The following is a 144179-nucleotide window of genomic DNA, read 5'->3' on the forward strand; positions in this document are numbered from 1 at the left end:
GAGATCTGAATATTTCTTTCACGGCTAACTATGTCCTTTTAAAATCATGTGAAAGACACTTACTATTGATTTCATAGTAGACAAAATGATTGACATATGTGTAATACTCAAACCTCTGTTATTTCTCTTGTGCTGAATAGTGTAACAAGATGACAAGATGTGTGATTTGCAATCCTTGACTGAAAGTGTTCACTGCCAGCTGTGCTTTCTTTAGCTAACAAGGACACTGATAGTGACAGTAGGCAATAAACCTGGAAATGCTGATGTTACACTGTGACTGTGGGAACATGTGACCACAAACACAATAGCGCAAAATAATGCAAAAAGGTTTATGCCTCCAACTGGGTTCTGTATGCATCATCTACAGTAGCAGACAATTACATAACACATGGCGGAAACTGTTTTTTTTTTTTTTTTTTAATGTTAGCATGCTACTTAATGTTAGCTATATCAGCTGCTCTGTCTGAGTTAAACATAAAAACATCTATATGTATGTAATATTTATATTATAAGGTCTCTTCTATTTTGAGATTTCAACATGAAGAACAGGTTGAATTAATACAACACATTTAAATGAGGAAATAAATAGTTGAGCCTGAAATGTGTGATGCTGTATGATTGTCAGCCTTGACGAGATCTAATATCTAATATCACATCACTCCAGTCATGGCTTCTCTTAATTGGCTCCCTGTTCGATTTAGAATTGATTACAAGATTTTATTGATCACTTTTAAAGCACATCTGAGTCTGGCCCTAAGCTACATAACAGCAATGTTGACCCCATATTATCCAGTTTGCAGCCTTAGATCCTCAGGTGGGACCCTCTGGGCCCTTCCAAAGTTGAGGCTTAAATCTAAAGGTGACTGTGCTTTATCAGGGTCCCTCGGCTTTGGAACAACCTGCCTGAGGAGATAAGACTCGCAGAATCAGTGACTTCTTTTAAATCACTTCTTAAACCCCATTTTATAGACTTGCTTTTATGTGATGTCATCTTTTTATTGCTTTTATTGCTTTTATTCGTATTTATTTATATTTACATTTTTTTACTGTCTTTTATCTCTTTTACCATCTTTATTGTTCATCAGCCTTCTGTCTTCTCTCTGCTGAGTTTCTGTGTCTTTTGTCTTCTTGTTTAACTTTACCTTAATTTTGTCTTGCTTTTGTTTGGCCTTAGTCATTATTATTATTATTATTATTATTATTATTATTATTATTATTATTATTTGTGTGTGAAAGATTGCATTAAGCTGTTAAACCTGTTTCAGTCTAATGTCCTGTAATGTATGGCAGCCATAATAATTTGTTCATTCATTGTAAGCTGCTCCAGATAAACAGCAGAATGCTCTGTAAATGTTCCCAGTGACAGCTAAATGGAATTTAGGAGAATGTTTTGACTATAAAAATAGGTAATAGCAGTTCACCTTTTTTTGCAGCTGCCATACCCAAGACTGACAAGTTAAATGTCCATAGCATAATTTTTTTGCTTGCTTCGTTGCCATTTTTCTGTTTTAGCTCCTCATCTGTCTTCTAAATAATGGTCCTCTCTGTTTTTCGTCTAAAATGAGAATTTGACTTATTGTTGGCAAACACTCTCTATTTCCTACTTTGTGTTAAACACATAAAGTACTTTAAAGAAGAAGAAATGCTGTGCTGCCCCAGTTAAACATAACAGATTTATCACTCCAGCTCATAAATAAAATAAATAATCAGATGGGGGATTCATACAGTATGGATTCTCTAAATGATGCAAAAACAAGAACTGCAAATTAGAAAATGAAAAGAAATGTTAGTTGTCCACAAAACAAAGCTTCACAAATCAAAGTGATACAAATCAGAGCGGTACATTCTGTAAATAATTAGACCCCAAAGGACCAATTCTGAGGTTACTGACTGAGAGGGCTTCCTAATCTTCGCATATAAGGTAAATCATAATGAAAATGGTAAACAGTGTTCACAGACTGCCTTTAAGAGTGATTTAATATGGATGACATTTTGTCTATCTGTCTTTATCTTTGTTTCTTTTTGAACCACGACTTTATTCTTTTCAGTTGAAAAGCAATTATGGAAAGATACATTTATTCAATAATTGCACTTAAATACAAATTAGAGGTACTTTACTCCACTGTTTAATATACAATTAGTTAATTTCCAGATTAAGATGTTAAATACAAAACATTAGCTCATTTTATATAAACTATGGTGAATTGTTGTAGATTACACTCACTGTTCTTATTAACGTATTTAATTAGCTCTGACCATAAAAAAGTATCAAGAGCGCGGTTTAAATGTAAGGATTATAACTCTAAGTATCATTTTAAATGAAGAATATTTGTCTAATGTAACAAATTATTTTATATTACCATATTGAGTTAAGTAGATCTAATTACTTCTCCCACCACTGATGGAAGGTTTCCATCCCTGAAAACCTGCCCTATTCTGTCTGAACATTTATAAAACCATAACAGTAATCACCTACTGAAACTACAATGTGGACAAAATGGCAGAAAACTAATCACATGACCAATGGTACTTTTTTGCACACCGAGTTCCTAAGAAACATCAGTTTCAGGACCAAATGAGACTGTGGATCTGAGCTGAATGTCTGTGAAATGCACTCCAATAGTGTGTTTATATTCCTGAGGCAGAGGTACCAGAACACTGTAGTGAACTGTGGCTCCACATGAATGTGTTAAGAAATAGTGAGCATGTTTTATTCATATGGTGTACCGCATTTCCTCAATGTGATGTCGGAGAAAAAGCACATACTGTAGACAAAATAACTTACTTACCCTCAAGCCCTGATGATGTTGCCAGTAATATTAATTTATTGGCATAAGATCTGGAGAGAGATAATATGTTGAATTTTTGTTAAATTTATATCTGTGGGGCAATTTTAACGCCTTTATTGGATAGCAACAGTTGAGATATGACAGGAAACAAGGGGCGAAAGAGGCGGGGAATGATATGCAAGAAAGGTGCGTTACTGGAATCAGCATCCTAAGCAGGGGACTACTGGGGCGGGCTGAGATGTTGAATTTTTAAAATAATTCTAAATTGATGTTTAACATCAGTTATTGGCCATCACCCAAAAGGCTAACCATGTAATAGACAAAGTTGGTTTCAATGGACACCAAATTACCAACCTTATCTCCTACAAAATACATTTATAAACTAATTTTCTTTACCAAAAATGATTTGCAGGCGATGTAATTGCTAGATTATGGCAATGTTTTTTTTTTTTCAATCAATCCAGAAAGGGTGACATTCCTATACAGCAGAGAAGTGTAGGATGGAGGTCAGGATTGGTTGGGTGTAAAAAAGCACTGGACTTTGACACTGTAGACCAAGTGTTGTGTCCTGCATCCTACTGTGTTGGTAGCTTAATGCTACCAACACATTGTTAAGCTTTGGTAAAGTTTATGATTTGGACTTTTGTTTGTGAGTGCCTTTCAGTGCCAGTGACCATTAGAATGAAGACTGATACAAGCATTTTTGGTAATGGTTTTGTTGTGTTTTTAGGCAACTTAAACTACTGTCATTGGTTAAGGTTCAGAAAATATTGTGGTCACGGTTTAAAGAAAACAACACTGACTATAGGAGATGAGATGCAAACTGTGGTCTCCGGTGTCAAGCATGAATGTGCAACCACCAATCCTCAACTCCCCCAAAGGTATGTTCAGACAAAACATGATGCAATGGCATGCAAAGTCAAGGGAACCCTTCCAGTTGGTGAGAGTTTGAACTGTGTAGTTGGTACAATGGCTGTTTATGGTAAATTAAACATGGACTGCACAAACAGTCCAGCAGTCAAACATGCACAGTTAGCATAAAAAGCATAAATTCACTTTCTGTCTGAACACACCTTAACAGTTAGCTATAGGCCCAATGTCTCGCATGATTTGCTGTTACATTCAAGTCACAGAGCTACAGCAAGCATGCGATCTTCAGAAAAATAAATGAAGCAATGACTGTGAGCTAGTTCAGGCAGCGAAAATCAAAACATGCCATACTTCCCTCACTGTAACATATATCCAACGCACCCTTATAATCATGGCGGCGTACTTAAGTCGTCAGTGCTCTGCTCACACTTTTACCGCATGCCTGCTGCCACATCACTCAAACAAGCTATGCTTGCTTGCTACTATGGCTGCTGCTGCCACTGCCGTTCATATAAAGCTTCAAAAGCCCCATTTCCACCCCAGAATCCACCTGTAGACTCTGAGTCTATCTTCCTTTAGGCAGGAAGTTCGTATCGTCGCTTTGCACTCCCTACTGTACTGTGAGAGATCAATGTTTCCTTGAGGGGAGCGACGAGGTCAGAGCCTAGACGCCAAACATTGATGCCGAACATATTGTACATCTAAATAATAATCTACTCCACATGAGTTGGCTGACTGAAATACCCAGTAATCTGGAAAAACTGCATCTCTATTCTAGAGACTGAACATCTAGGTAAAAAATATTCCATCTGCTGCCTGAATTAAAATTACTTCTAATCCATTTCTCAAGTTGGAACTTGCAACTATTTCCTATCCAGTTAGCTGGAAATGACACATACAGAATACACATACAGTAACACAAGAAAAATATTAACGTGTTATTTTCTATAGCTGCTAATAAGATTTTTAATTTGGTTCATGTTGAATGAATAGAGCAATTTGTCTGCTGTATCCACCTTTTTCTCAAACAGTTTTAAACTCATTTTTTGTATTGTGCAACAGAGAATATTTTTTCATCCATATGGTTAGAAGCCTCTTTAAAGATTCTGGAAATACCTCAGAACAGTGTTAAGTGTTGTTAAAGGACATCCTGGCTTTTATCGCCGGGTATTTGTTTTTCAGAAAATCAAATGTCATTGTTAAACATATGAGGCACAAACTGGGGCGAGCAGCACTCCTTCTTTCCAAGGTTTATTTATTGAATGTCAGTGTAGAACAGTACAAATAAATGTCGTGCACAAGTTTCTCCTGTTAACCCAACCCCAGGCATCTTGTTGACATACGGCAGACAAAAGCATAGACCTTAAATCTGCACAGACACGAATGAACCCACAAATGTCAATGGCCAAAAAGGTTGTATACGGAAGTTACAAACATAAAAAAATAAATTAAAAATAAGATGATAATAGTTATGAGCTGTTACTCAGAGATGAGAGTCTCAGGTTTCTCAAAAAAGGACAGAAAAGGGCCCCGTACTGTATAGAACCTACTCCCTGACTTTTGAGTGGAGTAACCGATTCTTTCAAGTTTAAAACATAGCATAATGTCCCTAATCCAATGGGAGTGAATAGTGTAATGCATCGAGCCAGTAAGGAGGTGAAGGCCAGCACACCTTGTTTGGTTTTGGACAACGTCAATTCTAGTGGGGGAATGCCAAAGACAGCAGTCAAAGGATTAACCTTGATGGGATATTTTAAGATTTCAAAGAGACTGATTTCCAAAATTCAGCCAGGCAAGGGCATGACCAGGGGCACATTTACATTTATCACAAATAGGATCCACCTCAAGGTTAATCCTAGTGAGTTTTGTTTTGGAAATATGAGTACGATGTACTGCTTTGGACTGTATAAGTGCATGACGCACGCATATAGAAGAAGAGTGTATCTTGCTAAAGGCCAAGTCCCAAATGTCATCTGAAAAAGTAAAATCTAGGTCCTGTTCCCACGCAGTTCTAATAGTTGACAAGAGGGAGCAGCTTAAGTTTGAAATGGAAGAATACATAGCTGACATTGATCCTCTCAAGGTTTAAAGGCAGAAATGTGTCAATAGGGTTGTGAGGGTTTTTTTTCAGTGAACTCAGGTATAAGGTGTTGCATGAAATGTCTGACTTGTAGCTACTTGAGCAGTACTGTAACAACATCATTCTACTTCCGCCTCTGCTTTTGAGAGACAACAGTCATTATTTGCTCAACCATGAGGGTTTGCTTGTCAGGAACATGAACATGCTGTTTTTCTGGTAAGAATAGCCTCTTTTGGTTAAATATTAAAGAAGTCAATGTGTCCCTTCACATACTTCAAGTCTGCATTTATCTTTCTTAATATTTAACCAAGAACATCTTTCTGAAATCTTAATCAAGTTCTCTGAATTGCCTAAATATAATCGTAAAAGCGTGAATTAGGTTTTTGTCACCAGCAGTAGACATCGTAGGAAAGAAATGCATTGGCAGTGAATATTTTGGCAGTGCACAGTTTTTTAGATATACTCTATACACTTAATAAACCTTCTCTTGTTATAATGATAAAAAAACAAACATAATCCAGTAGTCAGCATGATGATTCCTCCAAAATAAATATATACTAAGTTACCATACAACCTCTCAGTTGTTTATTATTTAAGCTCGGCTTCTTTTTTCTCTTCCTTTTTCTGTAAAGCTTCCTTGGGTGTTTTGAAAGGCGCTATATAAATCTAATTTATTATTATTATTATTACTAAGTATACTAAGTTGTATACTGTGAATGAATGAAATTTTTAGGAGACAGGGTTGAAAAACACACAATGCATAATGATTCTCAAACAAGAGCAGACAAAGTCAGGAACTTATTTTATACTTGACTCCCTCCCTCCCTCCTTATCCCTTCCTATCTGTCTCTTCTTTTATCACAGTCTAGTTTCTCCATAATGCTGCTGGCTGTAATGTGGACTGTCAATGAAAAATATAAAATTGTTGGAGGCCATTACTTCCAAGTCATTTGTTAAAGGTGGGTGGACTGTGCAGTCTCATGAAATCATCTCTGCTGCTCTTCAAGTCGTTCTCCTTGCCGGGGAATGGGTCACTGCAGCACAGTTGTGAGCGATTGCCTCATAAGACAACTGTGCTCTAACATGAATTAGTATGAATATGCAAGAGAGGCAGTACTTGTAGCAGCAGAGACAAGTAGGAAAGCCATGAAGTGGGTCAATTAGAGGAGCAATATTGTAATAAATTTTCATTTAGTACAAGAAAAAAAAAATACTTTAGTGCCCATTACTCTTTGGTTAAAAAAAAGGTGGCCTGTTCACAATCATTCATAACAGAGTAATTATCTGTAGTAGTGCAATCCTATGTTCAGGACTAGTTTATTTAAGATACATATATGTATTATTTAATGTCTTACAATTATATTTAAGTATTTGACAAAGCTTGTATGAATTGATTTAAAATCTTTATCTTGGTGGTCAATTTTCCTTAAAATTAAAATCATATTCCCCCAAATGATGGTTTCTTTTTTTTTATGTCAAAGGTGATATTGTGTGTGATCCAGGTAGTGAGGACAATCAACCAGAAATATATATATTTTTTGTCAGTGCTAAAAAAGTACATTATGTAAATCAGTGTAAATTGTAGACACTGAAATTGTGAGACTGGTAGCTCTGCATGAGCAGAATCGGGTATTAATGTGATGGAGCATTTTATTCAGTTTTTTTTTTTTTGTTTAACCCCCTCCCTGCAGAGCTGTGAAGCACAGCCGTGGATTCATTGTTTCCTCCCTTTTTCACTCTTGCATTTTCTATAATGATGTTCAAGGACCGAATGGGCACATTTTTCTTACATTTAATTTGAAAAGTCATTATGATGCTTTCATGTTCTCTGATGTGTGAGACGGAAAAGCAAATCGGAAAAATCACCATTTTTTCCTCTGTAACCTTTCTTCAACTTTCCAAGGAATCAAAAATGAAATTGTAACCAAAATTAATTAATGTCATTTGGACATTTTTTCTCCACATTTCCAGTTAGGTCTTATTTTTTTGCAGATTTGTCATAGTCACATTTTTAAAGAAAAAAATAACAGTGTGGATCACAATCAAGATTTGATTAACCAGACCAGGAATGATAGTGTATTATTTGATTTGTTTCATTATAACTGAACAAAATTTCCCAAGAGCCAAACTAAACAAATTAAATTTAAAGTGAATAAAAATAATAATAGTAACAATCTGATCCCATACAACGATGTACCCTACATCTTGCTCTCATGACAACTTGGGGAGTTCTTCACCCACAATGACAAAGGTATCAACTTAAAGTTCACAGGTCTAATAACCACAAAATGAGTGGCACTTGAACCCTATTAACCCTGTTCTGTATGTTGTCCTTGATGTATGTCAGTGGGTGTGTTGCTGATGAGCCACAGCAGAAGACTTGAAATCTTAAGTGTTAGTATTTAATGTAAGCTGACTGACCCTGAAAAGGTAGATAATAGAGGTGGTACTTTTGATTGCATGCTACTTTTCAGCTGTGTGCACTCATGCTGAAAGACCCAGATGTAACATGGTTTTGAGAGACTGTATGAAATCTTGAATTTCAAAGGTCAGTGAAACCATCAACTTTTTCTTGACATTGCAACACACCAAGGTAAGGCACAGCAGCTGTGTTTGAATAGTACATTTTGTACACAGGGTAATACAAAATGCCTTAGATGACACATTGATAATAACAGCAAAATAAATGACACGAAATTAAATTTACTTGAAAAACTTTGCACAAGTTTGATAATAAAAGAGCAAAAGAAAACACAGCCTCAAGATTAATATAATTCAGTGACAACCAGATATGTTTTTGGCTTTGATTAATGTGTTGAATCAAGTCTCAGATCAGTAATTGTAGCTAAAAGTAGCTTCTCTGTGTTTGGATTTAATTTTAAGAACATCAGCAAACATCGGGTTGATATTCTAGCAGAAGATCATTATAGATGTATTTTGGAAATAAATTTAATTTTAACCGTAAAGTATATTGTTTGTGCTTTAGTGATTAATAATAAAGTAGCTTTCAAACTCAATTCACTAATAGAACAAGATACTAGTCCAAACCACCAGCCTCAACCCTCTCAAGTACAGATTAGACCAAAAATGGCCTAATACGTCTAGGGTAACGTAAAGGTGTCAAGTTTACAACCATGATATGCTCCATGCACCATAGCTAAAGATAGTCCTAACAATGAAAGTCTTCTTCAGATCCTTCCAGCCTGTTGTCTTTTGATAGACCCAAATATTGCCAGACAAGAACGTTGATGTTGGATGATTTTCCTAAACCCTTGACATGTTCAAGGACAACATTTTTTTTATATCTAATGCTGATTTTTGCTGTCAGCAATATCTGCACAAGCAAATTATAGTATGATTAAGGTTAGGGAAAGAACAACAAATCAACTAAGGTATTGTTTAGGTTATATAACTGACACTTAGAAATGGCCATTACGGATGATAAAAAGCTCTACAGGTCTATGATGGGAGGCGAACTCCGGTCTTCTTAATGGAAGTCTGATGTGCTACACACCCATCACACCTCCACATCCTTAATGTCCACCTCACTACATACAGGGCACACTATTTCCTACACTGAAACCTTGTTTGGGCAGGCTCCCAAGTGTAGTCTGACCTGTTGTGGCAGACTCATGATTTGATATACAGTACCACACTTTCTCATTCCAGTGTATGGGAAGGTGTGTCCAAACTTTTGACTGGTACTGTAGTAACATCTGAATTGACATAAATATTGTATCTGATCCTGACATTAATCTTTGTTGGAATTTGAGTAGCAGAACTCTCTGAATAAGCTGCAAACTTTTTAAAAAGACTCAAAGAAAAGCTAAAGCTAGCATCGAGCTTGAATGGACAAGCTCTTTATTATTAGCAAGACACAACGGTGTTGGACAACCTCACAAGCCTATCTTGTTGTCTCTTGTAGAGTTTTACAGTAAGTATTCCATCAAGTTTGCACGGCTCACCGCAAATTAAGACAAATCATAGATATTCAGTGTCATTTTGTCTGAACAAAACACAAACAAAAACACTTTAAGTCACCACAGCAGGATGTAAATCCTCCCTCCCTAAAGTATTCATTTAAAGACTCATAAATCTAGCATTTAGTCAGACGGAAGCAGCCAGCCAGTGAATCAAGCTGTGTGTTGTGGTAGGGGGGGGAAGGCAGTGCAGTGACAGCTTGTCATTGTTTTTTCCCTTCCTAATTGTGGTTTGCTGACTGATATGTAGAATAGACATCTCTTGCTCAGCCTTGCTTTTGTTTGTCAAGGAGGGGAAACAATGACGTGTGTGCAGCTCTATAAATCAAATGACTTCAGTGAAAAGCTGTTCAAAGTTTCTTAATGGGAAAAAGAAAGAAGGTAACACAATGTTAAGAGCTGTATGGATGACATGTTTTGACTAAAAGCGACTGTTCACAATCACAACTTGCCAATCAAACATTTACGGTACAGTATAACAACCCAGTCCCCAGAAGAAAACGTTGGCATTGAACGTTTCTGCAAACCACCGAAACGTTGAATATATACGTTTCAACACGTGAATTATGTATCATATCAACATTTCTACAAACGTAGCATATTAACATTTCTACTTGTTGAATAATGATGTTTTATGGTGTGACAATGCTGTGGTTAAGGTCTGGTTAGGTTTAGGCACAAAGACCACTTGGTTAGGGTTAGGGAAAGATCATGGTTTGGGTTAAAATAAAAATAAAAAATAAAATAAAAACGGGTGATGTCTCACTAAAAAAAGCGAGTTTTCTCGCCAGAAAAACGGCTGCAAATGTCCTGACGTCTCGCTAAAACCACCCACTTTTGTCGGTTGAAACGGGAAGCGGACATTGGTTTCGGTTGGTGGTCTCAACCGTGTTCTCTGCTGATTTCCAACTTGCTGCCAAGAAACTTACTAACCATCCACCTGCTCCTCCTCCTCCTATATAGGAAAGATCAACTCATAGAGATCACATGTGAACTACGTCACTTTAGAAATGTTGAGATGATACGTATTGTTGAAATGTTAATATGCTACGTATTTCACGTGTTGAAACGTAGATATTCAACGTTTCTGTGGTTTGCAGAAACGTACAGTGCTAACGTTTTATTCTGGCGACCAGCCTGAGTATAATGTGCATTTTTAAAGTGGTGACACACACACTCATGTTGTGTATGTGTGTCTGTGTGGAAATGTGAGTAGGTTTTTATTATTATTAACAACAAACAAAAAGACTTTAAAAGGTATTGGGGTATGGTGCTGGGAGATCTTAGATCTTCCTGGTTCCCCCTCAGGCAAAAAAGAAAAAAAAAGTCTGCTGTATGATCCTTGCTTTTTAAGAAAATGTCATCTTTCTGATGATTACTCTACTACAGATTTAGCAGGCCTTTGAATATGCCTGAGAGACAGTAAAGCAGTGCGGTGACAGATGCCTGCCTGCCTGCCTTTTCCCATCAGGCAGTGTTTTAAATTGTTTACAATGAAAAATGCTGAAGATTGATTTGAGGGTGTTAACGCGAGTATGAATTCACGCTTCAATGAGTTTCATGTGAACTCTATTTCTGCATGTGATGGAGGAACAGAGAAGGAAGTGGGACTGGGCCCTGGGCTTGATTTCCTTTTGTCATCTTTCGGCGTCTCTGATGTCTGAACTCTGCTTCTGTGCAGTCTCCACCTTGTGTTTTTCCTCGGGGCTTTTGCAACAACAGCAACAACATGGGCAAAAGGATAAATACTATAATTGCATCTTTTAACGTATTTGTAATAAAACCTCTAGAGAGCTCAATGCAAGTCTGATTGAAATAAGTTGATTCCGAAGACACACACACTGAAGTAGCTTTTTTTTTTCTCTCTCTCTCTCTCTTTTAGAGAGTGTGAAGGTGAAGGGGGAAAATATTCTTCAAACGCTGTTGCTGAATGTGTCAGTATTTGAGAGTCAGCACAGCAGTACTCGCTTGGAGAGGGAAATAATTGGCTGCACTGTGCAAAGGCATACGTGTCAGTCTTCCTGGGTGCAGCCATGGATGTGATGAAGCCTATGAATTGTGCATTTTCCAACACTAGCTTTGTTTAGATGTAGTTGTATAAGCAATAAAAACCCCTTAATGAAAATCCACTATCAAAGAGCTTCTTTCTCACTTTTTCACGCTTCATCTCAACAACTTTTTTTGTTTTAATCAATGCCTGTCCTTGTTTTTTTTTCATGTGTGACTTTTGACGGTTGCTCAGTGTCGTGATTTGCGTTGCCACCATTAACATTTCTGCTATGTTAATTAACCGTTATTAATGCCTCTGAGAGAACTTCAAAGGACAATGCCAGAAGAACAGCTGAGATGGAAAATGACAGGTTGCAGTATTTTGATCCCAGTTAGTGAATCACCCTTGACAGAGTTTTCCTACCTCGCTTCCTGTGAAGTTGTTTCACGCCTCCGTAGTAGCTCTCACTTTAGGGGGGGAAAGAAGGAGAATGGCTGATAACCTTTTTTTTTTTTTTTTTAATAAAAGCAGAATAGGAAGTGTGTGTGTGTGTGTGAGAGAGAGTGAATATGTACATACTGTATAGGCTTCTGGCTCCCATTTTGTTTTAACAGAGACAAAAGACAAATGCAGTGCAGAACACACATTAATTTTCAAAAAATGGAACTTTCCTCCTTCTTAACACTGGAAACTTGAAATATGAATTTCACTAGCCTCTCCTTCTACCTGGCAAAGTATCAGTGGATACCGTCTTTAATATCCACCTACACATTAATAACAAAAATTACAATAAGGCATAAATGAAGATATGGCCCCATAGGCTTCACTATGTGCAGAATTTATTATTTTTCAATATAGTTTCCATTGCTCCTCAATGACACTTTCTCACCTAAAAGTGCCCAGTGGCTTTCCAAAGCTTGTCATATTGTCATATATGGAAAGTACCCACAGCAGCGGCAGGACAGGAAGACACTAATAAGGTGACAAAATACAGAGCCAAGCATTTTCTAGGGGGGGGAATGCTGCCACCACGATTTCATGTGGAAAAGAAAATTAATGTGCTGCTACTTCAATCCTGAATCTTATCTGTCCCCTCAGAATTTTTCAATAGTTATTGCCACCAAAATTGTTGGATTTCTCCAGGCTTTTTAGAAAGAAAAAAATGGCAGTGTGATATGCTCTCTATTTGCAGTTAATGCATAATGATTGAGAAAAAATGCTGGCGCAGTAATATTCATCTTTTCTTAACCAATGGCTTTTTTTTTTTTTGCAGTGGTTTATCTCAGAAAAGTGATGGAGAATTTGAATGCCCCCCAGCTCTACAGGAAACTAAGTAGCTCATAAAATAGTATGTGTAAACAAATATTCTAGACTCTCATCGTGATTGAAAATTAAATTCATACGGTTGACTTAAACATACAAACATATAATGACATGATAACATGCAAAAGCAGCTTTATAGTCTAAATTCTCAAAGCCAATGTTGAAGCTGAAGTTATAAATGGAAATTTTTAATTGCTGCATCTTGATAGTTGATGTCAATTAAGAACCCTCGAGGGAACGAGGTGTTTTTGAAACGTGTTCATCGGAACAAAACTGATGTGTGCGGGCCAACGGATAGAAGTTGCGGATCCCTTTTTTGTCTCTTGTCATGAATCACTCCATTGTGCTAATGAACCTGTTTTCACTCCCAACTCCACATCCACAGGAGAATCAGTTCTAAAAACTGCACCCTCTCATCGGCGCTTCATGGACTACAACCTGCAGCTGTCAGTTTGATTCACAACAGTCACCGGCTTGGCATAGAAAACAAAATGCTACCCATGAATGTACAGTATGATTCAGAGGAACACAATACAAACAGATGCACTATACATAGGAAGGCTTTCGGGAGAACTTCTCTAAAGGCTATCTGAAACACCTGCACAGCCTACTGCACCATCCATTAGATATAAGCTAGTCTCAGATGGCCTATTCTCAATTATACGAGATCATTAGTTTTGCTTGAGCCCCTATCACTACATAGACTTAACTGTTATCTCACAAGGGACTCCCACCTGCAGCCCTGTGCATCACTTCCCCCTCCATGTGCCTTTTCTGTATTTCACTTTTTCTTCCCCCCTATGATGCACCATCATCCTTTTCTTCACTGCCATCACCGTTCTCTACATCTCCATCCTATAGTGTGTCATCTCTTTTTAGCAACTCACTCCTTTCTCTTTTAGTTTTCTCATCCTCAGCTTTGTTTTCTTATATATCCATCCTCTTCTCCACTCCTCTACTCACTTTTTCTCTCCTCACCCCACATTCACTCTGTCCATTTGTTCTCCTCTCTATCATCTCTGCCTCCCCGTTTTCCCCTCCTCCCTGCTCCTTTTCTAACCCATCCACTATTTTCTCCTGTCCTCTCCGCCTTGCTAAACAGTGCCCCACATTATCCCCCTCCTGCTTCTATCAGGGGTAGCTAGCCTGTCAGCCCCAAGCCTTAGTTAATCACTCAGGCAGCCAGGCAGTCGGGCAGCTCGCTGCTAGCTCCCTGGACACTAATAGCAAGACAAGCAGAGAGCAAAAGTGGGGGGGAGGGGGCTTGGGACTCATTAGGAATACAGGTATTTAAGGAAATGGTCCATTTCAAATCAAAAGATAATTTGTCTCCTTTTCAAGTAAAGACTTTTTGTGAGACAGGCTGGAGTTATATTGGGTAGTACATACTGGTTATGTTGCTTGCTAGGTCTGAGCTGGGCTGTTGACATTATCAATTTGAGGCTTGATAAATACTTCCTGTGTTCCGATGGCATATTTTATCCCCAAAAGAGAGGTTTTGTTTGCTACCCGAAGGCTTTTTTTATGCTGACTCCATGTTCCTGCTGCACCGATGGGGCAGTACTCGATAAAGTTGAAATATGACCTCCATTTGCACAATGACATTACTTCAAATAAAAAAAAAAAAAAAACGTAGCTGTCAGGCCTCTTAGGTGATCAATGCCTCTCAACAAACCCCTCATTGCCCATTTTGTGTTTGCATGGTCAAATCGATATGAACGTGAATAACAAAAAATTCTAACAGGCAAATGAAACAAAGAGGTTAAAGATAATTTAAAAAAAAAAAATCTTTTTATCACATAAAGATGCGGTCCACATGACAACAGGTTTTACTTTTTATGTCCCAACTTCATGTAAAAGAAACAGACACAGAAACAGAAACACCTGAACCTGGGTTATACTGAAAGGTGTTAAAACAAGACTAAATAGCTTTTGAAAGAAGAAATAACAATACAAATGTAACTAAAATAGATAACTTACAAATGAAATGTTGAGGTAATAGGCAATACAATGCACTCTTGCTTAGTTCAATACACTCAGGGATTTTGCTGATGTGACAGCTTGCAGTTTGTTAACATGACAATCTTTCCCATTTCTACCACGAGAGAACGCAGTATTATGGTAGCTAATGTTAGCATACCTTTGATAGATACAGACAGGGAATATCTTTTTGAAGAATGGTGTTCCTCAGCCTTGGCATTGATTCTACAACTCTCTGGAACTCTTCTGGAGGGATGAACACCACTCTTCAAAAAGATATTCCCTCATTTGGTATTTTGATGATGGTAGTGGAGAGCGCTGTCTAACACGTCAGTCCAAAATTTCCCATAGGTGTTCAGTTGGGTTGAGATCTGGTGACTCTGAAGGTCGTAGTATATGATTCACATCATTTTCATACTCATCAAACCATTCAGTGACCCCTCATACCCTGTGAACTGGGGGCATTGTCATCCTGGAAGAGACCACTCCCATCAGGATAGAAATGTTTCATCATAGGATAAATAATAACCATTGAGGTTGTCAGATTGTCACCTGTCTATATTTCTGTTTGTCAGTCTGATGACTTTATGACCTACTGACTTCTCTCTTAGTAGGCTGCACACACTGTACCTTGCCAGGACACATCAGAATTGGCCCCAATTTCCCCCCATATACAATGAAAAAACATATCTTTAAAACAAAGAATACATTTTATGACCATCAAAAACACCTTTTGTATTACCACAATTTGAGTCTAGCTTACATATAGCACCTTTCTAGATCACATCCACAGGGCATAAAATGCAGACACATACAATATAAGAGTAATATATCCAATTAGGTGCAATTAAATTAAAAAGTCATGATGAGCCATATCAGTATATTAGTTTTGTGCAATATGTGTATGGGGAGTCAGCAAGCTCTCCTAATATTCATGCGCTACAGACCCCAAAATATGGAAGCCTGAAGAACTTTTTCAGTGAATAGGACTGGTGAACAACTTTCACTGAAACGAATGGGGTGTCATCTTGGAACACAACATCCTGTTCTCATATTATATCCACGTTGTGGTCCAGCAGAAATTACAGAGGCCTTTTTTTAAATCTAGTTTTTGGTTTTACTGTCTATATAAACACATACGTAGACAGTTTTATGACACAGTCTCAACAGAATTTAAACATTATAAGCTTGAAATCTTGATGTTGTGTTGCATAGGGGTTCCTGTTACTGTGTGCACCTTTATTGTGTGTACTCTTAAAATCTGTCCATTATCAATTAGCCGAATGAGAAAGATTTGCTGTACTAAAACATGGTGGACCTGTCACTATGTTGACATCCATGCTATTAGAGGAACATTCTCAGGTGTAGCGGCTGGCAGTCTCCAGTGTTTACTGGGGAGCATCATTAGCCTGGCGTCTCACAGCCTTAAAGTGTCATATATCCACAGTAATGAACTGTGAGAGCGCACACTATTCCCAAACTTCCCTGCTGCAGCACCCACATTAATCCAAATGCTCAAACTCTGCAACTCGAGTCCCTCCACTCATTAACAGTGGCAGATATCAAGATAGGAATAATGAGGAAGTGCCCGCAAGTCAGGACATATATTAAAGAAATAGAAAGAGAAAGAGAGAGAGAGAGAGAGGGGGGGAGAGAGAGGTGGAGAGAGAGAGAGAATAAATCCTGTCATAAATGGGAAAATACCCCCGAGAAATGGCCCGGGTTCAGATGACAAACAGCGTGCATTCCTATTGTTTGGAGATGGTGACAGCCTCTTCTTCTAGTGCCAGAAACATAATCATAAGAGTGTACAACTCATTTGTAATCCTAAAAAATGTACAATAAAGACCGCTTTTATACCGAGCAACTGTTTTTAAAGACCACACTGTACGTAACATTCAACTGATGACACTCCAGCATTTCATACGGTTGATTTTCAGAAAAAAAGAACGATATAATTTGTATATTTTTGAGCATGTTCTGGTGCAGTATTGATGTTAGTGCTGTATATCAAACTCCAGTAGTGCTGAATCACACATGCTACTGTTGTTTCTGCGGAAAATGTACTTATTATACATATTTTTTAACTGAGCACATATTTATTTATATGTGCAAAGCCACTAATTACATTCCAGCCACAACACAGTACACAAATATGCACAGCAAGTCCTCCAAATTAAACCACAAAATATGGTCCATTCTCTCGGGAAAGGCACATACAGGTGTTTTCTGATCTGACGTCCCTATCGGCGGTACAAATCACTGTCGGAAAATAAATATGATCTTCAATGTGACAACGACAATGCTATGATTAACATCTGGTTAGTGTTAGGCACAAAAGGCACTTGGTTAGGTTTAGGAAAAGGTCATGGTTTGGGGTAACCTTCCTTACAGTTAGGAGACCTTTGTCATTATAGTTACAATAACCAGGTGGTTAAGGGTAGAGGATGATCATGGTTATGGTTTTAAAAAACCCTAACCCTAACCCTAACCCTGGCCCTAACCCTAACCCTGGCCCTAACCCTAAACCTAACCCTGTTTATTGGTGATTGGAAATGGGAAACAAACAGTGATCTACCATCTTAAAGTCCAATCTTTTGTTGACCCACCCTGTCCTCCTCCATGTATGGAGGAGGACAGGGTGGGTCACATCATATCAGGACATCATAATCAATACGACCACTAGAGGGTTTCTGTCACTGTAATGTAAAAGTATGTCGTTTTGTGGTGCTTTCATAAATGACTGATTCTGTTGTTTTTCTCGAGAGGACAGTCTCAATATACTGCAGCATTGTGCACTGTACTGTAGAATGACCTTGAGGGGCCCAACCAATAAAAGTAGTGCAGTATTCTTTAAACGGAGTTCAACAATGTGAAATTGAGAGATTCATCAGGCTTATTCTAAAAAGTAGACAAAGACAAATAAGCAGGGAAAGCCGTGGGATACCAACCCGTTCTCATTCCCAGGTCATCAAAAACCGCCGCTTTGTCATGCCCTTCGGCATCTGATACTGATGCACAAGGTGCCCTTTAGCATCTGTATGAGGTGTACCAGGCTTTCAACTAATGTAAACCCATTCACAGCAATATTAGACGCCCAGAGCAACTGCTCCGGCTGTCCGTTCACTCCAATATTAACCCCCCTGCAGCACTATACAACACTTTGAGCATCAGTCTGGAGGGCAGACTGGAGGACCTGTGGCCCAAAGAATTTTCCTCACTGTCAATTACCATGTTAATGTTTTCTTTTAATGATATCTTTAACATTTCTCAACAGAAAAAACACAAAAGTGTCCTTGATAACTCAACAATACAATGGTTAATGTTATGGCTATCAGTTTCAATTATTTCTCATTTTTATTCTGAGAAATAAAGTTGTTGTTTTTTTTCTAGGTAGCGTAAGGCTACATTAACCATGATCCTCAGCCACCGTTGCTATGGAGACGAAGACAGTATGCCTTGTTACCCATTACAAAACCTTTATTACTGAATTTATTTGAAACTCATTAAGATTTTTGTGTGCAACTGGTTCATTGATTCCTTCCCTTCACACACACACACATTAGGCACTATGATTTAAGAATGATGACATTAATTTTTGAGTATATTAAGACTATTAAATATATATTAAATATCCTTAAATAGCCACATTGTCTTGGAAATATAAAATTAAATGAGCAACTTGTATCATGGCCACATAAACAGGATGAAGACATTTAGTTGTCCTATTATGAAATTAAAAATTTTGTGTCTGTTTGTCTGTCACAACACAGAAACAGTGAGTAAATTTGAAAGACAGTTTATTGTTGGGCAGGTAGCTGGAAACCTGGGGCGGAGGCTCAGGCAGAAAGACGGGCCAAGCGGGGCAGGGGAAATACTGAGGTGAGCCAGGCGGAGTGGTATCCAGAGAGCAGGGAACTGTGCAGAGCCGATGAGGGAGACAGATGAGGCAGAAGGTCTGGAGACATGGGGCTGGAGTCAGGCGGAGGTTAAACAAAGACACACATGGAAACAGGTATTAGACAAAATGCAGATTTCTAACAGAACAGTAACAAGAACCAAAATGGGCTGGAAGTGTGACTAACTACATGAACAGAGTCTACAATTTTACAACGAGGTGGATTCTGCACCAGGTATTTATGGCAGGGCTAATCATGATGAGTGGCAGCTGGTTGCTTGACTCCCGCACACCTGTCTCTACTCCTGCAATTAGACACACACACACAGACAGACAAGGAGGGGGAGAGAGCGAGAGAGAGAGAGTGGCTGCAGGCGAGATGGAGGGGCAGGCAGAGGTGGAGGGCATGACACTTGTAGGTAAGTCAAAAATATATAAATTGCACTAAAATTATGTTTTGCACTTTTGTCTTCTCTGAGTATAATTCTGCTTTCTTAAAGAGAATCTCATTAAATCTCCGGAGGGTCAGTTCAGCTGCAAATCTATGCGAAGGCTTTTAACTACTTCACATCATTAATAATCATCTCTTTCCAAGTGTCATCAGCTGCAGAGACTGATTCTTCTTACACATCCATCAACACTGAGACCGTATCAATACGAAATCTTGCCAAGGCATTACTGTGCAGGTATTGACTGAATATTGTTTTCTATTACACAGCATCACAATATATTGCAACTCATTACACTTCTCTACTGTCAAGATAATATGTCATGCTGCCCATCTTTTGATAAATATAAAAGCCAAATGGCCAGGGTCCAGACACATGACTTAAGGATTGATTACGAGTCCACCTTGTGCAGCAAATTTAGACAGACTGTGTCACTTTTCAAAGTGCTTTAAATTCCAGTTTGACCAAGCAGAACTGTGTTTAAATTAAACTGTTTCCCTCATTATAGCACATGTTTGATGTTCCTCCTACTGGCTTAAGAGTGAAACTCAACTAAACCATAAGATCTTCTTTTTCATGTTAAAGTTTAGGAAAAACAACTATAAGTGTGATCAGATATTTAAAAGAAAATGCAAAAAAGATATGAAAAGGACAATAATAAATTAATGCATTATAAACCGAGTCTCAGATATCCACCCGTATGCATCTACGTATTATAAAATAAAACATCTTAAGAACATCTAACCGTGCATGACGGTGTTGCACACCTGGATGCGCTCTGACATTTCCCTGATTTTCACAGTTTTGGATGATAAACTTGTGTCAGACCTTCATGCAGATGCCATGCTGATCAGCAGTGTTTACAGGAAGTGAATTGGCAGTCACCTATGACTCAGCAGGATTCCTGGCTGATGAATGAGCCATGAGTCAGGTCTGTACTCCAGTGCATGAGTGGGCTCAGGTGTTTGGCTTGGTTGTGCATGAGAACACGATTTATTTAACAATATATTCCCATAAATGTACAATTTTGATATTTGACATATGACTAGACACCAAAAGCCTAGATCATGCTGCATTAGTACTTTGAAATTTTGTTTTTCTGATAATGGTTTGATGTTGTTAAAATTATTCTTTGATCAAATTTATTGTATCAGAAATGGCTGCCACTTTTAGAATTTGTCAATTTGCAAAAAAACTACTATGGTGAAATTATTTAAATACAAAATATGTAAGCTCCTTGACAAAATACGCTGACATATGGCCTTAAAACTAAAATTCACTGTTACATGACCAAGACCAGTGGTCCTTCATCATGACTGTCAGAAGCTCTTTTACTTTGAAAGCCCTCGATCCAAGGGACTTAGTAAAAAAAGTCACATGTCATACAGAGAACATGCTAAGAAAGCTGAAGAGTTGTACATGTTTGGGACTCTGCTCATGCAGTCAAACTGAAATGTGAATGACAGAAACTATTTATGCAAACCATTTCTACATCCAATCTAGACTCCAATCAGTTTATCTCCCAGCCGCTCTTCATGCTGACAACTTGTTCCTCTTATCTCCTCGACACTCAATCTCCTGCTTCTCTAGTGGCTGGAGCAAAAAAGACTTACCAATTTACATCCAGGACAGTGCTCATCAGTTAGCTTGTTTTGATCACTGCACTAGATCATTGTGACTTGCAAAAGAACCAAATCTCTGAAAACGGCTTCTAGTAAAAGTGAAATACACCACAGAGAGAGTTATTTGGCTTTAGAGACATTTCAGAACTGGTGATATACACTAATATTAACTCGAGCCCTCGTTTGTTGCCCTGACATTGTGTTAGTCTGTGTATATGAGCACTATATGAGCGCACTTGTTGTGCATTTCACCTGAAGCGATGAACAGTTTTTTGGAAAGTCACAGTGTCTGTGCTCTCTCTCTCGCTACAAGATCTCTCCATCCCCCGAGCAGATGCCCCATAATGCAATTGCTAGTCAGGCAGCATCCGGCACATTACTTACTCCATTAGTTGCAGTCAGACAGAAAGACACATGGAATTTTCCAAATTTTATCAGAGAAAAAAAGAGTAAAAGTTTAGTAACAATAAATGATGGAGATGGTAAAGGAGAGAGTTTGGAGGCAGAGAGGAAGCAGAAAACAGGAAATACAGTGAGTGGTTTGGGAGAGGGGTAATTACAGATTGCGTTTAGCAGGGAACGGAAATTGCTTCTGCGATATTTTCAAGTTCTGGTTTGTGCAGAGAATGAAATTCAAAAACACATTTTCATGTAAATTCTATAAAACTGGAAAGCAGCATAATTTGGCTGCCTTTAACTAGATGACTCTGTATATATAATGTAATACATAGCCTACCTGTTTTTTTTCTGTATGTAATTATCCAAAACCTTAAAACATCTGTGTGTTTAGCTCCACTGTTGCAATTAATTTAATAAAAGAAAAAAGTTAACAAGGCCGTCCTATATTTTACTTTATTAGTTTGAACTTTGGGAGGGGATTCTTTTGTGCAGGTAAAAACAGCCAAATTCAGTGAAAATTCACACGCACAAAAAGTGTTTTGAGTTGTCTATGAAGCTTCACAGATTTCACCAAAACAATCTTGCATTTATTTCATCTTTTTTTTCTTAGTCCTCTATTCAAGACAGTGGGTGAAAATTATTTGGACGATTTTTAAAAAGTAGCTAAGATAGTGAATTGATTGAATCTTACTCATTCTGAAGACCAAAACCTTGGAACACAATGCATGCTTTCAACACAGCCTAAAACACTTGAACTTTTCTAATTAAATGCCGCCACAGCCTCTGTTAGCCTCTCAGAGTTGAGCTGTAGTGGGGCATCAGCTTTGATTGCTCCCTGGCCTGGAGTGGAGCTGCAGACCTACACACAGGGATGCAGTGGGCAGGTGCAGGGAAAAGGCCTTGATAATTGGCTGGCTATAGCGTGGCCAGGCCTCCGGTGGGGCAGGGCTGTGACTCCTGAGGAAGACACACAAAATGAGCTACTGCATCAAAAATTGAGGTTGGCAACCTCCATGCATGTCTGGGCGATTTTTCAAATGAGCATTTCTTGGCCCCAGAGGAAACCACGGCGCTCCTGCTATCATAAGCAATTGGAATAGAAATGGAAACAAAATACTTTTTTTTCTGGCATGCATAAGTAGGTTGGGCAAGAGGGCAAGCTGTGATGTTCAAAGAGTGGTGGATAAGAGAGCAGGAACAAAAAGAGACATGTGTTTTTATTTTCTAAAGAAATGAGGTTAGCATATTTTGGTTACTGGAGTCTTTCCTTTAAGCCTCAAATTTCATTCTCCTGTTCTTTTAAAGAGTGAGAAGAGATCTGAGAAATGAGCTTTGAGTCCTAATGAGAACTGTAAAGGCTGTGTGGTGCATCCTGCCGCCACTGACAGAGCTTTGAAAGCCCGGAGCAGAAATAGCTCAGTTTTCAGATCAGAGTTCCTAAAGCTCTTTTTAAAAGTTTGATCAATGTTACTCCAGACAAGCTTTCTTTAATACAAAGCAGCTATAATAACACAAGTGTCTGCATTGTCTTTCAGTTGTATAATGCAGCTTATTATGAAACGGTGAAATGTGAAATGATGGTTCATCTTTAACTTGTCTAAAAATTCCAATACTTGTCTAAAACTATAATTTCAGGCGGGATTTGATAATATTGTTCACAGATTTGATTTGCTCAAAATTGCATCATTTAGCAAGCATAGAGTCACTGGAGACACACACTCACCCACACCTGGCTCACCGGCTCTGTTGGATAAGGAGCCGGAAAAAGAAGGAGGAATAATTAATTACAGACACTTGGACATCGACTACAGCGACTCTAATGTTTTGCAATTTACAGCCGCTAGCTACTGGGAGGAGTTGACTGTTGGACCCATGTCACATTTGAATGGATTAAATTTAAGTACTTGCCCACATGTGGAGGATGAGTCACTAAAAATACAACATTTTACAGAACGAAAAAGAGGATTCTCGCATATTTTGACATATACAAAATGTTAGCAAAATAGTCCATGCAGGGACACAAGATAAGACAAGTGGAAAGTGTATTTTTTTATTTGATATTACTGTATCAAGCTGCATTCATTGATTTTTTTTTTTTCACTTGGGAGCAGTGGAAGAAGCTTAAAACATGATATCTGAGATATTATCAATATAAAAAGTTGCTATGGCTAACGTATTAATAGTTACCTATTTACACATCCAAGAGATTAATATTAGCATTCATTTGGAGTCACGTTTCTGGCTGCCTGACAAATGCTAGTCCATTATCCACTCTTTTTTTTTTTTTTTTTTTAGCTCTTATTTCGGTATTCACCACCTATTGAGGGAAATATCTAAATGTTCCACCGTGTTCACCAGCTGATTGGTTTGTCTGTCTGACGTTTGTTGCTGGGCAGGTAGTTTATCAGAGCTTTTTCACTGAAGAAAATTGCCTGTGTATGGGAACAGCACTGATGAGAGTGCTGAAAGTTAACCAAAGCAGTAAATTTGTAGGCCAAAAAACTATAAAAGTGAGGTGAAAAACCACTATAATGTTTCAACTATATTAGTTGCGGTTCTGGCAACATGATGGATTTCAGGTTAATATTTACTCTTTTCTCTTTTCTCAGAAGAATATGTCTTTGTTTATTAATGTGCAATGTTCCTGTTAAATAAATCATTAAACCAATAAAATAAATATAAACTCCATGGTTGACTTTCCCAGCTAGTTAACTCTGTCTGTCTGCTGTCTGGTACTGAACGGGTAGTGTACCGTGGTTTTATTAGAGCTTCTCAGCTACAAAACAGCTTCCTGCTGCGACTGGAAATGAGGTTGCTTGCACAAAAGAGAGTTTGCTGGTTGAAAAAAAACAAAACAAAACAATGAACTAAAAGAGGCTAAACAGCTCCATCAAGCAGAAAGGTAAATGATAATTCTCTGTGGGACTCTCTCTAACGGCAACACCTTCCACACTGCACATAATAGCGCAGCTTTAAAGGCAATTGAACAGGATGAACACAGCACAGCAGTAACTATGAGGATGTTTGCAGGTAATTCTCGAAGCTGTTTACAAAGTCTAAAGTTAAATTGAGGAAGTCTTATCTTTCTACTCTATTATCCAAAATATTCTATTCACTTCAGGGCTATTCTGAAATCTGATGATTTGGGGGGAAAATAGCTTTCCTCGGATCCAGTTCTCATGTCACGCCTGAACAGAACTTGGCAGGAGTTGATTGAGGGACACATTTGCATTTGGCCGACCAAATCACTATTTTTATAGACCCTTTTCGCAATTACATATTCCCCGTGTTAATGTAACTTTCAGATGGAATTAGTTCTTTATGTGCTCCGATGCTTGTAGTCCATTAATTTAGTTTTATTGCCGCTAAATTAGATTCACTTACCTCCTCTGGCAAGGCAGCATAATGTGCATAAAAATAACTTATACCCCTAAACATTTGTTCTCAAAAATATTCAGCTCAAGTACACTGTAGGTAGGCCACATGAATGTCAATAACCTTCAAAACTCCTTCATGTTTCAGACATTTATTGTGATATGAACTGAATAACTCGTCTTTTCATTTGAGTTCTTCTAAATTTCACGGCTGCCTCTGCCAGGCTAGGGCACCATGTCTCATTGCCTACTTTAAGTTTCTAAAGGAATGTTTTCTCTGAGGATCTGGCATTGAGATGATGAAAATATTGTCACCTTCACCCACCACATTCTGTGCAGACAGCGCTCTTTCACTTTTCATCCTTTAACATTATGTTTTAGTGCCACTATTAAGGCATTATGAGTTTGCATGAGTGCTTTCTTTCTGCCGGAGAAAGGGCTGCGACTCCCTGGGTCACTTTGGGAATTGTGTCTGATTGCAGCTTGTGTGGTGAACTATGAAGTACATTTTCAAAGAGCCATGCAGATTGCTCTGTTGGGAACTGCAGCTAGGACTAAGCTGAGGAGAAACAACACTATGCTGAACAATAAAAGCAAAGCTGATTGCAGAAATATTGTGACTCTCAAATCACAGAACATCTGCCTCTTGAGGAGAGAAATGATGCTACTTGAGACTCGTAAGCCCATCATGTGAAGAACACAAATTGTTCCACTGTTTGAATTATAATAAGATTTAGACGTAAACACTGTCTTACGTGATAAAGTAGCTATAAATTAAACAGTGTACAAAACAAAAGAAGTTGAGGTTCTACTCACTATTGTCAATATAAGACATAACAGTTTTCAAAAGGTGGATATCACACTTTAGAGTTTAATTTGTTGTCTCATTTTCACCATTAGAATTGAACTATTATCACAATTTGGTTTGTATGATGGAAAACAAGGCGGCATACAGGCTGTGTTATTTAACTGTTTGCTCAGTGTTACTTGCATCAACTGCAGTATGTTAATGTTTCTCTTTGATGTGATATCAAATGTATTGTGCAAAGTGCTTCATTACAGTGGGTGACACGAAGGTTAGTAGTTGTTTAGCCCAACAGCTGTGGAATGGATGACTCTGTAGTGCAACTGTATGTCCAGATATGAAAAAAAAGACTGAATTGACTTAGAAGTACATATGTTATCTAATGTCAGTAATACACATGGGAATTTCATGTGATCTTGGTACAAACTGCACAAATATAGTTCACATTTATGTGAAGGAGGGTAGAGCCACAAACATCTATTCATTTAAGTGGACTGTTGTTACTATTTTAATAAAAGAATGCAAGGAAACAATACTGATTTAGCATTTTAAATATGAGTTATAATAATTTTGACAATAGTGGATCACATGACTACTCATATGTGAAAGGTGTTGCTCATAGTGATGAACTCACACACAGTTATCACTGACTCTGAAGTTCTCCTCGTCTCTACAGAGAAAGCACTCAATGGCCTCATTGCTCAGCACCAAATGGCAGCACTATCTTGTGAACATAGTGGAGCATTTAGCAGCTCAAGAGCTAGATACAATATTTCCTTTAGGAGGTGGTTGAGACCAAAAACAGAGTTAAAAGGAAAGTGAACATCGGACGTGCAATCGCCAGGTGGCCAGAAACACAACTCCGAGTGAATGCTACTGTTGTTCCATAACTGGACACTTGAAAAGGCAACTGTTACTGCTAACATGCTCATCATATCAACTTAAAATATGTTAGTTGTTTTACAGCCAGTCTGCGCTGGCAAAAAATAAGTTAATGCAGGTTTGAATTAACAAGTATGATCCGTTATAATATCTTGGATTTTACTTTTAGAGAGACGATTTTCTGTATGTAAACAGATCCAAATGTCGTGACAATTCCAACACTTCACACACTCAGAAAGTGTTTTGAATACCCACAAAACTTGATAGTTTTTACCAATAGAATCTTCTGCTAATCCTCCAGTAAAGACAGCAGATGAACTGAAACAACATTAACATTCATTTGGAGTTGGATTCTTCAGAAAGACGCTTTCATTGTTCTTAAGCTAGTGAATTGATTGAAACCAACTCTGAAGACCAAAACCTTAGAACTCAATGCATGCTTTCTCTACGGCCTAAAACACATGAATGTTTCACATTAAGTGCCACCTCAACTCTGTTAGCCTCTCAGAGTTGCTGCAGTGGTGCAACAGCGTTGATTGCTGCCTGGCCTGTAGTGGAGCCATATATCTGAATTCCCCACAACTATATTTGGAATGACATGTTTTTCTGGGGTTTTTTTTGTTACATTGTCACTATTGTCTTGTTTGTACGGTTTTATGTGTCTATTTTAGTATTTTTTAGTTGAGAATGTTGTAAATAGATGAGATATATGATGATAATGTGTCATTGTTACAGTATTTCTTCATAGGATTGTCCCATGCATGTATCATGGTTATTTCATTATTGCAAAAGAAAGACTTGCACCCTTTGCATGGACTAAAGATATGAAAAATATATTAACATATACTTCATAAGTTTCTGCAATCATTTGGTTTGAGTGAATATTGCTATGAATTTGAATGAAAAATACAGAAAATGAATGGTTTTGTTCTGGCTATAAAGCTAAATGGTTTGGATTTCTGTTTTCTGTTTTAAAGGCCAAGATCTAACTCCTCTCAGCACAGATAGAAACACCTCATCATTTAGTCATGTCCCAAACATCACAGAGCTGCTATCAGTGAGCTCCAGTCTGAGCGTCTGATGATCAGTGTGAGAGGTCGGAGACAGTTTGTATCACCAAAGCAACAAAAAGTCAAAGTAAATCTTTTTCTTTTTAAATTCTTTGTGGCAAACATAACATATTGGCTTTCATGATAAATGGGAATTCCTTTCCTTTATTTACCGCCTGTGCCGAGTTTAATACCCCATTAACACCTGCAGAAATACGGATATGTTGTCAATCCCGGTCTGTTGATAATATAATAAAGGTGATCAAATGATGCACAACCTTAAATCATTTCAAAAATACAAGGACATAGGTTTAGTTTTAACTTTGGTAGGAAATTTTTTGCTGGACAGCCAAAATAATTGTATATGTGTGTGTGTGTGTGCTCTCTATCACTGTTGTATCTTTTATAGGCACATGTGCGCACACACACAGACACACACAAACACATAAAGAGTCTGACTCTGCAAAATGTTTTCTTTACTGAATACGCATTTTCTGACTTGCCTGAAACCGGACTTGTATCATATCATTTTTTTTCTCTGATTTCTACATTTTATTTTATTGATAGACTACTTAAACATACATCTGAGACCAAAATTAATATTTAAAAATAACATATCATAGACTGTCACAATAAATGTTACAATAAAATAAATGTATAGAAAACCTCTCCTGAGATTCTGCCTTTCTTTCGGTTTGTGGATTTGGGCGACACGACTCAAGAGTTTCATGACAACGATGCTCAAACCTGTCTTTAAATCATCTCAAAAAAATTCTATTTGTATTATTTGTCATTCAACTCCTGAACTCATGGCTAAGATCTTTCACTGTCATCAGAGTTGACCTGAGAGGCTGCAGCTGTGTGTCTGTGCTTCTCAGGCTCCTGCTGACAGGATTTTCATAATAAAGTGATGCCTGACAGTCACAAACAGTTCTGTTGGACGAGATATGGCTAATTTAGCTTATAAATAATGTTCATGTCTTAATGACGCATATGCAATAATAACTCTGCTCTTGATCCACTCATGGAACAGAGCAAAGATGGCATTAAATAGTAAATATTTCTCCCACTAATTTCAAAGATTAATGTTTGGATTGATTACAGAACATTCTTATTAACTAAGCTCAACTGTTACTGACACTTTGGTTCTTCTTTAAAAAAGGACCTGATGAAACAATCACAAATTAGCCAACAACACCTAACGCCTGAAGTTAAGTATAACATCAAATTATCTTAGTTTTGTAAAGCTGTTTTCAATTCTGTGACATTTGGAACATTTAAACTATAAATACTAACCACTTCAGATTCTCCACCTCACTGACTCCGGTACTGATGCTGCTGCTGCCGGGCTGCTGCTAGTCAGCAATGCGTACAGTTTGAAGTAGATGGTTGCCAGATGATCAGGTTTAGTATCCCCCATATCCTGCTCTTTCACTCTTTATCATAATAGTGCACCTTTTTTTTGCAGAAAACACACAACTCTGCAGAGATCTTACCTTTAACATTATGTAGAGTTAAAGTGGATAGATTGTTTGAAACTGGTAAAAAATATTGGTAAGGACAATCCAGCAACACCTTGATATTGGTAGAGACTTGTCCCTACCATCCATACCCAAATCTACGCCCATGCAAAATGATGTTGTCTACACTAGTCTTGCACTTTGACTTCTTTATTCCTCTGCTTTGTTTTGTTGGATGGATAAAGATGCACCTAATGGCTGTCTGAGCATGAAGAAATTTGATTCACCCCTTTCCCTCTGTTCCCAGTTGGACCTGTAGTTCAATGAGAATATCACATTTTTGGCATCAGAGTGAATCTGAATAAAAGTGTTGGCTCGCTCTGACTTACACAGAGTTGTGAAGCAAAAAAAAACATTCCACACAGACGTTGCCTTTGATTGGCGTAATGCGCAGATAATTCCAAACCAAATCATTATGCAGAAGAATAATGACAAAAGCAAAACACCAGACACTTTGGTGCATGATGGGGCTTATGTTCCATTCCATTAAATGTTAAGAGGGGAAATTCCCTGCTGGTAGGGTGTAATTACAGTATTAGTATGTTATCATGGTTCAGCTCAGATATGAGAAAAGAAAAGAATGAAACATCGATACTTGTGAGATTTCATTTAACTAGCAAAAAAAATAGTGTTTTCCACGCAACCACTAATGTTACAGTATGTCAGTCCTAGCTAAATAGCAGTATTTTCCCCTTATGTTTAGGGTTGCAGTGTGCTGGAGAGGAAGAGTACAACTTGAACAGGACTCAACAGAATATAACAGGGCTAACACACAGTGCAGCTTTATATTCCCAATTGACATGTTTATGCAATTTATTATACTGCATTTGATTTTTAAAGTACATTTCTAACATAATAAACATGTTGAAAGTAATGCTGTGCTGCTTATTTTTTCTTTATGCTGAAGTGATGTCAGATAACAGCATCTTGGAAAACATGAAGTTGAGAAATCTTTCTGATCCGGCTCAGAATTTCCACTTGATGCGTGCATTCATTCCACTATTCAAGTCAAAAAGAAGCAATTTGCATTTTTTGGACATCTCTGGCAGGAAACATCATCATCATTGCTGTCAAAGCGTGTGATGGGGAATACTGTGGGCGATTTGAGGCTCTGAACCCGCATTTCCACACTGACTGCTTTCATCATGTGAAATGGTTAAACATCAGAAAGGAATAAGAGAATGGCTGTACATGGTGCAGTTGGGGCTTCATACTATGCGTAGCTCGAAGCACATGTGGGACTCGGAGTGTGTGAATGCTTTTATTTCACGGCTTGAAGTAAGACATAAACCCCTGCAAATTACAACAGACTTCAAACCAGTGAGAGAACCACCTGAGATAACTGGCTTTGAAGCTGTGTCTCCCCCACTGCTTCCAGCAGCCATCCATCAGTGTGAATCCAAAGTGATCTAAAGCCCGGAAATTATCTGCATTGCTGTGTGTCTTAAAAATCAGCCACATCGTCATCAGTTGCGGCTATAATTAGACGCACAAAAAATGCTGGATATTTATATAATGGTCTCTAAAGAGCCTTCACATCACAGGAGAGAACACATTTTTGTCATACAGTCTCATAGTCTCATATCTAGGATTGAATCAAAAGCATTAAATAAGATTTAATGAGCCAAATAAACTTACAAAAATACCAGCTACTGGTTTCTTCTTCTTCAAAACCAGTTTTTTTTATTAAAGGCTACTTGCCTTATTACCGAGCCATCAAAGTAAATCTGCAAACACATATTTTACTTTTGAGAAATTATTTGATTTCAAAAATGTTAAGAAGGTGTCCTTCAGAGATGCCATTTTTCGAATGCATGTAATGGCTCATAATAATATTGAACAACAACTTAACATTGCATTTTTTAACTTAAACTGAGCTTTGCAAGAGTGTCACTGAATGTAACTCCTCCACCTCATGTATTGACCCTGTACCTACAACATTTTTCAAGCGGGTGTTCAACAGTATTTCCAGTCATGTCCTGAACATTATAAATACATCTCTTCAAACAGGCATCTTTCCAGATGCCTTCAAAACAGCTCTTGTTAAACCATTACTAAAGAAACCCAACCTAGATAGTAATGCACTGACCATTTATTGGCCAATATCCAACCATCCATTCATTAGTAACATACTTGAAAAGATAGTTTTAGTCCAAATAAACTCCTTTCTTAAAAAAAAAAAAATGTCCTGGAGGAATTTCAGTCAGGCTTACCACAGCACTGAAACTGCTCTTACTAAAATAATCAGCCACCTCAGACTAAACTCTGAAAATAAGGTCTAATTTCTTATTCTCTTAGACCTCTCTTAGATGATTGACCATGATATCCTAATCAATCATCTTGAAAAGTGGGTTGGTCTTTCTAACTGTGTGTTAAACTGGTTCAAAACATACATCAAAGGGAGAAAGTTTCACGTCAGTCTTGGAGATCATGACAACTGCTTTGGGGTTCCACAAGGGAGCTGCCTTGGTCCATTATTATTCTCACTATACCTTCTGCCACTTGGTGACATCATCAAAGAGCACAATGTACGTCTCCATAGTTATGTGGATGACACACAACTGTACATCTCAGCTGAACCAAATGATGCTGCAGCTATAAACGCCATTACTACCAGTCTTCTGGGAATAAATAAAGGGATGAGCAATAATTTCTTAAAGTTAAATGAGGACAAAACTGAAATCCTACTAGTCTGCCCCAAAACAAAAAGACAAATGCTGTGTAATAATATGGGGAAATTAACTCCCTGGTTTAAATCTGAGGTTACAATCTTGGTGTTATCTTAGATTCAGATCTAAGCTTCAGGTCCCACATTAACAAGATGATGAAAACATCATTTTTACACCTTAGAAGCAGAGACAAAGTACAACCATTAACCATGTTGGAGAACCGATTCATGCCTTCATTTCAAGCTGACTAGATTACTGTAATATGCGTTTTACTGCCCCCCCCCCCCCCCAAAAAAAAAATCACTGCAAGACTTCAGTTCATTCAAAACTCTGCAGCTCAGCTATTAACCAGAACCAAAAGGAGAGAACACATTAGTCCAGTTCTTGCTGCTCTGCATGGGCTTCCTGTAACATATAGAATTGACTTTACGGTCTTCCTCTTTATATACAAAGCCCTTAATGTGCTAGGACCAAGCTACATTGCTAACTCCCTTGTTAACCATTTGCCTTCAAGAACACTGCAATCATCTGCTGCTGGTTTATTGGAGATTCGCAGCAACAGCTGAAAGAAAATTGGGAATGCAGCCTTTTTCAATTACGCCCCAAAGCTATCCAACACACCACCGATAGATATCAGGGACCCAGCTCACTAAATATTATTAAAAGAAAGCTAAAAGCTTAACTCCTCACATTAGCCTTTATCTAGCTTTTCTCTCGGTCTGCCTCGTACTTATGCACTACTGCACTTCTTTTAATACATTCTAAGTAATCTATGTTTTAACTTTGTTATTATTATTATTATTCAGTATGCATTTTATTTTAATGTCTCAGTGGGTTTTATCTTCCAGCATATGTTATGCATTCTATGCATTCTAGTTTCACTTTATTTTATTTGATCTTATTTTTATTATTATCAAGTGAGTTTTGAGTTAAACCCATGGGAGGACATTCTGGGGCAAGCTGAAAGAGGTTTATTTCAGTTAATCAAGACCAGTGGTGAGTCTGTGTCCATCGGGAAAAGGGAGGTTTTGTTATGCTTATGGCTTCAGAGACCTTGGCGCCGATTTATAGATTGTGTACGCATGGTGAAATACTTTGAGTTTTCACTGTTTTCACTTTTTGACTTATCATAGTAGAAAAAACACAGCTGTTACTGATAATATTAATGATGGCTCTGTTGTATTCCCAGTATGCTATGATAGTATGACAATGAGCCAGCATGGACACTACAAAGATCCTGAAATCCAAGCAATGAAATAAAGTAAATGGAATTCAGTTGTCATTAATTTTTTACACCAGTTCTTTTCCCAATGTAACATGTCAAAACATTATCTGTGTTTTTTGGTCTTTTTTCTCACATAGTACACCATATTCCAAACTAAATATGGATTGGTTTTTAAAGTGTAATTATTTTATTTCATTGTATACAATATGTTTATTGTATGTAGGTTCTTGATTCATTAAATTGTAATAATTACACCAACAGATCGCAGTTGTTTCTCAAGAACCCGCACATTCTCAGTCATTATTATATCAACATTTTCACCATACCTTTTAGAAAAGCAATCATTTTTATCTAAAAATGATTTCTTATTTGGGGTTTACCCTAGAACAACTTGGTTATGATCTATCTAACAGTGAATACGCTTGCACTTTTGCAGGTTTGGCCTTGAGGAGTTGGCGCTCTGACAACAGCTGTAGATAAATTTTAAGCCTGCTTTGAAGAACTGAAAAATCCAGCCTTGTGTCAAGTAATCAACAGTCAAATCGAGCTAACTCACTTATCCGCTTAGGAACGGGGCCCAGAACTTTTTCACAGAAGAGAAATGACATGACGCAGCAGGAAAAGCACAGGTGCAAGGTGTTACTGTTCCTGCTATGACACATCAAAAAGGTCTGTTTAGAAACAGTCATTAGTATCACATACATGACATATACACTATCTATAGACCACACATAAAAATGTTTTTTATTTAGTGTATTAACAAATTGTATTATACATTTTATAGACAGTGTTTTTGTAACTTTTGTTTCACAAACAACAGTATTATAAAAATAAAAGCACATGTAACATATATTGTGATCGTGGTGTCATTTTTTTTTCCTCAGCAAATCTGGAGTAATACATCATCTGTTTATTCATTTGTTTTATTCTTTTCATACAAAAATGTGTAATAGAGTTTTTTTTAAAAAAGGAGTGATTTTATTGTTGGATGGAAAACAGACAACAATGAGGTGCCCATCATGTCTTACTGTAGGTTAAAAGGGAAAGTTATGATATTAAAACAATTATTTTTATTTATTTTACCCCCTGGAAAATAAATGTGATGAGGAAAAATTACAAACGAAACAAACAAACCAACAAAAAAAACACGCTGGTGTTGAAATGTTTATATATTTGTGAGATGATTACATTGCTTGGGTAATACTTCATCAGCAAAAGCTTTCATTTACGTATGTGAGTGATTCAAATTGTGCAATCTACAAACGTTAGCACATTGGCAACATATCAGTGATGGCAGAGTTTGAAATTTATATTATCAACTGTCAACGTTATTATATTCTTCTGGAGAAAAAAAAAAAAAGAAGCTATGAGGCAAGTCTGGTGAAATCCTCCTTAATTCTACTATGTTGTACAAATTTATACGAAAGCTGACATGAAAATCTCAAATGCACTCTTGAGATTCATGATGACAATGAAAATGCCCCCCAAATGTCCCTTGCACGGCTCCAGAATTGCTCTTAACCATCATCAGGCATGTGTGATAACTGCTCTGCCATCTGTGCACCTGGCCTACTGCCCACTTATTAGCTACATAATTTGGTTGTTTCGTATTCCATCGAGTTGGGCTGTTTGGCACTAAAAGTCTGCAGCGCTGCCTGGATCCTGGCAACGTCTGTAGTGGATAGTTTGAGCCGGTGCCGCAGCAGGCAGGAGAAGAGGTCCAGAGGCTGAGCTCCGGGCGGTGAGAGCCTGTTGACCCGATCCCGGATCTCCAGCAGCTGCAGCAGGGCCGAGTCCTGCGATCCCTGAGTGTATGGGTAGTCCAGCTGTAAAATCAAGTCCTGGATCGCTTCCGGGTCAAAGTGCATACTATAGCCATACACCTGGATGCTGTTTATCTTCATGTAGCCTAGATTTCGCCCCGGTTCCAGGTACTCCAAAGGTTCATAATATACTGTTCCATTCCCGTTACTGGAGGGGCCCCTGATCCGGCTCCGGAGGTAAAAGTGGACTGTCTCAAAAAATGTTTTCCACTTATTGCCCAAAGTCAATGTCCAGTTGTAACAGTCATAGGGGAGGTCTAATTTAGTCCTCTCCCAGTCTGGGTAGTTGTTCTGGTCAATGGGCATGATCCAACTCTCTGAGTGACTACCCCCAAACGGATTGATATATACAGACAGCATGGGGTCCAGAGTGCTGTTCTTGGTAAGGCAGATCTGAAGAGACATCCCCAGGAGCATGTGGACATGGTTTGACTTGTATTTATTACTTTTCAGCGTCAGCAGCATCCTCTTCCTCCATGATGGGTCGAACCAGTTATTGAGCCTGACATCATTGCTGACAAAGATCCCGTGAATGCTGATGCGGTTGTCACGTTTCTGCAAAAGGTAGCGTAACTCCAGGTCCTGCAGGTCCGTCTCGAAGCCGATGTAGTGGTCAGTGGAGTCGGGTACTTCGTTGCGGCACACCCCCTGGCTCAGCATGTAACCTGGGTTACAGGTGGCGCAGCGGGAGCGGTTTTCATAGGAGCAGGAGGCACAGGAGGTGCCCTCACCCACCGTGCAGGGGATCACACCCTGGCAGGGGGGATGTTCGTAGGGGCAGGAGCAACTCCTGGTCTCCTCCAGATATGAGCCAATGTGGTTGTTCTCACTGCAGTACATGATGGAGAGGATGTAGTTCAGCCAGTAGCTGAAAGGTCTGAAATAGAGACATGCCAGTATGTTAGATTCACTGTAGATATAAATGCATCTATAAAATAAAAAAACAGTTTCTTTTTTTAGTTTATTGTCATTTGTTTATTGTCAAGCTATCTTGAGTATCGTGACAAAGATTTAATGCAGCTGAAAACTTAAAGGATAAACTTGTGCTCATTTTATGTTTTCTCATTGTTAGCAAATCTTACAAAAAGACCAAAAACAACAACGTGTCCTTTCCAACTTTCCAACCCATTCAGTAGCACTCAACACAAGCCCATTCATTCATGCTGACCATGTAAATCAATGTTAAATGTAAACAGGTCACAAATGTTTCATTTCATTTTTTAAAAAAGGCTCATTTTTTAAAACATCTTGGCACTGCAGTCTTTAGTAAATGCTACTTAAACAGTAATAAACAGTGTATTTGTTGGGAACTATTTTCAGCTGTGTACTAATACACATTTAGTACACTAGTAAGTATTTACAGCAGTAGGACAGTATGTGGCCTTGAGTGATAGGCTGTTCAGGCTTTGGCTACACAGGTTTAATATCAATTCATTGTTTTAGTCTATTCATGGCATTTATTGACAATCCTTATCCTATAAATTTAATAAGATCAAGTATGTGGGTATGTGTGTAAATAAGCAATAATCAAAGTTAAAATTGCAGGGAAAAAAACACCCTCAATTATAAATAAGTTTAATACTTTAAAGTAAACTGTCAGCCAGGTGATTGACTGTGGCGTCTCCCCTGGTAAGATAAGTCAACAGCCCAAAAACTGTACTGTATTAATATTGTTATATGATATTATTTTTATTCTAAAATTCAGTGCTGAAAATACCAGCGAGAGGAGCACAGACACAGATTCATAAATGTATCAATACCTCAACACTTCAGTAAGAAACTGATAAAGAAAATATGCATTTAATGCCTTTAGGAGCATTATTTTACATGGATATCTGAGATTGAGAAATAAGAGTTTTCATTTATGATACATCATTCAGTCCAGAGTTATGATTCAGAGCCAGTGAGGACTATAAAAGTAACAATAGAAAAGGGTATTATTTATCCAAAGACATAAAGTTTTATAGTAAATCAAAATTCTTGAGTCTGTTTGTGAAGGAAGGTGCAGATGGAGTGCATGACAAGAATATAATGTCTTAAATCAGTTTTTAACTTTCTTTGTTCCACATCTGTCACATTTCTGGGTTCACTTTTGTTCTCCAGCAGCGTTAGTAGTTTTATTATTGTGGTCGCGTACGGCAGCTAAATTAATTTAAGGGAAACAATGGTGCATGTATAAGTATTCTACATTTAAAAAATAACTAAAGGAAACTGAAAAAAATTATATTTGTTCAAGCAGCTGCCGACTACATATTAGCTAGGCTGCACAATGTGTGGAGCCCTGGGGATTTCACCACAAAAATCCAACTTTTAAAGATAAATATTAGATCAAAGACAGTAATGAAATGATACAAAAAAGTCAGCCAAGTTTCTTTTCACAACTTCACAAACAGGCTTAGAAAAAAATATACGAGGCATATTTCAGCATTTCAAAACCAGTGGCTACCACATTTCATTTTCTGGAGGATTTATTTCTACACAGGAAAAGAAAACATAGATATATATATATTAACTGAGTCAGTTATAGTCAGTTATATATATATATCATGATGCAGGAACCCCACAGACTTGGTAAATCAATTATATTGCTGAGGATTTTGACAGCATAAATACTGTATATGTGTCAGTTTTTGCTGTGTTTTGTTAAGCAATGTGAAGAAATGCTAGAAATACTCTCCATTCCACCTTAATCAAGAAAACTAACATAGAAAACCACATACAGGGCTAATTACACCTTATATGTGAAGAAAAGAAAATAGTCCTGCTGTCTAAAATCATGAGAGATTGCTCTTTTTTTTCTCTTTGTTTGTGACAAGCATTAGCGTTAAGTTCACTCCAGTGTACAGTATCACTCCCTATGTGCACATCTTAAGCATGAAAAAGATAAGGATTATTCTGTGGAGCCAAAACGTCATTTGCAGCGTTTGTCAAATCAACTTTAACACAACACTTTAAAGCAGCTAGCCACTCTAATACAATATTCCACAATCACAATGTGTGTATCTGAGTGCAGCATGGAGGAAAATGAAAATACGCAAGAGGACACTTTTTCAAATCATCAAATTTTATATCTGGTTACATTTTGTGAAGAGTCAGTCAATAAAATGTGTTAAAAGTCTTAACAGTTCCCAGCTTCTCAGAAACCCATCAGTTCAGAGTCAGTTGTGCATATCTCTCCTCCAGAGCGGAGGCTGTGCACAGCAAGAGAGAGGAAGCGTCCCCGCCATCCTGAAGCGCACTGTGTCAGCAGGACATGTAAACTGTCATGGAGGCTCGGCGTGCAGTACGGGCCGAAGAGAAGCTGGGTGTTCAGTCTGCAATCTGTTCGTTGTCTGTCAGCTCAATTCACACAGATCAATGCAACACACCAACTTTTTTCCTACTGCTATGGATTAAATTTTTACTAGTGAACAAAACTTTTTTCCCCCCCCCACAGGAGATGCACTACATTTCTCTATTAAAAGTGATATGTATTTACTTGGTGAACAACAAAAAAACCATCTCAGCTATTCTGACACCTCTTGTATTCTTCTAGACAGTGGAGCTCAAAGCCGAAAAAAAAAAAAAACATACCGTCTTTATCTCCAAAGACTGCACGAGGAAGTTAGAGTGGAATCTTCAGAATGGATTTTTGATGTGAAGTTGAACAAAAAAAAACAAAAAAACAAAGCTTATGATATTTTTATGTTTGCTTTTTCTTCATCTGACAAAGACCATGATGTCTCAGTACATGAATAATGGCAGCAAAATGCATTAATATTCTCTTTTATAAAAAAGAAGAAAACTAATCCTTCATGAAATAGGTCATTACACACAAGACAATATGGAAAGACTGACGATTAGGTTAAATCATTGTATTTTTTTGTGTAGAACAAGAAAAAACCGAGAGCGTCCTCCGAAGAAATACGACAGGATCACAGCATTTCACTAATATCTGCATGTGCAGGTTTTTAAATGCAAAAATTATAAACTATATCCCATAATTAAAAGATTTTAATATAGAGGATAATTAAATTTTTCAATTGGACAGAGGTAGTGTATGTGTTATTTTGACTGCTTGGCTTTGAACCCTGTTACTATCAGGCAAAAGACTTTTCCTTAGATGTTTTAAGAGCACCGGGTTATAACACAGCAGGATCCAAAATATCTAGTTTCATCACTCTCACTATATCTCATTACTGCATTTACTGCTCTCTCAAAAATTGTCACAGATACTGTCCAGCTGAAGTGTTATGAATATTAATCATTTCAGTCAGTGCACACAGGGCTGTGCAATTGTATTTGGCCTATTATCTCCACAGACATAAAAATTGTGCACCACCTCCTCCTCCATAGATCATTGGCCATTGAGCTAAATGCTAAAACTTAAAGGACAAATTCAAGGCTGTGAATATGGTGATTTCTTTAAACTAGGTCACCTATGTAGTATTATTTTTTTTAATTTTGTGCCGTATGACTAAGACTAAGAAAAAGTTTGTAGATTCCCCATATTGCTCTTTAGGGGGGATCCTACAACAACCAGAATGCATTGCACACGTCTCATCAGAATGACTCTACTAAGGGTGTGTTCATGTCCAGCAGAGCACCAAAGACAAAGTTAGTGAGCAGCAGCATAATATCTCTTTACTGAGGCTTATTTTCATTTACAAAATGTTTTTCCTCATCGAGTCTCTATAAATCCACCAAGTGCTGCAGAGGTGCAGCTGGATGCAACCGCAAGTTACAGGTAACACAGTTGTTGTTCGCTGTTGTTCTGTATTCAGAGTTGCCAAAGTCTGATATAATATATTCTGTCGGAAAACAAAGTCAGGTTCACCAAAGCAAGGCGACATTTGTTGCAGAGCAGAGTTTTCTGTCTGTCTCCCTGATGATCCCAGGCACCCCGGCGGTAACGCTGCATCAGTCTCCCCCCCCGCTGCAGGCGCTACTCTGCCGGGTGACACGGTTACAGCTCCTGTGGTCACCCTCACCTCCACACTCTGTTTTGTCTGATTACACAGCACTATATTTGGCCTCATAAGTTGTAATAGTGGCACCGAATCTCTGCTTCAACATAACATTGTAAAGCTGAGAAACTCTAAAGTTTGTGTGTCAGGCTTCACTGTAGTGGAGTTGCGGTGGTTGCTTCCTTCTCTAGTCCACACTCACTTTTGCCTGATTACGCAGCAGTAATTCAGACTCATAAATTGTAATAGTGGTGCCACATCTCTGCTCTGACATCATATTGTAAAGCTAGTTGTTTTTTGTGTTAGATTCAGCTATTCTGGATGAATTAATTTAGCAGCTTAGCTTAGTTTAGCTGTCATGGTTGGGATGGGAGTGTTTTGGGAGACCCACGTTTTACCGTCCTTGAAGGCACCACTACTGAAAATGAGGAAACCTGGTTTGTAGTCTAAGGTAGATCTCCAAATATCTGCAGGATGACGTGTTTTGCGGATATTTGCTGGCAAAGGAGCAGGAAGCTCAGGGTGCAGGTAACATGGAGGGAAGTTTGCATATACAACCCACATCTTAATGATACAATGCTGGATGAATATCAGCAAAGTTTCCCTTTTAAGCACATGGTTAAACAGACAATAAAGATTATGAGAAAATGGCTTTGTAGCTCTGCTGTGAGGTTAAGAGTTTGAAAGGTTTTGTAGGTGATTGGTAAAATGTTGATATAAAAAGTAAAAGTGAAGTGAAGGTGGTGGGCAGTGGGAGGCTGTAACTGCAGCTAAAAATCACAGAGCATGAATAGTTGGTTTCTCACCTGAAGTAGCACCTGAAATAAACTCAACTGCATCAGCTGCACTCTCATAATCAGATTTATTTTCTTCTCATAAGCTTGGAGTCTACAGACTGTATGACTGAAGTTTTGTGAGAAACACAAAAACAGAAATAGAATAACCTACTGAGGATACATGGGAAACTTCTTTTGTCTATGATTTCATCACAGGTACAGGCATCACTGCGTATTCCTTTAAAACACTGCAAACTTTAATTTCACAGGAGGATAGCTTTGATTTCCTGGATGTAAAGGAGACCTGGGCTGGGACTGCAGCCAAGCCATCAGGTGTGACACTATAGCTCACTTTACTTGGACCTCAGTTGAATATCAAAGTGCTAATATATCGTGTGTATTATTAGCATAATGCCTAGTTCAGGGGATAACAAAGCGCTGTGCACAGAGCGGGCTGAAGAAAATAAATGAGCGCTGCTGTTCACTGCTTGCTTGAAAGGACTTGGGAAGTGGCTGCAGGCTTTGGAATTTTTTGCTTATTTTCACACGTGCACAACCACACAGAGGCATGCACACACACACACACCTCCACATCCGTGTCAACAGAAAGGTCAGCAGGAATACTTATCGGTTTCTCACCTCTCTCTCAGCATAATAATTTTGGGCTGAGTTCGACATCTCTTGCTGAGGGTGAAGAGCTTGTTGACGATGCGTCGCGCTTTGCCCAGGAGCTGCTGGGTGCTGAGCTCCAGCTGTTTGTAGCGCTGGTGAACGGTCGGCTCCATCTTCCAGAAGTACTGGATGGCGGACGTGTTCAGGGCATAAAATGTGGGAAGCCTTCGAACGAAGTTCTGAAACTCATCTGGAAGGCAGGGAGACGCAAGAGGAGAGTTGAAACACTCTTTTATTTTCAGACACATAGGTCAAACTAACTCTTTCACTTCCTTCTAACTATATTTGGCTAATTTAGTCTGACTATATCAGAGAATCACTTTGCAGAGGCCACATGGGCTCAACAGCTCCGGGGCAAACTGGTAGTGATACTGTTTGACACATATGCTAATGGGAAAAGGCAGAGCTAAATACAGGGTTGGAATACAAGTTTTTCCCTTGTATTAATGAACAACCAACAGTTTTTCCAGGTTGCAGTCTTGCAGGTCTGTTTGTGGGAAAAACAAGACGGACAAGGAGCACAGAGGGTAATATCTGTCAGACCTTCAGAGCTGTTAGCGGCTGAATGCACAATGTACCGTAAACAGATTACATTTCCAAGGCATTCAATATCAATATCGTTATCATCGTCGTCTTTATGATCCCTTGTATGGAAAATCGATACAAGTGCAACACTGATGAGAAAATAGCCACTCTGTTTGCAATTAGTTAACGTTATCTTGATAATACAGCATCTGATTAGAAAACCAATTAAGTGTCAATGGCTTCCCTGGTGATTATGCAAGGTATATTACATGTTCCTGTGTAATTAATAAGGTGATTAAACAGCTTGTAATGAGGTATATTGAAAGGGTTTTGGGGGTGCTTTGCATGGCCTACATTTTTAAATAAGAGACATCCTCCTGCTGAGAAGAAAAACCACACACCGCACCTTCCATGTTTATTCATTAAATAAAAAATTCACATTTATGTTGATTAAAGATGGGAGACTAAGGAAGCTGGATGATCAAAAACGTTTGGTTTTGGTCTTTTCATGGGATTCGTTGACAATAGGAAACATATTGAGAGTAGCACTCTATATAGTATAAAGAATATCACCAGATTTGTCCTTTAAACATTCAAGAAGTGATTCATGACGGAGTGTCCCAGTGGTCTAAACATCGTGCTTGGCCAGATTTAAATCCAGCCAGGGACCTTTGTGGCACGTCCTCATCCTTCTTTCTCCTCACATTTTCTGTCACTCTCTACTAGCTCTAGTATATACTTGCTACCAATAAATTATACCTCATAAACCTAAATAAAAGTATATAGCCATGAGTTGTTGTATACAGGCTGGAACTTTCATAATTATTATAATGAATATTAACTAGTTTATGTTGATATTTTGGCCAGGCCTCTCTGGTAAAAGCCATGTCTATATAAATTAAGGATACATAAATCTAATTAAAATATATTAATGAATTATAAACAGTAGATGAATCAGTAAGAGAGCATGGTCATAGCATTGAGTTTTGTTGGGGAAGGTGAAAACTGTGAGGTCTTTGCTAAACTAGACCACTATTTTATCACCAAGACAACGATACCTCATCCCTGAAAACCAACTCTCTACTCACCCATTATTATCTTGTCAGCCACTGAATCCAGGAAGTTAACAGCGCTTCCCTTTTGTATGATTTTAAAAATAGAAGACACTGTCAGATTTGGAGGAGCAAAAGCGCACACACACTATGCGGGCATTATTAAAAATAACATGGAGGTTGGAGGGTAATGATGTGTATCAAGAGGCGTATTTGGCCAGTTCTTCTTACATTGCTAAATAATGAGGTTACAAATAATACATTATGTGCCTTGGTATCTGGGTTAGTTTTTCCGCATATATTCTAAATTAGCTGACTTTTACAACTACATTACAAGATATTTCGAAACAGCCTTGTTGCATCTGTGTCCATATTTTACCTCCTGACTTGTCAATGGATCTTAGTTTTTCAGTGTGTTACACTATGTCAATATACCATCATACAACTCTATTATTTGTCATATTGAAAACTAAAGTTCTGCAGGTGACTGTATGAAGCATTGGGGTAACTTGCTCCATTATTAATGTATTAATGGTTGTATAAATTAAATCATGTCGGATTGAGAAAAGCTGGAAGCAAATTGTGCCAGCCATCAGCTAACATGTGGAAACCTTGTTTAACAGTCAAAATATTAATATATATTAATCTCTCTACTACTTGTTTTTCTATTGCATCAAATATACAATTATATCCCATGGGTTTCAAGGAAACTTTTTCTTTTTTTTTTTTGCAGTACTGCAACTTCAGTTCTCAGGAAACCTTGCTGCTTAACTTATTGCCAGCTGTGAGCTAATCAAGTTGTCCTTAGAATAGAAGCATATACCCAGTAATAACACATTCAGCCAGCAAGGTGCACAAAGAACAGCTTAAGGCAGGGTTGGAAATGACTGCAACAGCTTAGAAGCCTTCACAGCCTGTGGGTGCAGCTCACAGTAACGGCTTTAATAATGACGACGGGAAACACAGAAACAGAAGTTGCTTGAGAGATTAAAAAAAGATGATGTACAGCACTGTGAGGGAACATCATTTGTGCTAATGGTCAACACGTGTGCCAGACAGTGCACAAAAAAGCTTGTTTGGAAGCCTTTGCCAGTGCATACTCTGTTCCTGAACACCGCTAGCACGGTCGCTAGCGGATGGCAGATGTGTCTTGTTTTCTGGAGCTGACATTAAATAAAGTTAATAAAACGGCTACAACTGAACCGTTAAGTATTACATCACAGGTTACATCATAGAGTGCTTACAGATTACAAGGCAACTGGAGTTTGGCTTCTGGAGTATGACAGCTCCTCTTACAGTACAACAGAGCCCTAATTTGACTGAATCATTGTTGACCCAGGCACATTACTGTCAATGCTACCCTTTCATTTTCAGGACACTGAGGCAGCTGCTCTATGCAATTTCTCCACATAGACAGGCTCAGATAGGTAGCTGTCGAATGCAGAGGGTTGGATGATTTGACAATGCAGTGTATCTATTGAGAGAGGTCAGATTTGTCAACTGTAAGAGATTTCGCTGTACCATTTTTTTTTTTTTTTTACCAAGTCAGCTATCCCTTTAACATCTCTGGCTGTATTAGTCCACTAAGGGAAACGTTGCCAATCAATAAGCACGACAGCTTTATGGCGATATTGGATTTACAAGATTTTTGCATTAATGTGATGAAGTACTTTCATTTGTCAGACATTAAATTCATCAGATTATTTAAAACCTTTTTTATCTATAAATAGTTTCTAAAGTGAATTAGCAGGGATTTTACAATATTACAATATATAACGTTATCGCAGTATAAAATGACACATGATGTGATTCATTTTATTTTTTATTTTTTTTACCACAAGGTAACAAAGTCAAGAGAGATTAAAATTCATAACTGTGCTTCTATGAGACAGATTTGCATTTTGTTGTCAAACTTTTACACAAGAATTTATCGGCTGTGTCCAAACCCAAACACATTACATTTTTTTTTCAGTTAATAGGGATGAGATGCTCCTCTCTGTTGTTTTCGAATAATTTAGCAAGATGCTGCTTTAAAAATTGCTCCTCTGTGTACTGATGAATTCCCATTACATGGACTGGATGTAGTTGTCTCTTGTTTTTATTGTCTTTTCTTTGGCCATCGGCTCTTCTAACAATAGGGTGTAATTTGCTGTCAGTGGGAGGGTCACATCCATTGAATGAGTGTAAAAAGGAAAACACTGACCTGACTCCTCAAAGTCTTGGTTGGCCATGTGCCAGGAATCTCGGATTTGCAGCAAACTGGCTTCCATAGCCCTCAGATCCACCTCGGGGCAATTACACTGTGGGTAGTCCACGGCACACTGGCACCAGCAGTCATTGTCCCGGCACACAAACTGGCCCTCCTCATTACATCCGATGTAGCTGAGAGCTGCCTGCACGAACCTGGCCCTCAGATACTCTGGCAGTATGGCCTGAAGGCCTGAGGCAAGGACAAAAACAGGACAAAAACATGGCAATGTCACACGGATGAATGACAAAGGAGCTGTAAGTACTTTAGGTATTGCAGAAAGTGTGTTTAGATTACTGTTGTATGCTAGATCTGTAAATCATTGAAGGCCCAGCACTCATTTTCTCTAGTTTTCTGCCACACTTGACATATGCTTGGCGTCACATGCAATATGCTGAGATTCACTTAAAGTTTTATTTTTACTGCACAGTTCTGCTACTTTTGTTCTGAATCCGTACTGTCTGGGATTCACTTCAGAACTATGCGAGCGTGCATGGCAAAAAAAAGAAAAAAAAAAGATTGATTGAAGCTAAATTCGTTCTGACACTCTCGTGCTGCAGTTATAAGCTTGCCAGAGAACAGACACTGTGACAATTCCATCAGAAATTGGGGGAGTTCAATTATGGATGGCCAACCTTGCAAATGAATCTTGTTTTCGGGGCTCTGAACCAAAACGGAGCTGACAGAGTCGAGGTTGTCATAGTTACTGCATCCAAGAGGTCCCGTCCTTGTTTCGGTCACCTAAAGGGAGGAAAAACACAGGCACATAACAATAATCCATACTGAGGAGGAAACCCACTAATGGCATTAAATATACAAAGAGAGAGCGAGAAACAGGAAAAAGAAAGGAAGAGGAAGAGAGAGAGAAAACAAAACAAAATGTCATGCAGAATAAGATTAACAACACTCCTTCCATATCTTTATCTCCTCTTCTTAGAAACACAAAATATATTACATATTAGTGAGACTTCTTCATTGTGCAAATCATATTTAGGATAATGACTTTGTGAGCTAGTGGGTTGGAAATTGAGTTGTGATAAGGATCCCTGGAGTAAAGCGTAATGAGCAAGCTGCGGTGTCATCTGTCAAATTCATCTCTATATTGTGTTTATCCATTACGATGTCCACTGACACTTGTAACATGCTAAAATCCATTGTGACGCCAGTGTAAGCATGTCCAATTCAGTTACATAAGAAGATTGATGTAATGGCTCAGTGCAAAGTTTTACATGATACAAGATTGTTACAAGACTACACAGGATTAGTAACAAAATCCTCTCCATCAATTGTGGATCTGTTCTTCAAATGCGGTTTAACTAATCCAGACTAACTTGATGTTAACCAGATAAAATGAACCAGTTGAAGTTATCTAGAATGGTCACAGTAGGCTTTCTCTCTTATTTTAATGGTGGCTCTGTGGGGCTTGACTTACACGCACAACAGTGCTTTAAGCCAAATGTTAAGGTCGGCATGCTAACATGCTCACAATGACAATGCTAATATGCTGATGCTAAACAGGCATAATCACCAAGTTTATTATCTGGATTTTCGTGAAGAGTCTATCTTGCAGACTTACACGACACACTCACTTTACTACACAACCACCAAAGTTTTATTTGTGACATATCTACAGTAATTATCAGAAGCTCATTTATTGATCTGTATTCCTTAATGATTTACCACAACATTAATGATAGATACATAGGGATTGTTATCTATTACTGACATTTTTGAAGAGCTTATAGTACATTTGAGATGCACTGTGGTTATAACTTGATAATGGAAAATTCAAATAAATGGTGGCTAAAGTGTTACTGGTTGCTCAAAGACAGCCAGAAAATGACAATGGAACCTACAACATTAATGCTCACACTAGTTTTTCTCTTTTTTATGGCTTTATTTTTAAATCATACAACACAAAGCTCTGTTAAAGGTCTCTGATGTGAGTTTAAAGAGGACTTATTATGCTCATTTCCAGTTCTAAATTTTTATTTTTGGACTCCACTACAGTGGCTTTGCATGATTCACAGTTTAAAAAAACTCCTCATTTATCTCATACGCACAGTCTCTGTCTCTGAACAGTCCATTTCAGCTCCTGTCTCTTCAGGGCCCCCCTCCAGGTGAGCCCACTCTGTTCTGATTAGCCAGCTTTCCAGAAGCTGCCAAGGGGCAGCATGTATCAGACTCATGTTAAGTTACCGTTGAAGCAAACCCAATGTTTCCTGCTTTACTGCTAATTACTAAATAATGGGAGACTTTTATTGTGAAGAATTTACAGAAAGTGAAACATCTTCCTCACTAAATTAGCAGAGCTGTGTTAGTGGCACTAAAAACTGGGCGACACAACAATAAATGGAGGTATTTTGAGCTATTTGTTTAGTGGATCAGTTCGAAATAAGGAGGAATAGTTTGAGCAGAAACAGCCACAGTGATGATGATGTTTGATGACAACCAGCACACCTCCAACAGGTAAATAACTCATTTTACTTTGCAGTGTTGTGTAATGGAGTCATGTTCAGCATGACTACCCCCCAAAACAATGGAAAAATGCCATAATGGTAACGGAGCAGAGCAGTTAACTCGTGTGCTGTGTGTGGAGCAGGTGACCATAAAAAGAAATCTGTCACCAGCCGACATCAGCTCAGGCTGAAAGTAGAAACATTGAGCATTCAGAGCAATCTGAAGTCAGTGCTTTTTGCTCACAAGGACTTCGACATACATTTACCTCATTATTCGACACATCAGCCACATTTAATATGAACATCAGACATTGTAACAATATATATATGACTGAAAATAAAGAAAAGCATAATAGGCCCCCATTAAATGGCGCAGTGAGTGGCTTTTGGCTACTTTGGTCGACCTGTGGCAGAGTTGAAAATAGAACTACTATAAGATTATATTGTCAGTAGGTGTGATTATTTCAAGTATGACCAATCAAGTAACCCTTTTTCACTCTTTTTAAAAGAGTGCAATGGCAGCCTGGCAATTTGGTGATGTGAGAGCAGGTTTCACCACAAAACTTTCTCCTTAGAGAAAGTGATGTGCCTGTGTGGGAGGTATAAAGTCTCCATGAGAGAATAAATGGCATCCCAAGAAATCTACACAGGAGGGAGGATATCAAAATATGCTATCTTGGGAGGAGATAACACATTTGGTTAGCATGAGTTTCTCTAGTCCCTAGAGAACTCTTGTGCAAATCTAGGAAATGGTTCATTGACATGAGGTGAGGCGCCAAACATGTTGGCAGAAGTTGTTGATTTGGCTCCGAGAGAAGGTCATCTACCAGCACGTCTATAGAGGATATGGCCACCGTCTATATCTATGCTCTGTGCATCATTAAAACATGTTTTTCTTTCTGACAATCTGTCACACAACACCTATGTGTACATAAATAGCAATTAAAACTTTTATTTCTGTTTTAAGTAATTTATATCTAAGTCAGATTTGACAGCAAAAAACACTCAAAAGATTCAAAATAAGATCATGGCTGTTCTGTTTTGAGCGAGGATGTTTGAAGGAGGCAGAGAGGACATTTGGTTTTACATACCTGTTCAAAGTAGTCAGGTTAATTGATTTAGAACAGTTGGAGAATGAAAAAAAAACACTTCCTCCAGCCTCTTCCAGCTCATATTTGTGAAGAAACGGTTTTATTTGAAGAAAAAATGTGTACATACAGAGGCCTATGAACAGTTAAGCAGTGAGTTTTGTGTGCGAGGATTGTCTGGATTTTCAAAAAGCCGTTGACTGTCTGAATAAACAGTCTGTGCGGTAAACATCGCCGTGTCCTTGTCTCTCAGCTGAAACTGTGTGAAATGACTTTGCAATTTGCTTGGTAAATTCATAAAAACATTTGTACTCTAAGGTTTTCTCCTTGTCTGTGACAAAAGACCCACTCTCCATAACCTTTAACCAGTGTTGGGATAGCAAAAAGTAATATCAAGGCTGTTGATAATGTAACATTTTAGAAAACAGCAATCTGACAGCAAACCTAACGGTGTGGAAGAGTAGATATAGATAGATGTTTCTTGTATGGCACCTGTTGCTTGCTTGTATTTATATGAGCAAGTAGTGAACTTGTCCTCTTCCTGTTTTTTAATAAAAGCACCACTGTGTGCCAAATAAATGATGCTTTTGAAGTTGTTGAGGCAGATAACTGATCCAAAGCCCCACTGGAACTGAATGTGTTTATTTCTATTACCAGTTGGGTGATCTATTAAAGCTCGCTGCTCATCCTCTGCTGCCTTTACGCAAAAACAAATTCTATATTTACATTTATCCTAAATTAAAATGTTGCCATTAAATATATGGATTGACTGAATCGAATAATACACTGAAAGCACAAGAAAACAAACTATTTTTATGGAGACTGCTTCTATTTTCTAAAGCCATTAGGTTATACTCTGTTGTCAAAATTAATCTGACACTGATGCATTAAGGTACATTGTAGACAAAGGGGTTTTAGCACACAGTAACTGAGTGCAAGCATGTATATCAGACAAATTCCTCTTGCACGTTGAATAAGGTGACCATCTAGTCGAACTCAGTTCACATAGTCTTTTGAAACACAGTCACTCGATATTTTGGATAAAAAAGGGGCACACTCTATTAATAATTTCACATGATGTCCATTTGAAAGACCTGATAGAGTCAAAGTGGTTTTCAAACTTTGATGTGCATCAGTAAAGGGGTCCAGGTTGTGCTTCAAAACGAGCTTCTGGGCTCCATGTCATGCAAACTTAAATTATTGCTCTCAGTCCACCACTCCACTGTTAGAGAGTAACACATTTTATAGGCTCATTTCTTACTGTACTCACATATTTTAGAGGAGTTGAGTGGCAGTTTTCATACAGATTAGCCCACTCACAATGGACCATGAGTGCAGCCAATATCATACAACTTCTACAAGAACATTTATTTCTCCCTTGAAGAAAAAAAAAAACAAAAAAACCTTAAATTATACACTACTATTGTACAGCAGCTGCTAAATTATACCAAAGTATACCCAGGTGTTCTTTTCGTTGAAACATGTGGCACAGGTTGATAAAAACAGAACTAAAAGCAGCAAACAAATGCTACCATTCATGAAAAAAAATGCAAAAAGTAACACTGATAGCAAAACAAAACTGAGTGAAAAATTCCTAAAACAGTCAGGTACACACCCCAATAATTGCCCCAATATGTGAAGTGAACTCAGTTAAGCAGATAATAGACCATCTTGAAAAGCTTAAAGGTCAGAGATTTTCATTTTAACACATTACACAGTTATAAAGACATTCGGCTTGAATGTTATGAAAAAAGAAATACTTTCCAAATTAATTTGGGTGAGCGCAACAGTAGAAATTGGGTAAAAAAAAAAAATGGAAACGAGAAATAAAAGTTAAGAAAAAAACAGAATACTTTTTAAGAAAAGGCATGAAAAGATCTCCCAACTTCTGCAGCATGTTTTGGAAGATGTACTATATCCAAGCCTCAAAGGCATAACACCAGATTTTTGCTGATAAAAAACAGATAAACACAAACATAAAAAAAAAAAAAAGTCTAGAATCTATCCTCCCCTTTGAGCTCATAGTTAGATTGCTCACAATCTCAGCTCAATCATCCTTAACAAAAGCCTGATTTAGAGCACACGTATATCCAGACTCCACAGGCAGCAAAGATAAACTGCCAACCTGAAGGGAAATCCATCTCCTTCGCTGTCACTTGCGAATTATTGCCAAACACCATGACGGTGTCTTATTTTAATATTTTCCCAAAGGTCCAATAGAAGTAACCACATCTCCTTGCTAGATTAATGACAGCAACCGTGGTATCCAGCCAGGAGGAAACAGTACACTTTTGCCGCTGTGGGCAGAAAAGTTCTTTCTTCTGACATCTATTTTTGACAACTACAAAGTCAATGAGGAAACTTCGTGCAGAGATACACAAGGATGAAGAGGTCTGCATGTAAGGTACTGGTACGTACAGTCATATGATATATTTTCAGTGAAATATAGAAGAAAACATCAACTGAGCTACTCTTGTGAGTTCACAGTTACTGAAATAAAGTCTTTTGAAGACAATGACATCATTATTTTAGACAGGACAGGCAGAGGGAGCCTAAAAAGAGAGCGAGAAAGGGAGAGTAACTGATTTCCATTCTTCTTTTTTATTATTGACGCGTTAACACAATTAATTAAAATCCGAGCAGCCTCCGTAGGGATCAGCAGATTAATTTCTAACACAGACAGATGTCCAACTTAAAGGGGAAAATTGACCAAATGCAAATCTAATGATGGCTTTTCTATGCATAGCAATGAGACCATCTGCAAAAAGAACCCAGTGGAGCAGAGCATGTGTGCACAGTCAGCCTTCTCTATTAGAAATCGACCCCAAAAAGAAAAATCCTTTTTGTATATTTCACTATTTTCAAGACCCCATGGGGTCCTTCTTTTGCTAAAAGGGGGAAAAAAAAAAAAAAACATAAAAGTTATTCTCTAATGTAAATGACATTTATCGGTTGGTGGGAAAATTATTAATGTGCCATAATTGAGTACAAGATAATTGTGCTGACTGTGTTGGAATAACTAACAGCTGCATTTAATGGAACATTTAATCGCACTTAAAGGCTTTCCTAGAATAAGCAGTTTGTGATGCTTACGCTTGCTGTGAACGTGACTTATTTATCTTATCACAATGAATTTCACTTTGCCCTCCAGGCATGCCTTTTGATGTCTTATCACTGCCTAAATACTATTTTAGGATTTATTAACACTGAAAATATTCTGTGTGTAACTTCTAGAGACCTAAAATCAACCATTAATTTCTATCATGATGGGAATTAAGGCCAAATCACAAGTGCTTACATTGACGTTCAATGCAATGAACTGTATTCCACTATTCCCTTTTCACATGAAACAAAAAACTTCAGTTTGACTTCGGTAAAACTATATGGTGAGATTGTCATGATGTGATTCCACTAAAAGTTATACTGAATTATGGTCTTTCATTAATTATTCATTTTCACAAATGTATACCTAATTCAAAAGTCTCTGTCTGTCTTTGTCCAATCATTGTGCAGAGAAACAATGAACCAGTGAATGTTTAATTGCGACTCACAAGTGAGCTCAGACTCACAAGGTAAGGCTACCACCAAGCTCAACAAATATGAATTTACATATACTGTGGCCCTACAAAGTATAGCATCACCTCATAAAAGAGAATGGAGAGTTAAGGACCAGCCAGTTAACCACAGATGGCTGACAAATTAGGAAAAAACCAACACAGGAGTTTAGCCACACTGGTGGCATGGCTGCAGAGACGGCAATGCATACAGTATGTCTCATGTTGAGTGAATTGTAGTATTAGTGATCCCTTAATTTTCAGTTAGTGCCATCAACAGGTCAAAATTTTAATAATTTGGTTTATAAGTGTATCTGCAAAACTAATGAAATTCCCGTCATCATGAAGGCCATAAGATGTGACTCCAACACATCCTAATTAAACAATTACACAGGTTGATTGACTCCAGAACGACCCATACTAGCGTAAAATGCACCTTTCCACAACCATTACAAATCACTGTTAAAAAAAAAAAAAATTATGTTTTACAGTGTGACAATGCTGTGTCTGGTTAGGTTTAGGCACAAAAAGCACTTGGTTAGGGTTATGGAAAGATGATGGTTTGAGTTAAAAATCATTTGAAACGTAGTCAGTACTTCCTTTAAGTTACGCAACCTTCGTCGGCAACAGTCACATAGTCCAAAAAAGGTCCCGACCCACAGAAACATGATACGTTTCCACTTTTTTCCATCTAACTAACTATCTAGCCCGTCTCCCCCTAATAAAGATGTCACCTTATATTGACGTCATCTGAACTGTGTCACTTCCCCCGCTCATAATTACTACAGCTGCTAGAAGGCGTATACATAACTATAGCTCATTTTTGCTGGCTGAATTTTAGATCTATACTGTCGTGGGGTTTTTTATTTTTTATTTTTTATGAGGACGTGCTATATGATTCCCATCATTTTCACACTCATCAAATAATTCAGTCCCTCATGTCTATATGGAAGCATCTGTTACGTTTCTGCACTCATTTATTCAGATTTTTCCTTTAATTTCTCACCAGTCTGTATATTCAGGCAGCATGCAAACATTCCCAAGTGAGCCCTGAAGGCTTCATATTACACTCTGTAGTGATAGCGTAGCTCTGCTTGCTGCCAAAATACATTGTTCATGAAAACACGGCTGTTTGGAAAGTTGACATAGTCTTCCGCAGCGCAGTGGCTCAGTGCACAAGTGTGATGGCTCAGGATGTGACGTTTTCAACTTTTGGTGCAGGTGAGAGCCAGAGACCACATTTGGCATTGTAACCGGAGGAAAAAGCTGCACAGCTCCTAGGTTTATTATGTTTTTACAGTGCAGGAGGAGAGATACTGTTGTGCTCAGCGCTCCCAGTAGGGCGGTTAAACACACTCACACGAGGAAACACACACCTCTTTCTGTGCCACAAGTTCAAGTTCAAATATGCTTAATTTGCTGCATAAATTTGTAATAGCTGCTGCTGCTGCTGCAAATTATAGCACATATAGTGAATAGTACATAAAAGAAATGTTGATTCATTAAAAACAAAATAGGTCAAATGGAAAAAAAAATACACAACCAAATATTTTAAAACTCTATCTATCTCAATCTTGACTCTGCTGAGAGGCAGCGATATGTATTATCTGATTTTACTGAGGGGTTGAAACTGAATATTTACAACTAATAAATTGAATAAAATGGGCACGATAAAAGGAAATGATACTACAAGTGTGCTATTAAAAGACTTGTATTATCTAAATCAGATTATGCCATGTCTTTCACAGTATATAGATGGATGATAGCCTTTGTGTTATTGGTGTGCGGCCCTGGCAGGGCAACACAGCACTTAGCCTGTTAACATGGTCCACTGATACAGATGGCTCTGAGGCTCATCCATTATTTAAAAATGTAAGGCTGTAATATTATTATAACACCAGTTAGTTGAGAGCATTTTTACTGATGAAGATTCATCACTGCTGCAAATCCCTCATATGAATAATTCCACGAAAAACAGCATAAAATGTCACTTAGTGAGCTTGTGTTGTCAGATGTTTGAGCAACAATGGACTCTAAATGGCTGCACTTTCTGCTCGTTGGGAAAAAAAAAAAAAAAAAGTACAAGATGGCATTAATGTTTCATGAAAATCATCGCTCATTTCAAAATTGCCTCATTGGCTGCACCTTCAAGAATTGTTGTTCGCTTAATCACCAAGGCATAGTAGATGTGCAAATCCACATTTGCATCTGAGATACATTTCCGCCTGTTTATTCAGTCTTTGAGGATTGCAATGCGTGTTTTAAGACCACTTTGTTGCACTGGCTTACACTCTAATGTCAGCCGGCGAGGGATAAGCTTATAAACTATAAGCAAGAAAAAGGGGGAAGAGGAAGGAAAATAGCATCAGAATGAGATTATTGTGTGCCCTCAAAAAGGAAGAAAAAAAAAAAAAGCTACTCAAAGCCACAGGGGAGCAGAGGGGAACCTTTGGTAGAAGAAAGTGGAATTTAATACCGTATGTGGCGTTATGTTTACTGAGTCTCTTTAAGGGAAACTAAGCTATGCTATTTTACAGGAAGTACTAGTCACTTGAAATGGGGCCAAAAGAGCAAATTTGATTCTGTGTATTTATTTTTGCTCTCTAAGCTTGACTTTTTTTTTTTTTTTTTTTTTTAAAAACCAGCTGCAGATTAGAGACAAATCCTAGCTGGGAGAAGTGGAATTCTTAAAAATCTTTATATCCGGAGTCAGACATCAGACTAAAGCCAGAAGCTGTATCTATCCAAGTATTTATACAATTATCTGAGGCCTCTTAACCTATAACATATCTAGGAGAGAAACTTATAGATATTGTTAAATGTTAAAAAAGGTTGAGGACATGGTGAAAAGACCAAAAGAAGAACATTTATCTTCCTTTCTGAATAATAAAGATGCTAAAAAATATCTGCACGTAATGAATAATTCATCCACAGCAGTGATGACAGAGGACTGACAGAGTGCTTTGTTTTTCTTATTTAGTTTCGTTCTTTTTTTTTTATCCTGCCATCAAAACTGCCCCAAACTCAGAGAAGCCGTGTTCGCTGCAACCCTTCCTCAGCAGCCATTATCTGATTTCTGAAGCTCAGTCTAACTCAGTGTTCTCTTCTTCTGCTGAGACAAATGAAGCGCAACGCCGCATGACTGACTGAACACTCAAGACTCACACGGCAAATTGGGTCAAACATTCCTTATCACTTCTCCTCCCCGTCAATGATATTCTCCTCCCAACTTTAGTTTAATGAATCTTCAATACGGTGGAGCCTGGGCTGCAAATCAAAGGTAAGCGCATTGATTGATGCAACATTTCCTGTGTAACTACTGCACCTCAATCCCTGGCTAAGAGGCCTGCTAAATAGGGCCTGTCTGTCCTCGTCTCATCTCCTCAGTTCAGTCGCATATGACACCTTAACTCATGCCACAAAATGTTTGACAAATGACGGAGGCTCTCAAAGGGAATTACTAAAATGGAAGGGCTGATTCATCACACTATGTAACTGCAGAGACTTTTTTTTTTTTTCCGCACTCCTATCTATCTCATTTTTCCTGTCTTTGATTATTTTCCAGTGCTGCTGCGCTCAGTTCTACAGGCCTTCAGGCCAGGCATTTCTACCATTTAAAATATGTTATCTCTTAAAACCAGGGGACCAGTGCTCTTCTTAAAAGTAGCTTTGTTTTGGCATCTGTCTTCATTGGGTTGAGGTAAAAACCCATGTTCGGAACTAAAGGCTGCTGACGCCGTGAATATTTTACATCAGTCACCTGAAAATGCCTCACAAACAAATGTACCCCAGAGGGCTTTTTCTCTATTCATCTCAATCAGAGAGGTTTTTAGCAGCACTTTGGTTCAGTGGCGGCTGCCAAATCAGCTCAACGTCCGCTTGCCAATTCACTTTAGAGAATGTACAATTTTATCTCTGATGGACTGTATAGTGGGGCATCACTAAGGACAAGTCAATGAAAAATGAGCTGCGGCTCAGAAAAAGGCAAGCAATTTCGTTTTTTTTTTTAGCTGCAGCAGCTACGCAGTCAGAATGAGGGAAATAGACACTGATGTTTCTGCTTTTCCAGTGGAATTCTGTCTTAGTGTCGCTATTGGCTCCATGCTACTCACTGATGATTGTTTTTTTTTTTTTTTTTTACCTGGTATATGAAGTGACATCCCCCTAAGCATGTAAATTATCTGAGAATCACAGAACATCATGGAACTGCTGAAATACTGCTACTGTGTTGCTCAAACAGGTAACTGGAAAATTAAAAAGCAGAGTAATGGAAAGGTTTATTAAATGCTAATTGTTTTTTTAAAGATTGCATTTATATTATAAAATCAGAGCTAACCAGTCGAAATCAGATGATTCTTTGTTGAGGCGAAGGCAAATACCAGTACTCACAACTGCCTAATAATTTCAAAACACGCCACAAAGTCCCAACGATATGTGTGCAAGACTAAAATTCTGTAGACTCAGAAGAAGCAAGGAATCCTGCACACTGTTGATTACCTGTACTCACTTTCTCATGTTTCAGAAGGTAGACTTTCATTTGGTACCAATTAATATCATGTTTTCTAATTCATTACATCCAGACATTTAGTTTCATTAGATTAGATTTGGTTTGTTTTCTGTATTATATTATTGTAAACTGAACACATTTGGGGTTTGGTCTGTTTGGTCAGACAAAACAAGCAGTTTGTCATCGCCCCAGGCTTTGGGAAATTGGGGAAATACTTTAATTATTGTTTTCTGACATTTGATAGACCAAATGGTTAATATATAAAAAAAGAACTGACAGATTAATGAAAGTAGCTGTTTGCTTCATCCCCACATAATACCTAACTGTCAGTGCTGTCCAATGTTTCTCCAAATTTAGTGATTTTTTAATTTTTCAGATAAATGGGTTGATGGGTTGAGGATAATTGCCTGCTTCTTCTAAATAAACCGTTCAAAAATCCATTTGATTATCTGAAAAAAAAGCATCGACAGAAAGCTGAAAACAGAGCTGTTAATAATAATGATTAATAATAATGGTTTGTGCTTTGTGAAGTTGGTACCATAGTTATCTAAAGCTTGTTCTTTTTCCAGATACAAACAGACTGCACCAACCTGGAGTTCCACTAACCCCCACAGATGAACTAATGAACCATCCTCTCTTCCTCTACTCGTTCACACTATCACTAGGGTCATAACTTTAGCCCACATTCCTCTCCAAATGTCTTTCTCTCCTCTCCTTTTTTATTCAGTAGAGTATCTAAAATAGTCAGAAATGCCTACTAAATGTGTTATTATGTGTAAATTAGGGATGTGCAGAGGGCCCAGTATTTGTATTTGTACCTGTATTTGTTGAGGCAGCAAAATTATTTGTATCTGTATTTGTATTCAAATAAAAGTGGAAAGAGGCTTAAAAATCCTGTTTTTGTTTTTATGACACTTAATTTTAGAAAATCAAAGTGTTACAATAAGTGTTCATGAATAAACTACATTACAAAGGAGGTCTTCACATCGGGTCTTGAGCTAGAGTCTCCCAGATCATAGACGACTGCGCTGATTACTGAGCTAAAACTTTACTCCTCGCCTCACGCAGGCAGACCTCTACCTATTTATACACCCATAACACAGAGACAGCACAGCATGTAATGTGCAGGGAGGAACTTCAAAGGCGATTATTGCTTTGCACTTTTCATTTATTGCCTATTTTTTTACAACCTAACTTTGTGGAAAGGAGAAGGTGAACAACAGGTTATGGAGAGTTCCTTGTAAACACTTTGCTAGTGTCAGTAGCTCAGCTTTATCTCTGGTGAACACCCCCAGTAAATATTTTTTTAAAATATTTGTATGAAACAAATATTCATATAAAACCCACTATTTGTGCTTTGCCAAATAATGTATTTGTATTTGGGCACACCCCTGGTAAGTATACCTTTGAGTAGAGATTACTTTGTCACTTATACAGTTCTGAAGGTCAAAAGAACGCCCCATGCTCAAAAAATTTAATTTTTGTCTGCTTTTGTACTGTCTGTTAGAGGCTTCATCATCTCATCTCAATGTAATTCAAGTTAATTGAGACTGTATGATCTTTTTCAGTACTACACATGTGAACGCAGTAATTAAATAAATATCTGTAGCATTTTCTCTCTCACAAAGCACCGCTTTTATCCAATGACGCTGCAGGTCCCACCACGGACCCAAACACAGTTGACATTAAAGCAATAAATGTTGACCTATTAGTCAGGTCAGATATGTTTGGCTCTGGTGCATCCGGTCTCAAAACGAACACTGCAGGGACAAGCGCAGCAATCACATCACAGAGCACATTACAAACAGACTGATGAAGCTGACAGTATCTCAGATGGGGTATTTTTTGCAGGATGCTGATATTACCTACATTCCGTGACGTTAATGTGTTGTTGTTTACCACAAATGAGTGTAAACACATTCAAGCCACGTGAGGGAAACAGATTCCTCAGAAAGCACAGAGAATTCAGTCTGCAGTAAGAGCAAACTCAGCTGATTCAATTCATTCTGCTTGATAAGAACTGACAGAGTGATGAATGAACACACCCCGAGGGTATTAAGCAGTAAGAGATGCAGGGTGATATTTACATCATAAGCATATCTTGATATGCATAGTATGCTGTTCCATATACAGACCTGACAATACACACATGAAAGAGCAGGCAGGGAAGTAAACAATACTTCTTGCTTCATCTCTCTCTTGGTTTCTCGTTGTGCGTGCATGTTTGCATGTCTACTCCAATGTCACATCAAAGCCCCATAAAGTGCATACAATGCAAGGTTAGTGAGAAAAATAATTATATTTTTAATCACCCGGTTAATTAAAGAATGTCAAGCAGTCAGTTTATTTGATTATGCTGCATGCTGGGTTTTTTTTTTTTTCCTAAATAATTTATAAACACTTTGACTTGGTGAGGCAAATATTAAACAAAAATACACGTGTACAGTATTTAACATAAACTTATGATTCATCACGTCTAGCAGATATGCCTTGTGGCTTATCGACACCACCAGGTCTTCATCTCATCAATCATTTTCCAGATCCAAGATGTTCTTTCATTATAGTGGCAGCTGTAGGACACTAGCACCACAGCACCCTGCGGTGCCTTAAGGACAGGCCAAGGTTTCCGCAGGATACATACAATACAGTACAATATACACAAATTCACACAAATCCCTATAAGAGCAATTATACGCAGCAGCTCACCAAAATAATGTTAATCACAAGCTAAAAACAATGAAAAGCTATAAACTTAGAGATGTGGAATTGTTAAAAAAACATGAATAAATGCCTTTATGTATATATATTTAATTTAGAATATATTTTATATATTTTTATAGTTTTTAATTTCTATTTTGTTTACTTTACTTTTACTGTACATTTTAAATAATACTTCACCACATCAAACATTTGCTAATCATTTCAAAAGTATTAAAATGGAAGAAATGGATATCAAAAGCGGTTAAATTGCCATTATGTCGCAGCTCAAGCCGGTGATAGCAGCTCACTTACGGTAGCTAGTTGTCACCGTAACGCACAAAGCTATCTGACAACCAGGCTTTCTAGGTGCACGGCAGTCAAAAATAGCGACTGTCAGAGCAAGCGATGGAAAGATTAGTCACTGTAAATAGATCTCAAAGAAATGCTGCAACATCTCAGCCCCTCAACACAATCTGAGACAAAAAACTTCAGCTCACAAAAAAAACAAACAAACTTCAACAACCTAAAATCAGACTGTATGATGAAAGCTACTTGGCTTACAGCTTTTCATGGATAGGGGAATATAGCTATCCCAGACCGGAAAGTCTCATTTGCAGTATATAAATTTGTCATACACGGTAAGTCAGTGGTACCAAGTAAGCTCAAGGGACATCTTGACAAAACACTCCTCTCTCGCCAGCAAAGATATTTTAATAATTCAGAGACTAAGTAAATGAAAAACAAAATCAATGCATTATATTGTGTGTGTTTTTTGTTGTTGAAAACCTAAAATGTAAGCTCACTTTTGAACATATATACTTAACATGGCATACTCAAATTGTCTTTCATCATTTATTGTCTTGTCTATCAGAAATGAAGTGCTGCACGTCCCAAAACGCTCTTTATCTAAATGAAAAAAACACAAAATAGTCGATTAATCATGTTTTTACCAACTGAGGAGCATCTAAAAACTCTTTTCTCTCTAGACCTGATCTCGAGAAAGTCATACATGCTTTTATATCATCTCAGTTAGCTTATTGTAATTCATTGTATTCAGGGTTAAGCCTGTCTCACAGACCTACTTGGCCTTTCACAAATACTAGAAGACAAGATCATATCACAGGTTACCAGTAAGTTTTAGAATTGATTTTCAGATTTCGCTGAATACCTTTAAACTTCATGGTTTATCTCCCAGTTATGTTGCTGAAATAGTGCTGCTCTATGAGTAAGAGCGCAGGATCAGATCTTCAGGCAGGGCCCTTCTGGCTTTTTCAAAGTCATGGCTGAAGTCTGAAGGCTATCTCAACTCTGGAACTCCCTGCCTGAAGATCTGAGACTTGCAGAAACGGTTGATTGGAGCTTTTCATCAATTGCCAGCACACTGTTTTATTTCCAATATGTCTTATCTGTTTTATTATTATCATAGTTTTTTGTCATTTTTATCTTAAATTATTGCTGGGTATTTTATTCCATTGTATTTTGTATTATATTGAAGTGTTTGACTTTATTTTCCTTGTGGTAATACTGAAGGTTACCAATATTGGAAGGTTGCCATGAAACACACAAAAAAAAATCACTATGAGGGAGTGCCTTGGTTTACAAAAAAAGTTTGACAACCACTGCTGTAGGACACATTTCACCCAACAGTTCTTGGGTCTAATGTGAAATAAATCCATGAATAAATAAGAAGTTGCCTCATGAAAGTTGTTCTCTCTGAATAATTTTTGCACATAGTATGATGGGAACATTATTTTGGAGGAGTTCTGCTGCAGACATGACTGGAGGTAACTTATGAAACAGCTGCCATAGATTTTTGGCTGGAACATTAGGTGAGGTTGTAAAGTGCATTCATTATGAAGAAGTCATTAATTAAATATGGCAGGAAAAGTGGATGGAGTTTATCAGTCCATACTGAGGGTAGTCTGCAAATGAGGTCTAATTCTGTCAACCAAGGACTGAGGTTGCCTTATGTCCTTTAAAATATGTTTTAATCATTTGCTGCTTAATGGTATTCTAGATTTGCAGCGGGCCAGCATAGTCCATTGAGAGCCTATTGATGGGTTGTAAACCGCATACAGTAATTAGTATTAAGTGGTAAATACTTGGCAAGTACTGACAACTATAGAGCATGATTTTCTTAATTTGTTGCAATAGTTATATGCAGGGGGTAGAGGGAAGGTCATTATTATATCAAAAACTTAAGCACATAAACAGCTGCTTCAGTCCATTATTCATATCTCTATTAGTCAGGAAGTCAAATTTTAGTGGGAACAAAAAAGAAATTTTTGTGTGTTTTTCAAGGGGCTTCAATCAACTTTTCTCAGAACAATTAACAAAGCAGCTATGTGGATGTTATAGCATTCAATAGGGCTGCAGGATTGCATGCACGGTGCAGACCGATATGAGCCAATATTTCATGGTAAAGATCCGATGCTATTCTGTTGTCATTATATTGTTTTTCTATAGTGAAGTATAGTGTATGTTAGTGCATCAATAATGATGTATGTGAAGTAAACATTTTGTGGTTAAAGGGTATATACTGTATGGATTTGGAGACTAAATCCACAGCGAGGGGACAAAAAAAAAAGGATCTGGACCCTGATTGGCCATAAATAACATCTTTTATCATTAAAATGAGATTAACCTGCTGATTGTAGGGTTTCCATTCAAATGCTACAAACTGGCCATGATTGCATCAAATTAGTTAGCGGGTGAGCTAATCAAGACAACAATGTTTTGAAAAATATAATAATTATATTTATCCACTGAAACAAAATGAGATTTGAATAATGCCTTCATGAAACGATTGCAATCATACATTTAAAAAAAAAAAAAATCAAACCATGGGGCAATTCAAAGCTTTGGCAGTTGACTATCTGAATATTTGTGTTCCTATTGCGCTAGAGAGCAGCAGGCTTTTTACCTTGATGGCAGTGGAGGCGATCTGGATGTGGTGCAGCTTGTGCAGGGTGCTCTCCCTGTCAATGAAGTAGGAGGCTGCCAGCTGGTGCAGAGCCTCCAGAGTCACAGCTGTGCCATTGGATTCACTCACTTCAGTTGTCCGACTCAACTTCCGCTTGTCCACAAAGATCATTAATGACTCTTCCCCTATAAATACACACACACAGACACGTACACACACTTCATTAATGACTCTTCCCCAATGAACATACACATACATATATAACACTGTCAATGGTGGCAAATGTTAACTGAAGATGAATACCTTTAATACCTGCTTTTACCTAACATACACCAGTTCAGTACCACTGACTAAGCTGCTGCCTATGCAGCTTAGACAGTTTAAATTGAAAAAAATCCCATTCCACTAGTCAAACATGAATAAATCATTATCAAAGTAATTCTGACGTCGCTGATAAACTTAGCAGCCTCTGCTAATTGTATTTATTGGTGATACAGCTACTGCCACACAACACAAATTGAGATGCTTTATGGATCAAGTCTTTCAGTACAAACACAGCTAAAGCTTTCAGAGAACAGTGTATTGACAGGCAGTAGAAGGAGTGAGAGATCGATGGCAAAATCCTTTCTAACAACATTAGGTTTTATGGGGAATGCGGTTTTAATTTGGATAGACACTAGAGCTAACATACAGTACATTACCAGTGGGAATAGACAAAGGTTAACACTTGTCTCCAGCAAACTGAAAAAAAAACTAAATCTCCATCCTAAGAACCTGAAATCTGTTAACAACCAGAGAAAATAATCTAATATGATGAGATTATTTCAAATGTTTCCAAACAAGTTTCAGAAATTTACCTGAATCATTTTCTTGTCTTCTTTCAAGATACGGACGCTCTTTTCTAGAGAAACTTGAAACAAAATTTCTACTCTGGAAACATGGAATTACTGTATTTTGTTACAATAGCAGGATTTTTTTCTTGTCTGAGCCACATAAATTATTAAGACTGATGTTTATCTTTAGGAGCAGGGTTTTGTTTATTATAACAAGTAATCAAAACATATTTTATGATGATATATTGATGTTTAAATGCTACATAAAGCACATTTAAATCACTTTGCAAAATGCTCACATAACATCTAATGATATGTCACTTAATAATTAAAATCCTGTTATTCAGTATGATTAATAGGTTACAGTATATCAATCAAGCCATGCTTTAGTTGCAGTATTTCCTTGTTTCTGTTACAATGTATGATATACGGGATTGTCTCTCCAATCTATTTTTTACACTGTTTGTAGTCATCATGGCTTTGAGAGTTTTTGCTCAAGAAACAAAAGATGAAAAGAACCAGCAGAGGAGCTGTGAGGAGATTGAGCAGCAGATAGCCACGGGAGCTTTGCTCCGCATTACAGGACTCTGGCTAACTTACTCTGTTTCCATCTATTGTTATGGGGGATGACAGGGGATGAACTGACATTTTTGTCAAACAACTCAATCAATAGATTTTCACTGTTGAATCAGAGATATGTGCTAAAACAAAGACAAAACCACCCCAGAAACATTTGAGCCAATATTTAGTATATACACTATATTTAGTTGTGAGAGCACTGCTCAAGAAGCTTTACAGCTCCGAAAATGTTTAACTGACAAACTAATTGCTGCCAGATCTTTACTTAAAAAAGGAAACATTATTCTTTTATAACATTTCACCTTTGTTTGATAGCAACAGGGATGGACAAGCATGAACTAAAGCATTCAGGAACTAAATCAGGAAATGAAAGTGCTGTTTTCCCTTTGGGATTACCATCACATCTGAAGAAAGATTGGATTAGCTAGACTGATTACAGAAAGCAACAACATTTTTGAGACACAATTTGAAGCATGCGATAAAGCAACACATAGTCATCACACTGTTCTCAGGAATTTACTGCTGCATGACTGTGATGTCTGAATAGATGCTGGAAAGGAGATGTTTAGAGGTGTAAAATGGAGACTGAAATTGCCGGAAAGGCAACAAATCTGTCACCCGAGGAAACAAAGATCTACCTAGTGTTCGAAACAATTAGCAATTACAGTTACATTCAGTTTCAACACCATTACATTTACACCCTTGTTCCTTCAGTTGAAACAATGGTGCAGCTCCTGAGGTCTTGAAAAGATGTGGGCCTCCTGAATTCCCAGAACAGAACAATTTCAACTCATCCCCCCTCCCTTGTGCTAAAGTAGGTCAATAAAAGCAAAGAGACTACGTCCCGTCTACTTTATTTACCTCCGAGTGTAGCAGAGAGCAGGAAGTGGGTTCCGTATTTCCTGATAATGTTGTCAGTGATGGCGTTGAGACTGGGCCTCCTGCCCAGCTGCCTAATAGTCTGGAGGAACTCGGGGTCCAGCGGCAAGGAAAAGCCATTGTTCTCTTGTCTCTCCAGGGCCAAGCTGTTCACCTTCCAGCGGCCAAACTCCCTGCAATGTCACACAAACACATACTCAGCAAAGGACACACAACACAACACAACACAACACATGAATACTTCATGCAGGCACATTCGGGAAAGGACATTGGTCCAACAGAAGCCACACTTTTCTCCATTAGGAGAGCCTTTCCATCATTGTCAAAAAGTGAAGGGGATCTGGGAGCTGTTTTGAGACATTTCCATTAGAGACACAATGAAAAGAGTAAATCCACCAAGTCCATCTGAGCAGTTGTTTTCTGCTTCTTGAAAAGGAGGAAAATTGAGCCTATTGTTGTGATTTTAAAGTGGACAGGCCACAGCTTGCCCCTCACCAGGAGGCTCATATTCAGATCTGTTCCGTGCCAGGCGTAAAATATGATGTCTGCATGACCTCTAAGTGAATCTTGTGTGCCACTCTTTAAAAAGAGGAATGGTCTCATGCTGTTTCTACCTCCGGCTCAGAGAATTGCTTGGCACCATAGTGAAAAACATTGTGTTTCTCCACCGATTTTAAATAATAGCGCAATCTTTTCTCATCTCAAGTCAGTTTTTGAGGCGCTGCAGTTGGACGGGCTGTAATCATGGATGGAGTCTTGCTGCTTTCAGGGTCTCTTTTGGAGGGAAAAGGATTCATCTGACATCGTTTGATATTCAGCCTGGCCTTGGAGCATGCCAGCTGCCTTTATCTACCAAGTGCAGACTGAGTGCTGCTGCTTGATGCATAGATTAGTGCTATTCAAATACAGCTGGTAATAAACTGGTTGGTTCTACACTGACCTAGCAGGGGAGAAATTGAAGACCTTTCAATCACCGCTTGGTAGGTGCTTGACATGTCTTTTGAGAAAAGAAAGTGGAATTCATTTACATTTGAAAGTATTTTTGCTTTAAGATTTACATATAAAAATATGTCCGCTGCAATGAAAAATATATGTCTCCTAATTTCTTATCACTCCTCATTAAGGCACTCATTTGCCCATTTTGTCCAGATGATGTGCTGAGAATTCTAATTTAATGCGTGTTAAGTTAAAATATAATACAAAGGAAAATTGTAAAAGTCTCCTTGGTTAGTGGCTAAACTTATTCACCATAAAAAGACAGTAAAAGCAGTTGAAAAATGACTGAGGTATAGAGTGTCTTATTCTTTTGTTTTAGTGTAATGATAGATTTTGTTTTTTATTTTGAAAATTAAATACAGTTGTGTTTTTGCTGGTTGATTCACAGTAGTTATCTTTAGAAACTAATGAAATGAACTTGTAGTTCATTTCATTAGTTCGCACTTTACCTCAAAATGCTTAATCGATAAAGGAAGGAATTAGTATGCACAAACAACCAACTGTGATGACTCAGACAGTCCTGCAAAACCTGAGCAACACAATAAAACAATGCAATAATGTAGTTTGGACTTCATTACAGCTATTTTGAGTAAGAGTTTTGAAGTGTTTTGAAGTGTTTATTGAACGCCGCAAAACTCTTTTTTCTGTTGTGTTGATAGTGGCATTATGTTGCACTGAACTCCCAAAGGTACATTAAACCTTTTTTTTTTGTTTTTTTGATTGTACAAAGATGCAGCCTGGAGGAGGTTGTAAAAGGATAAATGTATTTGGCTTGCTGACAGCCATGTCCTATCTCTATACTCTTCATTTTTCAACAACTTCAGAACTTTGGCTCCTGAATTTATGATTGGTGGCAGAAGAAGAGGATGCTGACAATTATTTGCAACATCCCTGATTCAAGTCCGGCTGTTGCATCTCTGTCCTGTCATTTCCTGTCATTGGTCTACTTTCAACTCCATAATAAAGGCGTACAATCTACCACATAATACAAACACCTCTGACAGATTAGGCTAATGTAATGCTAACACTGTAACCCTAACACTAATGTACTCAGGCTAACATATTTGGCAATCAAAACTCATAAACCCAGCAGACATGGAGCAACATCTGCACGACTTGAAGTTGTGTTTCTGTCCACCTGATGAATGAAACTCCAATACTCACTTGCCATTTAGCTCTAGTTTTGTCTCTACCATCTCCTAACAAAAAATAGCAAGCTCTTTAGCAGCTACATGTTCCACCCTCTTCACCAGCTGGATGCTATCTTTGTCCACCTGCAATTAGGAGCTGACCAGGTAGAGTACAGTGGGTTATCAGCGTTTGTTTGCTGCCTCCTGAATCATGCCACAAAACTAAAACAATGAGATAAAAGAGGTGAAAAATCTCCATTGAGTTGCACTCGGGTCATAATTTGTTTTGTGGTTTTTAGATCTAATATACAGAAGCCTATAACTAGACTACTAGTCCACTACCTGTATGTCAACCTAACTACCTGCCTATCTGCGTGCGCTTTGCCTATGCACTCATTGCACATGACAGAAAGTTTGGCGGTCAGGCAAGCAGACGGATAGGGAGTGATGGGACTATATGAATTGCAGAAGGAGAGAAGAAAAAGACGGGAACATCAACAGAAAGCAGAATGAAAAACAACGTGCGACCATCGGACTATTGCCTGTAGTGTGGGGGAAACTGAACAGCACTTAATCTTATCCACAACACCATAGCGAGAGACTTTCAATGGAAGTGAACTTGGCTCCCAGAAGTGAAACGCAATAGCACTCGAATTCAAGCAGGGAGATGGGACACTCATTACTTTTGTGGCAGACTTCAAACAGATGGGAGTCGATCCTGTTTACCGTTTCCTGTTTACTAAAGGTTGTTGTGTCTTGAGAGGAAGGTGTGTGTGTGTGTGTGTGATTGAGTGCAGTAGTAAAACTGTGGTGTTGCGTGTGTGTATGAAGGGCATACATATGCCCCTGCTCGTCTGGTGGGAGGGGCTTAAGACAGAGAGGAGAGGGGGGGAGAGCTGCAGGAGGAGGGCTTTATTCTCATATTCTGGAGGGGTTTTTTTTTGCAGTTGCCTGAACACTACATACCCCAGCTTTAAGTCTAAATATACTATAATAAATAAAAATACTGTAATATAAAACAGATATTGATTAATTGACCTTTATTGCTTCAAGTTGTATAAGGATTTTTGCATCAATGTGATGAAGTATCTTGATTTGTCGGGTATATTTTTCACTGGATTAGCCAAAATTTGAAAAAAAAGAGATGAATATGGAGTTTTCAATTGATTTTTTTTTAAAATATACTAAATGGCAAACACTATTTTTATATTAAACAACATACACACCAACCCCTAGTAGCCTCCATGCAAACTATTTACTACTTGTGACAGAGAAACACAATCTAATGGTAATACAAGATGGTTTTCAAGAGCACACGACTGCACAAAATAGAACTGTTAATTCTATAGTGTTTTACAGCATAATAAATAGACGGTATGGTTTCTGGAAATTAAAATCCCTTACAAATTAAACATTTAACGAGCTTTCTCCTTGAAAAATAATCTTTGCAAAGACGCAAATGGGAAATTTCCCATCGTGTCCTTCTCTCTCTCTGAACATACATACAACCCCCAACACCCTACAGAGATGCACCAACTCCCCCATGCAAAGACACATGCCCACACATGCATTCACACACCCTGCAGCTGCAAAAATCTAAACAAAGCCGCCCTTGCTGCAACAACTTTTCTATCGCCCAGAATATCGCAGAGGCCCCAAGGGTGCAGGCCTGCTGCCAATCAATTTCCCACCAATAACAATGACCCCCCGAGAAAAATACAAAACAGAAAACAGCTCATTAAGGCCTGTTTCATGTCTGTGTTTCTCTATAACGAGCGGCCATTAGCGTTTCTCTCCGTCCGCTGGGACCGGCTGAAGAAGGGAGCAGTGGAGAGAGAAAGAGGGAGAGCTTAACTGTGATCGACACGCTGCCTTGCTATGCTGCTCACTGACAGACATTTATGAATGGTGCCACAGCTAAGCTGGAAAACACACCACACACACAGATACAGAGATCTGTTGTCGAAGACTTCAATTCGGCACCTATTGCACGCCACACATTATATGCACACACAAAGAATCTGGCATTACATGGAAGACTGAAGGTTTATTTCACCCTTAACTGTTCTCAGTGAGATGCTGAGTGACTGGAATAGCCTATCAGAGACACACACACACATGCACACACAGACAGCAGGTTTATTTCACCCGCAGCGCTGTGCAGCAGGGGGCTCACTGCATATCTACCTGTCAGCCCCCCCTTTGAGCGAACTCAAGCGTTGTGCACCAGGAGGTTAGGAGCTGCAAGAGCTACAGGGGCCTTGGTCAGAGCAGGGGAGTCGTACCCTGCTATGTGTCCATCACAGCCCAGATGTCTCACATCTATCACAGGGTACAATGTCTGCAGTCTGAGGGCGCAGCTCGGTGCCCAACATAACAAATCAGGAAATCAACCCAGCGAATAACCTGCTGATGCAGTTGAGACACACTACTGAGCATAGCAATGCAGATTGTGTTCAGTATGTGACTGAGCAGGTATGCAAGTGTGTGATGGTGCTAATGTTATCTCCTGAAGCATGATCAGGCAGGAATTATTGTAAAAAGATTACATTTTTTTTTTTCAAATGCATGACTTTGCATACAAAACGGTGTATTTTAATAACAAAAGAGGGCACTCGATTGTGAAAACAAATTCTAAGCAAACCATTTTACAGCAGCAATCTGGAAATCTCAAACTGCCTTTCAGCTCAAACAAGCCTGTATGTTAAAAAAGGATGGCTACAATGAAATAAACAGAAATGACTTTTACTTTTGCCTTTAAACAACAATTGCTTCCAGCAATAATTTGTCATTTTCCCTTTAATGATCTCATCTCGTGTTTTTTTTCCTTCTTTTCCTATTTTTTCCAATGAATTTCAAGCACCGAGTAGAGTTCTATCAAATTTTATATACTGTAACTATACGATGTGTGATACTGTACTGTATACCATATCAACAATAACATCCGCACTGACCCATTTACAGTACATTATTGTTGGGATCAAGCACAATGTCATTATTCTTTGTGAAAAATGCCAAAGGGAACATCTATATAAAGTCAAGCCTGACCCCTTGTTAATAAAAAGCCCACAACCTCTGTCATGACTGCAATATAATACTATTAAATGACTGAAAACCACCTAAGGGGCCACACCATGTCTTTCAAAAATTTTAATGAATTTAGTTGTTTGCTCCTATTAGCACCTATTGCTCCTAGAACAGCTCTGTTACCCATTTATGAACCGTACATATCAAGTCACATGGCACTGACAGTGCACTGACTTCATAATTGATGCATTATCCAAACTTCTGTTACTTGAAATGAATTTGCACAGAATAATGACATTGCAATTTCCAGTGTCTTCAATGAAATTGTATGTCAAAATTCTATAATTTGACTTCTACACATTGCACACATGCAGACATTTTTTTTTCTTCAAAATAGCAAGTAGATTTATTTTTATACTTGTTTTAAAAAAAATGGTTGACATTAATCAATGTCTGCAAGCTAATTAGTCTGTCGTGAATAAGCCTAAAAGCACTATGTTCTTTTGCTGCTGCCTCAATCATGCTAATGTTAATGAAATGAGCTACTATGCAACCTCATTTCAACTCATCATAAGACCATGTGAATGTCACAGAGAAAGAAGAAAAAAGAGAAATGTACAAATTACTCAACTTGTCTTTGCAGGTGTTCTGAATATTTGCATTTATACACTGTTTCCAACAGTGAGCTGATTACTGCTAAAGACAGTTTTCTTCCATCTCTCATTTCCTCGCGGTTTTTACTCAGATATTGTATAATGACTTTACAGCAGTTAGGTCCAGATCATTTCTCTACATATCAAAACTCGGATTCAAACTGTGATTTACAAAGCAAGTGCACAATATTTACACGCCCGAGACACAGTGAATTGCAGTGCAGGCGTTTTTTCTTCCATTTTATTGTAATTAATGCACATTTTGAGCCTTTTCATTGGTATGAAGACAGGTGGACTAATTAAATGGCTCCCTTTATTGGATTGACTCTAAAGAAGGCATTTTTTACCCTGTCTCCAAGAAATTATGTTTTTAAGAAACACAGTTACTCATCAGATTATGTTACTTGCAACATTTTTACAGTGAAGAAAGTAGTATGTTTTTGTACTATCTGCAGGATGTCAACACTCTAGACAGAGGTTTGCATGATAGGTTTAGGCAACAGAACACTTTGAGATTAGGCATGCTGGTTTGGTAAACAGGTTTAAAAAGTAAACCTACTGTTAACTTTTTCAGTATCTTACCCAAGACAAGAATCTTTCTATAACCTAGCGTCTAAATATAACCATAAAAAAGTTAAATCACGCTTTAGATGCCATGAGCAGATATGTATTGCAAGAGCAGAACATTTATCCCATACTTTCAGTATAACCATTTTCAAATGGGCAGACAATTACAGTAGTAATGTTTCAATATGTTGATAAAAAAAACATAATCTGGATAGTATTACATTTCTTTTAAAATGCATTTACTATTGTAAATTAGTAATGCAAATGTATAATCAGAATTTCTAGGATACAGAATTAAATTCTGTAACTGGCCACTGCACAGCTTGTTTGCATTTTGACCTAGAAATACATGTTTTACATAATCAAAGCTATTGGAGGTCTGTATCAGATTAAATTACAGGCAAAAAGAAGCAAAATAGCATCAGGTGCAATAAAATTGTTACACTTATGTATAATGGTTTGTCTTTGTCCAAGTGGATCCAAACATTACAATGGACAAAGCAAAAACTAACCAGGCAGTTACCTTACTCCGATACATATTTGCTCATCATCAAAAAGGCCTGAACGAGAACATATTGTTGTGTTTTGTAGCTGGGTTACCCTAGATACCAAAATAACCTGCTGTGCAAAACAGTTGGTTGATGTAGACTCAAAGTTATTTCAAGGACCTCCCCAAAGAGAATTGTGCAAAATGGGAGAAAAGTCCTTCATGCTCCATTCAGTAAGATAAACCAAATTACATTTCTTTGGAAGACCTTGCAATGAAACGGCAACTGCTCCGCTGTTTTCAATGTTAGTGATTTTTTTCTTTGCCGCAGTTTACTTTTTTTCTCCTCTTGGTTTAATCTGATGTGACATTGATCCTTCTCAATATGCATGCGCCATTAGCAACAGAGAAATGATTTTTAGAAATTAAGAATTACAGACAAAGAGGCTTTTCAGTTGAGCAACATCAAAAGAAACTCTACACATGCCAGACGCATAGCAGGCATTTTCCTGAAAGGCACCTTCATAGTGGCACATGTCAACTTAGTTAACTGAGCTACTGATGATCCAGTCTTAACAAGAGAAGAGTTGGAAAGTCAGATGAGAGTGGGAGTAAGATGGAGGCAGAAAAAAGATGGAGAGACTTGTGTCTTTAAGTCAACCACCAACTGCAGAGACAAACAAGGAAAGAAAGTGAGATCAAGACGGAGAAGGAGAGCGTAATGATGTAGTTAATAGCCGCTGGTTGTGAACGCTTCACAAAATTGCCACCAACTGTTTTCTAACAACATCAAACAAACATCAAACCATTAATTTGTGAAAATCATATTAAACCTGCTGAGAGGTCCTATAAACAAGATGGCACACTGCTTCCTGCTCATTTTGCTCTTCAATGCCTTTGATGCTGCTGAAATGTGTACTTGAGTGTTACTCAAATGCACATTTCAAACACTTGATTACCAATTGATATTGTAACCATTACCATGGATGTTTTAAAACTCCTGTAGATGATTGGGATGCATTGAACTGGGGATGCAAAATGGTGCAAAGGAAAGCAGCATAGGGTTAGGGTTAGGGTTAGGGTGCTTACAGTGCAGCTTGTGAATAAACTTCATAAAGACATTAAATTTTTCTTCTTTTCTCTATTTGTTATCATGTCTAGATGATACTCAAAAGATAGACTGAATACATTTTAGACTAATTTGTGTTCAATAAAAAAAGTTACATTTGTCATTGCTTTGTAAAAGGACACATATGATGCCCATATTGGCAGGACGACATAAGTGCTCTCCAAAAGACGATTATCACAAAATGTTTGCTGATATGCCACCTCACTCATTAGGACTTGATTAAGGTTAGAATACATTTGTGGTCATGGTTAAAAGAAGTCAGAGTTGACTGACCACAAACATAAATGGAGTGGTCAATACACTTATATAGCACCTTTCTAGTCTTTCAACCACTCAAAGCACTTTTACACTACAAGCCACATTCACCTATTCACACACACACATTCATATGCTGATGGCAGGTGTTGCCATGCAAGGTGCCAAGCTGTGCATCAGTGGGAACTAATCATTCACACACACACGTTCACACACCAATGGCACAGCCATCGGGAGCAATTTGGGGTTCAGTATCTTGCCCAAGGATACTGTGACATGTGGATTGGATGAGCTGGGAATCGAACCGCTGATCTTCCAATTAGTGCATGACCTCCTGAGCCACAGCCGCCCCAATGGTCTCCTTTGTCAAAGTCATACGCTTAGGCCATATTCAGTCCAAATCAGGTGGTGCGGTGAAAACGCCATTCCTCCCCATTCATTTGAATTGGCATAGTGCATTGCAGGGGTTTTGGCCGCAGCAGTGCTGCACTGGCCTGCAGCGAGAAAGTTGATCCAGAGTCAACTTTTGGAGAAACGCAACCCGGCATCACGCTGCGGTGGCCAATCACAGCTGGCGATCAGACTGATCAGAGCTGTACAACCCTGCCATGAGGGAGGACAAAGACTAGGAGGAGGAGAGGACATTTCTCTTTGTTTGATGACATTAAAAATAACGTTAGACTTTTCTGTCGATGTCCTGACTCACTTTAAACAAGACGAGAGAAAAAGAGAGAGAGAGAGAGAAAGAGCAGCTGTGGTCGAGTGAGCTAGAGAGTGAATGAAGAGAGGGAGCGGTGGTGGTATCAGATCGGTAAAATGTTATTTTCTGATTGTTTCACACGTTCCAGAATACAAACACGCCCACACACCTCTGCTCGTCCCTGTGGCGGTGCGCCGCAACGCCTGATTAGGTCTTAATACAGCCTTAGTACACCTCACCGTGACCTCCACCAAAAGAGATTTTGCAGCGTTACTTCCATCTTTACTTCTCAGAGACAACAATCATTGTTCACACGACCACAAAAGGTCACTTATCAAGAGACAATACTAATCTTATTTAATTTCAAATGTTTGAACAAATGACTAATTGCAGAGCTCCTTCCTTCAGTTGTGTTGAAAATGTTGGCATTGTTGACTGAAGATGTGATGTCCATGTATGTGTTTGTTGAGAGGAACCTTTCTTGTTCAGATTCTTCTAGAGACCTTTTCATCAATCTAACAATGCAGCTATTTGGTATTAATGGGACTTCCTTTATGTAAGTGTCTCTGAATGGACAATGTGTATTTAGTTTCCACCCTAGACCTTTTCTTTTAACCATTTTACACCATTTTAAACAAACTTATTATACAAAATAATTTCTGTCTTCTTCTATCAAAGTTAACATTTGTATTTTATTGGATTTCTTTAAAATTTCTATAGCATTTTTAAAACAGAACAGGAAAACATGCCTTTTTTTCTTTTCTTTTTTTTTGTACCATTTTTGTTATTTTAGCCTATTGAGGGAATTTGAACACAGGCTGACTTTGTCTTACTGTGAAATGCTGCAGTGTGGGGAAAAAAAAACAAAACAGCTCAAATGTTGTAGGAGGGTGAGTTTTGTTAAAAAAGCAATTGCAGTATTGATTTGTAGCTCCCGTGAATATCACTACACCTCTGATAATAGAAAGCAAGATCAAGTCAGAGAGAGAGAGAGAGAGCATGATTTGCAGGAGGGTTTGCTGACATGAAGACTGCTGATCCCTTTTGTACTGCAATTTGTCATAACACAGTTGACAAGAGACTTGTCTTCACACACAAAACAAGGAATGCCTGGAATCACATTGTGTACATAATGAGGCATTCACATACTGTTAATACATGCTGTGGATACACACCCAAACCTCACAACTACACATTCACACACACACACACAAACAAATGGAGCAGAAGACAGAAGAGCCACCAGCTACGCTAAATCCTGCTCTTCATGACACAGTTGCTTTCTGTCAATGAGGCTGCATGGGCTCTTTTAAGACTGTAATCACATATTGTAGCTGCACACAATGGATCATCACATACGTGCATAAGCACACCACGCCATCCGAGTATACTCTCCGTTTTTTATTCCACAGTTAGTTGTTAAACACTTAAGCATTCGATAACAATGTTTTGGGTTAGTTAAAAATAAGTTCCTTTAGAGCTTAAAGAGGCAACTTCACACTACGGTGCCTCAGAAACAGCGCTGGTGAATAATGTCGTCTTGAAAGATTATGGGATTTTGTTGCAGAGACGTCATAAAATGTTTTCTTCATTATGCCTTTGTGAAGAGGTGAAAAACAGGACAAAAAAACAGAGTTCTGAAGAGCCGTTGGTGGTACTTACCCCATGTTTTTATAATGTTCTATTTCACTGTGTAATTAGCCACTTCCTGTGCACTGAGAATGTGTCTTGCCATTGACCACTCATGACCAAGTCCCTGAGAACAGCACAATTACAACTTCCGGGTCTGACAAGGGCCTAAAAAGCATTTTTTCCATTTTTTCCAAAACAGTGGATACATTTGTCGCAACCCCTGTGAAATGACTCACCTCACTGTCAGAATTTAGATCCATTCGGTCTGATAGCATTTGGAAAGTCTAGAAGAGCTGCATGATTGAATTATTTTAACCCCATTCAAGTTAGCCGGAGGGCTAAACTGGAAGTTAGCCCACTCGGCCGTCGGATGTCTCTGCATAGGGCGCACGCTCTATTGGCCCAATGCAGAGCATGCGCGCTATTCATCTGGATAATTTCTTTACAGCAGGAAATGGCTTTTTTGGTTTCATGTGCCACGGAGCAACTTTGATAGAAATGAACAGAGTCCGATGCTGTATCCTGTTCTCTTTATACATCCATGCTCAAGGCTTTAAATTGAGGCAAACAGTGAATTCACAGTATTTCAGTTAAGGGTGGATGGGATGTTGTTCTTTGTTTCAGGCCAAATCTATGATATAAGATAATACTTTAAGTGTATTTTGATATAAAAATGACACAGCTGTGACCATTAGGAGAACAAAAGAATGCCTTAATGAAGATTAATACATCTACAGATCCTATCCCAATGATTTTTCTGAAATTTTGAATAGCTCAAGCCATCCGTACAAAATACACTCCAATATACAGACTTCTTAAAAGCTGCTTCCATGGACCTTTGGCCCTGATAACTCCCCCATCACACACTTGTCAGAAGCCATAAGCTCTGCGCTGGATGAAGTCCTCATCACTGTCATTGCTGCTGGTGATCAGGAGGAGGATGCAGCTCTGCTTCTGTCCTGGAGACACATTCAACCTCTGACTGGAGGACGATAGACCGACTTGTCTCTCAGTGAACAAGCCGCTCAGGCATTCACGCATGAAAAAAAAAGAAAAAAAAAGAAAGACTAGTTCAATAAAAACTGTATCTCGCTCTATACTTCTCTCTCTGCCTGAGTCTCTTCTGCCACGTGTTTGCAAAAAAAAAATCTTTACCACAAAAATTTCCAGGCATTAATACATTGATCGTAAACACCCAAGACCATCGCAGTGAGGATCAACAGTCTCTACCTGCAACTGCATTTCACACTGTAAACAAGGTCAGATTTGATTTGGTCATGAGAGGCAAAGGGGAAGCAGTTGAATTTCTCATAGATGTGTTCTGAATTTTGTGAAACATAACACCAATAATAAATGAGGCATGACATTAATCAGTAGTCTAATTTTATTGTAATTAAACCAAGGTAGAACAGTCAAACAGAGATTGTGGATTATTAAAATAATTTAGTATGTTTTAACTTGCCTAGATAGACAAATTGTGCTGTAGCGTTATACCACCACATAATGTCTTAACCCTAACCCATAAATCCTGTGTGGATAGTTCACTATACAACAAAATATTACTGTACGTTGAGCTCTGAGACCACAGTTCATGTCCCATTTTCTATCAATGCAAACCATTAAGATGATCCTCCTAGCAAATCCTCCAACTAAATGAAAAATACATTGCCTATCAACAGGATGAGATTTTTTGTCAGTGTCTTAAAAAACCTGATTCATGTGATTGTTTTGTGATCTGGTACCTGTATAGTTAACATTTGGTTAGGTTTAAGCATAAAAACTACTTGGTTAAAGTGGATATAATCAATATTTTTTTATAATAACAATGTGTCAAATGAAAATGTGTAAGCTCTAAAAACCCACTGTACACTACCTGATCACAAAAACACACTTAGCGACTAGCTGGTGAACATAGTTGAGCATTTAGCAGCTAAAGAGTCGGATATTTCCCTCAGAAGTTAATAGAGACCAAAAACAGAGCTAAAAGAAAGTGAATATTGGACTTTCACCAGGTGGACAGATATATGTGTCCAAATGAATGATAATGTTGCTCTGTAACTGCTAGATGTGGAAATAAGCAACTGTTTGCTACCATGTTGTGTTCACAGCTTGTTTTCACTGCCCCCAAATGGCCAAAACATCAGTTAATACAGGTTTAAGATCAGAGAAAGATTGTTGTCACTGTTAAAAGTATGAATGAAAGAATTAAAGAAGGAATTAAGGACGTTGGCTGCAGGAAATGTGAACAGCCTCCTGAATTATAAAGTTGAAAACTTTGACTAAGTAGTTGTCATTGCCTTACAAGACCATAAAGCACAAGTTCACATTTTTTCAAATCTTCCAAAGTTATGGTCTTTCTAGTGCAAAATGTCCTTTTGTGTCAATATCGTGTGTATTAGTCCTGAGATGTAGTACCATATGATAGTTGAATGCAGGTTTCTTGCTGGGACAAAACATGTGCAATAAACATCAATGCGACATACCTACTTGGTTTGGCTAACTCAGATTCCTGATGCCTAAGGTGGCTTTCAGACCAACATCAGTTCCGCATGAAAAAAACGCAGCCTTCCTATTGTTTTGAATGGGGGCAGTCTGTTTACGCAGCGTCATCCAGCAAAAAGTTGAACCAGACTTAACTTTTGCTGCAATGTAACTTGACGTCATCTGGCATGGCGCTGTGTTGGCCAATCACATGCATGCAGGCGCGCATTCCTGGTGCATTACTTTGTGAATGCTGCATTTGACTGTTTATCTCGCAGTCATCGCAACAAAAGATAAAATCGTCACAACATAAGATAACATAAGATCGTCGCAACAAAAGATAAAACAGTTACCACCATTATAACTTTCCAGAGTTGTAAAATCATGTCTGTGAGAATTACAAACCAGTGTTTGGTGTTTTGGCGTCTGATAAGCCTTTAAATGCGTGAAACTGTTTTAACGCAGGGTTGTTTTCTTGTTACATTAGCAGAATTTTCGAATGCATTTTGCACAGAATGTGAACTATGGATTTTTGTCCTCATCCTTTACAGTGTAGAACATTCATATGGTCCATTTTGGAAGGCGCTAATAAAAAACATGTTTTGCTGTTTATGTACTAGGACGTGTTGGGCAATCTAATTTGTATTCTATGCTCTGTATACAGTTTGGAGGTATGTTGAATGGCAACATCAGCAAAATTTAACCTACCATTTCTGCAAATGCATATAAATGACGAGTAAATATGAAGTTTGATATTCCCGAAAGCACAGACACACATTAGTTTTACCAACCATTCAGTGATTTGCACCATTCTGTATATCTTCTTAATGTATGCATGTAATTTGATAAATTAGATATTTATGTTCAAAAATGCTACAAGGTTAACCTTTACCAGAATTGAAGACTAAGAGTTAAAAGTTGAATTATTATTTCCTGTGCATCTGTGCATGCATTTGTCTATGATGTGGTTTACTATAGCATCTGGTTTCCTTTTGGTGCATTATGATATATCCCTTGATTGTCTCCTCTCTCTTCTTCTTTTCTCTTCATTGCTTTATATATTCTATGCAGTTGTTTACCAGTCTATTCCATCGCATTTTATAATCTCTTTTAAATGTGGTTTCCCATCTAAAGCATTCACAACGCAGTAACACAGCCATAAACATGAAACAGATAAAAACACATTAGGCTCTACTTCCTCCAAATGTAAATGACATGATTACACAGTGCAGCCCAGGTATTGTAACGTCATGCCTCTGCACACTATCCTCTCTACAAACATGTTTCCATATAATTGAAACACTAATCACTCCATAATTACAAGAGAGGACTCCTTACATCAAATGAAGTCGATGCAATAGCCAGTGGGCTGACAGGAGAGAAGAGAGGAGAAAACACGAGATATGAGGCGTGATATAAAAGTTATGGCCCATGAAGAAGAAGAAAGGAGGAGCTGACATTTTGACTAATATGCTACTGTCTTGTGGGTACGGCTCGACTACACACAAAGATGTCGTGGAGCAAGAGTTTCTCAAATTCACTGAAATTATTTCACAACACCACGAGCTTCTAAATTATTAAATGAAACATGCTTTTGTTCATTTTACACCCAGTTCCACCTCTGATGCACATGTGTGACAGCAGTAGTTAGCAAAAAAAAAAAAAATCTAATTTGAACTCATGATATCAGTGTGAACAGGGAGATCAGTCAATGAAGAAATGCTTTTGATTGCTTTAAGTGTCTATTTATCAACCAGGTGTTACCGTTGGACAAACATGCAACCGGCTGACTGCTCGTAATATATAAAAGAAAAACCACAAAGCTGTTATGAAATGCTTTTGAATCCCATAATCCATTAATTCATCACTCCAATTATTGCATTTGATCAGACTTTGAGAAGAGAAAAACCTCTTTCACTGAGGATTTGCAGTTAGAAAATCACGTTTTTTAAAAAACAATATTTCACCGCTGCGACAGAAAGCTGTAATTCTCCGAGCTTTTTAATCTCGGTTTTAATGCGGTCCAGATAAAAGATGAAAGTGCTAATGTAAAATTATTTCACTTTAAAACATTTTATGACTTCCATTCTGAACATCACTCCATAAATAATGCATTCTGTAGCATTTATTATAATTAGAAATGGCTACAAGCTGTTCCGGTGCAGTGACCAACCAGCAGGGGGGGATAAAGTGCTGGTTCCTCTCATGTCCCCTCCTCTGTACTCCGATCCCTCCAGTCCTCTCCTTCATCCCCTACTACTCCCCCTCCCCTGCCCCCTGACGGGAAAGGCCAACCGAGCTCTGGAGAATATTTATGAGCGAGGGAGAGCAATTGGTTTGAGATCATTCGACAAGGGAGGGAGGGAGGGAAGGAGGGAGGGAGGGGTGGCGAAGGGGAGGGAACCAAAAGAGAGAGAACGTGTGAGATAGACATGAAGATAAAGGCAGAGACAGAGGGCAGATTTTAATGTTTTTATTTAACCTTCTTTTCACCTGGTGGTTAATTAAGAGTCATTCCTTACTGCTGTTCCTCCATCCTGCTATCTCCCACTGTGTATGTGTGTGATTGTGCAGTATGTGTCACTGTGTTTACTTACAGGGGACCAAATATCCAGGCAAGTATTGAGGAAAACTGTCTAAACTGAGGACAATTTGGCTGCTCCACTGTTCTATAAGAGGCCAATTTGAGGTTTCGACTTTGGATTTAGAATTACAACACATGGCAGTGACAAGAATAACAAGAACTTCACTGACCCATAAATGACCGTAATGTGTCTGCAAGCGGCAGAATAGTATTGTTGATCAATACAAATGACTCAAAGATTGTGCCTGGGTTTTCTTCTTTTCAAAATTCATGAATCTGTTTTGGAACAAAAAAACACTACAAAGCGAACGCAGTTTGAAGGCACATCTGATCTCTTCAGTTCTCAGCTAACTGGCATCCTCGATTGCTCAGCGATGGATGACAGTGCTACGGGTGCAAGTTATATAAAGCCTAAAAAGGCTTGTTTTTCAAGCCGAGGAAAAGCAAATGACAAAGTCGGAATATTTTTTAACATAGTGATACCTTTTCACTTGTGTTTCTACTGGATTTTTTGCTCTAATTAGCCAGCTTACTGTTATTCTTCTGAGGAAACTGGAAAGGCCACTGTAGCTAGAGGGGAAAAAGAGGGTTATATACTTGCATTTCTGGATATTTGCTGATAGAGTTCCACAGTATATAAGTCTTACTGTACTGTAAATGGCCTTTTAGAATTAGGGCTACAGTTTGTTGAATAAAAGTGGTTAAACAAGGTTTGCATCGGTGTAAATGACAGCACTGTAGATGTGTTTGTGTCTGTTACATTTGCAATCCAAGGGAGGGGTAAAGACAGAGCAGGGAGACAAAAAACCTAGAGAGAAAGAGAGATATAGAGACATCCTGAGAGACAGAAAGAAGAGGACAACAGAGAGGCAGCGAGGGAGGAAGTGATGGATGTAGGGAAGCCAACAGCGCTACATTCTCTATCTTTGCCTGGCATTGTCACCCCTGTCAGCTGCTAAATGCCAGTGTCAGTCAAACCTCTGTTCAGCTGGCATCAGCCTCTCCACCGCGTGGCTGCGGACGCTCTGACAGCATCGCTCTCATCACAGGGTGTCAAAACACTTACCTGGCACACATGTACACACATGAGCCACGGATACAGGCACGCTGGTGTGAACACCCAGTCATGCTAACTGTAACCTTAACCCAGACATACGGTACGCTTTAAAGAAACTCATCGTCAGTGTTGCTTGTTTACCTAAGCTTTTCATAAAGTTAGAAAACCAGCTTTCTTTGGCTGTTGTAGATGGAAAAATAAAATATTTGAAAAAGGCAACACATCAAAGAAAATCCTCAGTCACATCAGCCTGAAGTCAAAACAGGAAAGTTTGCAAAAAATACACTAACTATGGTAATTTGTAAAATAAATATATGCATAAGACGATATATGCATCACACAAACACACACAAAGATATTCTCCCCTTACAGTTAAACACTGCGTGGAGTATGCTGCTTTAAACACATACTGAGCCACCGCCTAAAATAATTTCATCGGTCTCAGTTTCAATATAGAGTTTAAATGCTTGAGAGGCGTTTCTATCCTTAAGAGAATAAAACTCAAAGGGAAACACCAGCACAAACACACACCCACAATCGCATACACACAGACTACTAACGAATGAAAGAAGCCTGCTGCCTGGTACAGTTAAGGTTTACAGCTGTTACATTACAGTTTGATGGGTACATGAATCATTCAGTTTATATGGAAAATAAAAAATTGTCAATCTTTCTTTGGAGATGCAACATCCATATTATATTCACTAGTTTAATGTTACTACTAAAAACATTACTTTGAACAAATAGACAACTACCTTATGTCCTGTACATTCACACTTGGGGGTTTGCATCTTGAAATGCTGACATTTTCTTTTAATTCCAGTCTCTTGTCTCCAAAAAAACTGTAGAAAACTGTCACCGTAGCAAAAGCTTTCAAACAGTACCCTGCTGCATCTAAGCACACACCCAGTATACTTCACACCCCACACTTCTGAAGCCATTCTGCTACCCACTGTCACACATCAACTAGCTCAGTCAGATATCTGTTATGTCCTGCTGCTTTGCTCAAACCCTCCTGCGGTATCGCCACTTTTTTTTTACTGATATACAGCGTTCTGAGGGTTTGTATTGTACTCAAACCATATGTTTCTGCTGCCCACAAAAAGAGGAAGCAGGCAGTCGCACCCAAAAGAAGCTTGCATCTATACAGACTCCATGCCGAGCTTTCATTTGTATGCAAAACTCCACTAAGTAATCTTCTCTATGCTCATCCCTCAGTTTGCCACCTACTTAATCTGCATCTTTTATAGTCTAAAGAAAAGTATTATGTTATCTCTTGCATATAATTATCTAAAAATCCTGCAAAAATGCCTCTTTTCCTTTGACCAAGACCACATGAATCGGAACTACCTTAGCGTCATGAAACTGCACAGCTTTCCTGCATTTAGATTCAGATTTCACAAGCAACTTTCCTGGCAATTATCTCAGCTTTGCAGACAATGCATGCAGAGAGTCACCCAGGACCCTGCTTGCCCACTGCCTCTCACCTGTATATCTTGTACTTGGTGGTGAATCCTTGCTGGTAGCGCTCTGTGAAATCAACAAACTCCTGCGAGTGGTGAAAAGGACCCTTGTCTGACAGGAGCCAGCCCAGGGGCCCAGATGAGCCGCCGAAGCCAGCCCCGACAGGCTCCGCCGCCCTGGCCCCTACTGACACCCAGCTCTGGAGCAGGCTTAGTGTTAACCACTTCCATAGAAACATGAGGGCCGTCAGTCTAATGGAGATGCACGGGCCACTCATGCTGCTTCCCCCGGCCCCGGTGACTCCTCATTCTCCCTGCACTTTGGATGAGTCCTGGTGGAAGGAGGAATGAAAGGAAGAGGGAGAGGAATTGAGGCAGAGTGGACACAGAGAACAATAAGGTTGTAATTTTGGTCTGGGCGTGAGTGGGATAAAAATGAAGTGAGAGAGCTGCATTTGTCCAGTGTTGCTGGGTCAGAAATCATGGCAACGGGCTACTATTTTTGAAGATTAGACTATCTACAGTGGATTTTCTGTACATAAGATAACAAATTATCATTAAAAATACTGTATTTAAAATTAGGATGTTATAAAATCTTCAATATGTAAAATTCCATTACTGATTTAATGTGATGCCCTTTACCTTATTCTGTAAGTACTGTGGTCCGTGACTAGTCGGAATTAGTCTCCGCAAAATCCCCTGATAGGACCGTGAAGTTGGGTTTGGCTCGGCGCATAGACGGGGTAGCATTGGAAAAGGACTTTTTTTTAGGGGAGTACAGACGCGCAATTAGGAGCAGCGCAACTTGAGCTAAACAGAATATGACATCCAACCTCCTGACTGCGCGCTCCTCTCTTCTTTTTCACAGGGGCATATTTCCAGCGGAGAGCCTCCGACGATGCGCAGTAGGTAGAGTACGTCCAATCCAACGGAATGAGTCGCAGCGGACACGATGCTTCAAGAGCGCACAGGGTCAATCCTTCCAGGTAGAGTAATTATTTAAACACCACTATGTTTTGGACTCGGTGAATTCGCAGAGAAGAAAAAAAAAAAGACCGCCCGCATGTGAGAAGCACCGCTAGCGCTGTCCACTAACTCATTTCTGCACTTGATTGGAGAGACGCGCTCAGGGCGCATGCAGGGCGCACGGAGAGCTGCTGATGCTGCTCACGGTGGACTCTCAGCGCACGGAATGTGTGAATGGCATTCGCTGCGCTCTCTCTCCCTCCCTCCTGAACCGTACCGTCGCAATTTAATTTATTCCAGCAGCGAGCACACTCCCGGTTGGCTGGGACGTAACTGGAGGAAGTGAGAGTAGGAGGTGTTCAGAGGGGGGGGCAGGCTGGATGAGGCGATGGTCAGAGGATGCTGATGTGCTGGAGTCAGATGCCTCATTTTAGAGACCTGATAAAGAAGTCACCTCCAGTTGAGATTAATACAGATTAAAGACAGGAGAGAAAGGAGGGAACTCAGGCGGGAAACAGGATAAACAATAAGATATGTCAACTTTAATAAGTCGACTGTCCTCACATTTGCAGTCATGAGTCATTCTGTTAATAGAATTAAAATGGCACAATCAATTTTCTGATTAAAAAAAAAAAACCCTTATCAAGAAAATGTAATTTGGATTAAATTACCAAAAGGTATTTAGGAAAGTTAAGTTATTTAAAGAAGAAAAAATAATATTATCGGACTCTACTAGATGTAGAGTCAATCTACTTGTTCAAATGGATATTATCTTTAGTGTAAATTAATAATCATTTGAATAATGACTTTAATGATGGTTGTGGTGGTGACGACGATGATGATGATCATGAGGAGGAGAAGGACAGGATGTATTCGGCCCCCTGCAGTTATTCTCGTTATCTTCTTTGCCCTCTTCCTCCCTCTCCTTCTTCCTGCGGAATAATCATCACTTTCACCATCAGCAAACTTAATTAGATCTGCTCTATCCCCGCTCTATCCGAGTGCTTGCGCGTCGGACACTGAGCGTGGATCAGAGAGGCAGGGAGCAGGCGAACGAAGGGAGGGATATGTGCTGCCTTTCAGCTTTTCTGTAGACGTTCAAAGGGAGGTTTTATACAGGGATTGGATTAGAGAAATGAACACCATTGAGTCGCAAGATTCACTGGCTCCCAAACTCAAAGAGAAGCTGAAATCCCGTGGCGCAGCAACTTGCCGAATCTAGAGTGAAAGAATGAGTTGATTTGTTACGGTTTCATCATCATGTCTTGGGATTGGGTGCCTTTTCTTTTGACCCCGCCTTGCAGCCATGATGACTTGTGAAGGACAACTACCTAATAGGAAGAGGCTTCCTTTGGTCTATAGTGTTGTCTTTGGATAAAGGTTCCTCAACCTGTTTTTAAGCTGCATTGTTGTTGACCATTTAAAGTTTGTCTGCAAGCACAGGTTAAACTTTTTTTTTTTTTTTCTCAAAGTTTTGAATAAAAGATGATTTTTAGTGGAGAGGGTGCCATGGCTCATTACTTCCATGGATTCACATTGCATTTTAGGCAGTTTTTAGAACACTGTTTTCTGGTTTCAGAGCCCCAAAACTCATAAGAGTGTAGGGGAAACAAGCCCCCACAGCTTGTATTTACCTTTTCTAATAAATCATGCAATAATTCATGCGTGTTTGTGTGCACAAGAGCAGATACGTTTACGTGTGTACTGTAATGTGCACAAAAAGGCATGCTCATTTATTTCTCTTTAGAAGAGACATGCGAGGCTGCAGAATTGATTTACAATTGACGAAACATAAGGACGGTCCATGAGACCATGATGTAAACCAAGCACTCAGAGGAAAAAGAAAAAATCAAAGAGAATGTCTCAGCTAAAGGATCATTATAGCACCAGAAAGGTGCAGGAAATGTGTAGGTCACAGTGGCTAAGCAGTGACCTATAACAAGGAATCATCCTTATTCTCACTGAGGCCACAGTAAGTAAAAAAAAAAATGGCTGTGAAATAGTGCTAGTGTTAGTGGTAGAAGTAATAGTTATCCCAATTTGCAGCATAACCAAGCCTATGTGAAAATTCTTAGTTGAATAGGGGCAAAATAAATCTTCTTCTTCTCTCAGAATAAAACTTATTAATATACACCCACATACAATATATTTTTATATTATAACCTTTACTCTTTTGTTTTACCATGAAATTATGCAATTAGTCAAACTAATGAAATAAGTCAGAACAAATATAGCAATTTCAGGTGAACTGTCTGCCCTTAATCTCATATATAATGTATAATAATAATTAATTAAGAAAAATATAAACATATGTACTGAAAAGTTATGTAGATGGTTGACTAAAACTGAGACAAGCTCTGCAAACAGTATTAGTGTTATGTCATAGATTGAAAATGGTATTGAAATGACAAAAAAAGAAAACTGTCAATAGAAAAGTTGTTGAAAAGCATCTTCCTCCCTTTAACTAATCCTGATCTAGAGCCTTTAATCTTGATGGCTGCATTAGTGAAAAGCAGCAATGGTTATGTGTGTAGTGGCGCTGAAATCTCATAATTTTACATATTGTGTTTTTTGTTTAGCAGGCGTCAATGTAGAGTAATGTAACCTGTAACATGTTTTACAAAGCTTGAAAAACATTTCAGTCAAAAGATTCTTTTTTGCTTTAATCCCTGTGGAAGTAGAGTTTGATGCAATTAGCTTCTACATGGCCACCAATGTATTGATGTATTTGAATGTGTGTAATGTATATATATATATATATACATACCCCCCCCCCCCCCCACACACACACATATATATATTTATAGATACTGACTGATCATTTTGTGATGGAAGGAACAGTTAATTAAAAAGTAACTGGAAGGAATAGTTAATTAAACAGTAACTCTCACTATGAGTAAAAATAATGTTCTCCAAATTAGTGCATATATCTTAACCCTGATGCCTTTCTTCATCTTATTTCTACTCCATTCCTGCTGATGCCAGAGTCCAGTCTCTCCCCATCATCCCAGGTCTCACTGTGCAAGGTAAGATATTTATTTATTTATGAGTAGTTCTTTCAAAATCCACAGACAAAGCCAATTTAGTCAGCTCTTGTGGCAGTTGTGCTTGTTATACTGTGGCTGTTTTTAGACATTTTATATTTATATTTTATATTTATTTTGGCTTAAACACAAACAACTCAGCAGTCATCTGCTTAGACCTGTTCCTATGTAGTAACTCACATAAACAATGCTGTCTCTGTTGTGTAAGTTTCTTAGTTTTCACAGAGAAAATTGTATTTTAAGGTTATAGAATTGTTGTCAGTTCAGTGTTTGATTATTACTCATCAGGAGAACCTGAATCTGTAATTCTGTGTGTGACCAAATGGATTCTGTTGATGGAGTCCTGACCTCACCACCACCTTCACATTTTACCACATGTTCACTGTTGAATATCAGGAGGAAACAATGCTATTGCCGGAGTCTGTTCAAAAGGTATTGCCCATCAACATTTTTACATCACGTCCCATTACCCTTTTCCTTTTTTACTTGCATTTTCAATATGATCGCTCAGATTGCTATTAAGATGTCTTTAAAAGTTTGTTATAATAGGCAATTGAAATCTTGCTAGGTGTAACCTTATCTGAAACAGTTTACTTCTATGTTTGACAGTCTTAAAAATGTGTGTTTTGATCATAGCTTTGCTATCACACAGACAGCAATGGTAAAACATTTTTGTTTTTCTGTTTTCTACAGTAGCTGTCATTCAGTTTGGTGAAATACATGAAGAAGCATTGGAGGATCAAAGTGAAATCACCCAGCTCCTGACCTGCAAAGATCCAAAGCCTTTTAGCTCAGTGGACTTGTGTTGCAAAGTGGACTGAGGTGGGCTTTGGGACTCTTTACAGACAAGTACGCATGCACAAACACAATTTTTAAGACTTGACATCTCTCACAGTTGAATATCCATGTTTAGATTCTTCAAGAATGTTTTAAAATCACAGTGTCTATAGTATATTGTCAAATTCAGTGTTTTTTTTCTTATAGTCTGCTTAATGTTTGTAATATATATTCATGAAAACTTTGTTGCTCCTGTCAGTTACAGAATGATTTTAGAGAACAGAAAGTTGCACATAGTCCCTGCTTCTTTTATGGCTAAAGGGGACATGATAGAAGTTTTCAGAAATGATAAACACTGGAAACTGAAAAATAAATATTTACTGTGTTAAATTGATGCCTATGCAGTCCTAACTTTTCCTACTGTTTCTATCAGTATTTTTCAATGAGTCATTATGGTCTCAATTGTTATATTCAAGCCCTCTAATAAGTGTGCTGGTGATCATTTTGGAAATTATTGCTCCGTTAATGAGATTTGTAGTAGCTTTGATGCCATGTAGCCTTTGATCAACAACTGTGATTGACAGTTGGCTCACCTGCTGCTCTCCCGGACTCCCGCACCCCTGCTGAGTCGAACTATTGTTGCACTATTTTGGTAAGTTTAATGTTACTTGGTTATGATACCTGTTGTGTTAGCACAATTTAGCAAAACTTGCTATTGTTAGCCAAAGTGTGTCCCGCTCGGTGTTCCCAGTAAGCTAGCTAGGTAGGTAAGGTATGGAGCCCCAGAGTGGCCATAGAAAAAAAATATGTATATTGAGGTCACATTTTACTACATTGAGTGCTGGACATGCTATTGAGTGTGCACAAGATACAGGTCATTCCCATGTTTTGGTTAATAAGTGTATATACAGAGAGCCAGCACAACAGACCAGCCTTTCTCCCAGAAGCATGAAGTACAGTGCACCTGCTTCAAGTACTGGGTGTCAGACTGTAGCTGCCCACTGCTCCTAAATAGTTAGGATGGGTATACAATATAATAATATAATAGGATGGGTAACAATAGGATGCAGAGTATAAATTCCTGGTATATAAAGTGTCCTTGGGAAATAAATAGATTCTGATTCTAACAGCATGATGAATGGATTTCTGCCGTGTCAACAAGCATTAAACAGTCCAAGATTGTGTGACTATACACTTTCCCCGTCAGGTTGGTAAATGTGAGAGGAAAAAGTTGATTTCCTACCCTGATGTAAACATTTCAGTATATGGTCTGTAACCAATTTCATTTCATCCAACCTGTATACAGAGGCACTATAAAGTATATATTATGTGTTATGGTAAATGTAGGAAAATTATGCATATTTCCTGGGAAGGTAAATGTGAGATTTTTGAGGCCAATAATCTCTGTGTATATAATACAGTGAACACTTGATGGTTTATGTCCTAATCTGAATAAATTCTCCACATCTGTTTACACACGTTTGTTTAGAAAGCTAACTCTTACATTAACCCTAACCTTAACCTCACTCCTAACCCTAACCCTAATCCTAAAAGAGAAGTTGGTAGAGAGCAGCAACATTCAACATTCATCAGGTGGACAGAAACTCTACTTCAAATGAATGATAATGTTGTTCCGTAACTGCTGGGTGTATAAATAACCAACTCTTTGTTAACTAGCCAAATTAACTTTTTTCCGGCCCCTCTCATGCAGGTATTATCACCCCCTGCTGGTCTGAGAATGTATTGTATTTTCTTTCAGAAGTCGATTACCAGATCATAGTTCACAAAATATAATTATATGAAAACTTCATATTAGAAATCTAATTATAAATATACAAAGACTAGATATACTGTAATATATACTACAAATATTAAAATACATCAATATTAGTTATTAAAATAATTATTGCAAAAACAAATACCCATGTATTCATATCATTAATACTCTCTAAGGCACAGTCCATGGCCCTAGATTGTGCAAACCAAATTTTCAACGAATCAGTGCAGCCAATTACAAGATAAAAGATAAACTTTTTGCATTTTTGGCGCCCTCTAGTGGCAGAATATCTAAGGACTGCGTAGCGAAGCTCAGATTTAGCATCCAAACACATGCACCAAGTTTGGTTACAATAGCTTAAGCCAATTTTGATTTATCAGTGTTTATGTAAAAATGAATTTAAAGACAGAAAACTAAAAATGTATAATTTCAAAACAGATTGAAGTATCGAAATTTCCATGATAACTTTTGATCAGCGATAATACTGACAGAGTTTCAGGATGATTGGCCTAACAATTTATGACGTTTTCAAGAATAGTTTTCAAAAATAGGTTTTTGAGAAAACTGAGAAAAGTCACAGAATTTGACATTTAGAGCAGAAGATTGTTGGAGCAAAGATGCAGATAAGCTGAGAGATTAAAATGACGAAAGATTTTTGACTCCAGGCAAGCAGTTAACTGTGAAAACATAAATATGATTGTTGCAGTGCCACCTTGAGGTCAATGAGTGTCATTTTAAGTGCCTGAGTGGTGGTGGGAATTTGCAACCCACCTGCCAGTTATGGGGAGGTTTGGTCTTACCAATTTTGCTGCACAAACGATTTAAGCGGAGAAAAGTTAGAAGAGGAAAGAAAGAAAGAAAGAAAGAAAGAAAGAAAGAAAGAAAGAAAGAAAGAAAGAAAGAAAGAAATATGTATATATTATATATATTGTATAATAGAATAATGTTAACCAAAACAATAGGGCTCCAGTAGTGAGCTTCACTGTTTGGACCCCTAATGAGAAAAGATAGCCTAGTGTAGGTTTTTACATAGCTCCCTCCGGTGGGCAAGTGAAATTATTACATTTTCGTCCTCACAGCACTCATGAATAATTATTTTAATTCATTAAGCTTGATCAGCATGATAGAGCACTGAATAATTAAGCATGAGCATCCTATTAGGGCTAAACTGGGTCTCAAACAAAGTATAGGTTGGTATTCCATCAAGCTGGTTAAAGGAAAAGCCTGGCTTTTGTCTCGCTAATTTATGTGAGAGCTCACTTCCATTACTGTGGCTTTTATAATTCCCTGCTCAGTAACCAAGGCAACTTGTTCCCGCAGAACTAGCCTGCTTCGTGGCAGGTTATCTGTCAAACTTAATATAGCTGTGCGTAAAAGAATGTCCGACAGACGGAAACAGACTCTTAAAAGATGGTCCCGTCAAGTGTCTTTTCACGCTTGCATCACTTGTTTGCGTTTGTAAATATAAGATGTAAGAACTGTGAGGGACCTTCACAAAAATACTCATTTCAGTTAATCCCCATATTAATTCCTAGGCACCTTTTTTTTTGGAGTGAACCCTTTTATTTAAAAGGTTAGCATTTATAATTTGAGAAATAAAAGTGTGCCAATGTTGTTTTGAAGCAATTTCTTTCTTTCTTTATTTATTTATTCACCCACACATTTTGTTCAAGCTGTGAAGACAAAAAGAAAATTAAATTAAATCCAAACCACAGCCTTTTGCTGTGTTTAAATTCATTCAGTGGAAACTGCTTATAGTGATCATGGTTACAGTGATCAACTGCTTATATGGATCAAAAAGCTTGGGACAGAATCATTCCTATACAAATTCTGTTTAAATAATTTGCCAATAGTAATCAAGGAGTCCACTTACAGTGTTCATTTTGGGTATTTTCATACATGACAACATATGGAAAAAAAAATTAAAACTATGGTAGTTCTATTTTTCTTTCTTTACTCCCATGACTGCAGCTTCTTAATTTTTGATTTTCAATGACGCTTGTAACTCGAAGGGATCTCGTACGAAAGAGAAAACGTGTCAAAGAGTAGCTGATTATGTAGTTGGTAATGGTAAGTTGGTTCCTACTGATCCTACTGATAATATAGCCAACAAATAACAATAAAACAACAAGTAGGGACAGGCACTACTTTTCACTTTCCCCACCCAGATTTATCCTGCCAGTCTGGGGGACTGAACCGACAACCTTCTAATCACAAACTTGCTCCTCTAACCTTTAGGCCACTACTGGCAGCCTACATAGGCTTGAATAATTTATGCATTTAATCTGTAAACACTTTTTTGCAAACTCATCTCCCTTGCCTTGTTAATTGCAGCAGTATTGCCCTTTTTGGTTATGTGTCCTTTATATTCTTCTATTCTCTGCAGGGTTTGTTCCACTGCTGAGAAGAACACCGCTCTAGTTTTACCTTCTTTTTGCAACATAGTATCGTCTTTCCGATTATTGACTCTTCTGGGCTGCTTATGTGCTCCGTGTATGCACACAATGCAAGCTTATTCAAGACTGGCTAGAGTTAACGTTGACTATACACAGCTGAATTGTGTTAGTGGAACGGCTTGTGCCCTAAGTGAAAGTTGATGTTAATTCAAGCCAGGCTTTATTAAGTAAGTGCAGCTTTTTTTGGCAGCATTGATGGAATACTCTTCAGCTGAGGGCAGATATAACAACATTAGCATTTATTTGGGGTTGTATTTCTGGACACCTGATGAATGTAAGTTCATTATTCACTCTGCTCTCAGCTCAATTTGCTCTTCACCAACCTCTGAAAAATATATCTGGCTTTTAACTGCTAATTGCTCCACTATATTCACCTGCTTATTGCTAACTTGTCAGCTATTTGGTTCTAGACACATAGTGTACAGTGGTTTTATCATAGATTTCACTGACAACAGCTGCCTGATGGCCAATGTTTTATTGTGTTGAAGTATTTTTAAATTGTGCTATTGTTACTTTTAGTTAAGTAAAGGGTTAGTGAGTAATTCTTCAACTACTGATAAATATACTGTACATAAAATACAGTGTACATAAAAAGGGAGAACATAAAGTCAAACCTTGAGTTAATCCAGCCATCACCACCTAGCCTCATCTTCAAAGGCTGACTGGTAACCCACCAATGTTTATTCTCCAGCTGTAACCTATCCCATGGTGCACTGGGGCAGCAGGCAAGAAAACACCCATAGCAGGTCATTGCTCCAGCACAGAGCTAACACAGATAAAGAGACATTCACATTCGTATTCAAATATGCAGACAGCTCAGATTCCTCCACCTGACTTGAATTTTTTAAAGAAGCAGAAGGAATGTGCACGCAGCTCCAAACAGACAGGAACAAGGTGTGGAACCAGACAAGCATTCGTCTTGCTGTTAGGAAACACTGTGTGCCACTGAGGCTTCGTGCTGCCCAGCAATCATTACACACAGCAACATGACAACCTGAAAATCGTCTTGTGTCGACAAACAGCTGGTACACAGAACTAGGGCTGAGGTCTCATCTCTGCGTGAATGTGTGTAACCTCGACGAGTGGCAGAGAGGACCGAGGCAGTCGCATTTACTCAACACTGAGACAGATAGTCATTAGGGGAGGTAAACATTCACTTAAGCCTGAGCGTGCTCATTGATGCCACTCAAGGGTCTCTGTGAGGAGTGATCAGGGAACAGAGTGAAGCTGAGGTTTTAATTAGCCTGAAAACCTGACAGCCTTTGTCAGTGCTTTATCACAGCAGTGTTGGCTTTACTTGTTTTTTTTCTTTGTAAGCTATTCAGGATGGGAAATATGGTGTTTGCTTGACACTTCTAGATGCTACAGTAGATGAAATACATGCCTTGCCTTCCACTGTGCATATTTGTTTATCTCCACGTATGAGCTTTGATGGATAAGCCACTGCATCTTTTTTGTTTGGATAAGGAGCACTAAGTGGCGCAGATGCCAGTTAACTGCCTCTATGTCTCTACAAATTATAAATTGCCACCAGTCGATTGTGAAAAAAAGAGAATCATCCTCACCTAATTTGTCCACAGTACATATGAGGTCAGAGGCATGCATAATGTGGTCATTAAAAGAGCCAATAGCCTGACAAAGCTTTAATCAGAATCTGCATTATACTTATTGCTCATTTGGGTCACCAAACTCATCATTAATCAACTTGAGAAAATGCTGAGCCTCTTGTCCGTTCCTCTGGCTGTACCATCATCATGCTTTTTTTCTCTTTAGTTATACAAGCAGGATTGCATGTATTGCATGTGAAATAAGTATAGTAAATACACTGTTTCTAAATAACTGTCTAGTTCACTGTGAGGTCTTGTGTTGTTCTCTGACTGTGTTGAACTCATCATTGTATTTTGCACATTAAGGAGAGTCGCTAGGAGATAGCTACAAGGCTGTTTTAAAGTTTAACTGAAGGCCAGTGGTGTACTGGCCATTGGGCACACCAGCACAAATCCCAGTGGGCTGCCACATCGGTGACCTGGTGGACCGTCAAAAAATCCATAAAGTTTTTACCAGCCTTGTTTGTCTCTTTACTATTTAGGGTGCACATGAGAGTGTGCTGTGTGCATGCTCCGGTACTGGGTTCACTGGTTTATACTGTACATATGCAATCGACTCCTCACCAACCCAACCCATCCTCCGATAGATTTTTTTACAACCTTTTTGGAGTGAAATGTGCTATGTTTTTGTACCACACCCAAGTCAAACAGTGGTGAAGAGGTGGTGAATGGTGAGTGTACAAAGCACAACTTCAAAGGATAAGTTCAGGTTTTTTACAATACTGATGTGCCATTATGTACATTGAAATGGGTCTTGCTGTCCATGCTGGTCCTGAAGTATTCCCTGATAACACAACTACACTATAAAAGATGAGGGACAAAATCCACAACCCTCATTCTTTGCAAAAATGCATTCCAAAGCTAAGCTGAAGCTAATATGATGCTTTAGCAGTCTGAGGTAGCTAAATCGAGTCGGTATCTTCCAAAGTTACAGTCTGTTTAGAACGAAAATTCTTCTCTTAGTTTCTCTGGAACGTTCCAAGTTGCTGTGGAGGGATACAAACTGATATGACTTTAGTCAAGAAAGTCATTGATGGTATTGTAAACCTACTAATTTACATCTGTAACTTATCAATCAAAATGGGTACATTTCCATGTAAAATGAAAACTGCTAAAGTTATCGCATATATAAAGCTGTGGATGGATATCACTTTACCGATTACAGGCCTGTGTCTTTACATTCCCACTTCTCTAAGATATTGGAAGAACTCTTTATTGGAAGGTTGGACAATTTCATTGAGAAGCATGAATTGTTTCTAATTGAATAAATTGATGGGCAGTCAGTATAGATTCAGAACAAACAGATCAACATCTATGGCATTAATGGAGGTTATAGAGAAATAATCAGTTGTATAGATAATACGAAGTATGCGGTGGGAGTATTTATAGATTTAAAAAACACATTTGATATCATAACAATATGTTACTCAATAAAATGGAAAGGTATGGTATCAGAGGGATTGTGCTGAATTGGTTGAAAAACTATATATGAAATAGGCAACAATTTGTGCAGATAGGTGACTACAAATTGATATGTTTGGATATTACTTGCGGAGTCCCACAGGGGCTATTAGGGGTATTAGTCCCTAAATTGTTTATTTTGTATATAAATTACATATGTAAGGTATCAAGAATACTGAAATTTGTTTTATTTGCAGACAACACCAATATTTTCTGTTCTGGGGAAAATTTGCAGCAGCTTTTGGAGGTGTTCACGTCAGAAATGAGTAAATTAAAAACTCAAACAAAGATGCAAACAAATAAAAATTGTCATTTAATTTGAACAAAACTAAACTTATGTTTGAAAATCATAAAATAAACACAAGTATATGAAAATAAATTTCTGGGTGTGATATTAGACCACAAAATCTTCTGGAAATCTTGTATAAGATAAGTGCAAGCAAAGTAGGCAAGGAGCGTTGCAGTTCTGGGAAAAACAAGACACATTCTGGATCATAAAGCATTGTACACTCTGTACTGTTCACTTGCATTGTGTGGAGGTATGGGGCAACATCAACAAAAGCACCTTGCAATCATTAAGCATAATGCAAAAAAGAGCCATAAGGATAATAAACAATGTAGGACATTGTGAACACACTAACAAGCTGTTTTTGAAGTCACATGCTTTGAAGTTCTTGGATCTGCTGGAATTAAAGACTGCACAAACAATGTACAAAGCAAGAAATAATTTAATTCCTGGCAACATACAAAAAATGTTCTTTGACATAGAGGGGGGTTATAACTTAAGAGAAAAATTTAATTTGAAACAACATTGTGTTTGCACCAAATTTAAAAGTGTGTGCATTTCAATTTGTGGAGCGACTTTGTGGAATGGTTTGGATGAAGAAATAAAACAGAGTGAAAATATCACACAGTTTAAAAAAATGTACAAAAAACAATTTTTGCGAGGTACAGAAAGGAGGAAGGGGAATGTAATGCTGGCTAATGGTGATGTTGTTACTGGCTTTCTTTTTTTCACACTCCTGATTTGGTAGTGTTTGATCATGCATGAAGAGGATGAACATAGAGGTTTAGTTGTGTATAAAGGACACTGAGGTGGATAATTGGACTGTGTGAATCTTTAAATTGATTAGATTAGATTAGATTAATGTATGTTGCTCATTGAGAGTCTGTTGTATATGTTCATTGTCAATGTTATTGGTTATTTTTGTTTTATTTCTACTTTCTACTACATATTAACTTCAATACATTCTAGTAGTTGCATGTAGATTTGCTGCCAGAACCAGCTTGTTACTCATGTTTCAAACAGATTGAACCACATATTATGTATTTATTTACACTTCACACCTTTTTCAACTGTTTACTATATTTATAATATGTCCATTTTGACTAATAATACCACTACATGCAAGTATATCAAGTATATAAGAATACTGTTCTACGGTACAGTATATAAATAAATATAGGATATGTTAAGCTTTACATGTAACAAGGTTTTATGCACAATGTGCATACACTTATGTATGATGCATTTTCAATTTGACTTATTTTAGTTATTATACACTGTAAAAATTTTTTTACAGAAATGTACTGTATTAATTTACAGTTTTTTTTTGTTTTTTTCTACATTAAGTGTAAATGCCATAAAAATACAGTAAATTATTTTTATTAAAAATATTCACCATAAAATAAAGGCTGTAATCTGTAAATTATTATAATGGAATATTATAGTTTTTTTTTAACAGGATTATTCAATTACTTAATGGACTTGAATGTTAAATTACATTGAATTCTATGTAAAAATACAAATAATACACATCATATTACTGAATATAAAATTAAAGCAACTTTCAGTTTTGTTTTGTTTTTAAATTTAATGTAAAAAAAGTACAAAAAAATATGCTAAAAAGTCTGGCAGCAAAAGTTGCCAAACACTTTCACTGTCAAATAACGGTTAAAAAAAACCTTTAGTTATTCTATAAAGATTTTTTTTTAAAAATACAGATATTTACTGGAGACATTATCTGCATTTTTACAGTCCAACTGTTGTAAAATAAAATCCAAAAAATAAAAATATATATTGCTAGAATGTTAAATAAATGTATAAATGTGCACAAAAAATGAAAAAAAAAAACATTGCAGAAATACCTTAAAATTACCTAATTTAAATAATGGCTTGTTTTATACAGTATTCTTTTGTAAATTCATAGAATTATCCAATTTATCCTTAAGACTGCCCCATCAAAGCACGAATTTCTGGATGTAAAACACAAAAAAATTATGTAAAATTATACTCAAATTATCCTCCTTTAACACCCATTAATGGTATCTTGAGAGCTTTAGGCTTTAATTGTCTGTGATTATCTCATCTATTTACAGTAAATTCCTGGTAAAAATTTTGGTTTGATACTGTACAAAAAAATAGGATCATGCAAAAATGGCTTACATAAACATAATTTTAATAATCATTACCTTATATAAACATTATCTGAAAGTAATTACAAGCAACAATCCAATATATCTACAGACTTTTCCAATTAATGTATGAGATTTACTGTATATAAATAGTTTTTGACAGTAATTACAAGCAACTATCCAATATATCAGTCTGACACTCTTCTTCAGAGGGATATTTTTATATATTGTGTGTACACTGCCATCATTCTTCAGAACCTACCACACCTACCGCTAAAAAGAGCTATTGTATTTAGGTCTTGATGCACAACATATTGGTGTTGGGGCTACATATGAAAACCAAATGGTTATAAAATGCACGTTTGTTGTATCCTATGTTCCATCCTAATGCTGAGGAAAGCCCATTTGTTTCATGCATTTTCTCATTTTTCCTTCTAATTTATTTGCATATGGTTATGTTGTGTCATATGCTTCCTTTACAATTGCCATTACTCATTCATGCAAAAAGAGAGAGAAAGAGAGAGAGAGAGACAGATATAATAAAATGTGTCCAGTCTATCCACAGAGACGCTCATACTTCTACTTACAGCCTCCCCAGACGCTCAACCTCTCCCTGTTGTTGCCTCTCTTATTGAACGATTCTGACATTCACATATTCACTCAAGAATGCAGTGACGGCCAGTGTGTTTGTGTGCACAATTGTGTGTGCGTGACAGTGCGTGTGTATGATAAGATAAGGACCCCGTGTAAAATCATTGCCTGCTGTTAAGGCTGGTAGACTTTTCACCTCATCAGGGACTTCAGTTCATTTGCAGGAGTAAAATTGTTATTTTCAAATGTGGCCACTCCAGTTGAAAAACCATTAACTTCAGAGATTGAAATATATACCGTGTTGCATAGTAAAGAGTAAACATTACTGCATTTTTATTGAGTTGGAAAACACTGGCCTAACAAGCAGGTGGCAAACTCGAGTATGTCTGGCTTTCAAGAATTTGTGCATATAGCAATAATACTATATTCTGGCTTTCTTGTTAATGATATGGGGTATAATAGAGAGGCAGGTATTGACACAATCATTGAAATTGTTGAAATGATGTGGTTTTCCCCAATAATAATGTGTATGGGAAGGGTGAAGGGAGCTGAAATTACAGCTTGCTGATGCTGCTATCACTCAAAAAATAACTCTTTGAATGAGCTTAATTAAATCATGGAAAGTTATTTCCACATGATTAAATGGCTTTCTTTCAGCATTAAGCAATTCTGTTGGTCCGACTTAATTTACTCTGGTTCATTCAAAGAATAACATTTTGAGTGTAAACGTACAGTATATAGAATGTTTGCAGTGAACAGTAACTGAAAATTACGTTTTAACAAAGTCTACAGCCTGCTTGGTGTCAAGGGTGGAAACATAGCATAGCACTTAGTACTTGATCTGTTTAAAAAAAAAAAAGCAGTGTCAGCAGTCTATGGTGTTAAGATGTTTTTTGGAAATGAGGCTCTGTCTTTGTACATTTAAACATTTTACATTCTCCTTAAACGTTTGCACAATATATTTAAAACAGTGAACAGTAACTTAAACTTAATTTTCATTGAAGTCCACAGCCTTGGTGTCGAGCAGGGGTCGGACTGGGAAATGTCGCAATTTTCCTCACACTTATGCCACAATCTGTAATCTCACAAATAAAATAAATTTGACATAATCAGGGGTGTGTGGTTTAAAAGAATCTAAAACTATAGACACCATTCAGAATAGAACTATAAGATGTTTTCTGAGTGTTCAAAGCTTTGCTCCGACTCCATCAATTCAGGGAGACATGGGCTGGGTACCAGGGTCTGTACAATGAAAATGTGAAATGATCTGACTGTGGAACCGTCTAATCTAAAGGGGGCAGAATAAATAAGAAAGTATTTATGTGGAGCAAATTATACAGATCACCGTGGGCAAAAGAGCTCTAGTCAGTTTTCGAGGAGTTGGATATGTGTATAACTACAGGAATAATTTGTGCTGTAACATTAACTCCATTAAAAATAAGCATTTGAATAAAAATGGTTTGAAAACATTTTGTTAGTGCCAACATTAAGGACATATGTGCATATCAAACAGAATTTTGGCCCTGAATTATACGTTACATCTCGTATATCCAGAAGCGAAAGATCTTTGGTTGCACAATTGAGAGCTAGTATTCTTCCTCTGGTTATTGAGGTTCGTTGATTCCAAAATATATTCTGGAGGAAAACAGACAGTGTGAGTTGTGTGATTTGGATGAAGTGAGTCTCATTTTCTTTTGTACTGTAGCCTACAAATTATGATGACTGAGAGTCACTGTTCCATGAAATCGCTCAACAAAACCCTGAAATATTCTGGTGTTCAAATGAGCAAAAACTGGAATGGATGTATTATTTTGATGTGTTTAAGTCTGCTAACCTTATCTCAAAAGCCTGTAAAAGAAGGCAAGATAGATTGTTTAATTAGTATTTATTTTGATTTTTTTAGTAATACATCATAAGCCTCTGCTAATAAATTAGAAATTGTACTACTCAGTGATGGTCTGAAGGTGCTTTAGTTGTCAATTTATTTTCTTTCTTACTGTTTGACAATGTATACACTGTACTCTGGTCCTGTCTTGTAAACCCATGCAGGCTGGGCATACAATTGTATGCATGACACAATCATAAAAATTTAATTCATTCGTTCATTCATATGTCATGAAGTCTATGACAAAACAAAACACACTGGACAAAAGTTTCCCTATGATGATCTGGAAATGTGAGACCTATATATAGTCAATCATATGACGTGTGTTTGCAGCTGATCTGATGCAACTCACACATCAGGCTTAACAGTCAGGATTTCATGCTACTGACACTATTTAAATGTTCATTCACTGGTATTGTCAGGCTGTGACAAGCGGCATGCCTACATCCTATTGGAGCAGACCAGGGTGACTAATCGGCTGAGCCATAATAACACTCTCGCCTTGACGTCATTAAATAAAAAACAGCATAGGGCAATGGCCTTAAGCAGCGAACAGAATAGCACAACCTACCTTGGGTGGTGACTTCTCATCACTGTGCTCTTCTCTGCCATCCTGTCAATTAAGTTATTCCATCAGCGTCCAAAGCCATGAGAATGTATTTTTCTGTAGCCATAGGCATGAATGCTTCAAGATGTAGTGCTCCATAATATATTCTTGATGAATTTTAAAGTGAAAAGCTGTGCTCGCATGCCAATTGCGTAACAGAGAGGGTCAGGTGTGGAGCTCTGCTGTTAACACTGTCACTACAATGAGCTAACATTAGCAGCATCACCTGCCGGGAGGTTGTCAAACACCTTTTGCTTGTCCTCGGCAGCAGCCTGCTCCTGCCCCTGCTCCATAGTCCATAGTTCGGGTGAGGAAGAGCAACAGGTCTCACCAATCCAGATGTGACCTGAAAACAAACAAACACACACACACATACACACAAGGATTTGTGACAGTTTAAACATATTAAATTCCAAGCCAGTGTTATTCATAAGAGAAAACGGTGATTATGCACTGAGGTGAGTATGACTCATTGATATTGAACTTATAAAAAGTAAAAAGTAATTTCATACAATTGCGGCATTTAACATGATAAATTGATTTATGAATAACATAATAATTTGCTTGGAGGACTAACTGAAGCATTAATGAGTGTTATACGCCAGAACTATTAAGTACTTGTGGTTGATTTATCCAACCTTTACTTTTGTCCCATGCCTGTGTTTCTTTCGTTCCAACAGAAAGGGGCGAAAGTAACAATGTGCGATGTCGATTTCCAGCCTGTGTCTGACTCATTTATCCAAAATTTTAAAAAACGGTTGGTATTGGTAGAGGACATGTGTATGTTGTTACCAATAAAATATGGTTACTTTAGATAAATGCATCACTGTGCAAAGAGGGAAATTCAAAAAAGTTATACTTTCATCCCAGCCCTCCCCTACTTTTTTGCTTAGCAGCACAGCTGTGTCGTTAGCTGGCGGCTAACGACTGCTTGTGCTGTGAAGGGTAAATAAACACAAAACATGCATGCTGTCTTCGTCTTGTAAAATACACCAAACAAGCGCACATAATTTTCCTGCAAAACCCACTTTTTCACCTTTTTACAGTGAAGTCCCAATGATTATGTTATTTCTCCCAATGACTTCTACCCTGTTGTTCTCATTAAAACGGCCAAGATGGCGAAGAAGAGGCAATTAGCCATGCACATGGTGACGGTCGGCTTTTTAAGTCTGTTTAGAAATAAAATTAAATGACAAACTACCATGACCAAATGTCGCTGAAAATGATGGACTAACAGCTGATGACATTTATGAACAGTATTCTGTTTGCATTTAGATGGCTCATAATGGATTTCTCTCTCTTTACCTTTTCCATATGCACACCAATGGTCTATTTTCTCAATTTCTTCTTGCAATGTCTTCTTGTGATGACTGCCTTGATTTTCCCGGTTATGTGTAGAAACCAGATTGTCTTAGCTTATCTCAACATGAATTAATCTAATAAATGTTAAATTATAGAATTTCATGCAAATCTTATATGATTTAATCACGTTTATCTTGGAAACATGACATGATATCGTACAAAGTACATGTTACACTTCAGTAAATGTCACAGTCAATCCCTTTTTTGAGTGTATGTGCAAACATTGCCTTTGTTGTTATAATATAATCAAATAAATTACATTTTAATACTGACATCAGCTAATAGAATGAGTCAACAAACATGCATATTATATAAAAGCTCACAGGAGGTGAGATGTGCACTGATGACTAATACTGCTTTGCAGGAACCAAGGAAAGTCTGAAATTCCTCCTTTACACCATTGTTATTCTGCCATGGACTGCAGAATTAGTGAACTATGGCTGGGTTCTTTCTGCTGACTCATAAGGCAGTCTTAAGTAATCTGCTGGTTGTTAATTCCTCTATCGAATTGTTAATATTGATTTTTAATGCGTGAGATACAGCACCATCTTTTACAATGTTTTTTATTATTTAATTAAACGTAAACAGCAATTTCATTTAGTTTCTGTATAGTTACTGTCATGGGAATGGTCATTAAAATGAATTAGGCACAGTTGCTTGTATAAGAATGTGAAGGCATTGTTAGATATCTCTTTAGGTGCATAGGTTGAGTTGTGCTTCCCCAAACGATTTAATTTTACCTCTGTTTTTTCATTAAGTGATGTTCACTGTAGCCATTTAAACAAGGCCACATTGTCTCATATTTCATACTGATTTCAGATATTATTAGTCATCAGTTTAGATATTCTTGCAGCTTTAGTTTCTGTCCTGTTTGTTACATCAAAACAGGAGGCCTAGGCTTTGCTATATAGACTACAGGTGGGGTAACTGATCACAGCCAACTCATCATGGTTAATGGGGAAACTCAAAATATCAGTCATACTTAAGTATATATATATATATTGTTCTCTTGTTTCCTTGCTTTGTGTCCATTGTCTGGCTTGATGTTCATTGTCTGGCTGTCCCTTTCTCAGTCTGTGCTGCTTTACTTTGGCCTGTTAACTGCGGTGATATTCATGTTAGAGGGGACATATTATGCTTTGATGACATCATGTTGTTCATGCATGCCCACAAATGCCTGTCTATTCTGTAGCCTTTGTTGCTACGGTTGTTCCACGGGTTGTTCGTGTTGTCCACTTGCATATTACATTTGTATTTGAAAAATTTCCACCTCGGGTAAAGAATGAGAAAAAGAAGTGAAATCCGTCTGCTACTGTTTGAAATCATCCAAGACACAACTTCCAGAAACTAACCAGTCAGAACAGAGTGGATTCATCAGGAGGGGGGATAAAGAGACAGGAGCTAAAGTGGCCTGTTTCAGACAGAGGCTGAACTGAGGGGCTGCATAAAGAGCCAACATAAGATAAAGGGGAGATTTTTGAACTGTAGATCCCTAAAAGATTTTCATGTAGAGCCCTAGAACCTTCATGATATGTCCTCTTTAAAGCGGTTTATGGAAATTTAGGTAAATAAAACCATCACATTGCATTGTTTCTCTGATACTTGACTTGCTAGATCCCTCAAAAACCACAATCAGTCCTGAAATATCTGATCATAAATCATAAATTGACTACAATCCCCTTATAGAGGGCCCATTTAAAAATCACCTGCTGATTCACAGTTGTTTGGTGACAGAATAATTCCTTAAATTAGTGTATATATTAAAAACAAAACACAAATAGGTACTTTTCTCCCTGGCTGGCACAATAGCTCAATTTTTACACTTAGCATCCAGTTTCATTTTTGTCCAGCCAGGCTGAATTTAGTTAAGGGTCTCATAAAACATGGTAAGAATGCTTATCTGACCAAGCAGATTGCTTGGTTGGCACTACACATTGTATAGACCTTGTTAGCATTATGTTTTCCTCCCTCTCCTGTTTTACCTCTTCAGAGTTATCCTTGATGCTAGTCTGCATTTGCATGCAGAGGAGGAGGAGGGGGGCATGGACGCAATTCCTTCCCTCTAGGGAAAAAAAGGCAAACAATTCACCAGTGATAGAGAGACTTTTTTCCAGAATAAAACTCAGTGTTAGTAGGACATTGTCTGGGTTTATAAAGAACATAGGTCAGGGATAGCAAACGCCCAGCCTCTGCCTGTGGTGGCTGGCTGCTGATAAATGACCTCAGCCAACAGCCTCCGGTCTTGTGCAGTGTCCAGCTGAAATACCCTGAGAGCTCTGCTCCAATCCACTCCATGCAGCACACATATTGTATACAAGCCTGATTGGATTGCTATTTCTCACCCATTGTGAGTGTAACTGTCATCAGAGAATGCAAATGGCTTAGCAGAATAAGTCTGTTTTGACTTGACAATCAACACTACATGTAAGACATACTTCTTTCCAAATGTCCTATTAAAGGAATAATACTCCCCAAATGGACTTTTTTTTTGTCTGTATCTGTTTGCCGGCAGACTCATCAGTCAGTCTGAACATGAAAATGGTTGTATCTTAATATAACAAACAGCATTTATCTGCTTAGACTAAAAGGGCACAAAATTACTGTAAAATTACTCCATCAGCCCCTGTAATGTAAGGCCAAACAAGAGTGCTTTGCTTTTTATAAGTTTGATATTTCACTATTTCCTAAAGTTTTAGCACTTTGGTTTAACATTTAGTCTAAAAAATGTCAGAATGTAGTGAAAAATGGCGATCACAATTTCCCAGAGCCCAAGGTCATGTCTTTATGTGGCTTGTTTAGTCTGACCAACAGTCCCAGACCTTGAGAGTTAATGTACAACGACATAAACTGAAAATAGCAGCAAATCCTTACATTTCAGAAGCCGACACCAGTGACTGTTTGGCATTTTTACTTGACAAATGAAAGTTGTTGTTTATTGACTGATTGTGATCGAATAATGGTTCCAGCATCTTTCCAATAATTGGCATTTTAGAAAATATTAAAGGCATACTATGCAGGATTTTCTCAAAAAAAACCCAAAAAAACAAACAATGTATACTAAATTAATCCCTCTCAGTCATCACTTATGACCCACTAGAAGTGTGTAGTGGTGTATGTATCTACGGAGACCCTGCCCTCTGCCTGTAATTTATTATTTTCTTATTATTTTGCCGTGTTCAGGACCTTTCTGGGCGTCAACCTTTGGTCAGTGGGTGTGTAGCCCCCAGCCAATAACAGCGCACAGGGTGTGAGGTCAGGACTCTGTGTCTGTTTGACCGAGAGCTGGGCTGAGCCACACACACACACACACAAACACACAATCACACACACGCAGAGCAGAGAGGCCACAGTGAACAGAATGAAGTATGTGCTTCAGCTGCATTCAAACCAAATACAGCAATGCAGGTTGTGTGGAGGTGTGGGCATGTTTATTTGTACTTTAGAATGTAACCTTCATGAACCAATCAGAAAATAACATTTCATTTCTCTGATTCACTGCTTTGTTGTCGCTACCGCTGCTCCCTCTCGCTCGTGATCTCAGCTCGCTCTGGTGTCTTTGAGCCGGAGAGCGGGGAACACAGGGGAACACGTTGTCCATGCAACGGTGTGGCTTTGTTGATGTGTTTTTGGACAATGATGCAGCTTTATGACACAGAGGAATAAGACCTATCAGGCTGAGGATACACAAACAATATAAGGTCGATCCGTTGTTGGGTTTTGGTGTTTTCTTGGGATTTATTGACAATAAGAAAGGATATACAATAGCCAAAATGAGTTGGTAGCCAGAGGAGTTACTTCTGTCTCAGGATTTTATCATATCTGACTGATAAGAACGTTGTATTTACAGCTTTAAAATTTGGAAGTGCAAGTTTATAAGAAGGGCATGAAGACAGCAGCGGGGACTTGATAGTATTGGCAGTGGAGAAAATCTAGGAGATAATGAGGTAAATATTGGACTTTTGAATGGTCGGATTGTGCTGCACAAGATGTTTGCAGTAATTTTATGGTCATTGTTTGCCCATATTAGATCTCAAATGACCTTGTTACAGGTCACTATTGTTTTGCGAGAGAAAGCTGCACCAGTTAACTCGTTATGTTATAATGACATGCAAACTGAATCTGTGTAGAGAAGATTTTTTTTTTATTTTGAGGTAAACTAATAACTGTTCTTGAGCTTTTAATTTTACTTTCTCTTCTCTTCTCACCCAAAGTTCTCTACTGTAGTCCTGCCAGATAAGTGAAAACATAATTTTAACATTACCCAGACTATTAACCTTAACAAATTGTAGGTAGTACTCAGTCATTTGCTGCGGGCTATGTTTGAGATAATACGGTGGCTGAGGTTGGAAATGTATCAGAATCTTAACAGAATGGAGACAAGGACTTATTGAGTTTATTCTTATGGTATTACATCCTAAAGGTGTGAATATTGCAAACATATTATCCCTTCTCATATGTCCTGCCTCAACTACTCTAATACAGTGTTCATTATACCTTAATAACTGTATGTTTGTATATCTTGCTGTGTACATCAATTTATAAGTTCCTCACAGGGTGATATTTATGAATTGATTTTGATTCTGCCTCTTATCGGGAACGACATAATACCGTCATTTTATCAGAAACCATATGTCCTGCAATACTGAAATCACAAAGCAGTGATATTTTAAACAGCAGACAGCAGACTGCAGTGAGATTTAATGGAATGACTGCAGATGGACGAATGGTTAGAGCTAATGCAGCAGTGAGACAGACTGAACTGGTTAAATATAGTATATTCGGCGTGTGTGTTTGGCAGTTTGTGTGACAGACTGTGTTTTTGTGTTTGTGTGTGTGTGTGTGTGTGTGTGTTTGGCTGTGAGGCATGGCCAGATGCTGTTTTGGGACATGCTCTCAGGAGAATAAAAGGCTTGGCTCTCTAAGACCTCATCAGCTGCCATCAACACAGGGACAGTGGAGAGAAAACCAAATTACATGTGATCACAAACACTTACAGAATAAATGGAATGTTGTGATCTGAGGGTGTTGCTGGAAAATGACTGACACAGGGGGAGACTGCAGGGACCTGAGTTGTCACAACTCAAGCCCGGGAGAAGTTTAAAAAAAAAGAAAATCATAAGATGTGGTGAGAAGATGTTAAGAAAAATATTTTTTGTGTATGCTGGACCACACCCTGTGTGATATAGTGGAGTGTGAGGTGCATTCACCAGTCATTTTGTGCAACAGAATCTAATTTTTAGATTGATACAAAGTATTCATCTTGGTAACATGGTATCATGTTGATGTATACTAGTAGTGCAAATTGTTTTTTAAGAGGAAAAGCAAAGGCATTCCTAAAAGAAGCATTGATTTTTTTTTTTCCCCTTACTGGTGGTTGTTTACCTCATGATAATCACTGACTGAAGGTCATATTTTCCGCACCTTTTTTTTATTTTATGCTGCATCATTACCCACAGAGCACACACTGGCTGTATCCTTGCACTGGGTGATTAGTCGTGTTGAAAAATGCATAAAATATGTGCACTTTGAACAATTAGTTTTTAACCATACTCACCTTTCCTGTATCAGGCTTTACACGTCAGGCCAGAGGCAGTCAGGGTAAGAAGAAATATTATTTCTGAAGACTAAAAGTCTCTAGATCTCTTAATTATTCTATTTTATTATCATTATGATTTCATGAAAATGTCTGAAGAGCTGGACTTAAAAAGAAAAAAAAAAAAAACCTGGAGGTTACATCCACATTAGTAATCCAAAGGAGAAATTCAGGCAAGCATCAAGTGTCAGGATTTAAGCTATTTTCCCCAAGGAAGAAACATGTTTTGGATATAATGTTGCCAAATAAAGTAAGCATAAAACCACACAAAATGTCACACCGCCGCCCACTCTTGTAAGATTTTCCATGTTATTTGATCGTTAGCGGATGCGGCTCTGCAAGCGCGACCAGCAGATGTTTTGACACCCTTCCAGCTCCTTTCCCTGCCTTGATATTCTCACAAGGGTCCTCTCCTGGTTTTATTTTTAACTGGCATGAATAAATTAATTACTTGAGAAGGAGCAACAAATGACGCTTCTCTGTGAAAATAATAGCATCACACACCATACAAGCTTTGCCCTAGTGTAGCACTTTCACACACACACACACACACATACATACACATGTACAAATATACACACGAAAACATGCTCCTGCTCATAAATCTCTCCCCCAGAGGGACCTACTGTAGTTAATTGCGGTCGTGTAACTTGTGTGTATCTATGTTGTTTAGCCTGAAAATGATCAGTGTGTAGAGAGCAACAGTTTCACTGACAGCACTTCAAGATTTATATCCAAAGGCGTCAACTACTTGAAAAACCTTACATGCTAGTTTAAGGACATATCATATCAGACATCCTCATAAAGTTTGAATATGATGAAGAATGAATTGGGTGACTTAAACTACCCCTCATAGTTATTGCTAAGGATAAGATATGCCTCTGTCAGCACCAACTATGCTTTTACACTGCATAAACACTTTTAAAGCAGATTTGATTGAATCTGTGTTCCATTATTAAGGAGTGCATTATAAATTCATCCTCTACCACTCACAGGCATTCAGTCACCCTTGACATAAAAATCTTCTAAGACACAGTCCATTCACTGAAGGATTGTTCAGTAAATTAACCAAATCCCCCACTGCAGAAGTGTCAGGTAATGATTTCCCTAATTACACTTTAATTCAATTTTGTACTATATTGACACCCTTCAGTGCATCTCTGACTCTCAGCCTGTCTCCCGGCATTACTCTCTCCTCCCTAAAGAGGCAGGAAACAGCTCAGCACTGATGTCTTCCCTTCATGGTCGGTTTGTGCGGTCTGAAGCTGACTCTCTGCGCTTCTGTTTTGAATCAGGTCTCCCTTAAAAGGAATAGACTCGGTTTGCGGAGGATCGCTTGATTCTAAAATGTGTGAACACTTGCTTCAAAATGTCTCAGCTGGATTCGTCTCTCCAGCACTCCACCATAACATCATAAAAGCTTTTACTGCAAAGACTTATGACTTTGGGTCATGCCAGTGGCTTCAATTGCTTGTAAATGCTGAACTTTTTTAAAACAATGAAACATCACATTTGTTGCCACCAATCCCAAATATACTACTGAACATCTATTGAGATCAGCATTAAGGAAACAGCTTTCGGTCAGTGGTTTCATATAACAGCCGTTACAGATATATTGTGTAGACATGACTGAACATTTTAAACCTTGTGACATGTCTGTCACATTGTCAATTGCTAGCCTTTTAATGACAAGCAGCTAATAACATACTGTAACTTCAGTTTTCTTTGAGCCTTCATTTTTCTATGTATCAAATCCACCAAATGTCTTTAAATGTATTTCTCTTGCAATAGTGATAGTTAAATGATCCTGATGAAACTACCCACAGAAAAAAAAAACCTGACTGAAACTCTAGTCAAAGGTGGAAACTCAATCTGAAGTTGATATCTTCACTTAAGCTACTGGCTACTGTCAAGGAGGAAAAATGTTTATATATCTCAACAACCTGTCCTTTGGAGCATCAAGTCAGTTGATTTGTTGATCCAGTGCTTTCTGCGAGACAGGTTTCGACATGGAAACAAAAAAAGGAAAGTTAAACGTAATACTCAATATCAAGTCTAAAAGAAACAGCCACAAAAACATCTCTAGACAATGCTGTATGTTAGGTATGGGCTTTAATATTTCAACAAAATTCACAACACCTACAGTATATTAGCAGGCATTCAGACCAAAAATTGTTTTAAAAAGTATTATTGGTTGTATTGGTTTGGGCATCAATGCTACAGTTACCAGTGAAAAGATGTGATAGATTCATGGAAGGCAAGTTTGAGAAATGCATCCTTGAGTTTGAATGCTTGTCAAATGCAAGAACACTCAACACTCTGGAGTTATTAGTCAATTTATTCAACAATTTTATACTCAGTGATTGCAAAATAAAGAGTATAATAGCATAGTTCAGGTTACAAGGTTATTAACACTTGCGTGTATGTGACTGACCAATGCAGTGCATTCCCATATACTTTTGCATTGTGCTGCAGAAAAGGTTGAGCAAGGTTAAACTTTTGTGGATGACCATGCATTTATGCCAGAACTGTTTGTGTCGGGACCTCTGCTTTGTCAAGACAGCGGTCACATTGCAGTTAATGAAGAGGCTTGGTTCTTTGACACAATGTTAACGTTTGGGTGAACACACTTCTTGAAGCTGATGTAGCCAGAGCAGAGTGGGTTTAAAGGGGACATATTGTGCTTTTTCTGGTTTTCTGCTATTTAAGTACTGTTATGATGTCAGATATCTATGCTAAACATGGTTAAAGTTCCACAGCTTGAGGTTAATGTAGTTAGAAATGCTCCCTGCAAGTCAAAAGCCCAGACTTCAACCTGCTCTGAATGCTTCGTTGGTGACAGTTTTTTCTATCTTCCTGACGAGTTGATGTCAGATCGTCGCACATGCCCATAAACGATCTGTAGCCTTGGCTGCTAAGATTGTTGCTAAGGTTTTTCCATGTGTTGTTTGTGTTGTCCACTCTCATTCAGATTGCATTCTGGCTCGCAAATGTACAGATGCATGCAAGAAGTTGATATTTTGAGTAAAAAACAAGAAAAAGTAGTGAAATCCTACTACTATAGTTTGTTGGATGGTTTGTTGGCATAGCCTCCGCAGCCTGCTTAAAGAGACAGGAGATAAAACAGTCTCTTTCAGATAAAGGCTAAAAAGAGGGGCTGCGTAAAGGGTCAGTATAAGATAAATAGGGAGTTTTTGGAACTGTGAATCATGTAAATATATTACAGTAGAGCCTCCAAATAAAAATATAGACCTTTCAATGTGCATAAAATGTCCCCTTTCAGTTAAAAGAGATTTTTTATCTGACTTCGTATGACCGTTATTTTTGAAAATATGCATATTGAGTAGCTCTGATACAGTTCGGATTGAATTGTGACATCCCACTCAATACTGAAACTGTGTCAGATATGCAACCACATCCATCCCTTGTGCACAGTGACATTTAGCAGTTCACAGTTTTCCATAACCATCACTTCTTGTTCAAACAATGAAAGTGGTCTTACTAGTTTAAAACCTTTTATTAATGTCGTATTTTGTATGAATTTTATTGGTCTTTTACTGAGGACCTGCACATTTGGTCGCATGTAATTTAAGATTTCTTACAATTTAGCTTTAGAATTTATATTTTCTTTAGTCTCATAAAAAACATTTTCTTCACTCTCATAAAAACTTGGTGTATTTCTTTAACCTGCTTCCCTCCCTTCCTGTCTGCCCTTATGTCAGCCAGCCTGCCCCCTGCAGTAGATCCTAGTCTTTATTCTAACAAATCTCAGAAAAAGGGCCGCCAAGAGCACCATGTCTGGCACCGCAGGCAGTATGGGTTTCCTGTAATGCTGCATCATATAAACCATAACAAGCTCAAATTCAGCTAATCTTGGAGGAGTATGCAGAATTTTTATTCAGACAGGGTAGAAGGAAGAAATACACAAACATATGGATGCCCACACAAACACGCGTGTTGTGTATGCACTCACATTTTCTCCATAACAGGCAATATGTTTTCCTCACCCACACTATTGTGAGGGAAATAATCACAGCTCACACAGTTAGTTTCCAGTGGATTTTCTCTGAGACACAACAGCGGCAGAGAGGGAAAAAAAACAAAACACTATGGAAAATAAGGGAAAGAAAGGCAACATGCTGGGCAGAGAGACGGATGGAACAGGTGCAAATACACATTGCACACAAAGAGGCCAAACAGAGAAGCCAGTGTCAAGCACATGGAGGCGTTTACGCAAGAGCAGAAATATTTAGAAGGCTAAAAACAGTGGTGGCACTTAGACTTCACATCCATCACAGAGGAGACTGCTGTGTTTGTCCAACGGAGAGGGCTGTGCGGGTGTGAGCAGACTGCTAAGTTAGCTGGCTAGGTAGCTGGCCAGGAGACGAAAATCTTGTGGATTACAAACACAAACACACACACGCGCACACGCACACACACACACACAAATACACACACCAGCTAGTGTTTGCAGTTTTCCAATATAGTGGAGAAAACAGTTTGACACTAAGGCAGACAAAAGTTATAGAATCCACTGACAGTTTTAGACATTTTAATTAGGGCTGTAGTCAACCAAAGAAAACCTTGGTCAACTGAAATCGTACTTAATCTTCAACTAATCGATTAGGTGTGGGTGGGGGGGGGGGGGGGGGGGGGGGGGGGGGGGGCTAACCCCCTTCATTTTTCTAGCACTTGGGGAAATAACAGACATGACTTTTCTTGGTGTTGAGAAGCTGCAGCATTTATTTAATCGTTACACTGTAGTCTGTACTGTACATTTACTGCCAAACTGACAACTTATTGCTAACCTTTTCCTCTGCTCAGCTCACATTCACCTTCACTTTTCTGTCGCTCACTCTCTCGCTCAGGCAATGACACAGAGGTTGACTCACAGCGCTACAGAGAGGCTCCCAAATGCTATTGATTGATTTCCAAATGAATGGATACTTGGCTTTATTTTTGGCATTAAAAAAATATTTTTTCTGGCCTGGCGGGTTGAGTACAGTTAGATCTAGCAGTCTCCATTAGGTTGGATGAGTTCAAAGTTGTGAAAACAACACAGGTAATTTGTTAGTCTGTCCTTCCTGCTGTAGGAAATAATGGATTAATCCCGGAAGGCTATTGATGTAGCACTTTTCTCCTTATGAAAGTAACACAACAATTATTTGACCAATGACAATTCGGTCGGTCAAGAGCATACTAATCGATCAGGAGACTACAACCCTAATTTTAATCAATTTAAAACAAAAGAAACAAAACGGGAACAGTGGGCTGGTGGATTAATTGCGACTAAATGTCATCTTTATGATTCTGTTTAGGCAAGTCATAGCACCTGGTCACAGTTAGGGAAAGATTGTCGTCTTGGTTACATATTGAAATGTCAATGATCACAAGGGGCCGGATGTGTTTACTTCCTTGTTTACTTTGGTTAATACCAAACCACAATCTCTCCCTATACCTCAATCATAAAAGTTCTTTTTTAGCCTGAACCTATCCACAACTCCACAAATTTTATGCTATTATTCTTTGAGAAGGTTGATTGGAGGAGTAATGGACCTTGTGGCAAGATTATTATGTCAAGGAAGAAGGTTATGTTTTCAGACATTTCTTACATTAGTCTGATCGTTGGAATTAGCAGGATATAAAGAGTAAGAGTTTAGTTTTTGGAGTGGATAAAGCCACCAGGTAGAAATTCTTGAAGTACTTCTTTTTTGCTCACAGGTCCAGAACAGCGAGGTGGATTTTTTGTTGCAAGATAAATCTCAGCATACCTACATCTATTTCTGCTTGAACATGATTTCCACAAGTCCTCCAAATTAAATGAATCTCTATGGTCTAACTGAGTCTGACTCAGCGTTGTACAGTTGTACAGTTCAACCTTGAACAGAGCCCTAAAATTCCTAGACAGGATTTTCCACAAACTGTATGGCCACAACCAGCCAATTAGCACAATTGTCTCTTGCAATGTGTATTTTCAGGCAGATCCTGATGTGCATAAAAAAAAAAAAAAACACAACTTTTAAAATAACAAAAAGAACCAAAACCTGAGGAGATATGTAGTCATTGAGTGATTTTTAGTTCTATCCTATGGCTATCATAAGAAACTGTAGTTTCTGTGTCAAAATTATTAAAGCCTAAAATCTATCTACAGACAACTGGTACAGGTCTGAATGCTTGACCCCTACAGTGAGGGGATCTGGTGGCTCTGTTATGCTGTGGGGGACATTTTGCTGGCATGCTTTGGGTCCACTTATCCCCTTAGAGGGAAGGGTCACTGCAAATCAATACAAAGTTGTTCTGAGTCATCACCTTTATCCTATGATGAAACATTTCTATCCTGATGGGAGTGGTCTCTTCCAGGATGACAATGCCCCCACATATAGGGCATGAGGGGCACATTGAAGCTGTTCTGGCAGGATGTGGTGGCCCAACACCTTACAAAGACACATCGTGTTGGTTTTTCCTTTAATTTGTCACCTGTCTGTAGGTTGTCTTGTGGTAGAAGATTTTTCTTTTTTTATGTCCACACTCATGCTGTTTCCTCAGTCTCCAGAAGGTCTCGGAAATGTCACTGCCTTCAGTTCTGAATGTCTGAGCTCTAACTGGTGCCATTACAAGACCATTTCTTAGGCCACGGCAGCTCAGTGGCGGTTTCTCTGGCACTGTGCCAAAGTTGTCAGTGCTAACATATAAAGCCACAAAGGTTTCTAACCTGCGGGTTGGGAGCCACATGGGAGTCGATCCTGCAGGGTGGAAATGGGAGGACTGATGAAAAGAGAGAGATTCAGCATCTCTTTTCTTTTTCCTTTTTCCCCATTTGCATCTACTAGGAATGTCCTTCACAAGCATTTTCACTGGCATGAATGAATTATAGAGTTCATCTACATTTTTAAGCTCAGTTAAGTCTTGATCATACACATTTAGTGCACATCATGACACATGGTATCAAACTGACATTGTCTTTACCAGGGAAAAGACAGCATTGTACTTTTCTCCCCAAATGCTTAAAGGGGAACTGATTTTACACATCAAAGTCTGTTTACAGGTCTTAAGGAGCTGTAATGCACCTGTGAAAAAAAAAGTTGCATGAAGCCTTTTGTGGCTCCAGAGGGAAGTGTGCGATGTCTGTTCAGGCTGAAAACTCTAAGTTTGAAAATGAAAAAAATCTGGGGGTGTAGAGTTGGAAAGAAGTGATGTTGTAAGACCTCTGTAGCTCACTTCTCATCTGTGTGGCTCTGAGGTTAGCAGATCCAGGCTTCATTAGCTGCTACTCTAATAATGCACCAGGATATCAGACCAAACTGGCAACTGTAAAGTTGCACTTTGGGTAATGTAGGCACAGTTTTGACAAGGAAGATGAATGCGTGGAAGAAAAATGACATAGGCCTATCTGCTGCAACAATTTTGTTACTTTTTTTTAATGTCCTTTTTTTTAAAATTTCCATTATTATATTCTCTATATATATTCTATTATATTACATTCTTTTAAAATAACTACCAAGTAGTTTGTCTTTGTCCTACCAGTAAAGTAATTGTTATTTTATATTTTTTAAGGTAACAGTTATTTTGGAACAAACTGACACATTCTGTTATGGTATAACATAACAAAAGTTAAGGTATGACAATTTCTTACTAAAAAGGTCTAGCTGTGTCTATTGCAGAAACCTGATAGGCCTAGTAACCTTTACTGATAGGCCTATTAAATGTTATACAATTTCTATCAGAGCTTTTTGATTTGACTCAGGACCCACTGGATCAATTATATTTTGTCCCTTTTCACTGTTTGGACATCCTATTATTACTAAATATGGTTTTATGCATTATCTCCACTGTTTTGAAAAGGAACATTTCTTTCAGAGCCTTCACATCACTGACTACCTGGGCTTCTAATTCATTTTTAATCCAGCTTTTCCTGCATGGAGACATTTGGATCTGACTGTAATGTCATTACCTTCAAGTGTTATTTTGCTAAAAACCATGGGGGAGAGAATGAATCGTTGTCACTGAGCTTTCCGGATCCCTTAAGGAAGGAGGGGAGACAATATCCCTCCTTGACATTCGGTGAATAATCTACTCTCCCTGAACAGTGAGTCCTTGCAAGATAACAAAATGCCACGCATGTCAAATCGGTGAGAAAATGACTGTCCAGCAGAGCACAACAGGCTAACAGCCAACACCACCACACGGTTTCTATCACCATTCCCATCAAACGACGGCTCCCTGCCTGGCTGAAGAGCCGTGTGCCAACACTTACGTCGCCTTCGAAGGCTCTTGGAGAGTGACGGAAGGAGTATAAAATGTGCCTCTTTCATAGTGATGGACTGAGTTTAAGCCTCTGCATAATGTTCATGTCATTTTCACAGCATATGTCGCAGAAAATTACAGCTGCCTGGTGTGAAGATGGGTTATTGTGCACCACTAGATCTTATGAAAGATGGGTGGATGTGTGCATGTGTGTTTGTATGTTATGGGAAGATTTAACACTTGGTTAGTTTATGAAGTCTTTTTCACAATCACTATCTTTTCACTTTGTACCCCAGCTTTTTTATTTTGATGTATTCTTAGTTATTATTAAAAAAGCCACTCCCCAAAAAAATGTACCAGCATCAGGTACAGGTTTGGGGAGTAACAGAATACATGGAACCGCGTTACATAATTAGGATACACAAGCAGGTAACCGTTAAAGTTACAGGAAAAAAAAGACGTAATCAGTTTACCAATACCTGTAGTGAAAATGGAGATTATTAGCAGGATTACAATTTTAAAATAAAACAAAAGAAACAAAACAGAGGAACAGTGGGCTGGTGGATTAATTGTGACTATATGTCATCTTTATGATTCTGTTTAGGCAAGTCATAGCACCTGGTCACAGTTAGGGAAAGATTGTCGTCTTGGTTACATAAAGAAAAAGTCAATGATCACAAGGGGCAGGATGTGTTTACTTCCCTGTTTACTTTGGTTAATACCAAACCACAATCTCTCCCTAATCTTAAGCATGAAAGTTCTTTTTAGCCTGAATCTATCCACAACTCCACAGATTTTATGCTTTTATTCTTTGAGAAGGTTGATTAGAGGAGTAATGGACCTTGTGGCAAGATTATTTTGTCAAGGAAGGAGGTTATGTTTTCAGACATTTCTTACACTAGTCTGGTTGTTGGAATTAGCAGGATATAAGGAGTAAGAGTTTATTTTTTGGTGTGGATAAAGCCACCAGGTAGAAATTCTTGAAGTACTTATTTTTTACTCAAAGAATGATATATTACCATGCATTGTAAAAGTCCCAAACATAAGCAAAGCCGGAACAAAGCACAAAATAACTCACTGATCCACAATGGTGCGAGTAGAGGATGACATCATATGATACACGCAGGTGCACACAGCAGGTGCACGTACACACACTTCACACACATTGCGTAGGTAGGGACAGTTGGTACGCACTATGGCAGTCCCGAAAACTTGTATAAATAAGTTAAATGAGAGCTTGAGTATATGACATCTTGTAGTGCACATAATGTCTCTCCACCGAGATGACTGTGTGTGTGTAACGTGCCCAGCGCTGACAGTGTGTCTCCGATCACCGATCGCATTCAATACTGAATGCGTTAGAGAAAACTCTTACTTATCAAGCAGATAGAACTGAATAAAATGACACGGTGACGCCCATGATGCCATTGCATATGTATGTCTGCAACTGCTATTCTTCTGAAAAGAGCTGCGGAGGAGGACAAACCTTTCATAGAGTGGGCACGAATACCTGGTGGGGGGTCTCCCCCCCCCGCTGTGACATACAGTATGTTTGTGTGATAGCTTCACACAGTCAGTGGGCCATGCGTTGTTTTGTGAGAAGATTTTCCCTGAGAATGTTTTCTATAATGCGCATCATGTGTTGTGCGCTTTCATTGTAGGTTCTATAGGCTGCTGCCTGCATTTGCTTAATGAAAAGCAAGTTTTTCTTTAAAAATACACTGAACAGAAGACTCATTTTTGATGCTAAAAATCTTGGTTTTCCCATTTTCTTTTCTACGGTATCACTGTTGTCTTACAGTATACACTTCAGTAAAAGTCATCTTATTGATATTTCTTTTCTCTTGTCTTTATTTGCATATTTAGTATTGAGGTAATCCAAAACTAATGGAAAGTAATCAAGTGGATGGATTGGGTTATTGACTACATTTTTTAACAGGTAATTAGTAATTGTATCGAAATGCATTTTTAAAGTAACCCTCCCAACCCTGATCAGGGATTGGTTGATGATTAGGGCTTGAGCTATACCAATGCCTCACCTTCGTTAAATTTATAAGGCAAAGGTGTAGCACCTTAGAGCGACAGGGAGGGAGAAAAAAGACCTTTTCTGTGACAGTAAATAAATAAATAGGTTCCTGTTCTTGTCACCTTGATATGTGTTTTGTACAGGCATTTTTACCATTAGTTTTGACATAGTGCATCGGAGGAACAGCCATTGAGGGAAGGGGCTTAATGAGCTCTTTGTCTTACTCAATTTTCAAGTCCTATATAATGCCTTTTTTTCCCTCCAAGTTTCTTATTTGTATCTATGTAAAGTGGCCCTGCTTTTTGGCTTTCTATTTCTATTCCTCTGCACAATCCCCTGAGGAAAATGAGCTGTGTTTGTTTTCTTAATCAAGCTTACTCATTATTTATTCTGTTATTTATTTGTTCTATGTTGTTATCGCATGATACCGGTGGTGTAGTGGTAAATAATTATGGGTAAATTATGATCATCACAGGGCAAAACAACCACCAGTATAAGCAAAGATTAGCTCTTTTTTACCCAAAAACTTTTTCTTATTTAAAGACCCACTTCTCATTTAACTTAAATAATAAAGCCATTTGTCTGTGGCTTTTCTAAATGGTAAAAAAATACTTATATGACCATTTTTTTCATCTGCCACCTCAATAGTTAAGGTCTGGATAAGTTTAGGCAACAGAAACTATTCAGTTAAAGTAAAGAACATGTTCATGAAAGCAAGCAAATAAAAGAAAGCAATGTTAACTGTTTGTAGAAGAGAGGACACGAGTCCTAGTTTCAAAGGCACACAATATGTTCATGTAGCTTAGACAGAAAATATGAGAAGCTAAGTTATGGTTATGAGTAGGAGATGTGGGACAACGATATCTCCCACTTAGTAAATTTAGAAGATTTATGACTGCCCCCCCCCCACCATCACCAGGAGTTTAATTTAACAGAAATCCAATATTAACACTAACACAATCAGTTCAGCCAAGTAAAAAGGAGCTGTGCACAGTTTGATTGTATCTTTGACTTGTTAACAAGTACGCATACTGTGTGTAACATTTTATACCATAAAATAGATAATGTACTGTAAGATACATTTCCAGTAATCTATTGTGGCTTTGGGGCTAGCAATTGGGGTAACAGTCTTGGGATAATGTATGAATGCCCCCAATGAAATAAAAGGGAGGTTTTTCCTGTTTTTTTTTCCATTCTGCCCACATGGATGCATCATTATTGGCTGGTCACAACAACAAGTGGCATAAAAAAAAGTTTCAATTGCATCTCCTTGTGAAAAGGTAGTGCTGGAAACTTGGTGATATAGTGACTTAAATGCAGATTTTGCAGTGGCTAATACATTATGGCTAGTTGCATTAGTAGCAAAATGGATTAAAAGAGGAAATTTTCATTGGGGTTGCTTCTCATTTGGCAGAGCAGGTTTATTTAAAGTTTACAGTTTCCTACACTTTTAACTCTACGATATCCTGTTCAATCAAAGGTCAGCACCATCAAGGCAGTGTAATTGATTAATGGTGCTAATTTGCATGTCAAAGTAGAACTCTTCAAGAAAAGCACTATGTGAATTTAGTTAATTTCTGCATCCGAATTTGCTGATTGGGGCGATCTCACTGAAATGAATTTATTTGAGTCTGAAATGTTGATGTTTTAAAAGTTAGTAGTAGTTGTGATGTTGTCACTGATGACCATAACCACAATCTCTACAGGGAAAGGAATGAAACCAAGCGGCAACTACCACAGTCTGAGGCTGAAACCAATGTGGAAATACCTTAAAGTGCAATGCCACAGACGGCTACTAGATACTGGCTCAAAAAATCCCTGACTTCAACTGACTCCCATTCAAAAAGCCTCAATTTCCCTCTAGAAGTCTCTCATTTTTCTCTTCTCATTATGGTCTTGGGCCCTCATAATAATAATTTTGCTGGTGGTCATTTTGGAAATTATTGCTCTGTTAATAAGATATAGTAGGCTTTTATGTCTGCTGTGTGGGTGTTGATTGACAGTTGTGATTGACAATTTGCTCACTTGGACTCAAGTTGTACTTTCAGAGCTTCTGTTTAAAGTCGCAATACATGACATTCAGCCACTAGATGTCGCATTATAGCACCAACATCTCAGACCAAAACAAATGTGTGTCGTTTACTCAATAAAGTTGGAAAAAAAGAAAAGACCACTGACAGCCCACGAAACTCAGATCAAACTGTCAAACTAGCAAATTAGGCAATGCTGATCAAATATGGATCAGATTCTGTTACTGCATTTCCTATTTTAGTGTACTGTTTAGCTGTAATTTGAGAAAGTTAGTGGCACGGCTGCCATCTTGGAAACAGACGTGGACACTGAGGGACTCACATGCACTAACATGCACGTGCAGCCAGAACAGCTACCAAAACAAAGAACAGAGAAGCTCAGATAACAACAGACACAGAGGGAGTGTGACTTCATTCAGTGCTCAGGTCTCCATTACTCTACTATATATTTATCCAGTGAGGCTAAATGTATGTATTTATTGTATCTTTAAAGAATAAACTGTGATTTTTCTCCAGACATGCAGTACTACTGTGTGAATCATTAAGGAGTTACAATAACAAGACCCTCACAGGATGCTGTCCTGCAATATTTTGGTATGTTTAATGTTACTTGATTACAATACTTGCCCTGTTAACACAGTTTAGCTAAAGTAGGTAGCATTAGCCCAAGTGTGCATTGGTCGGTGTAAGTAAGCTAGCGTTCTCTTTGGTCCAAGGTACTGTGGTATGCTTCCAGGATGTGAGACACAACACCCCACAATGCTTATTTGGAAGGTCCTACATCCAAATGGAAAAAATGGCACCTATAAGCAGCAACTCTGAATTTCAAACCAGCTCTAATGCAAATCATATCTCGCTACGTCCATCTTTATATACAGTCCAAGGATGAAACCCAAAGACTGCATAAGGTCTGCCTGCAAGATGCAGATTAAACTAAGAAAATCCTAAGACTTGATGCATTGCAGTGCAGTTTTGTAGGCATCTTCATTCCCACCATCAGCACATGAGTTTCTCCAACACAAATGCTTTTGACCTTGTATGCTTCCACCCCACAGGCAAGATCCTGCCTAATGCACACCACCTCTGACACGCTATCCTCCAGTGGTTTGACATCTTCCTCACGACGTATATAAAACTACAGAAATAGATAGGTCTGCAAACTTTGTCCTCCGTCTCGGCACGCACTGCCTTCAACTGCTGCATGATACTGTACCTTGGTTTTATGAAATACAGATACTATGTTCTATTATATACACCTCATGAAATGCAGCTTGATGAAACAGTAATCTTCTTTACTGAACATTCAATGAAATTATATGCTGTTGTAGATGGAGCAAGGTGGGGTTTTTTTGCCTTCTTTTTTTATTGCATTGTTCTCTGCCGTCAAACAATACATTTTATTTGGCTTCCTCGAGTGCTCCCCTTTGCTGTCGTTGCTCTTCATATTAAATGAAATCAAAATGTCATGTCTTTTGCCGCAGTCATTACTTTGTAAACTTTTTGACTTCCAAAGTAAATAAAAAGTATCTCTCAGCAGCATTTATGCCTCTCGTATTTTTTTTATTTTTCATTTTCACAAGCAGCTCTCTTGGATTCATGCCCTCATGAAAAAAATATTGCTTTTTCTCAGTGACACTGTCTTTCTCAGTGATACTGTGTTTCCCATTTGTCTGTAAGAGGTAGTTTCAACATTTGAGAGTACATGCATTCAGTAAGAATTGACTCAAGAAACTTACAGTTCATGTAAAGACAGAAAATCATTTGCTGTAGAAATTCAAATCATGCTTCACAGAATGCACAGTCTGCAGTGCTTAATGGAGAATTTCATGCTCAGGCACGTCTGCAGAAAATCTGTCAAAAAGGACAACGAGCCTTGACACCGAGGTGAGAAGGAGTTAGAACAGACAGAAGATAATAAACGTTGCGGTACAAGAGGTCAGTTATATTGTTGAAAAACATTTTCTTCTTTTGGTAAACTCACATCTTCCTGCATGAAATATTGTAAATACAAGAAAAATGACTGTTAAAGTGCTGAATCTGAAAATGCTAAATTATTGTGCAACATCAACCCATTTGAGTTTTATGTATGCATAATATACTGTCAACCTTTACAGAGGTTTCAGTGCTGGTTGTGCTGGGCCTGTTGTCTTCATTCGGTGTTACATGATTGCTTTGGACACATGTTACAAGCCAAACGGTCGTGCTCTTTATATCTGCTTTCCGACTCGAGAATAGCAGAGATGTTTAAATGTTTCACCATCCCCACCCTGCCTGTTTCCAGCCAAATCCATTTCATCCTCTCTGTGAGCTCAGTTACAGACAGATAGATCCTTTCATCCCCCAAAGAGGTGCCCTGCGCTTCAGTGAAACAGCGTGACAGACAAAAGCTTGGGGGGATGCCCGTGGCCAGCCCACAGTCTCATGTCCTATCCATAATCTAGCCTGCCTCTGCCATTGCAGATTACCTCCATGGAAACCAGCAGTGTTTGGCTGTGCTGGCGAGCTGCTGGCAGCGATGGCAGCAGCATATGTAATGACACCGTCTGTCTCGTACTGACAGAAAAAGATAAACATTCTCTTCTTCTCAGGCACATGCTAACATGCCCATATGTTACCTGGAGTTACTGGGTTACTGGGTGCTTGAGAGGGTGAGGGTGAAAGGTTATCATGTTTTTGTGTGGATGAAGACTTTACTCCATCATACATGGACATAATCCGCACTTCCAAAGAGAAAAGGATTACTGGAGATGAAAGGATTCTGAACAAGATATTTTAAAGGGGCTATTAATGCCACCATATGCACAGAAATTCAAAGAGGCACAGGCTCACACAGACACACATGAAAAAAGGGTTTGACTGATATAGTCATGTTGCAATTACAGTACAAGGATGGATATTGGATTTGATTAAAAGTGTGATATAAGTCAGTGCTTTTCACTTTTGATAGGATGGAAAGGATAGAATTCTTGCTACTCATCCTCTTCCTTTTCCTTGTTCTCCTTAATCCCTATACTTCTCCTTTTTCTCATTCTTCTCATCATGCTCCTTACCTTCTTCTCCTTCATGTCTTCCCCGTTTTGTCTTATCTTTCTCCTTTTCCCTTCTCTTCCTTCCTTCTTCTTTTCTTGCTCATTCTTTCCATCGACCCTCTTCCTCTGAGATGTTTTTCCTTCTTCTCTTTTGTCTCCTTTTCCATCTCTCTTCCCTTTGTGTTCTTTATGCTTTGTCTCCGTATCCCCTTCTCTCTCTTCTTTTCCTTTTCCTTTCATTTGTTTCATTTTCTTTCCTCTCTTTCCCGTTCCCGTTTTCTCATCGCATTTCCTTCCTGTTCTTCTTTGCCTGCTTCTTTTTTCCTTCTCCTCATTTTCTTTCATTTCCTTTTCTCTTCTTTCCTTCTACTCTTTCCTTTCTTTTCTTTTCTCTCTTCTCCTTCTTCCCTTCAGGTTTTTCTTCCTGTTTTTGCCTGCTTCTTTTTTCCTTATCTTTGTTTCCTACACCTCCTCCACCTTGATTTCCCTTGGTTGTCTTTCCTCTTATTCTCCTCTTTTCCTTCTCCATCTTATCCATTGTCTGCTTTCATTCCTATTCTTTCTCCTTTGTGTCTTTTGTTTCCCCATTGTCTCCTATTTTCCTATTTTATATTGCCATTATCATCATTGATTAATCTTTTTCTAAGCATTTCCTGTTTTAAATCATCATGATACTTCAATGCTGTCTTGCTCTACTAGGTATAACCTTGGTTTAAAAACAAGCAAACAGACAAACAAACTAAAAAAAAAACCAACCCTTCTTTGCAAGCAAATTCCAAAGTTGAATAAAAGCAGTGGATTGAATATCGGCACAAAACATCACCCACCTCTATCCATGTCTCCATCCCTGCCCTAACAATTTGGTGTGACAATAGCATGTAATGAAAAGCCAGCAGCTTCTTAGTGTGTTTACTTCAAATGACATGAAAATGTCAATCATATTTATATAGCAATAACGGAGATGCTGACAAACACTAAAAACCTGCAGTATTATAATACAGGCATGCTGATTAAATAACCAACAACACTTCCTACAGTCTGCTTGCTCATTTATTTTTAGAGGTCCCTGCAGTCTTGAACACACAGAAGCAATAATTCTGGCAGATCCTGTGCTTTATTCATCAGGGCACTGAAAAGCAGTAATAGATATTACAGTTTTTCATATGTGTGCTTGTGTGTGTATGCTTGAAAATTAATATTTCACAAAATTAATATGTTGTTGTGGTGTCTGGTCACTGTATATCCCTCTGTTGCAAGGATAAATCCTACTGCTGTGTTTCTTTGATTCATGTACTCCTTGTGCTTTCCACACAGGGTTGATTTAGTCGGGAGTTATGGGTCATCGAGGAGGGCACACGCTGTACTAAGGTTTGGAATGATGGCATATGAAAAAAGACTGGCACAATAGGGCTGACAAACTACTTCCCAAGCCCTGTTTGTTATTAATGAACAGCTAACAAGACAAATGCACAGTGAGGGTGAAAACGTACACCTCAATAATCAGGACTTCACTGCGTACCTCCTGACTCCCTAAATCTTCCCAGCATCCGTCATTCACCAGGTAGTTTATTGACAGTGGAAAATATTTATTCTGCATGCTGTAAACCAAGGCTGACTGTGGTAATGCACCATGCCTTATTGTGAAAAACATCCTGAGCAACACCAATCCTTCAGTAAGAGTGATCTCTGAAGGGCTTTGGGAAAAGGTAGGAGCCTGAGAAATACAGAATCTTTCAGAAGAATCCTTCTGTGAGAAGAAAATAGAGCAGCAATGTGTGGCGGAAAGTGTGTGTGACCGCCATAAAACAGCTCTTGCCCATTTGCCCTTCATTAGTTGTGCATATATCCAATTCATTCTTTGAGAAGAGAACAGACATCTTCTTTCTGAAGCTCACTGAAAGCCGTCTGAAAATTTTCCATGACACATCCTATTATACTTGAAACAACAGACCAGGCTTCTGTATCAATAGCTGCTGAGAAGATGTGAGCCCTAAAGCCATAAACAGGCTAGGCAGGTAGCTTAAAACACTCCTTAATTGCAGATCTTAAAAGCTTACAGAACCTAAAAGCGTATAGAATGTAAACAGGAAGGTAAGGATTACGTGAACAAACACTCAGCACAAGGTATGGCAATAGACTGTGCCAAGTCAACAGCAAGCTAAACCCTGAATATACTGGCACAAATTACAGATAAGATTAAGCTGGGTAGGCAGATGACTTGATCAGATGACCTAGTCAGGTAATCTATAGAGAAGAGAAGACCCACTGATGGTGACTAGTGGGACTGAAAACAAACAAAAAAAAGGTTTATATGTTTGCAGTGAAGGCACACAAACTGAGTCATAGCATTCTGCCATTAATGAATTTCATAAAAATTTTGAAAAAAGAAGAAAGAGAAACATACTTTTTTTGTAGCAGCATTGTTACAATGCAATACAAGACACACAAAAAATCAGCAGGGTTCTATTATCCAGCCAAAAGCAGCAATGCAAGTCTAAGCTACACACTAATGGTAGTCATCGATGGTTGAACCTTTGACTTTTGGTGCATTTCAGCCCCAAATGTCTGAAGACATAGAGTTATGCTGTTTACACATCATTAGTGGTCTAAGCTGTACTGGGCTGAACATAGAGTCAGTGCAGAGAGCTCAGCTCAGTGCTGATTTGTCATCATATAATATACTGGAAACAAGAACTGTTAAATTCATCTTGATGAAATGTCAATACTTATTTTTAAATCAGACTAATAGTAGACCTCTAGAGGATCATAGACACATTCTCCATTTTTAAGATTCTTGAAGTTTAAATTAGGACTGTAAAATCTGAGCAGTATTCAACACCCAAGGTTTAGCATTATCACACTCGCTGTAGGAGAGCGATGGTTTATGCAGGTGTAAAGTGATTCTGCTGGTGATCATGTATAGACAGCCTGAGGCTGTCTGACTGTGTTTGTGTCTGTGGCTCTAGAGGAAGGAGAGGGAGAAAGAGCAGGGTCACCATGGTACCAAGTTCATATAGTAATAATATATTAGCATCTGCACAGACTATAAAGTCTTGTGTGAAATCTGCTTTCACTGCAGCACAATTAACTTTAACATTGTCAAATTTAATCACAGAACAGATGAGGACATGAACTGCAAAAAATGTTTTTCCAACAATTTCATACATTTTTTTTCTCAGATGTTCCTGGAGCTCTCTCATCATCATCTGCAATAACCTTTCATTTTTTTCTAGCTGTGAGAAACTCCTGAATTTTAATTGCATATTGCATTGTGGGAGAGCAGAGTCCAACACCATACTGAAATAAACAAGGAAATGTAATATGCATACTAACATTATTGGTTATACCTTTTCTTTCCAGTGTAAATAGAGAGTATTCACATTAGTAGATTCAGTATGTAGTATGCAACAGTGACAAACCTATTTCTTTCAACCCTTAGGAGCCAAGGGGATGCTACAAAGGGCGGAAACAAGATCATGCTTCATTAACATGACTTACTCCCACTGAAGCTTTAAAAACGCATTGGTTTGTTCACCTAACACATATAGCATCCAACACGTACCCTGGGCAAAAATCCACCCACAAATTTCATTCACACCTGGCCATTATCTCATGTCCTGGAGGGATAAAGAGCTAATTAGAAAGAGTACAGGGGTCCTTATGAAGTCCAGAAAGGTTGCAGCAGTTTGCTTTGTAATCACCCAGATCCAGAGTGTACATGCTCTCAGGGATATGCCTTAATATCAAACCAATTTTGAAATGATTTACCTGCAAGGGAAGTAAACAATTTAGCAGCGTCTTTTATCGACTGGGCAAAAATTGCTTATTGTGCAAGAAGAAATGTAACTTGAGTAAATTCCATTAAAAAGAATGTGCAGAAGGCATTTCCCCTGTTTTCCCTCCCCCTCTATTGCTATCATTACTCCTCATTCTCCAAATCCCCTGTGCTTGATATTACCAATAATAATTCAACCAAAAGAATCCATATTGCTGTGTGGATATTAAAAATCTGGACTATGCTGTGGCATTCCACTGTAATCTGTCTTTCTGTATCTGTTTCTGTCTCTGAAATTAATCAACAGTGATCATAACAACAAGAAAGATGGTCAAAACACCTGCAGACAAACCTCCAGATCTCCGTTTTCTCAGCAGTAGGTGGTAAAATTGCAATGGGAGAGAACAACCTTTTAATCCACATGGCTCCATGTGTAGCGTGACACCTGCTTGCAGCAACAAACCAACAAAACAGAAAACTTGGTGGCCATCTTGAAGAACAAGCTCAACTTTCTAGTATGAGTAAAATACCAACTTAACCTCACGCTAGGACTGTGAATTATGATTTTACAATTTCCTATTGCTCAGAATGAACACTGCAGAGGAAAGATGCAGGTATTTTTGTGGTTGTGCCAAGTATGATTGATAAGGAATTCAAAAATCACTAACTATCTGAGACGCATTTTACCTCCAGACCTCTGCTGAGGTATTGAAGTTTAGGGTGATAATCAATCAAGTAGACAACAGTCACTATTGCAATCACGCTGGCATTGGTTTCCTTTTTTGAAAAATGCAGGAAACTACAGGCTGTGGGCCTTAAAATTTATCAAAGTATTATAAGTAGGACAATTTTCAGAAGTGAAAATCAGCCAGGTGCTAGCACAATGTTTTGTCTTCTTTTATGACTATTTGCAAAAGAAATGTTAACATAACCTGTACGTCTGATGACAACAGTCACTGAGTGGACATTTTTGAAATCTTTCCTGTGGTCTGGAGAATCTTCAAATAACCAGCACTTAAAACTCTGAATCTCAAGGGAATCTCAAAATTGCCTTGGCTTTGGCTTTCAATTTGTGTGCAGACTCATTCATAGACTATGATAGTAGCAAATCTATAACATAAGCATTTTACATCACACCATTAACGTTACACCAATGCCAATGTTCTGGATATTCCCGAAATATTTAGACATGGCAAATCTGGTAAGGTTAAGGTTAGGGAGTTACCATGGTTATGTTTAAGGATACAAACTCCAGTCTCCTGGCTGAAAGTCAGACGACCTCCACACCCTTAATGCAAGGCTAATGTACAGTAAGGGGTGCACAACTTCCTGCACTGCCCATTCGAGACTGAATGGTCATTTATGCATTTATTAGTTCCTTCAGGATTTTGTTCTAATTATTGTGTTCAAAAATGATTGATTGTGTAAAAACTTTTCCAGGAAGTCTGGACACATTACAATCACTTTAGCACTTTTTTTTTTGTAAAAAAAAAAGAAAAGAAAAACAAGCTGTAAAAATTGCAACGTTATTAATAATCTGAATATGTGAAATGTTCCAGTGAGACTGAAAATAAGTGTAGGCATCTCTTAAGATCTCAGAAATGCCCTGTAAACGCTTTCTTTTTTTGGTAGCTTCTAGCTGGTGCTGTTAGCTAATGGCTGCAGTTATATGATAAATTGCTGCATTTATATGAGCTTTTATCTAAAGCGCTTTACAATTTGCCTCTCATTCAACCATTCACACAAACCAATGGCAGTGAGCAGGTGCGGGCCTAACCATCGAGAACAATTTGCGACTCAGTGTCTTGCCCAAGGACACTTTGATATGTGGGCAGGAAGAGCTGGGGACTGAACTAACAACCCTGAAGTTTAATGGACGCCCTGCTCTACTTCCTGAGCCACAGCTGCCCCTTTAGTTAATTAGTGTGTTAGCTATCCAGGAGGTCAACCATGTTTTTGTAACATTTTCTTTTACCCTCTGAAGTGAGTCTATAAAGTAATCTTAGTGCTTCCTGCTGTGTAGTGGTACTAGCATAGTCCATAAACCAAATGGTTAGTTTTATGAGATTAGAGATTAATTTTTAAATTGCACAATTAGAGAAGCTTGGTGGAAGCAATACATAGCCTGGGGGAAGCACTGGGGGTAAGTTCTGGGGAGAACTCCTTCCACCATAGTTACAGTATAAAGAAATTGGTTTGTGAAGGCTGAGGCTTGGTTTTTATTGGACTTTTAACTTGTCAGAGTGCCTCAGAATTGTATTATTTTTGTGTGGAAAGGTACTGTGATTGGTAAAATTGACAAGACTTCCTCTGATAATTTATTGCAAAGACATTGGGGTGCTTGTAAAAAGATTTCACAAAAACTGTGGGGACTGGCATCAATACGATCTCAAGATTTTGAATTCCTTATGGGACTCCATTACACTCATTGCTCCATCTTTGGAATTGCGCTGATTCAATCCATTATAATTGAATATAGTATGGTTTATATACAGAAAAAGAAATTTTGATGGCTTGCACAGCATTTATATGGGTCATTAACATTGTCTCAACCTGAACTACTTGTAGTCAATTGCAGGAAGGTATCCGACAATAAAAAACACGTTTTATTTCCTCGGTTACATTGATTGTTTGTCCCCACAGCTTGAGCACAGAGGCCACAGCCATTGATTTGAAATTATGTGAATTCAAACTTTGGCCATTAGTGTCCTGCAAGCCAATCATAGCTGAACAATGTGGACACACCCCAAAATTGCTCAATTTAGAACGGGTGTGCTGCTCAATGCAAAAATCGACCAACTCCTTTATTGAATTCAAGCTGCATCCTCAGAAACTGTTGCCTTTTGTAGATGGGGCCAGACAATAGTTCATCTCACATAAACAGTATTTGCACAAAGTCAAAATAAGGGAGCCAGAGCATCCTATATGCATTCAAGAATATGCAAATAATATTCCTATTTAAATTCATGTTTGTTTTATGACTCACAGGGACATATATATAACTGCCAGTTCCCAACTCGCTGTGCATTTTTTACTACATCCACAGGCACAGTTATGGCTATCACACCTAATCATGATTCACTGTGTCCTTGTGACTCACTATGAAAGGCTGGTGATGACATTCCAGTCCTCTGGAAGTACTGAACATGTGTGAATCCGGTGACCCATACAAGGTTTAGGGCCATAATGTTCACATGTTGAAGACGTGGTATGATTCCTGCTAAATTAGCTCATAATCACACAGATAAAGCCCTATATGTAGAGCTAACGCTCAGGACTTGTCAGCCAAGTTACACTATCTCTGTACTGCGTAATGATGTGTGAGGATCTTGGGCTCTCTGCCGGCTCTTTATACTGCAGAATGGAGATTCGCACAACGCTAAGGAAAGTAATAAATTACTCTGGCAAGATCTGAGTTCTGCATAAGTCAGGAGGAGCCACCATGGGGGAAACAGATTGTAGATTGTTTTGTGTGCAGAGAGGGAATGGGGGAGGTTGGTTGTGGCGTTTAGATTAATGTATCTGCCTGCTTTACAAAATGCCTTTGAATCTGCAACTGCAATGTAAGTTATAACATAAATGTGAGATACATTATATTCAATACCGTGTGTATGACATTGGGATTAAGTAGTGATTTGCCTATTTTGTCAGTGGGTGGAAATATTACTTACTATATGATATTTAGGGAGTGCAGAGGCGAGCTCTTTGACACTCATTCACGCGTGGCACATGCAGGCAGCTGTTTATGATTAATGTCATTACCCTGCACACTGGTGGAGGATGTGCCTCGTGGCTTTAAACAACACCAAAGGAACAGAAAGAACTGCCATTTGGAAGAAGATTTAGTAAATAAATAAATGTGTGACCTACCACTTACAACACGATATGTATTCTTAAAAATCTAAACATATATTCTATAACAACTACACATCCATATGCACAACTATAAATATAATAATAACGTAACTGATGGAGGCAAAATGATTAATTTTGAATTAATTTAAAACCCTCATCACACTTGCTCAACAGTAAAGGAACTGCACGTCGTTATTAATAAGCTAGCACTGACTTGCTTTAACTACTTAAATTCAACAACTGTATTTGACATCTGACTGATACTGTGTTCACATCGCTTTGTTGTCATGGTGAGCATCAAATCAAAAAGGCATTTAGAGATTTTTCTTGTAAATGGTCAATTTAGCTGCAGAAAAGATTATAGTTTATGACTAACAATACTGGAATTTTATCACTGCCTTAAAAACTTTATTCTTTCAGAACTATTAACACAACCTCTTTAAACCTGCTATTGTATCACAGTGTACTGTACTGCATTATATTATAAGGAGTTTTTATTTCTGTTCTACCTGAAGTGAACCCAAATCCTTGCAATGCCTGTTGTAAGACATTCAAAAATGTTAACAGCTCCAGGATAGTTGACCTTCTAATATTGTTATTCAGGATTTAAGATTAAGGGTGGAGATGAAGCTCCGCAGTTCCTGACGAGCAAAAGCATTGTGTATGCAGATCTAAAGCTGAGAATATAATGATTGTGGACCATTTACAGCCATTGAGGGTAAAAAGTAATTGACTTTGGCTTAGCCTGTGAAGTCTCTAAGGGCTTCACACATTCAGGCCAGGTGGTGTAGGTAAGTATCTGGCAACCAGAGCTCTGGTAGTAACTTCAGTAGAAATCTTCAATAGACTGTCTTTGCATACCTTTATGTCCAGGACAAGCTGATGGATCTGATATGAAAGGGAATCAAATGAAAGAAGAGTCCTGCTTGCACTTGCAATTTTTAAATATATATGATGTTAAGACTACCAAATGCCTGATGAAAGTTGCCTGACCAAAAAGTTATATATTTGTGTGTTTATATATATCGTATCTACACAGTTTTATTTCAAACTGATTTATAAAATAGTTATTCGTGACCTTAGAAACAGAAGCTGGCAAAACAATCTCAATTCAAGGTCCTCTTTCTTGCTTGTTCTGCTTTCGACAGTACTGTTTTTACTTTGTTTTGGTTATTCTTTGGTCATTTTGCCTTTAAGTGATATACAGAGACAGATATAAAATGTAGGAGAAGGAGTGGAAATATGGATCTTAGCCCTGATAAATCACCATAATGTCTTGCTTAAGATCACAGCCCATGGTCTTGCTCAGTGGAAGGACTTGGCACAGTGGTGGTGAACCTGTAGATGTTTTTCTTATTCTGAGCACCTAACAACCAAGCAAACTCCATCTGCAGATGAGGACCATATGATAAAGCTCCAGAAGATGTGAGTAAGTGGACCTTCAGTTGAGGTTGTTTTGCTATTCCCAAGGTCAGCAATGAACTATTAAACCGACATGGACAAGAAGGTGCTCAGAATCTGGATCTGCAGATGAAGACCATGTGGTTGAACGCTCTAAAGCTCAAATGAGTAAGGGTAAGGATCTTAAGTTAACATTATTTTGTCAAACACAGACTCCTTATTTTGTCCTTTCACTATATTGCTGTAGAGGAGCTACACTAGAGCTACAGAGTGAAAGAAGATCAACAACAGATAGCGCTAATGCGGCAATTATTCATCGTGTTTCACTGCTCTTGATGCGATGCACACTACATAGCGCTACAATTAAACTATAATGTCTCCATTGGTTTTCTGAACATTTTCTTCCAGCTGTATACAGCCTTCAGTAGGGAATACGAATTATAAATTCTAGCTAAGTAGCCTACAGGCATGATTGATACATCGTTTGGCATTCAATATTACTTATCATCAAAGCAGCGACCTGAGTTCACATCAGGTCTATGTTTGCCGTGCAGAAGCTCTCAAATGAAATGTGGGCCTAATTACATTTTATCTGATGCCCCGAAGCAGGCCCTGCCCTCTGAGAAATTAATATCTGAGTGTCCACTGCACCCAGTCTCAATTACATTTCTTTTCAAATGCATCAGCTGCCATCCTTCTTGTTAATGTGCAATGCGGGAATCAAAGTGTATTCAGTTCTGAGTTATTCGCCATGCCCCAAAGACCGAACAAGAGGCTCGGCTGCATGAACACAAAACACACAAAATGTATGGTCACATTTTATGTAATTCTGTTGTTTTTATTTTGGGAATGTTATTTCTGTGAGAGGAATATTCTAATGTGAGCCATAATGGTCAATTATTGCCTCTTGGTAAAAATAAAAGGCTTCTTTATGAGACAGTTTGAACATTTTAGTGTTGCTAGCAGCTGGAAGTGCAGCACTTTGCTTCTCCTGTGGACTCTCTTCGTGAGCGAACTCTCATTGCTTCTTCAGTCTGCTGAGCGAAGCTGCACTGTCGCCTGTCTCATTCTCTCTCCTGTTTTTACAACTACACACACGTTGCCTAACATTTTTTTAAAAGTTAGATTCATAAGGGTAAGTAGAGAACCAAGATGGCGCCGGCTGTAAACTTTTCGTTTCAAACTAAGATCCAAGCATGTTCTAGTTTTTGGCTCCAGCACATTTCATTTTAGGTTAAATATTATTTTTCTTGGTATAACAGCTTGTTCTAAATGAATATATTATTAGTGTTACAGTTTGACGTATACATTCTTGAACATCATAAGCACTTTGAAAAGTTAGACTGTGCAGCTCATGCATTCTTACCAACCTGACATCATCATTAGTAGCAATGTGCTAGTTTTTTTTAGTTTGTTTTTTTCCTTATTTGCACTATGAGTGACATTGAATAAGGAAACATGTGAGAACCTATAAATTCTACATTTAATATGTTTACTTTTTGTGAACTAAATTGAAACACTAGCTCAGTTAAAGGACTGAATGAGGATTCATTAATGCAGTAGTACACTGATTTAACTCAGGATTAATTTAATGGTAAATGGAGAAATGGAAAATGTGTGTTTCAATTGAAATCAAGAGATTGTAACTGGCCTATGTATTTTGTTTTATTTTTGATATTGTGGATTTTTGTATTGATAAAATAACATTGGAATATGGAAAACAAAATACAGAAAGAGGTAAAAAAAAAAAAAAAAAGACACATTTTGCATATTGGCAAATAAATTCATCTGAGCGAAGCTGCACTGAACAGAATCATCTGTCACCTGTCTCATCCTTTCCTCTTTTTTTTTTTTTTTTTTTTTACAGGGAATCTTATCCGGTATGGAGACATGTTACATATGCATTTCAAAAAGTAGTAACAACACAGAAAACCAGGTTTCCTTGCTTATATTTATGAGCTGCCTAATGTTTTACTTTAATTAATTCCATCTTAAACCTTCAGTGTGGATCTGTTGTTTGTGAGAATGGCATTCAGAGAACAAGCTGTCACAGTGTTTGAAGTCACCCGTTATTTACTTGCCATGTCCTGTTGTGAGGGGTTGAATTGAAGTTTGTCACTGCAGCCAGATTTCTGAAATGAGAAGTGCCACGCTGAGTTTTTTTGGTCGCCTGCTGTGATCATGTTGCACATGTGCCTCACTGCCTCCAACTCTCCAACTCAAGCTGAGGACTGCTCATCTGCCTAGGATGTCTGTGGTGTTCTTGCAGTATACAGTAACTACACAACACAGCTGCTGCTAGTGGGGGGACTTGTTGCCCTATGATGACTCATGGACTTGTCATTGATGAACCTGGGTCGCTCCTATGGAGATTAGTGTGTGGATAATAAGTATTACATCCCCATGGTCACCTGCAAGAATGTTTGTGCAAATTGTAAGACTAGCTGCTTGTAGGGCAGAGAAAAGCAATGGGACTAATACACAGCACAGGAAATTAGAAATGTATGATATGCATGTGTATTTTTTCCGTCTCCATATTTCTGTGACTGTGGGTGTGTGCCTATAATAGAATGCAATGAATAGGAGGCAGTGGTTCACTCTGCAAACTTATGTTTAAACAGATCTGCTCAGCATCAGGAGTAAAAAAAATATATTACTAAGCAGACTTTAATGTTTCAGAAAGTTACAGATACAGTGGCAGACAACTTAAAGGACAGTATTTCATGTGATCAATACTGCTTTAATTTACAGGATTGCTGAACATGACCATGCATATATTGTTTCACAATGACAATGACAAAATCTGGAAAGTTTTGGCTCCTTAACTACAAATCATGTACCCTTTACATGTTTGCCACCATTTTCAATGCAATATAGATTTTTTTTTTCAAAGTTTTTGGATATACTGTTCCATGCAGCTATTGGTAAATCTGTGAAGATTTATTAGAAAAATCACTACAAAGCATTATCACACAACAATAATGTAACTTTGAAAAAAGTCAATGCAGACTTGATGGTCACTGTGATGGACTGCAAAACTTTCAAGACTCAGCTAATTGACTTACAATATAAAAATGACAATTGATACAATATAAAAATCAATGGAAGGCAATGGCTGTTTGAAACTTTAGGTGATATATATCCAAAAATCTAAATCATACCAGCATAATTTTCAACATGGTTGGTCGTGCTGTAATGTATAACTTCTTGTTTGATCTTTCAAAGACTGGCAAAGCCGTCAAATATACGGGGAGCTGCTGACGTAAATAACACTCTTTGATGTGAAAAGGGTATTTTTTTAACGGATTAATGAGGTTGCACCCACATACTGTTGGTCAGCAGGACTGTCTGACAACTTTTACTTTATGAAAGCACATCTCTGTGCTGCCAGCCTCCCCATCAACAACACCCTCATGTATGACATTGCTGTTGTCCCTGTGGCTGTGCTTACTTGCCAAGAAACAAAATAAAATCACCGTATTGGCTGCCGCATGGTGTACTCTATTTACATGTAGGTAAAAATGGTCAACTGTATTTTCATGTAGAGGATATACTGAACATTTTTAGAGTATGATACACATTAGTAACTGAATGGTATGGAATTTGGAAGGCTGATATTTTGGTTTCTAAAAGTGAAGATATCAGTGCTGATACTCCAATAATATGTTGACAAAGAAAACTGCCTAGTTCAGCTGAAACCTAGAAATTAGTTTGAGGTTTGCAGTACCCCAGCACAAGTGGATAGGCTTTTGGCATTGACAATGTTTTATCATGGAAAAATAAATAAATAAGTAAACGAATAATAAACAAATTAACAAAAATGGTATGGCAAGTTAAGCTCATAAGAAATGCCTTTAATTGGAATTCTAATGTTACTATACATAATTCTAGAAGTTTTAATGAAAAGTTTTAGGTTTACTCAAACTTGTATATGTATATGAGTGTCAGTGTTCCAAATAACCCTTCAATTCTTCAAAAAGAAGAATGCTTTTTGAAGAATGGTGTTCCTCAGCTTTGGCATTGATTGTACAACCCTGAAACTCTTCTGGAGGGATAAACATCATTCTTCAAAAAGATATTCCCTCATTTGCTGTTTAGATGATGGTGGTGGAGAGTGCTGTCTAATACATCGGTCCAAAATCTCCCATAGGTGTTCGATTGGGTTGAGATCTGGTGACTGTGAAGGCCATAGCATATGATTCACATCATTTCCATACTCATCAAACCATTCAGTGACCCCTCATGCCCTATGAACTGGGACACTGTCATTGTGGAAGAGACCACTCCCATCAGGACAGAAATATTTCATTATAAGATAAAGGTGATCACTCAGAACAATTTTGTATTGATTTGCAGTGACCCTTCCCTCTAAAGGGACAAGTGGACCCAAACCATGCCAGCAAAATGCCCCCCCAAGGAATAACAGGGTCAAGCATTCAGGCCTGCACCACTGGTTTTTCCTTTAATTTGTCACCTGTCTGTATGTGTGAGTTATAACAAAGGAAGAGAAGGTTTACCATTTTTGACACAAAATACAATCAGATTTAGCAGTTGGATATGTCTAACATATAATAAAACATTCATATCCAATACTTTATAAAAAGCCAAAATAATCGTGTCTCACATGTACATACGCAGAGCTATTAAAGGGTTCATAAACTGATGTGCGTGAGTCTTCACAATCATACTGTGAAATAACATAATGTTGCCTGCCATGACATGGCTGGCCATGACTGCGGCTGTGAAAAAAAAACAAAAACACAACCACAATACAAAAAGTGTGTGGTCCAAACAGCTTGTGGTCATGTTTACATGGCGCTGAAGGACAGTAACACTGTAGCAGCATTGCAAGGATTAAAGAAATAACCCGTACAATCTTTGGGCCACTGCTTAATCCGCTCAAGTAAATACCTGACACTCAATTTCCAGCAAGACCGTCCATAGCTGCTATGATGGCTGTTGTCAGTACTGGGGGTTAACTCCATCTGCTGAAGGACATGAGAGGGTGATGAGGTGGCCATGACCTCTTCAGTGTCCCTCACCTTTGCACCAGAGCCTGATACTGCTCATAGAATGCTGCAGATTAAAGATAAAGGCTGTACGTTGTTCTGATATCCACTGTGGCAAAATGACAATGGATACAACATTTCATAGTGCATAATTTACCTTCATTTACCTTCTTAAACACAGACTATGAAGTTACTCATATACATAAAGAAACAAGTTTTCAGGAGTAGTTGCTGCATTTAAACTAATTGTTTCAGAATATCCTGTGCTTGAATTTGTTTATTTGTAATATTTTACATTCAGTGTCTGCTGTGGCACAGTTGCCCTTAATTACTTGTCAAAGCATGAGGCACTGCAAATGTTTCTCTCCTTTATTACGCAGCAATCAGAACTTCATGCTCCCTCTGTGCTATTTCAAAGCACAATTCTCATGCATTCAGATATGAAAAAAAAGAAGAATCTAAAAGGGTAGAAAATATCTTGAGTGGAAGCTTATAGCATGACATAAAAACACTTCTTACTCACCTACTGTGCTTCTCCAGAGACTTTTAAATCCTGCATTCAAACAGAGAAGCATAGCCACAAGCTTGCAGGGAGAGAGAGCTTTATAAACTCAGGGTGCAAGAGCAATGCAGGCTGGTATTAGTCTTCACAGTTGCTGCATTTATCCCCTAATTCCTGATTATTCTGCAGTGAGCTGCAAGGTGTGCTCAATTTACAACAGAATAGAAGACAAATTTCATCCCTGGGGGCGCAGCGGCTGAATGCATTTCTTCTTCTTCCTCTTCTTTTCAATTTTTTTTTAATTAGAGCTTAAAAGTTTAACAGTAACTGCTCAACCATTTAGAGCTGTGGTGGTGATTATCATGGGCAAAGTATTTTAATAACAGATCATTTAGCATTTTTAGTTCCAAGATCCCAGTAAAGAGGGCTGTTGAGCACTGGCCCTTTAGGCAATGGAAATATTTGCATGTTTTGTAGTGGTGGCTATTTTAACTCTAAAACAATTATTCAGATGCCTTTCATAATCTCAAATGGCTAAACTTAATAAATGGTGCATGTTTTCTCTTTCTAAAAAAGCAAATATATTAAACATTTAAAAGGCAAAAAAGTGATTTGAATATTCTGCAGTTAAGTACCCTGGTTTTCAGGGATCTTTTCTAACACCAGATGTATTTGTGTCTGGTATTTTTTTGCGGTTTGGATTTCAAGTTTAGGACTATCTTGCAATTATGTTGGACTTCGTCTTCGCAGTAAATACAATTGCAAGGCTAATGTACAATTATTGTGATGTGTGTGACTGGTATAATTATGTTGCATTTATGTTATGATTGACCATTCAATTAGTCCATTATCTTACATAGATTTATGATTTTATGTGATTTTAGAAAAGAGGTCAGGTTAGAATGTAGCAAAATGTCTCCCTCTCACTGTGACTATCGGAGCATAAAGCATAGAAAGTTTCCTTTTAAAACAGTTTTACCTCAAATACCTTCTCTAAGGACTATCAGGCAGTAAGTTATACACAGATCCATCCTGGATACAGATGAAGCTGTCACTAAAGTTCCACATTTTACCTTCAGGAAGTCCTATTTTTTTTTGTCAAAGGAGTTTTATCTCCTAACAGCACAAAGCAGCTTGCTCTTAAACTCTCATTAGAACAGCATGTGGCTTTTGGCCAGATAAACGGTGAAGAAGAGCGATGGATGGAGGGGCGGACGAGTGGGTTGGGTACCAGTGGTGAAGACAATGAGATATGTTTTATTGGCAAGGACTAATTCTTCATTCCTCTAATTGAAGAAGTAAGGGCAGATCAATAAGCTTCACCAGGCGGCCCTGTTCTGGTATGCACTGACGTTATAGCAAAGACCAGGCAGCGCAAATAGATCTTTTATCAGCGACAGGGTTTAGTGTGTTTACAACACATCCCTTATCTTTCAAACTCCCATCTGTCCTGGTGCAGGAATCCAATTATGTTCCCAATATTAACCCCTTTGGAGAATTAACCCCACACACCACTACTCTTTGAACAAATAAAAGTGGGTGAGGAACCTGCTGCCAGTGTTAAATGAGGAAATAAATAATGGATGCCGGCTTCGCCTCTCTCCCTCTGTGTGCCACTGATCCTACCCACCTGGAGGGCTTCTAAATAAGATCCTACGCTGGCTGAGCACAACACAGCAGTTCATTGATCCCCACCCTGTGGTAAGGCCTCTTCCCTCAGGTGGGCATATGAAGGTTGAGGAGAAAGGGCATAGAAAACTACACAGGAACCAGACACAGAAATACACATACATACAGATGGTGGATGGCTGAATGACTCACCTGCCCTCCAGGGGGAGAGATCAAAAGAGTCAGCAGCTTGGATGTACATGTATGTGCGTGTCAGCCTGGTGGTACACTCCGAAGGAAATCAAATGTGGCATGTTCTCAAGAGCTATCAAATTGCTGTTGGATCTTTGCAGTTAATATGGTCTGTTTGTCTAATAGATCCACAGCAGATCGAGCAGCTTGTGAGTCACAGTGGAAGAGGACTGCCCTGGGTAAACCGGAAACACACAGCCCACTGCACACATGTACAGTAGACAGTTTACAGTCAATCACATGATATCACTGACCATATCCAAACCAAAATATACTCTGTGATGAAAAATGAAGCTGTAGAAATGCTTTGAGAAGTTTTGCTGTGCATTATGCCGCAAAACTGCAGGTTTAACATTAAATTAAAATAAACATATCAAATCACATGCAACAACAGCAGGAAGCACTACATGAAATGAGAAAGACATTGAAAAAACACCAGAAAAAAGATAACCATAAACAGACAACATCAGCCGTCTGTAAACTCCAGACCGAAACTGTTGTAGCATCAAATAGGAAGAGGTCCAAGTCATCAATCAGGAGTAAGTGGACCTTGGGTTTTTTACTACAGTTTACAAGGACAGGAATGAACTTTCAGACTCATAACAAATTCTGTTTACACAGAGAATGCTGCTTTAGAGAATACTCTTGATGGCAAAGAGTGTATCTACTGTGTCACTTTATTAGGAACACCTGTGCAATCTAATGCAATCCAATACAACAGCTCTGCCTTAAATTGTACTTTTACGAAGCTTATACATTTTCAGTTTTTGTTGACACTCTCAGAAAGGTGATAATTCAACTAAATGTTTATGCTCCCCTCACTGGACAAAACATTAGGAACATTTTTCAGTATAATACACTCCAGTACACCACCACCACCCACTACAACCTCAATAATAAACACAAAGTAGAATTATTTCCTTTTTGACAACAGCTGTGTTTCCATTAGATTCGCAAGAGAATTTTAAGCAAATTTTTGAAATGTTGCAAAAAGGAAAATGCAAATTTGGTGCGTTTCCATCAAGTGGTTTGAAGCGAATAAACTAGGCTATGCAATGTGTAATTTCATCAGAAGATGGTGGTATAGGCTTAAATAATCCACCAGTAAACAAAGTAGAATAAATAGAGGTTGCCAACTGGAAACAAAACAAATATTTATATTGCCTTGACGAGAGAAAAATGGAGATCTTCAGGAATTAATTTCAATTGGGCAAGTTGTGATTGTTCTTTCATGTCAGCTAATATTGTCCATGTTTCATGAAGACGCCGAAAGCGGAAACAGCTGATCAGTCATGTGAGTTAAACATTTGCTACGTCATTATTTATTCGACAAATCCGTTTCCACTGCCCATTTTGTACATAAACTCTTTCTGACATTTCCAAAATCCACCTCAAGCGAGCATAAAAACTTTTTTGAGAAATTGAAGAAGTTTTTTTCAAATGATTGCATTTCCATTAAGCTTTTTTAGTGCAATACTTCAAAATGCGCATACAAACAGGTTAATGGGAACACGGCTTATGTTTACAAAAACTGAAAATGTATAAACTTTGTAAAAGTAGAATTTATGGCAGAGCTTTTGTATTGGATTGCACAGGTGTTCCTAGGAAATTGCCTGATGTAATATATACATGCATACACATACATATACATAAACCAAAAGTCTGGACACACCTTCCCATTCACTTGAATGAGGAAGTGTCCAGACTTTTGACTGGTACTGTATATATATACTCTAGATTCATATCTATAATGCAATACCATCAGGGAGGCTTCTGATCGGTCCCAAATTTATTCTATGGCATGATAACGACCCTAAACATGCAGCGAGAGCCATAAAGACCTATTTTCAGTGACAAGAAGAAAAAGGGGTCCTGCAACAGATTATATGGCCCCCCCACAGTCTGACTGAACATCATTGAGTCAGTCTGGGATTACGTGAAGAGACAGAAGCAGCTGAGACGCCTAAATCCAATGAAGAACTGTGGCAACTTCTCCAAGATACTTGGAACAACCGACCTGCCAAGTGCCTTAAAAACTGTGCAAATGTACCGAGAAAAATTGATGCTGTTTTAAAGGCAAAGCATGGTCACACCAAATATTGATTTTATTTAGGTTTCTTCTCTTTACTGCATTTGGTTTGAAGTTTATAATAAATAAAATCAATTTATAGCAGTATTTTTGTAATTTTTGTTTACTTTTAGTACCTAAAACTTTTGTACAATACTGTACATATATAGTACCAGTCAGAAGTTTGGACACACCTTCCTATTCCCTTGAATATATGAATAATGTATACTAGCACAGTATATGTTACTAATTACTGAATTCAACTCAAACCCGTTTTCACGAAATAGTGAAAGAGGATGGAAAAACCAGTTCCCGAACACATACAAATGCTTAAGGTCAGTATTGTTCATCTTTTATTCATGTAGCAGAGCAAATCTCAGGGTCAATATTGTGCAATTCATCTCGTCTTCATGTAGCAGAGCAAATGTTAAAAGTATATGTGCTGGAAATGCTTTCAAAACCTTCCAGTGTAGATTCAACCAATGTCTCCGGTGGCTTTATTGCATGAAAAATTCAACCACACAATCACAGCTAGCCCACAAATACTGCACTAATACACACTACCCGCTATACTGATAATACAGACACATAACAAAGTATTATTCAAGATATGACCTATTTTTTGGGAATACTTCAAATGAAACTCAGATTCTGTGTATGTGATGGTACATACAGTACAAGATACTTCCCTATTGGTAATTTAAGAGTGAAAGAAAATCCTAGTAGTCATCTGTACTTACTCTCTTCTATATATTAGAGTTCTGCAGAATATTTTGGCCACAAAGTCCAAACCAGAGCGAAAAGCCCGATATAGCCAATATTTTTATATCCAAACTCTCTCTTTGGTGAACACAAAGCAACACAGAGAGACTGTTCAACAGCTTCCATAGGTTATCAACCACCATCAACATAAAGACATAAACACAGGGTGGTTTCATTAAGTCTATCCAAGCGATAAACCAGGAAGGTTAATTAATCAAACCTGACTTTGCACTTTGCCTTGATGTTAGAAGAACATAACATGAAGCAAATTCACAAAGTTCTCCAAATCTTTGCCATCTGGTAGAACTTAACAAAGCTGTCTCCAACATGTTTTAACCCTTATATTCTGCCATATATTCAAATAACTATCAAAAGAAGTCGACAGCCACGCTAGCACTGTGAGTCTATAGCACAGCAGTGCTTTGAGCTACATGCTAACAATAGCATGCTAACATTAAAAAGACAATTACATCTGATTGACAAGAGCCGTGACACTGTTTACATAAAAGTTGGTAAACTCTTCAAGTAAACTCACAGTTACAATGCTGATTTCAAGTAGGTGTGGTATAATGTTTACCACGTTAACTATCTTAATTTAATGTGTTAGAATGCTAACATTTGCTAATCAGCACTTAACAGAAACTATAATGAAGGCTATTGGGAATGTCATTAGTTTTGCTGGTATTTGGTCATAAAAGTAAAGTAAAAGAAGTAGTGCATAAATTCAAATTTTGACATGATAGTGGCGGTCAGAGGATCACAAAAGTTATTACTATTCATCCTGAGAGCCATGAATGTTTAAGCCAAATTTATTTGCGATCCTTCTAATAGCTGTTGAGATGTTTCACTCAAAAACAACACATCCTTATAATTAAATGACCAGATAGGTTGATTGTACCATGCACAACCCATTAGAGCATTTTCTAATATGCCGTAGGCCATAGCCTCTTTTGGCAGCTTTCCAAATCTGGTACATATCACTATTAAAAAATAATTGTGTTTTATGATGTGACAACACTGTGGTTAAGGTCTGGTTAGGTTTAGGCACAAAAAACACTTGGTTAGGGTTAGGCAAAAGTCATGGTTTGGGTTAAAATGATCATTTGAAACATGGATTAGGTTAAAGATATTATTTTCTTAAAGTTAGGCAACCTTTGTCGTCATGGCAACAGTAAACATCACAATGATAGTAGATAGTAGTTTGTTCTGACTTGAGGTTGGAAACATGACACTGGTGGTTGGAAACAGGAAGCGAATAGAGGGCTCCTGCAGCTAAGTCTACTTTTTGCCATCTATATATCTAGCAAACCACACTTACCACCTCCAAATATGGAAATTTGTCACTTAATATAGGCGTCATCTGAACTGCGTCACTTCCCCAGGTCATAATTACTAGTGTTTGTTACTCAAACAAAACTATAGGTCATTTTTTGCTACTGAATGTATGAGGATGGGCTGCAAATAAATCAGCAGGGAGTTGGGGACACAAGGATTCTGCTGTAGTGCGGTCAATGTGTGATGGATGAAGAACAAATTAGTAGTATATATTATAATCAGTCTTTCATTGTTATATTAATAATGCAATACAAGTACTAAATTGAAACATTTAATGTTTAATATACTAGAAGCCCTAACACAACCAAAATCCAATGTGTGCTCATGAAAATGTGTCAGAACCCAAACCAAATTTGTCAAAGACATCGAGTCCCATTGGGAAATTGTCAGATCTGGTCAAATACTTTATATTGTTTGTGTGTTAAACTTGTAGCTTTTTATTTACTAAAACACTCTGATACAGGCCCCGTGGCAAAAGGCACTGGTTGAAAAAAGTGCTGACTATTTTGGTAAGTAATTGTCTCCAATGTATTTCTCATAGTTGGTACTCTTGTTACTTGAACACCTAGTTGACTGATGAAGAAGCAACAGCACACCTTTACAAGTTGTGTGTTGTCAGTTCTGTCTAAGACAGAATGTATGGAGTCTAGTCTGTCTAATGCCATATCAAACAGTGTGGATTTTTTTTTGTTATCACTGATGCTAGTCTCACTGTCAGCTCACAGGTTGTCTGTCCCACTGGGAAAACTCCCCTTACTCCAGATGGCAAGTCCACCCCCGACTGTCTCCATTATCTTTGACAAGAGGAAAGTATAATAGCACATCTAGGAGGAAGAAAAAAAATGTACAGCTGAAGTTACAGAGTTTGACTCACACTTGATTAATGGACCTGTTTTTGCTAAAAACCTGGTGGGCACATTTGAATTTAGAGTTTATAGATAAGAGATCTGGCATTTCTACAATCCTTAGGAATCGCTTGACATCCGCAGACCTTCATACTCCCACATGATCAGAGCCTTATAGAATCTTTGCGTTTCCAGGAGCACGTCTGTCCTTTAAGGGAGGATAAAATTATAGGTTTTTTGACAGACCTTTATACCACAGGCACAAAGC

At 38.2% G+C, this 144179-nt stretch overlaps 1 protein-coding gene and 1 long non-coding RNA gene across 3 annotated transcripts; one reads left to right on the plus strand and one right to left on the minus strand.

Annotated features, from left to right (window-relative positions):
* Positions 1–19148: 19148 nt before the first annotated feature.
* On the plus strand, positions 19149–34338 carry LOC122988299. Of its 2 annotated transcripts, XR_006404764.1 has the most exons (4): positions 19149–19329; positions 19506–19596; positions 20162–20290; positions 33341–34338. It is a non-coding gene; the product is annotated as an uncharacterized LOC122988299 (long non-coding RNA). The 2 variants fall into 2 exon arrangements; XR_006404763.1 differs by lacking the exon at positions 33341–34338 and having other exon boundaries at positions 20162–21760.
* Positions 34339–34456: 118 nt separating this feature from the next.
* On the minus strand, positions 34457–84164 carry brinp3a.1 (bone morphogenetic protein/retinoic acid inducible neural-specific 3a, tandem duplicate 1). The gene is made up of 8 exons (XM_044360500.1): positions 83272–84164; positions 82654–82961; positions 64451–64641; positions 62178–62362; positions 45582–45687; positions 44902–45138; positions 41089–41311; positions 34457–35604 (listed from the first exon to the last, which is right to left on the minus strand). The coding sequence occupies exons 2-8, from the start codon at positions 82905–82907 to the stop codon at positions 34488–34490; spliced, it is 2313 nt and encodes a 770-aa protein (XP_044216435.1). The 5' UTR covers positions 82908–82961; positions 83272–84164; the 3' UTR covers positions 34457–34487.
* Positions 84165–144179: the final 60015 nt, after the last annotated feature.

This window comes from Thunnus albacares, chromosome 9, assembly GCF_914725855.1.
Source record: "Thunnus albacares chromosome 9, fThuAlb1.1, whole genome shotgun sequence".
Lineage (NCBI taxonomy): Eukaryota > Metazoa > Chordata > Actinopteri > Scombriformes > Scombridae > Thunnus > Thunnus albacares.

Bases quoted from the DNA above. Each gene is read 5' to 3' on its own strand.
- brinp3a.1 (XM_044360500.1), bottom strand. From the start codon at position 82,907: ATGAGTGGCCCGTGCATCTCCATTAGACTGACGGCCCTCATGTTTCTA. The intron at 41,312-44,901 runs GTCAGTGTTTTC...CCTGCCTTCCAG, and splicing joins CCAAGACTTTGAGGAGTCAG to ATGAGTTTCAGAACTTCGTT. The intron at 35,605-41,088 runs GTGAGAAACCGA...TCTCTATTTCAG, and splicing joins ATTATTATGCTGAGAGAGAG to ACCTTTCAGCTACTGGCTGA.